We start from the raw sequence: 144,179 nt of genomic DNA, 5'->3' as shown, positions 1-144,179 counted from the left end.
AAAGATGAGGTTTTTTTTTTTTTTTTTAAGATTACTAGGGTCAAAGTCCTTCCAATGTTTCAGTAGACAGGCTAGTGGAGACTGCTTGGGTACTGAGGCCAGAAGACTGGAGGGGTTAGGTCCCATCTAGAAAAACTTTTTACACTCCCCTTTCACTGGTTTCCTGACTGGGGATTGACCTGATGAGAGCGAGCATCCCTGTCTTGTGATTTCCTTCTGCAGTCTGGGCCACCCTCCCAACTCAGTGAAAACCTTTAGGATCCTGCCTTTTAGCCTTGTATCACCAAAAGCAGGCAGCCAAATGAAGGGTACCTCTTTAGCAAAGGGATGAATCACCTGGAGAAGTGCCTGTAGAGTTAGAGAAGGGTACTCATGGAGTCCTAGGACAATCAGTGCTACAAAGGGATGACTAGTGTCAATATTTGGAGGAAACTTTTTATGTTGAGCCAAAAGTGTAGGAAGTTTTAAATGAGAGGTTCAGAGACCATGGCTATGTTCATTTCTTTGGCTGTTCCTGGAAGGCTGCATTAGTGCTTCTTGGGGACTGTGACTTTGGGATAAATATTGGTTCTAAGGGCTGGTTTGGTTGGGCACAGGGGCAAAGTGGGACAAACAACCCCTTCCACCCAGAACTGTCCCTGTGGCCCAGTGCTCCTCTTCACACACTTGTACATTTATTTGTTTCTTTTAACTCTCATCTCTTTTTGGGGGAGTGACAGAGGATAGCAGTTCATTGCCCTGTGTGGCCAGTAGCAACTCTGTACGTGAGCTGGGTTCTTACCATGGATTGCCTTATCTATGGTGGGCTGGAACCCCATCTGTGCAAGTGCTTCCCCTCCTCTCCTCTCAGGGGTGGGGTTAAGGCTCGTGTGTGGTGTGGAGGCCCGTTTCAGTCCTCACACTCGCCAGGTCTGCCCATGCAGCCTGCTGCTCCTCCTCCCATTTCCCCTCTCATCTCTTTTTTGGGGGGAGTGGTGGCAGGTCACAGTTGCCACCATGCAGCTGGTGGTGGCAGCTGTGACTCTAGATACCAGCTGGGCTCTTCCATGGACTGACTTAGCTGTGGTGGGGACTACACTCGGGGGGGTGGGGGTTGGAGTTTGGGCATGCATGTGGCACATGAGGCCTGCATTAGTCCTCAACCCTGCTGGGTCTGCCCCCCGTGTGGCAGTTCCGTGTGGTGCTCTTGCCTTGGCTGGAGCCCAACAGCTGAATCAGAACTGGTGTGGACCAAGGGACATGACTAACTAAGTGTGGGAGTAACTCAAGAAAGTCATAAAAAACTATGGTGTGAGTTTTCCATGGGAGGCCAGGATCTCATAAACACAGGGAGGAGAAGGCTGACAGAGACAAACAAGGTGGTGGGATTGGGGAGGGAGTGTGTAAGTAAAAGTATGTCCTCCGTTTCTGGCAGGGACAGAAAGGGTCATCTGACATCTTAGGTGAGGAAGGGTGAACAGAGCCAAGAGACATGACAAATGCTTGAGGGATTAATGATTAGGTGTGCTTTCATTCATTCCCAAAGAATTAATGACCCAATGAAGAAATGGACAAATGAACTGAATAGAGCTTTTTCAAAGGAAGAAGTCCAAATGGCCAAACAACACATGAAGAAATGCTCAACATCCCTGGTCATAAAGAAAATTAAAATCATAAAGATTCTACCTTACTTAACAAATTCTGGCAAGAACGTTGGGGGAGAAGAAAAGAAACCCTCATACACCATTGATGGGAATGTGAATTAGTACAACCATTATGGAAAACAGTATGGAGGATCCTCAAAAAACTAAAAATAAAACTTCCATATGATTCAGCAGTACCACTTGTAGGAATGTACCTTAAGGAATATAAGCCAGACTACAATAAAAGTACTTATACCTCCACATTTGTTACAGCATTATTCACAATAGCTAAGCTATGGAAACAGCCCAGATGCCCCAGAACTGATGAATGGCTTAAGAAAGTGTGGTATTTATATGTAATAAAAATTTATTCAGCCATAAAGAAGAATGAATTTTGTTGTTCGCAGGTAAATGGATGGGATGGGATGGGAGGACAGCATCTTAAGTGAAGTTAACCAGGTTCAGAAAGACAAAGTTTGCATGTTTTCTCTCACATGTGGAAGATAGATCCAATGGGAGGGAAACATTGGAGGGGATGAAACAAATCAGGATATAATACATGTATATAAGGAAATGTCACAACAAAACATCCTGTGTAACTATCATATACAAATAAAAATGCTTTTTTAAAAAAAAACCTATCACATTAGTATACATTTAATTGTTTTGAGAGCTTTTTAAAATTAGAAACCATATTGTAGTGAAGTATTATCTTCACTATTTAATAGTATGTATTCCTTAAAGTGGGACTGCTGGATAATAAGAAATGAATATCTGTATTTCAGTAAATTGTGTCAAATTTACTAACTAACTGCTAACCAAATGCACCACACTAAGCCTTGATAACATCTAGGATCTTATGGTTCCCACATCACCACAGCTCCAGCTCCAGTCATCTAGTTATTAATAATTTATGAACGTTCATGATTTTTTTAAATTTTTATGTAGTTATTGTTAAGTATCTTTATGTGTAATGGTTGGCTATTTGAGATTATTTTACACTGGGTTGTCAATTTGTGAATATCCTTGATTTTCTTTCATTAATTTTCAATTAAAACTAAAATCATTGAGAGGCATCTTTTTTGTACTGACTTTTAGATGTTATTAGTATTTCAATTCTATGTCTGTGTTACCATAGAAGATTCCCATTTGGTTTTCATCAGGAAGTAGCTTAAAATTTATTCTGTAGTCAGACATGTCTCTTCTACCCTCTTGAGTTTTGCTTTTTGTCTTAGAAGTTTCCACTCATTCCAAAACTAAACAGGAGTAACAATATTTACCTCTGACAAAGTAGACTTCAAACCTACATTGATCAAGCAAGATAAAGAAGGACATTCCATACTAATAAAACGGGAAACAGACCAAAGGAAATAATAATCATCAACCTGTTTGCACCCAATGTCAATGCACCCAATTTCATCAAACATACCCTGAAAGACCTAAAAGCATATATTAACTCCAACATAGTGGTTGTGGGAGACTTTAACACCCCATTATCATCAATAGATAGGTCTTCCAAACAAAAAATCTATAAAGAAATCCAAGATCTAAAATATACAATAGATCAAATGGACCTACTTGATGTTTACAGAACATTTCTTCCAACATCTACACAATATACATTCTTTTCAGCAGCCCATGGAACCTTCTCCAAAATAGATCATATCCTAGGGCACAAAGCAAGCCTCAGTAAATATAAGAAAATAGAAATTATATTGTACATACTATCTGATCACAATGCAGTAAAAGTAGAACTCAACAACAAAAATAGCCATGAGTGCATATATTAAAAAGACTGAAAGATCCCAAATCAATGACCTAATGATACATCTCAAACTCCTAGAAAAACAAGAACAAGCAAATCCCAAAACAAACAGAAGGAGAGAAATAATAAAAATAAGAGCTGAAATCAATGAAATAGAAACCAAAAAACCATACAAAGAATTAATGAAACAAAAAGTTGGTTCTTTGAAAAAATAAACAAGATCGATAGACCCCTGGCAAACCTGACTAAAATGAGGAGAGAAAAAACAAATTAGTAGAATCAGGAATGCAAAGGGGGAGATAACAACAAATACCATGGAGTCCAGGAAATCATCAAAGACTACTTCAAGAACCTATATTCAAATAAATTTGAAAATCTTAAAGAAATGGACAGATTTCTAGATACATATGATCATCCAAAACTGAACCAAGAGGAAATTAATCAGTTGAATAGATCTGTAACACAAAATGAAATTGAAGCAGCAATCAAGAGTCTCCCCAAAAAGAAAAGTCCAGGACCTGATGGATTCTCTGCTGATTCTACCAGACCTTTAAAGAAAAATTGATACCAACCCTCCTTAAACTGTTCCACGAAATAGAAAGGGAAGGAAAACTGCCAAACACATTTTATGAATCCAGTATTACACTTATCCCAAAACCAGGCAAAGACACCTCAAAAAAGGAGAACTATAGGCCAATCTAAAAAAAAAACCCTTCACAAAAAAGTGCTGGTGGAATGGCTCAAGGTGTAGCCCCAGTGCTACAAAAAAAAAAAAAAAAAAAAAAGAGCCAGGTGCCATGCCTGTAAAAAAATAAATAAAAAATAAAAATAAACTAAAATTAAAATGAGAAAGAGAGAGAAAAACAGAGAGGAGGAGGCGCTGGTAAAAAATGATGATGAAAAAGTAGGTGACTTTCATTTTTCTTCTGTTAGTTTTATTTTTGAGATTTATGTATGTATTTAGTTGGGATTTTTTCTTTTATGTATTGGATAAGCAATTACCTAAGCAATTTATTACTTAATCCCTTCCTTCTTTTCCCACTGTTTTTCAATGCTATTTTTTCATATATTATAATTCTTTTGAATTTTTAGCAATTCTGTGAGGTGAAATAATGCCGTTTTAATTTTTATTAGTCTTACATTAATTGAGGATAATAATTAAATTGGTTGGTGTAGAGTTTTGTACAATGCTTGCTGCTCGAATACATCTTACGTGCAATGGGGATTTTTTTGACTTTAAAAATATTGTTGGAATGTATTTACCCAAACTAATTTAGGAATTTTAAATCAAAATTTAAAAGTAAAATTATGTGTAGATTTCTTTTTTCTTTATATGTCTTTGGCAAGTTTTAATATCAAGATTCTATTTGTAAAGATGCATTTGGAAGCTTTCCATCTCTCCCCCCTTACTTTGGAATAGCTTAAATATTGCCCAGGGATAGTTTCTAGGACTTAAAAATTACTGAGCTTGCTCTTCATGGAAAATAAAACTTTCAGTTCAGACCTTGGCAAAATACAGTAATTCATTCATTTATTCAACAAAAGCTACATGTCTGGCACTATGTTTGGTGATGAGGTTTCAGTAGTAGATAAAGTTGACCCTAGACAGGCGAACATCCCATCTTTCATATCAGCTTCATTTCTCTGCGTCTGTATTCCAGCTCAGGTACTTCTCGGCAAAGTGAACTACACATGCCCTTTAATTTCTCGAGTCTTTCTTTTTCACCTGCAAAATGTACCTTCATTGAAGGACTAATCTGGGAATCTAATCACTCAGACTGGTATCTAAGAAGTACTATCTGGGTGTTAGCAATTAGTAGTATCATAGAAGAGTATTTGCCTCTAAAAAATGTGAATCACCTGTTAGTGTGGCAATCTGTCTGGTTTCTAACAAATTAAGAAATTATTTGATTGGGGGACAAACATGGGGGAGCTTTTGAGGAATAAATGAAGTGTCAATAGATTAAATATACTCAAAAGCATACACTCTGTACATGCATTAGTATGGATTATGGTATTTTTACCAGATGGGTGGCCTAAAGAGACCCTGGTCCTGAAGATTTCAGGCACTTGTGTCCTGTGAGAGAAGAATTCAGGCAGGACACAAAAAGGTAGTGAAAGTGACAGTAAAGTTTATTGAAGGTGAGGGGAAGGCACTGCATAAGAGTGGTGGGCCCCAGCTAGGTGGGTTAGAAGTGCTGATCTCTGTTTTAAAGGGCCTTTATAAATTGAAAGTGCAAATGGCGGGAAAAATCTGGACAGTCTTTGCAGGATGGGGTAGGTGGTCGACAGGAAGGTCTTGTCCTACAACGTGGGGTGCTCTGCACATGCACTTAAGCTAGCTCTCAGGTATTTTAGTTACATGCATGAGGTGTGATCAGTAATCATGCTTTAAGCAGAGGGCTTTTATCTGAAAGGCAATCCAGGGCAGAATTCCCCGGAGTGGGCTTCCTGTCTTTGGTGAAACTTACAACTGTGAGGGATTTACAATTGAAGAGGACTCTACAACTGCTGAGATTTTACAACTGAAAAGAAGTTTACACCTGCAAAGGATGCATTGGGCTGACATAAAGGGTTTAGCATGAAGTGCACTGAGAAAAGTCTCATGTTACCTAAGTCCTATAGCTACTTTTCTTTGTCTTATTACTAGCCTGTCTTAGTACAGGGTATCAACATTTAAAGAAAATTTACAGTAGGAAAAAAATAAGATTAAAAAATAATTATTTGTTTCTTCTGCAAATTTGAGGACAAGAAGTCAACCTACTTATTTTTTTTAGTGGTGATCCCCAGAAAATACTTAGCTCCCTTGAGAGGACTCCATAGCTTCTAATCTAAAGTCTATCTTGCAGAAGTGTCCAACCACTGCAGACAACCCAGCCTTCTTTCCTTTTGTGTCTGCAGTGGGAACTGAAGAGAGGGATTATATCATGGTCAAGAACTCTTGGTGTACCTGTTAGATCAGGTCCTGAAAGTCTGCTAGCAATCAGTGTGTTGCCTGTCAATTCCTATTTCAATTGTGTGAGGGGGCTAGTATTCAAAGAAAATAAAAAAATGTTTTTATTGAAACATAGATAAATCAATGTCCCCTTTTAGTTTTCAAAGAGAACAACTTTTTACCACTCCTTTCTTATGGACTTGTCCTTTATGGGTTGCCTAAATGTGTCCTTCAGCAATGATCCAAGCAGAATTGGCCCAGGAAGAGGAAAGACAGGCTTTTAGCAGATGCTTTGCCCAAGGCCATGCACATGCTGGTATGGGACCTGCTGGTTCTGGGTGTTTGTGCCTTACTTATCCGGGATCCTGAATCACTGTCTGGTGTTCCCCTACCCAATTCCCTATAAAGTTAAGCCCTTTTCTTAAGGGGCAGGTGTTAAAAATGAGGGATTGTTCAGCTCCTAGGAAACAAATACTGTGTGAAGATACAGACACCTGTCCTTATTTCCAGATGTCAGAGTCCTCCCTAATTTGGGGGACTCTCTTTCCTTAAGGAGTTGCTCTCTGCATGTCCTTCCATCCCAGGGCACATGGCTACGTTTCTGTCTCCAGGGCCTCAATCTCTTTTGTTTGCACACTTGGCTCCCTTTCCCAAGAATCAGCAACCAGCCAGTCTGCTTTCTGAGGGAACAGCTGCTCCTCCTGCCCCCCGGGCTTTGCACACAGACTAAAAGTTGTTATGAAACAAAGACTGTGGCTCTTTGATTTGGAATAAATATGAGTTTTAGCAGGTATTCTAGGATTCTGCAGCCTTTGGACTTGCCTAGCACAACTTTGGAATTAGAAACAATAGATTTCCATTTATTTCTGGAAATGTAGACCCTATTTTCCATGATGAAGTCTTTCCTGAGTTTAAGCTTGTGTTCCTATGAAATGATCACAAATCTCCATTTGTTCACTTACTTCTGTATGAACAGATCTCTTTCACACAGGGTCACAAGAAGTTTGAAGACAAAGATCAGACCTGTCTTTTAAATCTGTTTCTCTTAATCCCAGACCAGACCTGTCTTTTAAATCTGTTTCTCTTAATCCCAAACCTCAGCATGGTGGTTTGAACAGGACAGACATTCCTTCCTTATTGATAAGTAAATCTGTGAAGGAAAGAAGGAAGGTTTGCTTTGCGTAATTAATATATGCATAGCTCTGAAAAACAAAAGAAAGTCAAAATAAGGCAAGTATATATTTGCTGAGAATATACTGTCTTTCTGTTTTGTATTCTAGGTGACCTGCATGTGACTGACCCATTTACTCATATGATACCCTTGTGTAAAGGTGTTTCTATTGTCCCTGTATTATCTACCAATGAGAAGCCCAGATCCTGAGCTGGAATGTGAAGTGCTGGCTGGAAACACACACCATTTCATTCCAGAGCTCATTGTCTTCCATGTTAAATTGTTTATAATTTTATTCTAAACTGCTTTGGCTGTTTTTCAAAAATGCTTATTTTTGAGACAGTTTTTTAAGAAGATTAATAAGGGATAATTTGGGAGATATACTGACTCTCTGATCCAGAGAGTATAAGTGAATTATTGGAACAGAAAGACTAGAGTAGAAACCTTTCTTGTATCTTCTAAGGAAGCATAGATTTTATAGGAGTGGGCAAAGAAGAAGGCAAAGAAAAAAGTGGCAAAGATAAAGGAAAAATACTTTAAAAGATTCCCTTCACTGATAATGTCTAAGCAGGAATGGTGTTGGAAATGTAGGCCCCAAAAATGACCACATGGAGAGGAGTGATCTGGCTAAGAGATTCTTTATTGCCAGGTGGGAGAGGGAGAGAGCAGAGAGCCAAGAGAGAGAGAGAGAGAGAGAGAAGGGCAGGTGCTGCTTAAATACTCCTCAGTGAAACTCAGCATGATCTGATTGGTTAGGATCTTATGGTTCATGCTGATTGGAGGTTGGGGAAGAAGGAGGATTCAAGCTAGACTTGAGGCAGGACCGTGACCCTGGGAGGCAGGACCGTGACCCAGGAAAACAAAAGCTTCATGATGATGAAACCTATCAGTGCCATTATTGCCAACATTCCTCCCTTTTTTGTTTGTTAAGGAAGGGGGGCGTTGTGTTTGCTCCGTGACAAGGGGCGGCGTAGGGGAAGGGAGGGTTAGTTGGCAAACAATGTTGGGGTGGCGAGCCTCATGATGGTGTACACCCAGGCTCTGAAAATGAAGAATTCCTCTTCCCTGAAGTTGATGAAGGTCCCTTGTAGCCATAGGTCATAAAGAGTCTCGAGCCAATCCTCTGACCTCCGCATGGTGGGTATCAGCCAACTATCCTCATGTTTTGGAGAGATTGGTATCCCTGGAGGTACAACTGGTTAAATTTTTGATTAGCAATAGCAGACATGTAGTGTGATACAAGGGAGGAAGCTTAAAAATAGGAGAGCAAGAACACAGGCATTAGGATGGGCATTGGCCAGGAGAACCACTGTGAAATGTTGTTCCCTAGACAATTTCAAGAGTCCTCCAACTACAGATAGTGAAATGGGTGGCCATACATTATCTAAGACCCAAATAGGAATATTAGGAGGAGCATAAAAAGGTGTCTGTTCAGGGACTATATACCTAGGAATCTAAATTCTGCAAAATCCTATAACTGCCAGGAAAGCTGTAAGCTGCCTTCTGGTATGTGGGTTGGGAAACGGAAGATTGGGTTGATGCATTTATGACTCAGGGAGTGAGTCTGTCCCTTTAAGGCCACACCTAGGTAGGTGACCTGTGGGAGGCAGGGGCTGTCAGGATTTAAATGTAACACTCCTGGATAAAAGAGAGCTTTAGCTCATTATTTTATATAAATTGACACTTTTAACCTTTTAAATGTTTGTACCATATTTAGATAAAGTATAACATAACACTGTTACAAGGTGGTCATTTAAGACATATAAGCAAATATGTAAATGAACTCTGATTTAGTAGTACTTAAAGCTTGACAAGATCAGCAGAAAACACGAATAATTTCTTTGATAAAATCTTTCTCTGTAACGGTTTTTTGTAGATGTTACTCAGAGCAGAACCATGTTAAGATAACCTTGTTATTTTATAGACATAGAGGATTTGATTTTAGTTTGACATGACCCTAAAAATCTTTTAGGCAACTCTTAGATTATATTCAACTTTAACTTTATCACACACCGAAGCTTTTATTATACACTTTTCAAACTTACTCAGACCTTCATACAACATACTAAACCCTTGATGGTTTGTTCTTATCCTTCCTACTTGAAACAATCTTTAGGACAAATCCTTCTTTACAAAATCCCTTCTCATCCAAAAACCCATTCCTTTTTTCTTTAACTTCTCAAAAAATATATTTATTACCTATCTATATTCTTTCCAGTTGTTTACTTTGTAACTTGTATTTTAAAATTAACTTTTATAAGAATTTTAAATTTATTGTAGGGGCTGGAACAACTAACTAGCAGCCTTTATTGTTTTTAGGAATAGGCATAAGGCCTGATTGTCCCTCAGGTTTGAGGGGATATTGTTTTAGGTGTGGAAACTGTGAGGGATTTTTGAGTTTTATTTGAATAGGAAGGGCCATCCTGGTTCACCCTACACTCATCTCATCAGTCCACACTGTGGAATCTTCTTTGTTTTTGAAGGAGAGGGCAGCAGATATAACTGCCTGGGGGGAGGAGAATTTGAGCTTTAATTGAGATAAGTAAATCCTGTCCCAGCAGGGACACTGGAGTTTCAGGTACTATGGGGAAAGAGTGACAGAAGAGGAGGTCTCCCCAAGAGCAGGCCAGAGGTCAGGTAAACTAGCACCCTAGGGGCTAGCCAGATTTCCCCTGAACAATAACTTTTGTCATTGGACTGGGGACCAGGAGAAAAAGGTAAAACAGAGAAACAGGCTCCACTGTCTAGGAGGAAAATGGCCTTTTGTTTTTCTGCCATTATGGCTCCTCAACATTGATGCCAAGAAGTGGAGTGTGGCCTTTTGTTTTTCTGCCATTATGGCTCCTCAACATTGATGCCAAGAAGTGGAGTGTGGCCAGGAGGCTTGGACCCATCAATCCATAGGAGGAGGCACCTCACCTTCCATTTGGTGACGGGGGCACTTAGACTTCCAGTGGTTACCCTTGCAGAGGGCTGTCTCCCAGGCTGTCCCCCCTTAAGCATTCTCTGCAGAAGTGCCCCTCCTGTCCAGCACAGTAGCAAGTTCAGGATACAGGCCCCACTCAGGTGGGGCCCTCTCTGAGGGCAGCAATGAGGCCATGGTGTCTCTTATCTTTTTCTCTCCTGTTAGTAAGGTCTCGGACATACAGACATAGCCATAAATACAGACATGGCTGCTGTGTTACTTTGTTCAATGACTTTTCCCTTCAGCCACAGGCTGAGTTTTTTACGAATATCTGGGACTGACTGTTACAAGTTTATCTTTGAGGAGAACCTCTCTCACCTGTGACTCTGAGTCCACTGTGGTATGCTTTCTGATAGGTTGTTGCTCTAAAGTAAAGTTGTTATTTTACATCGACACCTGACACTCTGGAGAGCAAATCTCTGAACTGTTCTGGGCCTCAGTTTCCTCGCTTGAAGAATGAGGGGTCTGGTCTAGGTTAAACTACGTTTTTCTACTATGAGATGGCTGAAGTGACGTTAATGCCACTTATCTTCTTTACCATTATTTATTTATTTATTTATTTTTTAGTAATGCTGGGGAATTGAATCCAGGGCTTTGCACATGCTGGGCAGACATTCTCCCATTGAGCTACTTCCTCAGCCCCAAATATTACTATTATTTTTTACTTTGGCTGTACTGGGCTTGAACTTAGGACTTTATGCTTGTAAAGCGGCACTCTACTGCTTAAGCCATATAATCATTTCCAACCTGAGTGGCCTGGGCCAGAACCCATTGCTTTTCTAATGAGAGAAACTTGTATAGGGGACCTCAGTTTACTTTTTTTTTACTTTTATAGAAAAGGTCTAATTGGAGTATGGTATTGTAATTTAAGCAACCCTGTGAAGGCCACTTCTCTTGGTCACCCAAGGCATACTGAGGTCAGGCCTCAGTACAAAGCTTCCAACATGTACCAGCCAGAAGACTGGAAGATGCAGGTCCCATCTAGAAAGAACAATATGTTAGGGTCCTGTCTTTTAGCTAAAAGCAGGCAGCCTCTTTAATAAAGGCTATCTTCTTAACGAAGAAATCATTTGTAAAGTTTAGAGAAGGGCATTCAGAGTGCATTTTAGGCCAATAACAGTACCATATGGGACAACTAGTGTTAATATTTGGAGGGAAAAATTTATGCTGAGGCCAAAGGTATAGAAAATTCTAAATGAGAAATTTAGAGACCACAGTAATGTCTATTTAGTTATTTCTAGAACTATAACCTTGAGCTAACAATTGACTTACAAGGGTCTGATGCCCTGAGGTGTGAAGTGGGGCTAGGAGCAAGACTTGTGCAAGGCGCCACTCCCTCCACACACACCTGGGACAAATGACCCTGACTGCCTAGGCCTGATCCTGTGGCCTGTCGCCTCTCCCCCCTTCCTGTGTACTCTGTGCGAGTTTATTCTAGGGGAAGTGGCAGCGGGCCACAGCCATCACCACATGTGGCTGGCGGCCCAGGATTTGCTGAGTCCTCTCTATGGATTTTCTTAGCTATGGCAGGCATTTTTGCTGTGTCCAGGAGCTGGCATCCTGTGCACAGGTGCGCCTGTTTGCTTTCCCTCCTCCCCTTGTGGGGGCGGAGTTACAGCATGAGTGTGGCAGCTGTAGGTTTTTGTAAGCGCTTTTGTAAAGCAGCTGATTTAAAGTTACTTTAGACTGAGAGGCCTGGCAAACTAGTTGGAATAACTTAAGTCATAAGGTACCATGCTACAGGTTTTTCATGGGAGGCAGGGTCCCAGTAAGCCCAGGGAGGGGAAGGCAGACAGAGACAAAGGACATGTGGTGAGACCACGGAGGAGGCAGAAAAGGTGAGCTGACATCTTAGGTAAGGGAGAGGAAGGCAGAGCCTGGAGGCATTGACATATGCTTAAGGGATTAGCCATCACCTGTGCCTCCAGGTTGCTCCCATTGATTGGTACTGGCAGGCTTTCAGCAAAATGAAACCTCCACTCTCTGATCACTGAATAAAGCATGAGCTCTCCCAGAGCTGGAACCGCCTTGAGGTCAGAATTGGCAAGGAGTGGCTTGCTTAACACCATGATGGGGAAAGTTTTTCAGGAAGATAGGAGGAGATAGGTATGGTAAGCAGTGCAAGAAGTCTGTTTACATGGGGAAGGAGGAGGTTTGGAGAGAAATTGACTGATTTAGAAACTGGTTTACAGGCTGATAGAATCCGCGCAGGGGAACAGAAAGTACAGAGGGAGGGCTTGAAGTAAGAGAGCCAGATTTAGACAGAGGTATGAAAAGGCCTGGACATAATGGAATCTGTCCCCATTGTCCTGATCACTCACAGTAGTTATATGTCCCGTAAAAGGTTGGGATTTAAAGACCCGAAAAGGGGCCAGTGATTTTGGTTGTCTAAAGGATAAATGGGCCATATTTGAGTGCAAAAGCAGATTAAATTTTTTGGTTTTATGTCTGGGGTCAAACCCAAGGTGTCTAAATTATTGAGGAGGCATCTCAGTGGGGAGTCAGATGGCAGAGAAGACCTAGAGGCACCCATTATGAGGGACCTGGTCCCGGAATGGGAGAGGAGGATATTATGTACTGTGGAGCATCTTTGCGCAACACAAATATCCAAGAAAACACAAAGCACACGAGAATCAGCCGTCACTGAATTCAGGTGGTTTGCAGGCCGCTGATGGGTTGAGGGCTATGGGTCACCTGGGCCCAGGCTTTTTGATGATGGGTCTCTGAGACCCACGACAAAATGGATCCAAGCCCGACAAGGAAGGGAATCCCTCTACTGCCTGAGCCGCCCAGAGATAGCCAAACAGGGGGAGTGTTTGAAAACCCCGGAGACACCGAAGGGAGAGACCACAAAGGGAGCCCAAGAAGGGTATGTGGACTCACCAAAGAATGTCCGGTGTTGGATGCAAGCAGGGTGATTGGGAGGATGAGTCCTGGCCAGTCACATCCTCAGGGTGGTCGTGGGGTGAGTTGGAATGGGGGTCCCACCAGGATTAGTGGGGAGCCCCCATCTGAGTCATGGCACCAAAATGTTGGAAATGTAGGCCCCAAAAATGACCACGTGGAGAGGAGTGATCTGGCCAAAAGATTCTTTATTGCCAGGTGGGAGAGGGAGAGAGCAGAGAGCCAAGAGAGAGAGAGAGAGAAGGGCAGGTGCTTAAATACCCCTCAGTGAGACTCAGCATGATCTGATTGGTTAGGATCTTATGGTTCATGCTGATTGGAGGTTGGGGCAGAAGGAGGATTCAAGCTAGACTTGAGGCAGGACCGTGACCCTGGGAGGCAGGACTGTGACCCAGGAAAACAGAAGCTTAAGGGTGCAGTAAGAACCAAAACCTATTGGAGCCATTATTGCCAACAATTGGGGAAGTAGGCACAAAAGGAAGTAGAAAGCTAATAAGGCAAGTCAGGAGCCAAAGAACCAAACTTTAAAAGATCATGTAGCTCAAGAGTGAATGGCTGAATAAAAGGACCACATCTGCTGACTGTGAAGTTCAACTGAGACCTTTCCTTTTTGGGGCCTGGCCTCTGGGTGCCCAGTGACATTCTGAACAAGACTATGGTAAAAGTTTGCTTCAAAGAGGCTGTGAATTTCAATTAAAGTGTTGTGACTGGGCCTTGTGAAGTAGAGGGAGTGAGTCACTGGACCTTCAGTGTAGTTGAAACCCAGACACTAGTACTAGGCACTTACAAAGCCAACAAATGAGGTTTAACACCTCAAGGTTGAGGATGCTAACCCTGACCCAACCAGGGATCCACGGCATGTAGGTTGCAACTTAGCTATGAGATAAGCTGGGAGCTGCAAGATACCCAGAACAAAGGCTTGAGATAAAACAGTATTTTGAATCCTTGTTTGGGTAAGCAGGTACCCAGACCTCTGCTTTGGTCTCTGCTAAGGTTTAGAGAGCATACATAATCAGAAATAAAATGTTTCTTAAGAGTAGCACAAAGACCAGTAGGGGAGAAATGGAAGGAACCTGTCTTCAGGTTCAGGTGAAATGGTATAATATTATTTGTAGGTAGACAGTGATAGGTAAAGAAGAATAGTGTAAAGCCAAAGCAATACCTTTAAAAAGAGTTATAACAAATAAGCCTATGAAAGAGATGAAATCAAATTATGAATACAGTAAATACAAAATTAAGCTTAGAAAGAAGAGATGGGGCAAACAGGAAATAAAATAGTAGGTTTAAATTCAATCATCTCAATAAAACATGAAATATAAATGATCTAAAGACCACAAATACAGGCAGAAACTATTGTATGGATAAAATAGGAATCTAGTTCTATATGCTATTGATAAGAAACTCACCTTAAATATAAAGACACAAGTAGATTACAATGAAAAGATTAGAAAAATACAATGCTGATATTATCCAAAAGGTAGCTGGAGTGCCTGTTAATATGAGAGAAAGTATATTTTAGTAAGAAATATATTGCCATGGAGAAAGGCTCTTATTTCATAATGACGAAGTGTCATTTAATAAAGCTAATAGAATACCTTAAGCTTTTATGTATTTAATAATTTTCTAACATAGTAGGAAAAATTTGAAAGAACTGAAAATAAAAATTTACAAATTCACAATCATTTTCAAATATTTTAAAAATCTTTTTCTTAAAAATTAATAGGACAAGTAAAGAGAACATTAGAAAGAATATGAATGATTCCCACTGGAATCTAATCCACATTGATAAAATACTTTACCAAAAACATAAGAACAACAAAAAAAGAAAGATACCCTCAAGAAGAAAATAAATGTCACAATGTCCAAAAAAGCAAACAACAACAACAAAACCCCATAAGAACATAAAGTCTTTAAGAGCAAATAACTGAATTTTGGGCCATGAAAAATATTCTGAATAAATTTTCAAAGATTTCAAACATATAAATACTACAATAGGATTAATTAGAAATCAGCAATGAAAGATATCTGGGAAATTTCCAAATATTTAAAAACTAACATACTTCTAAATTAACTATCAGGTAAAGACAAAAAAATAACAAATTAGAATTATAAAAACATTTCGTATTGCATAAAAATAAAAATATTTCAAATGTATCGTATGGAACTAAGGCAGTACTCAGAGGGAAATTTATAGCACTAAATGTTTATATTAGAAAAGAGATCTTAACTCAGTGATCTCAATTTCCACCTCAGGAAATCAGAAAAAGAAGAGCAAATAAATCCCAAAGCAAGTAGAAGGAAGGAAATAATGAAGATAAGAGAGGAAAACAAATAAAAGCAGGAAAACAAAAGGAAAATCAATAAAAGCCTACTTGCCTGAGGTTGTTAAAATTAATAGCATGTAACTAGATGATCTTTAAGTACAAAATTATCTGTGTATAAAATTCTACTAAGATAAAAGATACTAGAATAAATAAATAAATATAGTCAGGTTGCAGGACCAATAAGATCATTATACAAAAATTAACTGTTTCTTTATCCTAGCAACAAATAAACCAAAAGTGAAATTTTAAAATGTCACTTATCATAGCATCAGAAACTGAAAATTTTAGGAAACATTCTCCAGCTATTACCTGATCTCTCTGAGCAAGACCTGTCCTCAGCACGGCAGGTGGTCACATGTTCCCCATTCAGCAGGCTCACATTCCTGCCAGGACAACTCCACCAATACTGTGTTGGTCCAGGTCACCATTGTGCTCCATTGTGACAGATGCACTGCCCCATTATAAAGAATGCCCTTCTTTATTAATCTCTTTATTGCATTTCTGTCCTGATTCTTCTAATATCAGAAAAAAATTCAATGCATTACCTAGATAACATTTTCAAACTTTCCCATGACCACACTGTTTACTTACTTTTTTGGGGGGCGGGGGACAGTACTGGGATTTGTATTCAGGGCTTTAGGCTTACAAGACCACCCTTGTAAGATAAACCTCAAGCCCTTTTTGCTCTGATTATTTTGGAGATAGAGTCTTGCTTTTTGCCCATGCTAGCCTGGTCCCCAGTCCTCCTATTTTAAGCTTCTTTCTGTAGCGGTGATGAAAGGCATGAGCCTTGATGCCCAGTTTTTTTCTGTTGAGATGGGGTCTTATGAACTACTTTTTGCCTTGGATGGCCTGGAATCATGATCCTCCCTATCTCAGTCTCCCATGTAGCCTGGGATGACAGGTGGGCACCGTGGCACCAAGCTACTGGTTAAGATGGGGTCTTGTAAACTTTTTGCCAGGGACTGCTCTGTAATGGAGATCTTCCTGATCTCAGCCTTCTAAACAAATACTTAAGGTTACAGGCATGAGCCACTGCCCCAAAGGTGTTTTCTGTATTTGTTCAACAAATATGAAAGAATTTAGCCTTTGAATTTTATGCATTGCCTACAAAAATGAGCTTAAATTTTTAGAACAATGCACCAAAAAGAATTCATTTTCTAAGGGATATCTATAGGTTCTTGCAAACATTGTAGGGTAACATGGGGCAGAGATGGCATTCCATCAGATACCTCAGAACCAATCGGATATCAAAAACATGATGAATTATGGGAATATGAAAGTGGGTAAGATATTTGATCCGTTTCAAATTGCCACATATTTCCAAATATTAGGGTAGTTTTCTCTTTACAGCTGCTGTAACATGTTGATTGAATATGTACAAATGTAGGCACTTATACATGTTCACATGCACACAAAGGACCTTTGCAGATCTTTACACAAACAAGTATGCTCAGTTGAGAGAGATGATTGGCATTGCCACTGCATATTTTATGGCAGCATGGACACAGGAGCCACCAACTTAGCAAAATGACACAGTGAATCACAAGAAACCAGTAAAGGAAATGGGATATTCCATGCCTTTTGACAAGTTACAATTGCAGCTCACACTCAAATGCAGAAGGGAAATGACTGATGCATACAAACTGGAGGAGATGGATGTTTCTGCTTCTCTCTTGGTCTCAGAGCTGCTTTATTTGCAACTGTCCCTGTCCATTGTGTGGCAAATTGGAAGCAAAAGTATGTTGCAAATGAGTGTTTGAAGAAAGTAGGTAAAGCTGAGGACAGATATCTCTATCTTTTAGAAACTTTCATATAAAAAAATCAGGTGCTTTCTGGATTTCTGGTTCACAGGATGTTTTGTGGATGTATTCATACCCTCATCTGCTGAGATCCAATGAGGTGAAAAGCACTGCGGTGGAGGCTGAAAGCAGACTAAGAATGGCTTGGTTGTTGACAGAAGAAAATGTTCACTAGGAAAGAGTTGATGAGTAAGTGCTTTAGGGAGAATCTACCACATAACCACACCATATATGTGTAACCCCTGAGATTCAAGGAGCAGGTGTATACTTGTGGATTGGTGGATGGCAGACACTAGAAACTTTTCTCAGGATATATGCCCTCCAAATTGTTTTCTTTTGAAAGCCAAGACAAAAGAATTTTAAACAATTTCTCTATCAATTGCATAGGTGAGATTTCACTTTATGTCTTCTGGTGATTTTGTACAGTATGAGCCAATCCTCAAGAACCTAAGCTCTGCCTTAGGACTTTTAGGCAGTAAATGAAGTGACAAGCTCTGTGCCTCCAAGTGGAACAGTGGGGCCATTTGTCATGTGCTTCCCACAACCACTCACAAAGGAACAGAGATTATCTTTCCTTCAGCTCACAGCCCCGCTTAAGAGCAGTTTGAAAGTCAGAGAGATGAATTATTTCTTGTAAGCGGAATAGCACAGGACTTCCAAAGACAACATAGTCTTCAAGTTTCCTTGACATTTGAATTCTTATCAGAAATAGACATATGGAATCTAGACCTATTAAAAACTGAATGACAGGCATATAAAATGGGGAAATTGTTTGAGGGTGGAAATCAGTTGGAGGGGAAGGGTGAAAGGAGAAGGTAAAGGGAGGGGATTGAATATGATTGAAATACTTCATATTTGTTATGAAAATAGAACAGTGAAAAACATTAAAATTGTTTAGAAAGGAGAGAGAGGGATAAGAAAACAATAGAGAGGGTGAATTTGATCAAAGTGTATTATATTCATATATAGAAATATCACAGTGAAACCCTTTTATATAATTAATGTACACTAATAAAAAGAGAGTGAAAAGAAATAGGCAAGTGAATCAAAGCAATAGAGTTTATTCTCCATTGTATGAAATATCTATTGTATGAAATTATCTATCATCTATCTATCTATCCATCTATCTATCTATCTATCATCTATCTGTCTATCAATCATCTGTAAGGACATGCTGGTCTTGAACTCACAATCCTCCTGTCTCAACCTCCTAAGTGCTGGGATTATAGGCATGTCATACCATGCCCAGCTGAAAATTCAGTCTTGATTTTATTCAGTGCCTCTTAAAAGTCTTCATGTGAACATTGCTAAAATGAATTCCATGAAAGATAGTCTATTATGCTCTTTATTTGCTCACTCATTCATACTGAGCTGGCCAGGATTAGGAAAGAATGACAAAAATAGTCTTTATTCCTTAGTATACCCTAAAGTAGTGAATTGGATAGAAAAATGAAGAGCACTTTTCAGGTACTATGCTGGGATGAGGCTATGGGAGTTTATAAAAGGACCAGATGAGTTGAAACTTAAATGTCAGGGAAGAGAAGACTTCCATGAAAAATGGTCTGAGATGATTTGGAGGGAGGAATAGAGTCAAAGAGGTGCATTGATTTTGAATCAAGTTACTTTTGTTAAATTCATTTGTTAATTCTTATAGATTATGGATTCCTTTGGATTTTCTAGGTTTTGTTTGTTGCCTTCTGTTGTTTACTATCTCTAAATATAACTTGGTTGCTTATTTTACTCTACATAAAATATTAGCCAGAAAATTTATCCTATATGTGTAGTACAAAAGTAGTTAAGATCTGAAATGATTATAAAGATTGTGAAGGATAAAAATATCATTTTGAAGGTTGGAATCTTAAAATAATGTAACTTACTTGAATCACCTGACCTTCCAGTAAGTATGCTTTTCACTGATGCTGTGTCCTCTTCCGTAAAACACAAATGAAATAGTTCCAAGAGAGCAGAGATGGCTTTCAAAAGTTTATTGTGCTTTGGTTTTGTGCATGATCTCCTTTGATTTTTTCCCTGTGTACAATTTTTTGGCACATAAACATAGTCATTTGATATGGCAATTTGAAAAAAAATCCCTTTTGCTTCAAATCTTTGTTGGTCTGTTATACAGGAAGAGGGGTTTTATCATTCCATGAGCAGATGGAGAACAATTGGATTTGGTTGAAACCAACATTGAACTCTTGCTGTATCAAGTGTTACATGGCCTTTTTCAGGATAGTAGAAAATACACTGTACTTTGCTTTCTTGAGTTATTGGGTTTTTAAATGTCTGTTATGAACAATTACTACGGGGATTTTGAATCTAAGTTCACAGCAACACATTCTGTCCCTTTAAAAGAGTAACATATGCCATAAATCACCCCTGTTTAGGCTGAGGTTGATTCCCCTCTAATTGTCAAAAAAAAAAAAAAGGCTCAAGCAGGGAAGGGAACTAGCGTAATACTAATTGTAGGCTCTAGGTGATCTATGCACTGAGTTAAACATGCTGCATACATATACCCCATTTCAGCTCCACAGCCTTCAGAATAAGATGATTGGTCCTTATTTTAAAGGTGAGATAATCAAGTCTCAGAAATATTGAGTTGCATAGTCAAAGTTATGTAGCTAATTTGTAGAAGTTCTGGAATTCAAATTCAGGGCTACTTGATCTCAGAGCCTTTTCAAAGTGGAAGCTATTGAGTGACTGTGTTAGTACATATCTGACTAGAGAACTTCTTCTTTTGACTGTTCTCTCCATTGCTCTCATGGAGAGAGGAGTTCTTTACCCTTGGTAAGTACTTGCCCAGTGCCTGGTACATGTGAGAGACTTGATGGGTATTTATTAAGGTGAAAAACAAAGTATGTTGGTATAGTTGATTTCTATTTATCTGGTATACTTAGCTACTTAAACTGGGAAAAATATTATTTTATTTCCTTGTGTTTTCTTTCTTTTTTATTTTCCTATCTCCTTTTTTTATCATATTATTATATTATTGCATTATTGTTGTAGTGAGGGTACATTGTGACATTTATAAAAGTTCTTAAAATATATCTTGGTTAAATTCACTCCCTCAGTCATTACTCTGCCTATTTTGCTTTCTGTATAATAAAAATCTGAAAGTTTAAATAGCAACTAGACAGTATAGAGAAAATACCCAACATGCCAAAAATCATCTAAATGTGGAGAAAAAAGTCTGCTCTGTGAAATAACAAGAATTTATCAAAAATTCTCCTTTTATAGATTTCTCTAAGTTTTAGAACAGTTGAAAAATGTAAAACATTCTCATATTTGAATGTGCCTTTTGTTTAGAAAGTTGAGGTGAAATGACATGAAGATACATTCATTAAAGCTTTAATAAAATGTTTCATATTTTGGAATAACTTCAGGGGTGACATTGACTTTGAATGGAATATTGCCTTTATACTTTATTGATATAATAGTAATTTCACTCATTGGGAAAGTATAAGAGCCACATATTTTAATATCCTCTAAATTCTGAATTATTCTGTCAAATAGTAACCACTCGATATATATAAGATGATTGAGTGCTAACTGAAAAAAAAATTCTAAAGAATGAAACATTCCACATAAGGAATGAAGGATCAACAATAATAAATAGTTAATATTTGTTGCAAGTAAAGGATTTTATAGACGTTGTCTTATTTATTTATTTCCACATTTCTATGAAGTTGAACTACCGTTATCCTTATTTACAGATGTGGAAAGTATAGTTTAAACAAGATAATCATCCATTTGCTAATAAATAGATGAGTCAGGATTCAGTCCCAAGATTTAAGGCCCAAGGTCTTTACCACTTGTCTTTGAGAGCTTTTCCCACACCAGAAAGTGATAAACAATAAAAGAGGTGAGAAGCATGTGGTTCAATGATGGCCATGCATGACTTAGCCAAAAGACTCATGTGCCTATAAATAATGGCCAGAAGTTAGGCAAGGGTATGCAAGGTAGCCAAAGGAGAAACATTAAAACAAAGCCCTCAAATGTGTCATACTGAGGACATGGGGTTTTAATATAAATCTCTCTGTGATCCATCTTTAGTCAGACTCTGTCTATGAACTTTCCCAAATCATTCCCAGATATTCAGCCTCATGTTTGTTCTATCCATCCCAGAGACTGAGTTGTTTGCTTCATGGAAAGCTGCTTAGTAAACATGTGCTTAGCATATGCTTCCTTCCTAGGTTAAATAACCAAATCATAATCTTTGTTACGCTTAGGTTTTCATTACAAATGGTATCCATTGGAGAGTCTATATGGATATAACAATGTATACCCAATGACACAAACATAGTTGTGAAATTTAAAGCTGAGGAAAGTAGACAAATAAGCAAACAAATACATAATTATAAATGTAATAACTCTTAAGAAAGAAAGGATCAGATTTCAGTGGCTTAAGGAGTAACTTTAATATAAGAATTTTGTGAAGATGGAAAAGTATTGATATATGCTTCCGCCTACAGACTAATGACCAGATTGCACACAATCTTAAACATAGAATAATAGTTTGATTTTGTATTAGATTAGGATAAAAACTCTTAACAAGGTGTTACTAGGATGTGTTTACCTTGTCTCTGGTCCAGGTTCACTCTCTGTTCTTTTGTTTCATCAGCTTGGCTCTGTTCTGTTGGCTCTGCTGCCCAAACTGGCCATATCCAATATAGGCTAATGCTTGGTCCATTGTTTTTGAATATTGTCTTCAAAATTCTGTGTATACAGTTGCCTAAAGACAGATTCTTTAAACCACAGCATGTACCCTTAGCCATATATAACTAGCTCATATTTACTGAAGGCTCTGTGGGTTCTTCTATAGTCTCATTCAATACTATTGTCAGGTAAACTCACAGCACATTATTGTAATAATCTAAATAACAGCAAGAAGTTTGTTCTAAGTCTCAAAGCTCTGAAGTGGCCAAATGACATCAAAAATAGGTCAGTTTAACTCTCAAGTTGATGTCTCTATGACAGGCAGGATGCTTTCAGTGTATATGTCACTCATCACTGTTTATAGCCCATGAAGCAGTTGCAACAGAACCACAGGAAGAAATTTCTGGAATAAATACAAATCTTTCTTTGTATCAATAGTAAGTATAAGCTTCAAATATTATAACTATCATTGTCACCTGAGATAGCTATTATTGTCTAATATTAGACATTACTACCTTGTCTGCCCTATAATCTGGCAGAATATTTCATAAAGACAAATGTGATGTGATAGTCCAAATACATCTTTGGGAAAACACCAGACCTGCAGTGCACGTCAGTGACTAGCAAACAAACTGACTTTGCAAACAACTTTGGAATCACACGGTGGTGTGGGTCCTGGCACAAGATCTACTCTGTCTTTTATAAATTATTTATTTTGAAAATTATTTCCATAGGATTAAGGAAAAGATAGAAAATATCTTTTCAACTGTTCTTGTGACTCAATGTTCCATCATTTCTGTAGGAGGCTATGCTGAGATTGAAGGTTCCAGAAACCTGAAGGACTCAAAGATGATTTGCCCAGGTTATGGAACACCCAGGTAAGAGTCAGGTGAAGAATGAGGCAGAGAAAGAAAGAAAGAGAAAGAGAGGAGAGAGAGAGAGAGAGAGAGAGAGAGAGAAGAAAGGTCCTCAGGATGTAAGGTTCAGGACTGATGCAATGAGGAAGAAATCATGTTAGAGCTGCCCTGGGAATAGTGCATGTGGCAAAGCCCAGAGCAGACTGTTGGGTTAGATTCACACAGGTCCAGACAGCCTCTCCTGTCTGTGCAATATTTCATGCATCCTCTTGAAATGCCCAGTAGTTGTGGAATAAACAGAGGGAAGGTCTTCATATCAACTGCAGTCTGCCTTCAGTAGAGTACTGTCATTTTTTCAAAGGCTTAACTAGAAGAGACAGTTCCCAGGAGAAAATTAGTCTTCATTATTACCACTGTTCCTCTCATGTGGGTGCCTGTCCTACTTACAGATCTTTCAGGGAACAGCATGGTGACTAACGCTTAGTACATTGGGTTGCTTTAAAACGTGCACCTCCATGTTTGGTCAGTTGTAACTCTGACTGTGGATTGACTACCTACATTTCTTGGAACCTCCAGTGTAGTCTCTTCATGGACCGTAATCACCTGTCGCCACCTCCCTCCATTAGTAACTATGTAAGTGGATCTTATTCTTGGGCCTTGTGGTGAACTAGATGCTCAATCATGTGTGCTAAATGAATGAAAAAATAAATGGATGACTTCTAACATTTGGCGGTAGATACTTGCTCAGGACTCTTGCAAAAGAAGTGCAAACAGAAGGGTGAAGGTGGAGGTGGAGAGATCTACTTGCTTTCCTGTACTATTGGGATAAATTTTGTTTCCTTCAAAAGAGGGTTGTTCTTAAAAGAATTTCAGCTAAAAGGGGCAGAAATTAATAAATCTATGAAGACTCTTTCATCTTGTGGAAAAGTCATTCTGAGGGTGTTTTTGTTTCATAAGCATGTTGATTTTATTGTGTGTTTCATTAAATCCTACATCAAGTGTATTTTTCTAAACAGATTTATACTGATTTTCCTGAATCCTCTGATTCCCATAAAAGTGGACCAGTTTTTTTAATAATCTTTCCTGTTATAGAACTCTTATTATTTATTATCTTTATGATAAGTGAACATTTGCTGTCTAAAATTTGATGTAATTTTTTTTTTTTTTGTGGTACTGGGGCTTGAATTTAGGTCCTTCACCATGACCCACGCCATCAGCCCAATTTTTTGTGAAAGGGTTTTTTCAAGATAGGGTCTCTGAATCATTTGCCTGGGCTGGCTTCAAACTATGAACCTCCTGATCTTTGCCTCCTGAGTAGCTAGGAATACAGGCGTAATTACACCGGCGCCCGGCTTGATGTAATTTTTCTAGTGATAAAGTAGGTGTTTTTCTTTTCTGGGGATAAGATTTTTGTAAAAATAAAAACAAAACTCAACAAGGTCTAGAATGTTGCTTTGTTTCTGGCTTAATCTCAAGTAGGCAAACATCCCAATGGGGACCCACAATTGCTTTTTCCTGTTTGTGGAGAAATTTGTGGATGTGACTGTACCTAAGGGTATAGACAATACTTCATCTCCATTTCCAATGGCTATATCACTTTAGGGCTAATTTTTAGCGTGTGTTTTTATTTTGTGCTAACCTTCCTGATCTTTTCCTCTAAAGTTTGCCTACACTTTTTGTAACCACTTTATAGAGCTGCCGCATCCTTTTAGGGGAGGTTTCCCAGATGCTGTTGCTTCTTAGGACTTTGGGGATCCTGATTCTCTCTGGTGGAGATACTTTGCTATACTAATTTGTTTCCCTTTCTTTGGGAAATTTTTTTGGGCTCTGGTTACTGTTTCAAACTTCTTCATAGCTGATATCCTTTTTTAAGATTAGCACATTTTTTCCCTTAATTCCAGTCCATATTTTAAAAATTTAACCATTCTTTTAAGAATAGGTCTTCCCTCTAACATAATCAATTTATTTTTTTCCAGTTTTTCTTATCATACTTTAGACATAGGCTGAAACATGACTTTCAAAGCATTTGTTACTACTTAATACCATGATCAATCTTAATATTTCAAGCATAGGTTTTTTTTAAATTAGAATTGTTTTATCTGCAGGAATTATCTTTGGATATTTCTTTCTTGTATACCAAGAAGATGGCATATTATTTTTAATTAACCCTTTTTTTCCTTTCATTTTTAAAAAGTAAAGCCTACCATTTTTCTTTGGGTAATGCCTTGGTTTGGACCACTGATATTGTAAGATATCATTAGAATTTAGATAAATAGGGCTGTGGAGTGGGGTAAGTGGTAATATCGCCTGCCTAACAAGCATGAGGCCCTGAGTTCAAACCCCCGAGAATTACCAAAAAGAAAAAAAAGATAATGAATAAATAGCAAATCCAGTCACCTTGAATACACGTAGGTGGTTTCTTTGAACCCATGGATAAGCCATAGAGAATCCAGTCATAACTTTCTATGTGGTCTTAAATCCAGAATGTCTAGCAATTTGAAGGCAGAAAATATTGTTAACTCACCAATGCCTAAAATAATGTAATCCTCCCTCTAATTACCCTGTCTTACTAGATGAACCTGTGCCTGTCTGGGTCAGCATCATGCCTCAAGAGCAGATGCGTTCTAAGGCCCTATTCTGGCCTGCCTGACATTTGCTAGTGCCAAGTGGCTTTTCTTTAATACCTGTGTCGGTTATGTTCTGTTTGGTCCTACAGGGGCCTTGCCTTAGCTACTCTCTATGGCACAAAGCAACCATAAACTGTAGTGACTGTCCAATATTGGTACCTACTAAAAGTAATTTATGGATGCCTGTCTAGAATAGCTGAGAGAAAAACTGTCCATGTGCAATGTGAACCACCAGGGTCAAGCGCCCACAAGGCCAACCCCACAAAATGCTTAATATTTACTATTTCTTTGCTTCCCAATTTGACACTTAGGTTTTTTTCTCCCTTTGGTGGTACTAGGATTTGAACTTAGGACTTTGAGCTTGTGAGGCAGGCACTCTACCACTTGAGCCATACCTCCTTCCCTGTTTTGCTCTGGTTATTTGGGAAATAAGGTCTTGTGTTATGCCCAGGTTGGCCTGAACCACAATCCTCCTATTTTAGACTTTCTGGCAAGTGTGTACCACCGCACTCAGTTTTTTTTCATTGAGATGGGGGTCTCACAAGCTGGCCTGGAACCATGATCCTCCCCATCTCAGCCACCCAAGTAGTTGGCTTACTTAGTAGTTTTTTTTTTTTTTTTTTTTTAAGGTCATGGTGCAATGCTTACATTTTGGATATTTTTTAGGGGAAACCACATAAATGACACCCATTAATACACAGAAAACATCAAGTAGGTGATCAAAAGAGCAGCATATTTAAAAAAATTTTTGTTATTATTAACACATATTAATTATACAAATACATGGGGTTCCCTGTGATGTTTCCATACATGCAGATGTGGAATATCATCTTTCTTTTCCACCCGATAGGGCCTTTTCACAATGTGGCTTATATTTGCAAACACAAATTTCCTAACACAAAATTGGAGATTTTTGCCCACTGAGTTGTATTCATTATTGGGCAACCCAAGAATTACTTGTTCAGAAGTCTGTTCATGGAACTCTCTATTAGTTCTTTGAACTCAGAGAGTTATAACCTTTCCCTTCCTTTAAATCCTGACTCCTAACATAGAAGTAGGCTAAAGTCCAAGGAGAATATACTCAATTAAAATGGTATTATAAGCACTGCTTTAATCTGATAACCAATGAGGTGGAATACTGCTATCCACAGAGATAAGAAAAGAGCAGAACTCTTTGACATTGGCAAATACCCCTGTTTTTTTACTTTTTCTTTTTATCCTACCAGAGACCAAAAACTTGATTCACAAAACACAATGTACTCCACAGTCCTTGATCAAATAGACAATGTTAATTGATGGCAAGTTTTGAATGGTGACATCAGCCTAATGTGTTTTATCCCTGACCTTTTTGGAATTGTAGGGTTAATGAGTAGTGGTAATATTTTACATTTATAAAGAGCTGCATGATTTACAAATAACTATTGCAGTTACAAATAACTACCTCATTCCTTACAATAAGCCTGAAGGTAGGGCATGTAACTTCCTGTTTTATAGGAAGGGGACTAATTTCAGAATATTAAGACCTGTGGCCATTGACAGTTAGTTTAGTAAAAGTATAAAGAGTGTAGTCAAGGTTTCTGTATGATAGTCTCTCTGCTCACATTTCAGATGCTTTTTCCTAGGGATTAAAAGTCTTTAAAGAGCATATGTTTATTAATAGTATCGAATTATGACAAGGATAAGGGAGTGCAGAGAAGGTTCTAGAAATTTCCCCCCAAGAAAGAGTACCGTAAGTTACTTTTCTCATTGCTATGACAGAGTACCTCACATAAACAACTTAAAGGAGGAAAGTTTTACTTTAACTCAGGATTTCAGAGATTTCAATCCATAGTCCTCAGCTCTGTTGATTCTGGGACAGTGGTGAACATCATGGCAGTGGGAACATGTGGAGGAGGAGGCTGTTCACCTCATAGCAAAGAGAAAGAGAAAGACAGGAAGGGTCCAGGAACAAGAGATCCCCTAGGATGACCCCCTCTCCCCGCAGAGACCTACTTCCTCAGCTGGGTTCCACCACCTAAAGTTCCCAGAACCTTGCAAACCCCCCCCCCCAACACGTGAGTCTTTTTTTGGGAGTGGACAACATGATATTGAAACCTCAACAAGCACTTATCGTTTACATATGTAGGACGTAATCATCCTCATCCTCGGTTGCCAAATGCTCAAGTTACATGTGATCCGTGGGGATGGAGACCCATGAGTCTTTTTAAATTCAGATGATAGTTAACACAGTCCTCCAAGAGCAACAGAGTAATCCTATCCTGTTGTTTTCTGGGCAACAGAGCTACTGCAGTAAACAAGCGACCTTTAATGAAGTCAAGCATTCTTGATCACTTCTCCTTGATACTATATAATATTGCCTCAGCCCTTCTAAGAGTAATTTAATGATACTTTGCCGAACATGAAGAATTCTTCTGAGTTTAGTCAAAATAATGATTCGTTAGGACAGGAAACATCAAATTTTAAAGGCAGAAATTGATCTATTTACAGAGCTACTGTCGGGTGACTCAGAATGCCTGAAAGAGCCACATTAAGTCTGCTCATAAATCAATAATCATCCTAATGAAAAGCAGAGAACAAAGATAATTCAAAGTTTGTAAATTGCTGAGGATGGGGCAGTGATCAGAACAGGCTTAAAAAAGAAGCTCTACTGTTTCTTGTTTCTTATTTGCTCTTTCTCTAATAAAATTGAAGAAACTGCACTAAAATGTGCACACATATTTTAAAAAAGAAAAGAAAAAAGTAAGTAAAGAGTGAATTCCAAACTCTTCCCTGCAGCATGATCCAAAGTCACCTGTCACCTTTCATCGTCTAGAGCTTTAGGTACACAGAGCTATTCGATTGTGCTCTGAGCTTAGGACTTAGTGGCTCTCCTGGAGAATTCGCACTTCTTACCTTCTTCAGAATATTTTGTTTTCCAGGAATGCTTTCCTTTTACTTGCATTTATAAAAACCTTTCTCTTCCTTCATGATCCAGATAGAATATCACTTCTGCTTTGAATCCTGCTTTGATTTCCCTCTATCAGAGAGGACCTGTGTTCCCCTTCTTCCCGGGCATTCTAAGGAAACCTGAGGATCATTGGTTGCACTGGTGTGTTGCTTCCTCCTGGAGAGTTTCTGAGAGGTTCAGGAATCCGGAAGAACTCTCATCCATAGCTGTAGTAAGGGGCAGGGAAGCTGGAATTCTTAAATGTTGATGGACTGAAATAGACTACTTATGTGGTAATAAGTATCTGTTATCTCTGATATCTCTTTGAAATATGTTAGACCATTACATACTTTCTTATGAGAAATAATCCTGCGTAATTGTCCCTCATTTAGAAAACAAATCTTGAAGAATCTGCCTTCTCCTGAAAATTCTAATTTTAACTTTAACACAAAATATTAATTCAGAATCTATAGCAATTTTGAGTTAAAATTGAAACTTGTAAGCCATTTTTGGTTTTGTTGTTGTTGTTTGGAGACAAGGTCTTATGGTGTAGTCCAGGCTGGCTTTGAATTTGTGATCCTTCTGCCTCAGCCTCCTGAGTGCTGGGATTACAGGTGTATACCACCATGCCTCACTCACAGTCATTTCTTTACATTTACACACTTTCACCTGTGATATGAAATAAGCTAGATTTTTAAAAATCATAATTTGGGGTCATGTTAGTATTAGGAGCAAAATATGTTAAAATACTAACATTCTCTCAGAAGAGCCAATCGAGAAAATTTATATGGTATATTATGTACTATTAAAGATTTAATAGACTATGCTAAAAATTGTATTTATTAGAGTAAGCTTTTATATACCAAGGAATTAAGTCTTAATCTTTTTGGTATTAGTTAGAAATTTCAAAAGTATTTTGTTCCAGCTTTCTCTTACTTAAGAAAGTACTTAAAATTATTTTGAACTCTTACATGTTTTCAAAGACAAGTTCAAAATCATTAAGTGGAAAATAAACAAGGTTTGTGAATGTGTTTCGAGTGAATTCTGGGAATTTGCATTTTCCATCTTGTAAGCATAGAAGTTCTTTCTCCTTTACTTGAGCTTTGGTCTTCTAAGTACTTTGAACATTACTGACTGAAGTGAGTCTGAATGTTATTCAGGAAAAGAAAAAAAATTCCCTTCCTCAGTCAACCTTTAAGTATGATCATTTTTTCACAGAGGTCAACTGTGCATGTCAAGTTAGATGTCAAGGAATTTTACATCATTTTCACCATTTATACTATAGTAAAAAAAACTAAGTGGTTCATAGATGTTTTTTCCTACCATCTGATGGCCTCTAGCTTGGAATATCCTTAAAACATTTCAACTCATCCACCCTTCTTCCAGGTCTTATAGTCTTATTCACTGCTTGGCTCAGTGTTTGTGTTTAAAAGACAGGTCTTTTAAGACATGTTTCCCAATGAGTCTCCTGATGTATATCCCACCCTTGTGCGCTCTATTTCATTGCCTTGTTTATTACTCACTTTAAATTACCTTTCTATTTCCATCATAATATTTTAAATAAAGGGTAACATGGTGTTTCTTCATTTGTTTATTTATTGTTATAACCAACAGGTTGTAAACATCCTAAGAAAGGAGCGGCACCATGTCTCCCTTTGGTCACTACAGTATCCTTGACCTTGGCATGCGTCGGATGTATTTTATCTAGATCTGAGATGTTTGATAGAAATTGAATATGAGCCAGATATGTGATTCAAAATTTTCTAAGAGCCACATGAAAAAGAAACAGGCAAGCCTATTTTAAATGATGAACTTTGTCTAATCTGTAATATGTACCTACTATCACTTGAAGATAGTTTATAGTCTTATTATTCTACTGAGTATTCAGAACCCTTGTTTATTTTATACAGATAGCACAGCCCTTTCTGCAGTAGCCCCTTCTCACATGATAACCACCACAGGTGTCTTGTGGTTCCCATGTTGGAGAGCACAGTTCTAGGCTCTCAGCAAACATCTGTTGAATGCATGAATACTAAGCCTACTGGGCATGGTGTGTGGCTGGTGCCTCACCTAGGTCCCTGTGGATTCCTTTGATCCTATGTGCAAGTACTCTGTTTCTGTGTGCATTGTTGTGGAGAGCTAATACCTGCAACTTTCAGAGGATTGCCCTTGAATGCTAGAGCCACCTGTCTGCACAGACAAGCAAAATATCTAAAAATTTTACATCTCCTCCTCAGACAGTAGATGCTTTGAACAGCCTAGGAATGACTGATATGGCCAAAACAAGAGCCAAGATGTTTTGTTTCCATACAAGGCGAACTCTGAGGTGTAACTTGTATTCCAAAGGTCTTTATAGGAGCAGACCAAGCCCAGAACTTAGCCTGAAATCACCTTTTAGTTTCTTCTTCCCCTTCCTTATTCTACCCCTTTCTCCCCATGCCCTCCAATTCCTGGGATATGTCTCTTGGAGGCAATTTCTTTTTTATTTTTTTATTAGCATATATTAGTTATACAGGGGGATTTCATTGTGACGTTTACATGTGGCTTACAGTGTATCCTAATTAGATTCACCCCCCTCTGTCTTTCTCCCTTCCCCATTTATAGAATAATTTCAACAGGTTTCATTGTTCAATTTTCATATAGGTATACAAAGTATATTGAGGCACCTTCCTAAAATGCATGTGATCTTTAATTAGCTCTGCTTCTGCAAAAAACTGAAGTGCTCAAATCATGAAATATGCCTCATGAGCAATTGTTTTAATTTCTATGGTTTAAGCAAGAGTACAGTTGGATTCTGTGTGCATCAGGAGTAATTCTAATGCCAACTGTGTTTTTCCTTGTCTCAAATATTGCATATTCTTGATAAACACTCAAACATATAAAAACATAGACTGAGAAATGTAACTGTTCTTCTGCCTCCCTCTCTTCTATTGTAATGGCTGTAATTTTCTTGCACGTTTGTGGAGAAAGTTTTTAAGCAAATTTAGCATATTTGTATACATATGTGTTATATATTTATATCTATATCTCTCTATATATAAAATCCTTATTTTTCCTACTTCTTTGTTTCCCCCTCTCCCTGTCTTTCTCCCTCCTTCCTTTCTTATGATGAGGTCTTGGTATGTAGCCCAGGTAGGCCTTAGACTCACAATCCTGCCTTAACCTCTCGAGTGCTGGGGTTACAGAAGTATAGCACCAAACCCAGTGTGATTCCTTTTGATCTTGGTGGTACTGGGTATTGAACTCAGGGCATTGCACTTGCTCTGTTACTCTGGGCTTCACGTGAGGTCCTGACTTTGAAGAATGCATCTTATCACACACACGTGCACACACACACACACACACACACTTCTGGAAAGAAGGACCAGAGTTTTCATTAGAATCTCAAAGACATCTGTGATAGTCAAGCATTAAGATTAAATGTACAAATATAAACTGGATGATGTATTTTGCATAAATCTCTTGCAGTTTTATCTTATCCATCGCTCCGCATCAGATTAGCATTTAATTAAATATCAGCTCCTCACTTAGCATACAGATCCTTCAGCAGCATGGACCTAGCTTCACCCAAAGACACATTCCCTGTTCTCTAGTTCACTAGTGCAGGGAATGCAGTCATTAATAGTTTTCTTGAAAGATGACAGTGTTTTCTCTTGTATTCTCAGTGGAGCAAATTTAATTTTCTTCTGCTTCTGTCTTTGACCCTCTTTTGTTTCATCTTGGGGGAATTTAAGGACAAAAAATATTTTTTCATAGAAAGGGTACATAAATCATTTTGGACCAATTTTCAAACCTGAAGGCTTTGGGCTGGAGCCAGCCTGGATGCCAGCACCTCCTCTCCATGCCCTCATTAGGGCTTTAGTGCTTGTAGTTCTCTACTGTATATCAAGAACTTTAGGCAAATGTCTGGGGTTTCCTGTCTTTGATCATGGATATTCCCTTGTTCAGAGTTTTGAATTAAGTTGAGTACTTCTTTAACTGCTGAAGTTCCTCATTTCTACAACCAGTGTGCTGTGAAGAGACACAGGAGTCATTTCCTTCTTCGTTGATGGAGGAGTGGTTGTGGTAGCTGAAATGCTCATGGCTGAGCCACTGATGTGCCACGATACAATCTCAGTGGACCGCATGTTTGTAGGGGTTGATCACCAAAGTACTACTTTTAAGTGGACAATTAGGCAGAGGGAGACTCAATATTTAAGAAGCAGACACCTGAGGACAGGACCAACTAAACATTTTAACATATCCCAGTCTATTTGCCTGATTTGTGCAATCTGTTTATATCAATATGGATGTTTTGGAAAATTAAGGACCATAGACACAGGTTAGAATTAAGCTTGGAGTTATTTGAGTGAATATTTTGTGATTTAGTCTCTTATACAGGAAGTTTGTAAATGTAAGGGAAATAGTAGCCAAAAGACCTTAAATTAATACTTTCTTTCCTTTGAAGCTTATAGTTTCTTAATCTTTAAAACAGACGCTGGCTTAACTCATAGCTTCTTAAAAGTCAAGACATGTATCAAAGGATATTTCATTGTATGTAAGGTATACTTTGCATGCAGCAAGCACCTTATAAATATTCAAGGGTTGAAATTAAAAGTGTTGATGATAATAAACTGATAATGATAACAAAGCTCATGAAAAAGTCTTCACACTACATTCCACCTCATTTTATATAAAATCCTATTTCACAGATGAAGAAACTGAGATGTATACAATTAGAAAGTGGACTCTTTCATTGTTGGGGTCTATGAAGTGAACTTTCTACATAAAAGTCATAAAAGCAGACGAATCCAGTCTTTAGTGTGTGCTGATTCTTTCCATTAGAAATAGGTGATTCATCAAAAAAGGAAATTTGGTTTTTATTTTTTATCTTCACTGGATATACAGCTTAGACAAAATACTACAAGATTGCTGCATCCTGAGTGATTTATCATATCTAGCCACACAAAGCTGAACCTTGACCTCCATCCAGAATTGTGAGCATGAGGGAGGACCATTGGTGCCTCTCTAATAGACCACTTCTGGGTTAAGAGGCAGAGTCTGGGCACCTGGTGCGTGCAGCCCCATTAGAATTCCATGAGGAAAATAGCCTCACGTGTCCCTGTAGTCAGGCCCACAGGAGCTCTTGCAGACTGGGGCTTGTCATCATTCTAGGTAGAGCAATTGTCCAGGCATCTCTCTACTGCAGCCCCTGTTCCTGCCACTGTCTTAGAGCATCTTCACTGGTATTGCACCTGCATACAGTTGGAAGGAAAGCAAGGGATATGCAAAACTATATTAAATGCCAAAAGCTTGAACACATGTATGTGAAATTGTAATTAGAGTGTTGGAGTGTGAAGTTTGGCAGCTTATGGTAGAATCATTGTCCTACAATTATTTTGAAATTGATAACAACATTGTAAATACATTCCTAAGATTATACTGGGTGTTGTATATACATACTAAGATTACATTAGTGGCTAAAACAGTTTCTTACAAGCAGAGAAAAATCACACTTAATGAATCCCATGACTCCAAAAATGTGAAAGAAAAGTAAAATAGGAGATGTGACTGCAGTGGACGGAGGTGCATTCCCCTTGCCTCCAATTCATAAGTTAAAGCCCCCTTCCCACACACTAGGTGATATTTGGAGACAGCATAAATTGAGGTCATGTGGCTGGGGTTCTAATCAGAGAATACTGATGTCCTTATAGAAGAGACACTAAAGATCTCTCTAAACACTCAGAAGTAAGTCCGTGAAGACAGTGAAGCTGACTGTCTGTAAGCCAAAGAAAGAGACCTTTCCTCTTTCCCAGCCAATCCTGTTGGCACCCTGATCTTGTACTTTAACCTTGAGAACTGTGAGAAAATAAATATCCGCTGTTTAAGTCACCCATTTGGTGTACTTTGTTATGGCAGCCCACGCCAACTAACACAGAGGCACACTAGTGAGATAGCAGTCTGCAGGAGTGTTTCAAGATGAAGGTAGGAGGTCTTCCGTGGTAGAGGTCCTGCAGGCTCTGGAGGGCTGTGAGCTTGTGTGTAGGTTCCGAAGCAACACCTAAGTAGACAAGCTCTCCATAAGGAAGCTGAGAGGTGTCAGGAGTAAGGGACACACAGAGAAGAATTTTAATCCAAACATAAAACTGAACAAATATTAAATAGCAGGTTTCAGGCTAAGAAAGACCCAGAAATCCATGGTTATTTCTCCTTTGTTCATATATATGGGCAGATGGGGAGGCACATTTTATATCTGATATGATACAGTAGTCCACAGAAAACCCATTAGTAAGAAGAAGAGATTACCAGAAATTTCCAGGAGACTGCCATGATTCTTTCAGAGCATTAGTTTCTATCCCAGTGTTGTCTCCATTTATGACATATACACATGTAAGAAGAGACAAAAGGAGAAAGAAGGTGCTGGTATTTTTCTGCAGAAGGCAACTTCATGAACTTCAACTTTGAACTCCTGGAAAGCCTACCATTAATGGTGAATGGTTCTCCAAAATATTCTGAAATTTAAGAAATGAGAATGAGTTTGTCCCCCATTGCATATCTGAGAAAAAGGAAAGGAACTGGATTTATCCAATAGCTAACAGCAGTTCCCCAGTTTTGTTGTTGTTTGCTTGTTATTAGTTTTGTTTTGTTGTATAGCACTGGGTCTTGAACTTAGGGGCTTGAGCTTATTAAGCAAGCTTTCTGCCACTTGACGCATGCCCCCAGACCTTCTCCTTTTGGTTTTTTTTTTTCAGATAAGATCTCATGCTTTTGTCCAGGCTGTCCTCAAACTGTGTGCTATCTTTGCCTCCTGAGTAGCTGGAATTACAAGGATATACCACCATGCCCAGCCAGATTCCTCCAGTTTTTTAATGAAAAACAATATACATATAAAAAGTGCCCTTTTATGCATCCAGACCCAAATCAAGAAGCAGAATATTGCTAATTCAGAGTCCTCAACTCTTCTACAGAAGGGCAACTGTTATCTTAACTTTGAATAGAATGAGTTGGCTAGGTCAGTTTTGTACTTTATGTAATAAGAGCTATGCAGAATATTCATTTATGTGTGCTTCTTTCCCTTAGTTTTCAGTCTTTTGAGTTCACCCAGTTGGATGGAGACATTGTTGATGCTTCAATCTGCCTATGTCACCTACCTTCCTTTCCCTCTGTTCCTGGGATCACTCTTTGCACCTTACTCATCTCAGGGAATGCCTTCTTGCTCTTCCTGGTTCTTTTCTTCTATGTACAATTATCTCATTTCTGCCCAGAGACATCCAAAGATAGTTAACCATTTGTATCCTTCATATGCTCTATCCATGAAAGCAATTTTTTGTGGAAAAGTGTGTTCTCCTTTTTCATACAAACATACATTGAACAAGTCACTGATCTAGTGACAGTGGTAATAGCATGGGGGTGTTCCTGGGGTCCCTTAGTCTTCTCAGCACCACATTCTTTTTCTAATGTGGATATGTTTAATGCTGTGAAGAGAAAGGAGATAAAATCTAAGGAAGAACATCTTGGTTTTTATCAGTTTCTAGACTTAATTATTTAATCTTTTCCATTCTTTCCATTCTTTCTTTAGTCTATAATGTTTTGAGGGAATGGGTAACACCTTATTAAGACAAATAAGGCAGTACCATTCTTCCAATGGATTTGGGTAGTGCTGGAAACTGTATTTTGTGATCAACTGCTCCCAAGAACTCCAGGAGTGGGTTGTGGGGCCCGTAAGAAGTAGCGTCAATCCCATTTCTGTTCAGGGAAGACTAAGAGAGAGGTGACTTGTATACAAATGGCTGACATTAAATCCAGAGGGACAATCTGCTTAGCTGAGACCCTAAGCATTGAGACACTTTTCCTCTCTGCCTTCTCATGGCTTCCATGAATGGTCTCAGTTAAATCTTGTGTTCACCTCTTTGTCCAGCTTCTAATGAAAGATAACTGGTACATTTCCATCCCTCTGCTCTCATGATCTCAGTGTTACAGAGCACAAATGTTTGTGAGAAATAAAGTGTTACAACAGACTTTTTGAGAACCAGTTCCCTGGCAGAATAATGGGCTATGTCCTTTCTCTCCTGTTCTGAATATGTCTTGGGTATTTAATTGGGAGGAGTAAATAAAATTCAGATATTTTATTATAAATATATAGCAGCAAAATGACAGGTAATAAATCAATGTTCCAAGAAGAAATTTCAAAAAGCAGAGTCACAGTACTAACTTCCATTACTAATGGTGTTTGGTGAAAAGCACAGAATTCCAAATATGGAAGAGCTAGCTGCCTGCATGGAGATTAGCATGACACCCTGAGTCTTTGACCTCCTTGTTGAAAGAGAATAGCCTGTGCTATGGGTTTGAAGTTGCTCTTGGGTTTTCTGACTTACCAAGCCCCTGCAGGAGGATGGCTAGAAATAACATTATAATGGCCAAGGGATTTTGGACTTGTCTAACTCCATACCAAGTAGGTACCAGGTGATCGTCCAGGCAAAGAGATATGGGGTGCCTTGGATTGGGTCTCTCAAAGTAGAGCCCAAGGAAGTATACACATGCAGGTGAGACACTAAGGAAATGATTCTTATGCAACTCAGTAAAGGAATGGGGAAGGAGGGCTCAGGAAAGGAAGGGTGCTGAGCATAGTCCTATTCAGGACAGCTCTTAACCTCATCCCAAGGGGAGCTCTGGAGGCAAGTATGTCACAAGGAAGTTTTGTCACTAGGAAATTCCAAGGAATGAGAGGCTGCATTTATAGGTTTCTGTACCTGGTAGGCTGACCAGGACCTGGATGAAGGGAATGTAGACCTCTAGATGTTGTTTTTTCTTCTGTGGGGGACGGAATTACAGAAGCCTGAGGGAAGTTCCAAAATGGATGTCAACTGATCAAAATGACACTGAATGGTGTGCATGTATGCACAGTGATATAATGGAACCCAGACAGATGCAGATAGACCAATGTTACTATTTATTAAAAGAGTGGTACTTAGAGTTGATGATGTTATGCTTTGACTAATAACCAGAGCAAGGAGACAGGAGTGGAGGTGGGAACATGATGTCGTCCAGGGAGCCAGGTGCATCCCATTGGGTTCCAGTATAGGATTCAGTCCTTACTGGGACTATTGAGAAGGAGTCAAAGTGTCTCTCTTAAAAGACTGACCAGGAGTACCAACCATGATGTCAAAGCTGGGGTACACAGTCCAGATCTGGGCCAGTAGCCCCATGGAGTGAGACTGACTCACCACAAGAGGGAACTAGCTTTTTGACATCTCCTCTCAAGTCAGAATTTTCTCTAAGTCTGGTCAAGACTAAGCATATAGTCCTGGCAGCTGGAAAAAGAGAAGATGCTGGGATATTTTCACTCACACTGGAAACATTTCTAGGTTAAGAAATAGTAAGATGCTCAAATAAGTTGTGTCTAGAACTGAACTAATGTTTCTCCATAACCTCTATGCAGCAAATGTCTTCATGGTTCAGATTTTGTATTCTTTGTTCCAAATTTATCTTCACTATAATCCTTTCCTTTAATTTCAACTTCTATTTCTATTTATTTCTTATTCACTTATACTGTTCTTTCATGCTGCTGAATATCCTTATGAGTGATTCTACTACAGTATGTAAATAAGGTTGTCTATCTAGGTTTTAGAAAATTGATTTAACATTTATTGAATGCTTCTCTATATAAGGTATTTCATGCCAAGTGCTAGTTGGGGATTCAGAAATTATTCAGATGTGATCATTTCCCTTATTCAGGAGTAGTTTTGCTGCTTTATCTAAGATATGTAAGAGGGCATCTTCTGTGAATATAGTACATAAGGAAAATTAATAAAAACCCTCCGTAAAAAGGCTTACTAGATAAAATGTAGTATATAGGTATGGCTTGAGACAGTTCTACTAAAACCATATGTTATTAAATTCTGTATTTTCATTTGCTAAGTCTGGCAGTCTTAACAATAAAGCCTGCCCACTCCATGCCAGGGAGTAGTATTTCATCTCCAGGAAACAGGGCTCCTGAGGGCTCCCCAGTCAGTGGAAAGAGGTGTCACTGGGTGCTGGAGCAAGCCTAGCCAAGGGAGCTATGCTGCTATCAAGACTCATATTCTTGCTCCACCAGCTACACTGTAGGGTCCCCAGGCCAGGAATTAAGCTCTCTGAGTTATTTCTCATCTGTACAGTGGAGACTAAGGAATCTACTTCCTGGAGTGATTGTTAAATAGCAGATGTTCAGGGAAAAGTAATCCTGTTGTTTTTAAATAAGACAATAAGGATGCATTATTCACCAAAAATGTCATTTCCTTAATGAGAAGAGAAGGGGGGGAAAATCAGCTCTATTTTTTAAAATTTAAAAAATTTAAATTTTTAAAATAAATATATATAAATATTATATATATAATAATAAATAATATTTATTAATAATAATAATAATAAATAATATTAAATTATAAATAATTTAATAATTATAATAATTATTATATAATTATAAATTATTATATATAATAAAATTATATATAATTTTATATATTATATATATAATTATATATTATTATAATTATAAATATAAATAATAAATAATATTTATAATAATAAATAAATATATATATATAATATTTATATTATAAATATTTATAAATAATATAAAACTTATTATTGCACAGGATCAGGGAGAGGCATACACAAAATACAAGACTCAAAGGAGGCCAGATAGTTCTGGAGCTCCTACAGAGAAAAGGCCTTAGGTTATAGGAGGCTGCTGGATGGTGACCCAAAATTGTGCAATTGTATAGATGAAATCTCAAGTAGCAGCCCACAGAAAATTACCAGGCACAGGTGATAATCTCTATCTGAACCAGGTGTGAGAATTAATGTCTTTCTTACTGTGGTTCCCTAGGCAGATAAGATGGAGGGGCAGGTTTCCCACAGGGAGAAAGCCTCTACTGGCATCTGCTGTGCTTATTCCACTAATGTAGATCAATGTAAATTTCTTTTACAAAAGGGCAGCCTTTCAACCCTAAACCCTGTGTCTGTAGTTTCTCTAAATTAGCCATCTCAAATTAAGACAAAGAAATATATTTTGAGGCATGATATTTTAGGGTCCCACAACAGTTTCTAGACTCTTCCCCTATTTTCTTAATAGTAAAAACTAACATACTTCATTGTGACATGTTCACATATGCATATCATATACATACATTCCCTCCTTGTCCCCCTTCCCCCACTGCTCCCCTTCCTCTTGCCTAATAGTGCCCCTTGTACTTGCATGTCTTTTTCCTAAATTCAACCTATGAGAGAACATATTTGTTTTTCTGAGTCTGTCTTATTTCGCTTAATATGATGATCTCCAGTTTCATCCATTTTCCTGAAGGCAGCATGATTTTGTGCTATGTGAATTGACATATATGTCAATTTCTTTGTCCATTAATCCATTGGTAGGTACCTAGACTGATTCTATTGCTTGGCTATTGTGAGTACTGCCTTGATAAACATGGGTATACTGGTATCCCTTTTGTATGTTGATTTAGATTCCTTCAGGTGTTGCTGGAAAATACAAAAGTTCTAATTTTAGTTTTTGAGGAAACTTCATACTGATTTCCATAGCAGTTGCACTAGTTTACATTCCCACCTCCCCTGATGCTCTATAGCATTTGTTGACTTTTTTCTTGATGACTGTCATTCTGACATGGGAGAGATGAAATCTTATTGTAGTTTTGATTTACATTTCCTTAAAGGCTAAGGACATTGAACATTTTGTCGTATTGTTGGCCATTTATACTTCTTTTGAGATCTGTCTGTTCAGTTCATTTGTCCAATTGCTGATTGAATTATTTGATCTTTTGACACTTAACTTTTTTAGTTCTTTATATATTCTGGATATTAATTTCCTATCAGATGAAGAGCTGGCAAAGAATTCCTCCCATTCTGTAGGCTGTTTCTTCTCTGTGATAATATTTACTTTGTAGTACAGAAGATTTGAAGTTTTATGTAATTCTATCAGTCAATTCTTGCTATTATATCCTGAATTATTAGAGTCTTATTCAGAAATCCATTGCCTGTGCCTAGATTTTGAAGTGTTTCCCATATGTTTTCCTTCAGTGGTTTCAAAGGGTCAGGTATTTATTACATTAAGGTTTTTGATCTGATTTGAACTGATTTTTGTACAAGGTGAGAAATAAGGATCTAATTTCAGTTCTACTTGTGGACATCCAGTTTTCCCAATTCCATTGTTGAAGAGGCCCTCTTTTCTCCATCTTATGTCTTTAGCACTTTATTGAGAATCAGGTGATTATAGCTGCCACCTGGTTTATTTCTGGGTCCTGTAGTCTATTCCATTACTATACATGTCTGTTTTTGAGCCAGTAAATGCTGTTTTTACTTACTATGACTCTTAGTGTAGTTTGACATTAGGTATTATACTTCCACATTGTTCTTTTTACTCAAGGTAGCTTTGGCTATTCAGGGTCTTTTGTACTTCCATATGAATTTTAAGATTGATTTTTTCTAGTTATGTGAAGAATGCCTTTAGACTGTAAAACAGGTACAGCGTGTGTGTGTGTGCGTGTGTGTGTGTGTGTGTGTGTGTGTGTGTGTGTAAGAACATGTGGGAAGGGAGATGAGTAGAGGAGACGATGATGAAGCAATATAATTGATGAGCTTCATATATGTAATAGAACTAGAACAATGAAATCTCTTGTAATTGCTTTAGGCAGGGCAGGGATAAGGTGTTGGGGCAGGGGGTGGGGAAGATGAAGGGGGCAATCCAAGCAACATACAATGTAAGGCTATTCAGAATTGTCACAACAAATCCCCCCATACAATGAATATATGCTAATGAAAACAACAAAAAAATGTCATTAGAAGTTTTATGGGTATTACACTAAACCTGAACTGCTTTTGGTAATATAGCCATTTTCATAGTATAAATACTTCTGATCCATGAACATGAGAGGTGTTTCCATTTTCTATTCTCTTTTTCAGTTTATTTCTTCAGTGTTTTATAGTTCTTTTCTTTTTTTTTTTAGTGTTTTTTTTTATTCTTTTGTTCACATGTACATACATTGTTTGGGTCATTTCTTCCCCCTGCCTCCCACCCTCACCCTCTCTCCCCCACCCCCCTTGATTCCAGGAAGAACCTGTTCTGCCCTTATCTCTGATTTTGTTGAAGAGAGGACATAGCAATAATAAGAAAGAAAGCGTTTTTGTTAGCTGAGTTAAGGATAACTATACAAAGAGATTCCTAGTATTGCTTCCATGTACAAATGTGTTACAACCCAAATTGATTCATCTCTAACTCATCTTTATACTGGTTCCTGATTCCCTTATTGTGTTGACCTCTGTCACTTTAAGGTTTCTGTATTAGTTCCTCTGCAGTGGGGACATCAAAGGCTTTCATGTTTTGGATTTACTACCTAACCCCATACCTCCCATATGTGCTCTCTCCTTGTCATATGACCCCATTCCAACAACACTGCTGTATTTGACCTAGGTCTAAAGTCAGTATTTGAGGGAGAACATACAATTTTTGGTCTTCTGAACCTGGCTAACCTCACTCAGAATGATGTTCTCCAGTTCCATCCATTTACTTGCGAATGATAACATTTCGTTCTTCTTCATGGCTGAGTAAAATTCCATTGTGTATAGATACCACATTTTCTTGATCCATTCATCAGTAGTGGGGCATCTTGGTTGTTTCCATAACTTGGGTATTGTGAATGGCGCTGCAATAAACATGGGTGTGCAGGAACCTGTGGAGTAACCTGTGTTGCATTCCTTTGGGTATATCCCCAGGAGTGGGATTACTGGATGATATGGCAGATCTATGTTTAGATTTTTAAGAAGCCTCCGAATTTTTTCCCAGAGTGGTTGCACTAGCTTGCATTCCCACCAGCAGTGTACAAGCGTTCCTTTTTCTCCACATCCTTGCCAACATCTGTTGTTGGTGGGGTTTTTGATGATGGCTATTCTAACAGGTGAGGTGGAATCTTAGTGTGGTTTTGGTTTGCATTTCCGTTATTACTAGAGATGGTGAGCATTTTTTCATGTGTTTTTTGACCATTTGAATTTCTTCTTTTGAGAAAGTTCTGTTTTGTTCAGTTGTCCATTTCTTTAATGGTTAATTGATTTTGGGAGAGTTTAGTTTTTTGACCTCCCTGTATATTCTGGTTATCAGTCCTTTGTCTGTCTGATGTATAGCTGGCAAATATTTTCTCCTACTCTCTGGGTGGTCTCTTCAGTTTATAGACCATTTCTTTTGTTGTGTAGAAGCTTTTTAATTTTATGAAGTCCCATTTATCCATTCTTTCTCTCCATTGCTGGGCTGCTGGGGTACTATAGAGGAAGTCCTTACCTATACCTATTAGTTCCAGAGTGTGTACTGATCCTTCCTGTGCTAATTTCAGAGTTCTGGGACTGATATTAAGTTCCTTGATCCATTTTGAGTTGACACTAGTACAGAGTGATAAACATGGATCTAGATTCAGTTTCTTGCAGACGGGTAACCACTTTTCCCAGCAACATTTCTTGAAGAGGCTGTCTGTTCTCCGTCGTATATTTTTGGCATCTTTGTCAAAAATAAGGTGGGTATAGTTGTGTGGGTTCACATCCGGGTCCTCTATTCTGTTCCACTGGTCTTCATATCTGTTTTTGTGCCAGTACCATGCTATTTTTATTGTTATTGCTTTGTAATATAGTTTGAAGTCGGGTGTTGTGATACCTCCAGCATTGCTCTTTTTGCTGAGTATTTCCTTGGCTATTCACAGTCTCTTGTGTTTTCAAATGAGCTTTAGGGTAGACTTTTCAATCTCTGTGATGAAAGTCATTGGGATTTTGATGGGAATTGCATTAAACATGTAGATTGCTTTTGGTAGTACAGCCATTTTTATTATGTTGATTTTACCAATCCTTGAGCATGGGAGATCTTTCCATCTTCTGTAGTCTTCCTCCATCTCTTTCTTCAGAGGTTTTCAGTTCTCCTTATAGAGGTCATTCACATCCTTTGCTAAGTTTACTCCTAGGTGTTTGATTTTTTTTTGAGACTATTGTAAATAGAATTGTTTCCATATATTCCTTCTCAGTTTGTTCATTGTTAGCGTATAGAAAAGCTAATGATTTTTGTAAGTTGATTTTGTATCCTGCCACCTTGCTGTAGCTGTTTATGGTGTCTAGGAGTTTTTGGGTAGAGTTTTTTGGGTCTTTAAGGTATAGGATCATGTTGTCTGGAAATAGGAATATTGTAACAGTTTCTTTACCTATTTGTATTTCTTTTATTTCTTCTTCTTGCCTAATTGCTCTGGCTAGGAATTCCAGGACTATGTTGAATAGGACTGGGGATAGTGGGCACCCTTGTCTCATTCCTGATTTTAGGGGAAATGGTTTCAGTTTTTCACCATTAGGTATGATGTTGGCTGTAGGTTTGTCATATATAGCCTTTACAATGTTGAGGTACATTCCTTCTATTCCTAGTTTTTTTAGAGCTTTTATCATGAAGTGCTGTTGGATCTTGTCAAAGGCTTTTTCTGCATCTATTGAGATGACCAAGTGGTTTTTGTCTTTGCTCCTTTTAATGTGTTGTATTACATTTATAGATTTGCATATGTTGAACTACCCCTGCATCCCTGGGATGAAACTGACTTGGTCATGGTGGATGATCTTTCTTATGTGTTTTTGGATTCAGTTTGCCATTATTTTATTGAGGCTTTTTGCATCGATATTCATTAAGGAGATTGGCCTGCAGTTCCCCTTTTTGGAGGTGTCTTTGTCTGTTTTTGGAATGAGAGTAATATTGGCTTCATAAAATGAGTTAAGTAGTATTCCTTCACTTTCTATTTCATGGAACAGTTTAAGGAGAATTGGTGTTAGTTCTTTAAACGTCTGATAGAATTCAGCAGAAAATCCATCAGGTCCTGGACTTTTCTTTTTTGGGAGACTCTTTATTGCTGCTTGAATTTCATTTTGTGTTATAGATCTATTCAGGTGATTAATATCCTCTTGGTTCTGTTTTGAATGGTCATAAGTATCTAGAAATCTGTCCATTTCATCAAGATTTTCAAATTTGCTAGAATATAGGTTCTCAAGTAGTCTCTGATGATTTCCTGGACTTCTGTGGTGTTTGTTGTTATCTCCCCTTTTGCATTTCTGATTTACTGATTTAGGTTTTTTCTCTCTTCATTTTAGTCAGGTTAGCCAGGGGTCTGTCACTTATTTATTTTTTCAAACAACCAGCTTTATGTTTCTTTGATTCTTTGTCTGGCTTTTTTTGTTTCTATTTCATTGATTTCAGCCCTTAATTTTATTATTTCTCTCCTTCTGCTTGTTTTGGGATTTGCTTGTTCTTGTTTTTCTAGGAGTTTGAGATGTATCAGTAGGTCATTGATTTGAGATCTTTCTGACCTTTTAATATATACACTCATGGCTATAAACTTTCCTCTTAGGACTGCCTTTGCTGTGTCCCACAGGTTCCAGTAGGTAATATTTTCTTTTTCATTAACTTCCAGGAACCTTTTAATTTCCTCTTGTATTTCATCAATGACCCATTGATTATTGAGCAGTGTGTTGTTCAGTTTCCAATTATTTTCATGTTTTTTACTGTTGTTTTTGTTGTTGATTCTTAGTTTAATGCATTATGATCAGATAGAATGCATGGGAGTATTTCTTTTTTCTTATATTTGCTGAGGCTTGCTTTGTGTCCTAAGATATGATCAATTTTGGAGAAGGTTCCATGAGCTGCTGAGAAGAATGTATATTGTGCAAGTTCTGAGATTCTGTCTTCTGCTTGTTCTAGTCTGCTGGAGTGGCCTCCCATTTTGTTTTGTGTTTTTGTTTCAGGAACAGTAGAACCTCTTTTTTCTGAGGTTTTCCATATCATGGGTGACTTCCTCTTTAATATTGTCAATTTTCATCCTTAATTCATTAATCTCTCTATTTATGGTGTTTTCTGTTTCACTTTGGTGTTTATTTAGGGTTCCTATGATTTCATTTTTTGGTGTGTATTTTCTCCTATTCTTTGCTTTTGTTGTCTTGGAATTTCTTGAGTGCTTCCAGTACATTTTGTTTGACCATATCTAGTAACATGTCCATGAAATTCTCAGTGATTACTTACAGAATTTCTTCTTTCAGAAAGTTCTTGTGGGCTTCATTGGGTTCCTTGAAATGGTTTATCTTTGTTTTGTTGGAGTCTGGATCTGGGTATCTATTTTCTTCATTTCCCTCTGAATCCTGTACTAATTTATTTTTGGGGGGAGAATGGTTTCCATCCCTTTTTTGTGTTCCCATTATTTCACTTTGTACTGTTTCTGTCCTTGGTCTATGTGTAATTTATTATTAGCTAACTAACAATAGTAAACAAAACCAAGAAAGAAGGAGGAAAAAAAAAAAAGAAAAATAAGGAGAAAAAAATATGGAGAACCAAAGAAATGAACAGGGAGAGATGGATGGTGGACAATCAAACAGTTAATAAGACAAACAAACACTTAAAGAAACGATGGGTCTGCATTTGTAACTAACTTGGTGCACCTTTCACTTTTCAGTATCCTTTCTTTGTTCTGTACTCTTGGCATTTTAATGATAATGTGATTTGGAGGAGTTCTTTTCTAGTCACATCTATTAGAGGTTCTAAATACTTCCTGTACCTGTGTCCATATCTTTCCCATGATCTGGGAAATTTTCTGCTATTATTTCACTGAATAGTTTCCTTTGCTTTTAGTCTGTATCTTCACATTTTCTTTGATATCAAAAGTTCATAAATTTGGGCTCCTCTTTCAGATATCTTGAAAACTGAGGTCATAATTTCCTATATTTTCTTTATTACTATCTGAATGCAATCAACCTTGTCTTTAAGCCCTCATATCCTATCTTTTCCTTGATATATCTATTGGTCATGCTTTCTACTGACTTTCTTTTTATTTATTTTATTGAATTTTTCATTTCAAAGATTTCTGTTTGTTAAATATAATATTTATCTCTGTTGAATTGTTCATCCAAATCTTGCCACTTTATTCAGCAATTTATTTTTAGCCTCTTTGAAGTTACTGATCATTTAAAAAATCAATCTTTGGCTTGTCTCTTTTCTTCAACAACAGTGTACAGTATTACACTGTCTAAATTTATTAGCAGAGGCATGGACTTGTACAGAATAAACAGAGTAATTATATACATATGAAGGAGAGTCATGACAAAAATGGATTGAAAAGGAGATGGAGTAGGTATGGTGACATAGTCCTATAATCCCAGGTACTCAAGAGGCAGAAATTAGGAAATTTGAGATTTGAGGTCAGCCCATACAAAAAATTAGTAAGATCCCCCCCATCTCAGCCAACAAGCTGAGGCATGGTGGCACATATCCTATAATCCCAGCTATGAGAGGGAAACAGGTAGGAGGATCATGGTATAAGATCAGTCTCAAGCAAAAATGTAAGACCATACCTTATCCAAAGAATAACTAAAACAAAAAAGGTCTGAGGGCATGGCTAAAGTGCTAGAGCACCTGTGAGTATGAGACTCTGAGTTTAAAACCAGGTACTGCAAAATAAATAAATCAATAACTGGAAGCTGAGAGCCCCTTCCACACTGTAATTCATTGAATTCCAAGGTAAAGAGTTTGACCTTCATTCACAGGTAGTTGGCAGTCACTGAGGTTTTGAACCTGAAAGTGAATCTGTAAACTATGCATCATGCCTTGAGAAGATAAGTCTGGTAGCATTGGTGGCAGGATGACCTGTAGAGTGAGAAGAGGTCAGAGCAGGCCACAGAGGACTGGTCTTCATTCACATTCAGGACTGGTTAGGTGAGGGACCCCTCAGAGTGACTGGAGAAATAGACCCTAGGGCTTGTCAGGAGTGTCCAGACTGAGGATGCTGGCACTGAATCCCAACACAGCTGTGCTGTGGCAGATATGGAAACAGGGTCACTGGGCACAGTGTCCCTGCTGCCATCAGCCAGGCTAGGAACTGACAAAGATTCAGTCACTTAAAAATGTGTCAAAATGGTGGTATCACTATGTAAAATCACTGATTGCCAAGTAGAAAGTGTGATAGACAAGCTCGAGCCTAACTGGATGGGATGTTCGTGTCCATACTGCATCCCCACTAGTTGTGGTGAGGATTAAATAGGCAATTCATGAGAATTGTTCTGTCCTACAAAGGGCTGTTCAGTGAGGGTTCCCATTATGGGACATTTTCCCCAGTTCCAACTTTGTATTTGGGGACATGTTACTAAAGTAATTGAAGTCTCTAAAAGAGAGAGACAGTGAGTGGGACACATTAAATGAAGAGGCTCCTCAAAGGGACAGCTCATGCCTTCTACTGAGCTTTCTGATCACAGGCCTGTGGGGTCCTCAGGGCATGGCAACTCTTGCTCATCTTCCTATCATCAAAGCCTATTTCAGGATGATGCATAAATATAATAAATACTGATGGGTGAGTGAGACAATCAGTGAAATGGGTACTGACTTGTCAGTGTGGATCCTCGATTAGGTAGCAGCTTCTCTTCCTCTGGGTGGACTCATACTGGGTTTGAGTGTTCTGGATGGCAGTCAAGTACAGGATAGATTTTAGTCCCACTTATCCCTTCCGTGTGCAAGGTGCAGCTTCCACAATCATGCTTGGAAATTTTTGATAATTAGCTGAGAGAGCACCTCTTCCCATTGTTCTCCTTAGCATAGACTTATAGGGCACTTGCTGCATACCGTTACTTTGCACCATTGGCTGACTTTCCATGAGTATCTTCTGCCCACACTTTTGATATAGGGTTTTGCATTTAGTGCAGGCTCAATACCTGTTCATTGTCAGAAATCAATAGGAGTTCAATCCATGTTCCTTTGAAGTCTGCATCTCTATGTCATATAGTCAAATGTGATATTGTCAGGATTCTTTTAAGTGTCTCTCTCTTTATCTTGCTTTTGTTTTCCATCAACAATTTATGCCAATGCCCAATTTCAATTTTGACTGCAGTCCATGAGATGAATCTGGCTTAATGTAGGGAGGCTGTTAGGAAGAACCTTGGCTCCCAGTGCAGCCAAGTTTTTGGTTGCATCTGGAAATCTAGTTAAAGAACACACCTTTCCCTGGTTTTAGTCCCTGATTATTGAGCAGAAGCACAGAGCAGGTGCAGCAGAACAAGAGGCACTGAATAGAAAACAGGCACAAAAGCAAACACTGGCTCAGCCTGGGAGCATCTATTTTTGGGCCAAGGAAAGCCTGCTGAGTGGGGATTTGTTTCTCCTCTTGTACAATGTGACACCTGCTGAGTTGGATTGCTATAGAATGCTGTTGTGCTTTTTAGCCACTTAAAAAATAGTCTCAAGTCTCAAAGCAGTGGTCTAGAACCCAGAAAAACACTTTCATTCATATTATCTATATGAAGCAATTACTCTGAAGGATTGGGCATATTTAATAAATTGAATATTTTCAACCAAATAATAGCATTTTTAGAGGCCAAGTCTGAAGAATTCTTGTACATGTGTACAAGAAGAAATGTGTTCCTGAAGACTTGTATGAGAACATTAATTGTAGCTAGGGTTATACAGTACAAAAGTAAGAAGTAGCCTTAGTAATCCCTTAGTGCTAAGGCTAATTAAAATTGAGACAGAAATAAACTAGATCTTTTTGTATTAGCTCATGTAAATCTCTAGACTTAAAAGTTGAGGTGGAAAAGAGAAAGCTATAAAAAAAGATGCGTGTGTGTTGGAATGTCACTTATGTAAATTGTTAATCCTATGGATAGATACATATTCAGTAGAGATACAAAAACATATGAGCATGACTTGTATTAACATTTTATGGTGGTTAGGTCTGGAGAAGAAAAACTGGGGAAAGATAGGAGAAGTGTAGCTTTAACTGTTTCTTTAATTGTTGACTTAGATATTTGTTCAAGATTTTTTCTAAATATAGAGATGGAAAAATCTAAAAGCAGTATGGCAAAATCTTAATGTCTTAAGTTTAATGTATCAAAACAGGTGGTTTTAAATTTTAGAATGTTGAGGTCCCAGAGGAATTCTGTGTCCTAAATTACTACCTTCTAGTAGCTATCATTATGCTGCAGAGAGTGTTTTAACCTTTTCAATTTTAAGATCCATTGATTATTAATTTGATCATAAGAATCATTTTCAGAGCCTTATCACCCAAAGAAGGATCCAATCTAGAGCAGAAATAAGGACCAAATGTAAGCTCTGTGTACCCTGTGGAAGGGCACGTGTCCCATAAGGCTCTGCTTCAAACAGCATGTAACCTTTTCTCTGCACCTCCCTAACATACAGCAGGAAGAGCGGGTATGTGAACTTCTGTTTGTAAGACCTCTCGGTAATAAAGATATGCCAGCGTTGTTAATTTAACCTCATGGGAGGGTTTGTTTGACCCACATGGAACGATGATGGTATGCTTCCTGTCTGCAGACCCTGTCTTCTGGCCACTTGAATTCCCCCATCTCCTTATCCCACATACTTGACCTTGTGGGCTTCCCTGGAGCTCGCCAGCATCTTATTGTTGGGGCTGATCATCCTTCCATTGAAAACACAGCCAATATTTTAAAAACACATCCACAGTATAAAAGTGAAAAAATGGTTACTTATTCAAATACAGATATTTAACAGTAATGGAGGGGGCAAAAAATGTGTGGTACAAAAGAGAAAACAGAGAGTTGGCAAATTGTCAAACCTGCTTTATTTGTTTTCCTTTTTTTTTAAAAAAACCAACTGTTCAAATAGCCATCATAAAATCTCTGCTCCAAGTTTTGCTTTTTGTGATTTTATGTAAATCATTAAGTGTTCTGAGATTCAACTTCTTCATCTACAAAAGAACATTTTAAAGGCCTTACAGTCTGTAAAGTTTTAAATCTTTAAAATTTTGGTCTTGTTTATTTTCTTACAATTTTTAATCTCAAAATGTTCTTGCTAACTCTGTTACTAATCTATTATTAATTATCTATTGGAGTTCAAAGGTTCGCCTTGAAGAACTGATTCACTGAGCTCTTCACTGGTTTTTAAGGAACATTCAAATAAGTAAAGGTACTTAGGGACTTTAGCAACACTAATGGCACTGCACTGTCACCAGGTTCTGTGGATAAGGTACTTAGAATCTAATTTTAAAAGTGATAAGGGAAAGGACAGTTGCCTCAGCTCTCCTTCCCAACACGGCAGTACTTCGATGTTAAAAGATGTGCTTATCACTTGCTCTCTTGACCTGTTAACCAAAATATTGAAATGACTGATATCCTGGCAACATGGCCCTTTAGACTTCCTCCCATCTTTTTCTCTGTGTGAATGTGTAAACTTGTGGTTATTTTCCAAATTACACGAATTCATTCCTCCCCAGCCTGGAACATTAAACATGGTACTTCATAAAGGTTTCCACTCTTTTTTAGGAAATCAGCTTCTTCACAAACATGCATAAGCAGACTGCCAGTGAGTCAGTTAGTTTAAGACATGAGAATCTAGTGACAACAACAGAGGACAAAAAATATTCTCAACCAGTTTATACTGCTTATTTGAATTTATCTTCAAAATAACTTATATTACCGTGCCCATTTTACTGATGAGAAAATTGAGGCCTGTGATGAAGGTCTAGTTTTCTTGCCCATGGTTATATAATTGGAATACCCAAGATTCAAATTCCAAATTCACATTTTTTCACTTAACTAATAACTCTCCTAGCACTAGACAGGAAATAGATGCCTTAAATAAATTACAAATTGGGAAGAGATATGAGTTGTGTTTTAATTTCTTAAAGCAAATTTTTATTTGGAACTTCTGGAGTGATGTTGGAAAAAAATATCACACTAACTAAGATGTGTTTACTTGAACTCAGCAGCTTTGATTAATTTATTAAAAACTATGAACAGTACTATTTTGCAACATGTTTGGTACTTTCAGTGAGTAATTCAGGTATTTTAGGAACTTGTTTGGCATATTGTTTAGCCATTTCTGTGGAAATTGTTTACTCCCATTTAAGGAAGTCAGTTGTAGTTTGAGTGAGAAGCAGTCAAATACAGGTTTATAGGAGAGAAGGAGGGAGGGGAACAATTTAGACAAACAGGGCTCAGTGGGCCTCATTTTGGATAAACTTGATTAGCTGTCTGCCCACAGAGAGGGCAGTCTGGCTATGCTGTCCTTGAACGGGCTGATTAGTGGAATGGAAGAAAGTAAATTCAGTTGTTTGTGGACTCCCTGTGGGGGTTCAGCAAAGGAGCATATGTGCCCAGTCTGTCCTGTTTAACACCAGGGGTTTGGCTACTGGCGCTGCCATGTGGTCAGGGCTGCTCTGCACCATCCCCTAGGGACAGTCTCTGTGCTGCTCTGGGTTCTGTCTATGTAGCTAGGGGAGTGTGTGAGAGGGAGGTTCCTGCAAGGTTTCCTACTCAGGGAAATCTGAGATTAGTCTTTAAATTTGTTTTCCTGTTGAACAGGAAAGAAGAATGAGAAGAATGGGGGTGGTGGCATGGCTCACCATTTAGATATGCAAGGAACAAGACAGGTCAACAGAACACTCCATGCCGAGGAAGAGGGAACACAATGGAATGGGTAAGTGGTTTGGTGCCCTTCAAATGACACAAGCTTTGTAGTTAGCACACATGTGCTAAGACAGTGTCTTAGGTCAGTGTGTGGCCACCGCAGATCTTCCAGCAGTCTAGTCTGAGCAGATTGCTACTCAGGAAGGCTAGAGGTAGATGTCAACCAAGAGCGGCCATGACTGGGGTACATCAGGTCAGCCTCAGTACTCCGTGCTCAGATCTCAGAGTTGGTCCTGATTTGAACACATAAAAATTTTATTTTTTTAAACTAGCATACATTAATAATAGAAGGGAACATCATTGGGTTAAGTCAGTGGATGTATGCAGTGTATTTTGAACCAGTTTACCTCCTCTATAGTCCTCCTTTCTCCCTCCACCTTTTTTTTAAACAAAATTTGGTGGGTTTCATTATGCTACCTTCATATATATGTACATATATATGTATAAATATATATGTGTGCATATATACAATGTATATAGATATGTGTGTGTGTGTGTGTCTATCTATCTATCTATCTAGACAGAATAGCCAGACTACCTTCTCTGTGGGCAGTCAGCTAATCAAGTTTATCCAAAATGAGACCCACTGAGCCCTGTTTGTCTAAATTGGCTTTGTTCCCCTCCCTCCTTCTCTCCTATAAACCTGTATTTGACTGCTTCTCACTCAAACTATAACTGACCTCCTTCATATATATATATATATATATATATATATATACACACACACACACACACACATACATGCATATATCTTTATATATAGACACATATATGCGTATATTTATGTGTATGTATATATACGTGTGTATACATATATATGTGTAATATATGTATATGTGTATATATATACATATATACACACACATAAAACATAAATTATAACCTGAAACTTTAGATATTAAAGTCTTGTGAAATTGAGGATGACTTATTCTTACTTTTATTTTTTGGTGGTACTGGAGTTTGAACTTAGGACTTCACGCTTGCAAGGGATTTGCTCTACACTTGAAACACACCTCCAGCTCTTTTTGCTCTGGTTAGTTTGGAGATAGTCTCACTTTTTGCTCACGCTGGCCTGGACCATGACCCTCCTATTTTAAGCCTCTCATAGTAGCTGGGATGACAAGTGAATGACACCATGCTCAGCTTTTTTCCTCTTGAAATGGGGTCTTGCAAACTTTTTTGCCCAGGTTGGCTTGGAACTGCAATCCTCCCATTCTCAGCCTTCAGTGTAGCTTTGGGATGTCAGGATGGTTGAGATGGGATCTTGAGAACTTTTTGCCTGGGTTGCCATCCTCTGGATCTCAGCCTCCTAAGTGGCTAGGATTTCAGGCATGAGCCACCGGTTTCTGGCAAGGATGAATTATTCTTAACTGCCTAATATAAAAATATACCTAAATATTTCAATGTTGTTAGAATTTTAATTCAGTGTTTGAAAATACAATTTAGTGTTTCAAAGACAATTGCTTTTTTGACCTTTTCATTTAAAGAACTCAAAGCCATATCCCAAATATGTGTTTGGAAGTCTTCTGCTTGATAACAAAAGCTGTATTTCCCAAAATACAAGAAAAGCCAGGGTCTGCTTTGTCACTTTTTACATCCCAAAGCTGTATTTTGTTTCAAAGTAGCGTTAGAAGGTATCATAATGTCCCTAGCACATGTTCTCTCTCCTATGTGTTGCTGTGATACCTTCCAACAGGTTTTCTGAAGTCCTGCCCTGCCCACCCCAACATAGTCTCCAGAGCTCAGCCAGTGTAACTTTCTGCTTGAAATATTTCAAAATCTTCCCATGGTCTTTGGGACTTCTTAACATTGCCTACATAGTTTCAAATTATTTGTATATAGTGAACTTCTCTTTCCACATCCCTTGCCAGGAGAACTGCTCACATTTTATTCTCTGTGTTTACCTTATCTCCTCACACATTATCAAAATCTCATGAGATTTTGCCTCTAGGCCTTTCTGAATGCTCCTTCCTGAACCCTGAACTAACTTACCCTAAAAAGTTAGGGTAAGTTAGGGTAAGTTAGGGCACCAGTGGCTCATGCCCGTAATGCTAGCTACTCAGGAGACACAGATCAGGAGGACTGTGGTTCAAAGCCAGTCTGGGCAAATAATTTGTGAGACCCTATCTTGAAAATACCCATCACATAGAAAAAGGGCTGGCACAGTGGCTCAAGATGAAGGCCCATGTTCAAGCCCCAGTACTGCAAAAAAAAAAAAAAAAATATATATATATATATACATATATATGTATATATATGTATATATAATACACATATATATATGTATATATATTATCAGTCACTTTTCTTACTACTATTTAGCAAGAACTCAAAAATGCAGGTTGTGGCCTTGACTGGAGACACAATGGTGAGTGGAGATGTGGTCTGACTGGGGAAAGGTCCCCCTGGTGGAGAGGATAATCTGACTTTTAGAAATATGCCCTGGGAGTAGCCAAGAAAAAAAATTGCTCTTCAAAACCCATTTAAATCTCTGTTGCCCAAGTACTATGTGACACTGATGAGTTAATGAGATTGGAAATCAGCTAGACTGGTAGGTGTGACAGGGGATGTGCTCTTGCCTCTCATCACAAAGTCCTATAGTCCATTTCAGAGGATTCGAGATGAAGTTGTGGCTGCTGTTGATGCTGAGAGCAGCATAAATGGAATAAGAAATGAGACCTTGAGATGTAAATGTGTACTAAATGCAGTCTCATTCCTAAGAGCCTGCACCCCTTCTTTATGATTCCAGAATCACCCATTAGCCTCAATTTATTTATTAATAAGTGAGATTAATACCATTTCCAAGATTGAGATACCATGAGGATTACTTTAAGTTGTGTTGTTACAGCATTTGTATAATTCCTGGCCTATAAATTATCATGGAAGTTTATCTCTCAGCTACTATGTTTTTTTGATTTATATTTTTTATAAAAAATATAAATATATTTATACTATATATTTTTGAGGGTCTTGCTATTTAGCCCAGGCTGTTCTGGAACTTGCTATATAGTCCAGTGTGGCCTTGAACTCTTAATCTTTCTGGTTCAGCCTCTTGAGAATTGGAATTACAGGTATATGCCCCATGCCCAGCTTCTCTGCTATTATATCTTTACAGGACTTTGTGTTGTCTGAACATCTAATTAAGGGATGAATGCAATAAATAATTATGGAAATCATAATGATCCCCTTTCCCTCAAGTGCTCTTACTTTCAAGTGCTTTGTTTCACGATTTAAGTGGTACCCCATCTGTGAACTTTTTCTGATCTGCCACTTTTCCCTTCCATGTTCTTGCTCCATACCTAGTCATGTCAGTTTCTCTCCATGAGGCACCCAAAGGCAGGACCAAGGTCTTATTTTCATTCTTTATTATATATCGCAGTTCTTAACATACAGAGTTTAGTGGATATATTTGAATAAATGAATGATGAATGAGTGAGTTAATAGATTAATGATTAACAATGTGCCTAGTGAAAGGACATGTGTATTTTCAGATAGAAGATTATTTCATGTGCTTCCACGAGTGTGGTCACTGTCCTCAGAAGGGTCTAGCGTTGTCTCTCTGGTGACCTCTCAGATTCTGCTCACAGCCCTGAAAATCCAAAGTTAGGGCTACAGACTATAACTTGTCATGCCCATGCTTTGCTCAGAGTCTTGGATCAATAGAACTTCAGATGGCCTTTGCTTTCCCTGAATAGTTTTGAAGTTTAGTTTTTCCTGAGTTGTTTGGGTTCTACAAGTTAGGTCTAACTTTTGTGACTAAGTTCCTCAACAGCATGGAAGTGCTCATGAACCTTCCAGATCTCCCTGCAGGGTGAAAGGACTTACTTCCTGCAGTCCTGTCTAAAGTGACACGTCTTTTATGGGCAACTTACATCCAATGACCAGCCAACACAGGGATATAGAGGCTTGGACACCTCAGCCCACCTGGGCACCTCTGAAGGATCACTTCACCATCAGCTTGCCCTCAGCATTGGCTGTCACTGTCACCCAGCTTTGCTTCACCCAGCCTTGCCTTCTTCATTCTTCCCTTCCTATCCACAGTGCTATGTACCATATTTCCTGGTCAAGGGTCTGATCTTCAGCTCTGAGTCTGCTTTCCCGGGAACATACCATGATAGATGGTTCCAGGAATGGTCTGAGAAGGAATACAACAAGAAAAGTTTTGGACTTGGATCTCTCAACACTTTGTTGTCAATAGGGAAATCCATCTAGACACACAGGTACTGTAGAGGGTGGTGAACCAGGACTTTCTCATTTCCTAAAGCCAGAGGGAAGATAAAGCTATGGACCAAGGCTGCATCTTAACATATGAGTAGGAAAATCCTAAAAATCATTAACATTCAATGGAGGCAGGTCTGCTGTGACAAAATCTTTGCCCTTGTAGAACGTTGATGTGAGCGATGGACATCTATGTTGATGTATTTCCAGATCTGAAATAATTAGATTTGTATGGTCTGTCTGTGCCTAAAGAGGTGGCCGACCCTTCCCTATTCAGGGATAGGACTCCCTTGCTTTTGTGAGCTTTAACCCACAAACCCTTCTCAGGAGCAGTTCCCATCTCTCCAGGCCACACGGCCAATGACCAGGACTAAATTGTAACAGACCCCAGTTATAGTCATACTGGGCTTAAGAAGGGAACAAGATGACCCTATGTTACAGGAGCTGCAGAACATAAGTCAATGTTTCTGCTCAGAGTCAGGAACATTCACAGGGGAGTGCACTCTGAGTTCTGGATCAAGGAGGCAAGAATAGTAAAACTTTAATGGATGCCATGACCTCAGTGAGTAGGAAGCACTGGTTTCTGAACCAGGATGTGGAAGCAGTAGGGCTCTGCTCACTGTCATCCCTAGTGATACTTTCTGTGGGAATTTGTGTTTCCTATATCTCAAGTTCTAGATTCTCAGGCATACTAATTGCCAAAGGGAAAATATTTCCAGCTAGGTAGTCTCAGAGATTCCCATTGATAATGGCCTATGGCTATAGCAGGGAACATTAAGTTCCTCTTCCCAAAGGATGATCAGGCAACAAGAGGAGTCATTGTCTTGGAAGGGCTAATGATAATGATCACCAGAAGAAAAGAATATTGTAGTGGGGGCAGGGAAGAATATATTTACTACCCATTAATGCCCTTGGAAACCTTCTGTTATCCTTCTGCCCAAGGCAGGAAGCAAGTTGACAATGCAGCAACTTTATTCTTGCTTTTACTAGAGACTCATATTTTCTAGATGTATGGGTGTGGATCACACCACAAAGTAAACTATGGAGATAAGGGGAGGGGTTAGACAAAGGTGAAGCAATCCAGAATGAACAGTAAGGGAGGGAGGTGATGAGTATCAGTCATTTCATATGACCAACTGCTGCCACCAGAGCTTCATGTTTTCTATTAGTCTTCTTTTTCTAAGGTTCTCTTAGGAAGAGAGATCTACAGGGTCCCCCAGTAGCTGCTCCTAGCACTTATTTGAAGAATTGGATTTGAATATTGCAAAGGTGTGGACTATAGTGGACACCCACATTATCAGGACTGGTGGGCTATTGTCCCAGAGGTTGAGAGTTCTTAGAGCAGACAGGTTTTCACTTTCTTTGGTAAGTGCCTAAACTCAAGAGAGATGCTTTCTCCCAAAGTTATTACTCTTTCTTGAGACAGCCTAATGATGAACTATCAATGCCCTGACCTGGAACCCTGAAGAAGAGCTCAGCTGTCTATCACAGTCCAACTTCTCCCTTTGCCTAACTCTGCATCCCACCCTTCCCAAGAGTATCCCTGCTAAAATTCCTATGTGCTAATCTTCATCTCAAAGTCTGCTTCCTTGTGATCTCAACACTTACCACCCACTTAGTGCAATGACTGAACCCTTCGGTTCTTTCTCTGAGCTTTTGTCTTTCGCTGGTTCTGTGGCTTGGCCTTTGATCTTGAAAAGCTGGGAGCCACATTTCTCTGGCTAGCTCCAGTGATGAAGATCTTGTCTCTTGTTTGACCACATGCTCCTGAATGTGGAATTTCCTATAAATTCAAAGCACATATCCTTCTATCATGCTCCATCGTCCTCAGAGATTGTCCCTTATTTTCTTTATTCATCATCACTGATCTCAAAGTGGTCCTAGATTCTAGGTCAAATCATGGTTGCTTACTTCTGGGGTCTTCTTTTATGGTTCAGCCTGCTTTACTTCTCTTCTGTTACCACTTTAATCATAACATCTGAGCTTGGGTGTAAGTAGAGTGATGACTGACTTCCTCTTTCTCACAGGCCATTTGAATCCTGGTTTCTAGGAGAGGACAGGGAAATGTTACTTCTTGAAAATCAGGGCAAGTTTCCCTAAGAAATCAGCTCTCTGTGGGCCCCCTGCAAAAACAGCCTTTATTTCATGGTTATTTGCAGACTGACAGTGCTGAAGAGAGAGGAAGCATTTTTCCAAGCTATAATCATCACAGAACAAGCTATAATTTTGGAAAGTGATACATGGAAAGGTGATACATACTAACTGGTGGTCAGAATGGAATGAAAGGAAAGTAGAGTTGGTTGGAAAACAAGGTCATTAGATGGGACTTAAACTCTGCAGAAAATTGCATGGCTGAGACATCCAGCCAGAAAGATGCTCATTATCAGTGATTCACTTATTTTTCCTAATACTAGCATCTGTCCCCTGGTTCCCTTTACCTGGCTCAGGGCGCTAGTCTCACCTTCCAGAGCAACAGGTATGAGATATTACTAATACATTTTTAACTATCTGATGTTAGAGTTGAATATAGAATATAAATTTTACATACCAAAGTGACATTCAATATTTTTCTCTTTGGACTCCATGCTACACCCCCATTATTTAAAAAGTGATTGGTTCATAGGAGGAGCTTAACAGTTACACTGGTAATAGAATCCCTTTCAAAAATCTATGTGATTTAGCCAGGTACCAGGGTTCATGCCTATAATCCTAGCTACTCAGGAGGCAGAGATCAGGAGGATGGTGGTTCAAAGCAGCCCAAGAAAATACTTGGTGAGACTCTATCTTGAAAAATCACATCCTACAAAAGGGATGGTGGAGTAGCTCAAGGTGTAGGGCCCTGAGTTCAAACCCCAGTATCACACACACACACACACACACACACACAAAATCTAGGTGATTTATAAGAAATCCACTTCAAGTAAAATAGTATAGATATGTTAAAAGCAAAAGAATAGAAAAAAATATTGCATGGACACATTAATAATAAAGAAGCTGGAATGTGTATAGTCATATCGACAATTTAGGCTTCAAAGCATGGAAAATTAACAGAGTTATGCTGCATGATGCCAAAAGGGTCAACTCACTAAAAGGTATTCTTATAAAATAAAATGTGTATTCCTTATTAGCTGGTTCAAAATACATGGAGAAAAACCGATGAGAGAGAAACAAAAAAATGGACAGGTCAGATTCACAAATATAATTGAGACTTTAATTCTGTTTTCTGAACTACCACTAGGACTAATAGAAAGGGAGTAAAATGCATAACCCCATCAGCAAACTTGGACCTAATTGAGATTTAAAGAGCACCCCACCCAACAAGAGCAGATACTCATTCCTTTTTAAATTCAAATGGAAACCTTATAAAGTGTTACTGTATTTAGCATCATAAAATAATTTTTAAATTTTTTAAAGAATTGAGAGCCAAGTATGCCTGTAATCCCAGCACTTGGGAGCCTGAGACAGAAGGATGGTGAGTTCAAAGTCAGCTTGGGCTACATAGTGAGATCCTGTCTTAAATTGTAACAGCAATAACAAGAGAATTGAAATCCTTCAATTTTTTTTTTTTACTTTAATCGAACTGTTATGTGCTGGTGTCGACGTGTTGCAGACCGGTGCCGAGGGTCCTTGCCTTCACAGGCCAGGGAACTGACTTGTGACGCAGCTGAATGATGAGCCAAAGCCGGTACACAAAGTAGGAGTCATTAGCGAGACAAGAAAGGCTACAACTAGAGAAGTGCAGCGGAGCTCGGAAATTGGTAACTTGCTGCTCAGGTGAAGGCTGGGGTTTTTATAGATGTTTTACCTCTGGGTTAGGTGGGTTTTTCTCATTGGCCATGGATTCGCGGACTTTTTCAGGTGAACTGGTTTGGTTTGCACCTTATTGGGGGAGGGGAGGCAATTTTGAGAGCATTTTGCTCATCAGCCCTGTGGCAGATCTATCAGGCTCTGTATCTTTCTTTAGGATGCAGAAATGCAGTTTACAACTCCCTCTCAGGGTGCAGGAATGCAGACCTCTAACCCCTCAGGATGCAGGAATGATATGACTCTCCAGGGCTGCCTTAGGTCTCCAGACCCAACAGAACTAAAGGAAAAGTAACAGAAAATAAGTACCATATTTCTGTGCTGTTGGTCCTGTGAATCCAAGGGCCAAAAAAAGGAAATCTCAAGGAAAATCAGGACAGATTTTGATGCAACACAAAATGAAAAAATAACAAAATTTATGAGCTGCAGCTAAAGTGATACTTCAGAGGGAAAATTATAGCATTAAAAACTTGTTTGGGGTGGATGTTTGGCTCAGTGACAGTACATGCTTACCAGGCCATCCCCAGCACTGACAGAAAACAACAAAACCAAACCCAGCAAACAAAAAAGGCTAAGATTTATTTTGTTAGGACTGTGGCAACAAAGTATCACGAACTGGGTGGCTGGAACAACATAAATTTATTGTTTTACAAATGTGACTTCTAGAGGTACAGAATCAAGGTGCTGACAGGATTGGATCTCTGTGAGAGAGGAGGCAAATCTGTCCTGTGCCTCTCCACCTGGCCTGACGATTGCTGGCTTTGTGTTCACAGTGTGTCCTGCTTACATACATGTCTGTGTCCACATTCCCCCTTCTTACTAGACATAGTGGATTAGAGGTCCACTCTACTTCAGTATGAATTATTAATTCAGAAAAAATCTTATTTCTAAACAAGGTCTCATTTTTAGATGCTCAAGATTAAAATTTCAACATATGAATTTGAGAAGAACACAATTCAATCCATGGCAGCTTAAGCCAATCAACAAGGAGGACTTCACATCAGCTAACTGAGTTTCTACCTTAAGAAATTAGAGAAAGAGAAACAGAAGGGGAAGGAGAAATAAACATTTAATTGATTTAGCAGAAATCAATTAAATAAAGACAATAAAAATTGTTATTTTATGACAATAAAAACAAAGTAATAAAAAAAGTCAATGAACCTGAGATCCTATTGTTTCGGAAAGAAAAATAAAAGAAATTGATATACTTCAAATTGGCAAAGCAAAAAAGAGAATATGCAGATTTCCATTATGAAGAACATTGAGACCTCACAGACTTTAAAGGGATAATAAGAAAACAATACAAACAAATTTAAGCATAAAAATTTCACAATTTAGATGAAATGGAATAATTCCCTGAGAACTACAAATGACCCAAACTTACCAAGAACAAACTGTATCTAATGAAGAAATTGAATTCATGGTAAAATGAATAAAAATCAAATGAAATTCAAAGAAGGGAAAACTCCAGGATCAAATGGTTTTGCTGATGGTAAAGAAAAAGCAAAGTATATTAGCTTGGTAAGGAGGATCACTGGGGTAGAGATTCCTCTTTAGAAATTGGTTTGTCCCTGAGGTTTCCCCAGTCAGGCTCAGGAATTACAAGAGAAGACTTGAAATGGTAGTCCCTGGCGGAGAAAAGGGCAAACTGTTCCCTCAGAGATTTAGCTGACTTTCTGCACCATGGTCTGAACTCTGGGGCTTTGGAATTCCTTTCTCAAGTAATCCTGAGCTTGCTTTCAGATCTCTCTAGGCCTCCTTCTGAGTGCAACCTTATTGCTCACAGGTTATTTTTAGAAAGGACAGAGATATCTTGGAAGTGCTTAGAGGAGTCCAGTCCACATGTGGGAGGAGACAAGAAGAGCAGAAGGGAGGGGCAGGTAAAAGGAGAGGAGGGGTTATCAGGTGGGAAGCAGGTGCTAGAGGTTGGTTCTTTTGCATTACCTTGTTCTAGTGGGTAATTTCTAGGAGTTTAGGAATTCTAAACTTAAAAGTATGCCATGAAGGTATACTTCTTTTAGGGTAGGAAGAGAAAAATTATTTTTTTCAGTCATTTGTCAACTTCATATATAACTTTTACATATCTAGGCATACAGCAAGTGGTATTCATTTATATTTTTGTCCTAAGCCACAGTGTAAAGTCTAGGAAGGCTCCGTAAGTGGTGGCTTTTTTATTGCCATATTTTGAGCTCTTATTTAAGGGGCTGGAACAGAATGGGCAGTCAATAATAATTAGAAATGAATGAATGAGTTTAGTCTTCATCTTACCCCTGAAAGGATCCCCAAAAGAAAATGATAAGGAAAAGTCATTGACATTTGACACAATAAAGGATAGAGGATTATTTGCAGAGAAAAATCCCTCAGGGAGATAGAAACCAGCAGCTTGTCTTGTCTGTTCTGGAGGTCTTTGTAGAACTTGTCTACAAACCCATCTCAGAAGCTCCCCCAGATCCTAAGGGGCTGGCTGCTTCATGTGTTTCAAGTATGGTCTGCATCATGTCATTGCAATTCACTAAACCTCCTCTGGGCCCAGCCTGGGATGATGCAGCCTTGATTCAGACGGCTCTCTGCCCTCCAGGACTTTATTCATTGACTGCTGTGTTTGCCAATGAGAGGCTGATGCTTGGAAAAAACTGGCTCAAAAATGATATCTGGTCTTTTAAGAATCTCATCTTTGAAATAACTGATGATTCTTAGAAAAAATAAATTTGAGGACTTGGTGTGAGAAATTTTAGTGATAGGACATACTTGTCTCATGCTGATAAAAAATTCTCTATTTATGATTTGAATTTAATTAAAAGAGCATTAAAAAAATTTGTCCTTGAAACACACAGTCATGGCTATCACTCAGCTTCTGATGAATTATTCTCAGCCATTCTCTATATCAAGAGGAAAATACAGCAAAAAAGCAATTGAAGTATTTAAAAGAACATTGGAGCAATTAAATTTTTTCTACAAATACCACATGAGTAAAATGGAAGAACAGAAAATAATGTATTAATTATTTTGCCACTCTAATGGCTCATTGAGTCTTCAGCAGTCATATGCTACAGATAGAATGTTTGTATCTCGTGCAAATTTAGTGACCAGAGATGAACAAACATCCACAGGGCTTATCAGCCCAGTCTTTATTGATAAAGCCACATCAGAGTGAACTCTCTATCACCATCTTATTTACTGTTTCTGCAATGTATTCCTTAGTTCTGTTGATTCTCTTATTACCTATGTGGCAACACTATAATATCTTTTAAAATGCAACAAACTGTAAAACAGAGAACATTGAAGCTAAAAAATTATAACTACATTTGGTGGTTTATGTTGCTTTTGAGTGAAAATTTATCTCTCAAATAAGACAAACAGACATAGATACTGAATTCTCACATAAAAAATAGTTAACTTACAAATTTTTTATGATGTATACAACAAAGATCACACAGAATAAAGGTCTATGTTAGTTATTTGTTAAATAAGGCATTTGCCTTGATTAGACAATTTTTCAAAAGAAAGTTAGAGAAACTGTCTGGATTTCATATTTATTACCGTAGTCATTTTACAATAGGCAGGGAACTATGGGGAGAACACAATTTACACCCTTAAGAGCACCTGTACTCTGGATACTAGTATACTTATGGGAAAGATCATGAAGGAAATGGGGGAAAAATTAAAATTAGAAAAATAATGAAAAATTCTTCTATGAATAAAATTTTAATGTTTAAATGTGAACATTAGCAAAATTAGTGAGAGTTAATAGTTTTCTATTGTAATTCTTATCCAGAATTTGCTCCTTGGTTCATTACGCATTCTCTTTTTGTGTGTTCACTGCTATGCATGGTATGCGTACACTGTATACTACTGTATACATTGTTTCCTTAACAGACATAGAGATACTAGAAAAACCTTTCATTTTTCTTTTCCATGTTCATCTTTTTTGTCATGATTCTGCTTCCTTAACTTACCCTTAAATATGCCTGGTGCATTTCTTATTTGTGCTATTATCTTTATTAATCTCTAATATTCCTCTTTTTGACCATAGTCTTCCTTTTATTGCAGACACTTGCAAGGCAATGGAAACAATATTTTTCACCTGGAGATATTAAGTTCTTCTTATGTTTTCTTCTACTCATAACATTGTATCTTTCATCTGTGTTCCTTTCTCTGCTTTTTGAATTTTCTTTCTGACTTCCAAGCTAAATGCTTTCTTATATGGCCAGCCATCCCTGGTTCTTAGGAATGTACACTACATTGATACGTGGAAGTGCTTTCTGGGGTGCTTTTAGGGGTGATATGGAGTGGTGATGATGATGGGATAGTAGCTCTTGTTTACCAATGTACTTCACCAGACAGTCCTGGCCACTTATTTGTGGGACCACCAAAAGTCAACAGCAGGAACTCTTGGAGACTTTGTTATCTTGAGCTGGTTTGTCTGACGAGTTTTCCCAGAGGAGCCTTTCAATGTCCTGTGTGAGTGTGTGGAATGCAGCTGCAGTCCAGGGTCTAGGAGTTAAAAGGGGCAAAGAGTAGGAAGCTCCCTACTCTGTAGGCTGATTTTCACTTCATCTCTTGTTTTCCCTCCTGGCTTACCTTGTGCTGCACAGTCTGAAGGCCCAAGCTGTTTCCAACGAAGGTTTTGAGAGGGTTAATATCCAGGCTTGTTCGGATTTCTCATGGCTCCTGAATCAAGCTTTCAAATAAGCTTCCTGACCTTCAGTTCCATCTAGTCTCTCTGACTTCAGAAATACCTGATGTAGTACATTGGTGTGTATTTAGTACTGGGGTGGGACTGTGGCAGGAGTCAGCTTGCTTCTTTACCACTTTTCATACCACCATCAGCCCATATTATATTTAGCCTTCTCTGTTCTGTTGATTAAGCACTTTCTATTCTTATCAAGCCTCTATTTCTCTCTGCCTCCCCTTGCTCTCATTTTGTGTATTTCTGGAATTTTAATGGGACATATAAATAATCAAAACCAATAATAATAGTGGAAGTACGCCACTTTCTAAAATATTCTATTGAAGGGAATGAGTAAAATGTGAAAAACACAATTACAAGAAGGATAGTGGTTTGTATGGTTTGATGGCATGAATATTTAAAGAGATTTTGCTTGTGGGAATTTAAGACAAAAGAAGAGGAATAATTCACCAATAGGGATGGTAGCTCACCCTCCCTCAGGCTCTGTACTGTAGAACCTGGTTTGTAGAAGAGCAGAGTAGCCTCCACTTAGACAGGTTCCTAAAGAAACTATCTCTGCAGGTCAGTCAGGGGTCAGCGAGTTGTAGGAGAGAAGGAAATCTAAAAAACAGAGAAAGTCGGAAATTTTTTTAATGCCAGATGGAGAATTCCAGAGAGCATAATTGGAAAATCTGGAAGTTTGGTAAGAAGTGAGAACTCGGATTAGGTTTGGATGTACAGAGTCCTTGTGCTCATGGACAACTTGGGTGGCTTGGGCATCCAGTGGTGGGTGAGATGATTGTGGGTATAAGAGTAAAATGGTTTGTTCCAGTGGTCTGTGGGAAATTTGAGTGATCATTCAAACAATAGACTTTTTCTCAGGTCTTTTTCTCTTATACCATTGGGATTTATAAGACAGGTGATATTGTGGCTGTTGGTACCACATCAAAAGCAGTTAGGGTCTGCTGAGTTCCTTGTATTCAGGAGTGTATGAGCTCTATGAGCCCCTTTGTTCACAGAAGTAAGTGGTGTGGTTTCCCCAAGATCAATGCAACTCTAAGGCCTCCATCAACCTGACTGTCTCCTGGATCTATGGCAAGTAACCCCAGACAGCATACCTAGGCTTATTTCCCTCACCTATAATAGGAAGGTGTTGGCCTACTTCTGCGCTGCTTGAAGCCTTTTATCACACAGCTCATGGAGAAGCTTGTGCTAGGTATAGGATTAAATAATGAAAAGGGAAACCAGTGTGGACCTTGGGAGTGCTGCCAGCCGGGTTGAGAGTCCTTGCCTTCGCTAGCCAAAGAATTGGCTCATGAGGCAGCGAATTGACTTGTGGGACAGCAAGGTCAGCACACAAGTAGGATTTATTAGAGAGAAAAGAAGAGCAGCCCTTAGAGATGGACAGGGAGACCAGAAAATTGGTAGCTCACTGTTGTTTACATAGAGGGTTTTTTTTATTTGATCTTTTTTGTTGAGGAGGGGAGTTAGGAGTCAGGGGTGCAGTGGTTTTTTGACATATCTTTGCTCTGTTGGAGAGGGGAGCTGTAAGAGTCAGGAGTGGGGTGGTCTCTTAACATATCTCCGCAGCAACATACACACAGTCCTGTGAAAGCCTCTTGCTTATCAGTCTTCTGGCATTTTTGAGGCATCCCCAGGGGGCCATGACTTGTGAATCCACATGTCCCTTTTCAGGATGTAGGGCTCACAGTTCTCTCATTGGGGATGGGGGCACTGGCTCATTTTCGTCTTCTGATCCCCCAGACCCAACAGGAGAAGTGGGTATCACTGGTCCCCCTCCCCATTTTGGGAGGAGCATAGAGTTTGGGGCATGTGTATGGTATAAGGCCCTATTCCAGGTTGCATCCAGGAGAATGTATGGCACATGCCAACTGAGTTTACCTTGATCTGGGGGCTCCAGCATCAGTGAGATTCTATTGCAGCAAATTTGCTGGTTTCAAGAGATCCTAGGTCTTAGAAGATCAGGGAAGACTGATGATAAGACAGTCTTTGTCCCATTTGAGGGACTTCACAGAACACTCTGAGATCCTTGTATGACATTAGAGGGAACTTCCCAGTCATCACTCATATTCATTTTCTGCCAGTTCTGCAGGCAGTGCTGAGAGTCAGGGTCTTGGTAAATCCATGTAGCCTCTCTTCCCTGCTTGGAGAGAAGAGAGGTTAGACCTGCTTGATTTTCATGGTCCCATCCAGCTTCAAAATAAAATTGAACTCCTTTTTAATATGATAAGAGATGCTAAACATGAGGACTCCTTCCTATCTCCCTACCTCCTCTCATTGCCAGTCCTTAGTCTCAGGCTCAATTCCCCAGATCAACCGTAGTACTTTTATTGTACCATTGCACTCTAAACAGGGGAGAAGCGTGTTCTTTGCCCTTTTTATATTCCTGTGTGCTGGAGTGAGACTAAGATTAGAAACATTGAACAATTTCTTTGTTTTTTCTTTTAAACAACCAACTTCGAAAAACAGAACAAGAATAATAAACTTTCAAAAAGACTAAATTTTCTTCATTGAAATGCAAACATGTAAACTTATGGAGGTTAGTAATGTTTTTAAAAATCAGAAGAAAAAATCAGACTTTATAAAGATGCAAGAAGTTTAATATTCACTTTAAAAATAAATTATGTTTAAATAATTATTTTGATATAAGCAATTGAATGTATAATAAGAATATAAGTATTTAAAATCATAATTTATTTTAAATTGAATAATTTTTTTTGCAAACAAAATACCCTGAAAGAGAAACTCTTTGCTCTTTTGTGCACTTCAAAATAAATATCCTGACCCTTAATGCCAAGATCATTTATACTTGTAAAGAATAAAAGAAGGCATCAGGTTAATATTTCTTTCCTGACCTGACTGGCTTGTTCTCCATTCTTTTTCCTCATATAAGCCAGAGTTGCAGCAACCATTAATCCTCATCTGTCAAAATAACTGTCCCACATTTTTCAGCATGTGTAGACTCCTGCAAATATGGATTTCCTCTACTTACAGCAATATGGGGTAAAGTTAGGGCTTGAGTCCCTATATAACACTAACATTATAATTATTACATGATGTTATGGTTGGGAAGCAATGGAATTTGCTCTAGATTACCATGGATTAATGGTTAAGATTTTGGATCTAGAGGCCAAGTCCAGTTTCATCTAACTAGATACTAAAAGCAGAAGTTTTTTACTATAATGAAAGCCTCTGTGGAAGCATCGACCCTGCTTTTCCCCAAATCACATAGCTGAGTCCAGTCCATCTTGGCCAGGTCCCACACTTTGCTTCAGTTTGTGATGGGCTGGGGATCTTGTTACCTGCAGATCCTGATGGAGTAGGTCTGTGGAGGAGACGGAGGTCTCTCTAACTAGGTCCCAGGGGATGTAGATGATGCTTGCCCATGCATAGTTCCTAAGCCAGCAAGACTTTGCATTACAATATAAGCAGAATGTAAAACTCATCCACAGAACTGTTCAAACACATGTGAAAAATAAAATGCTTTCCTCAAACAGTTTCAAGAGAAGTATACAATTATCTCTTATAATTTGCAAAATAAGCAAGTGCATGCTAAGAGATGCCTAAATCTTCTGCAGGTTTTAAGGCAGGAAAGATAATATCCTGTCTAAAAGATGAGTGTAGAGGAGCATGTCAGAGAGACGGACTTTGCATATGCATACAATGATGAGAAGAATTGGATAGATAAAACTGGGGAAGCTGCTGCAACAACTGATAATAATAACAACTTATAATACTAATAATACACCTGTGGCACTTATTGTTGTATTGTTGGCTATTATTCTAAACCTTCCACACAATATTAACCCATTTTACCCTTAAAAGGTTTTTTTTTGTTTGGTTGGTTGGTTTTTTTGGTACTGAAAGTTGAACCCAGCTAGGTCTTTCATATACTAGGCAAGCACTCTACCATTAAGCTACACTACCTTTTTAATTTTATTTTGAGACATCCATTTCACTATGTTTTCTGGGTTAGCCCTGAACTTGTGGTCTTCCTGCCTTAGCCTGTCAAGTAGCTGGGGTTACAGGTGTGCGCCATGGTGCCTGGCAGTGACATACTCTTATTGCATAGTTCTATGTATGTCATTGACAAAACTGAGGCACAGAGAAGTTGAGGAATTGTCCTCTCCCAAGACCATCCAGCTAATAATAAAGCTGGTTGCTCTGCTACATCAGAGGATGCAAACCTTGGGATGCTCACAGGGAATGGATTACTCCACCTGGGATAGAATGAAGGATGCATAATATACAAAGAGCAGGTGGGAAATGATGTTGGGAGGGGACCAGAGCAGTCAGGATGCTGGTGAAAAAAAGCTACAAAATTTGGACTTAAGTCAGTAGTAATAAAACCTTCAATGCTAAGCTATGACATTCGTTCATTTATGCAAGCTCTGTTGGAATCCCCACCAGACACACAAAGTGGTAACAATCCTTCAAACATATTGGAAGTCTACAGACTTTTGTATTTCAACAGAGCTGTATTAAATCCTTCATCCTACCTTTTAGTAGTTGTCAGCCATTAAATAAATGGACAGTTGAGGTTACTGTTGAACAACATGAATATGTTTACCTTTTTATGATCTAATGATTTTTGAAACACACTTACATGAACATACACACACATTCACACACCCATACAAACAATGGATGAAGTGTCGGAAAAAAGAAAATGCCATAGCTATGTTTCTTGATGACACTAAGTGGCTTTCTCGCTGACACAGAGGAAGCGTTGAGAGAGACCTGAAGGTGATGCCTGGGACAGAAGAAACAGTGCTTATGCTGAATGGTGGCCATTTGAGCCAAGAAGGGTACTAATAAGGGGCTGCTGCCAGTGGACATGCCACTATTCCTGCAGCTAGGAGAAAAGTAGGCTGGCTCCTTTCATTCTTTCCCTTGTCTCTGTGTCACTGAGCTTAAGCCAAATTAAAGAGCTGAGAGTTTTATCTCAGGCATTCTACCCCTGTCATCCCAGATGCCATCTGGACTTTTCTGCCTTTTTTACCAGGAAGCGAGAGTAGGAAGGTCAGTCGAGCGGAATGTATCACAGGCCCTCAGTTGGTCTGTAGGAGAGAGGCAGCTTTCCTTTGTATTTCTCCTTTGATGCAGGAGAAGTATTCATTCTCTGTGAGTACAAGGAGTGCATAGCCCAAGGGAATGTCCTTCTTCCCAGTCACAGCAACTGCAGAGTCTCATGTTGGACCTCACCCTCATTCCATTTTTCTAGCTTAAAAACTGTTTTCTAATTTTCTTTCCATTTTATCCTGTCATCAGAATGACATCGAATACCATCAAGATGCAACATGACGATGTTTGAGCCTGCATATTTCTCCTCCTCCTGCAATTTTAGACTCTCCTAGAAAAGCACCCTTGTCCTAGGGAACCCCCAGGTCTGGGCTTGAAGACCCCACCATTGACAGTGCTCTTGGGTTAGAATTCTACACTACCAACTGCCTTCCATCATAGGGAGCTGGCTTATTCAGTGAGAAACGCAATCATAATGCTACTTGATCAAACCCTTATAACCTCAGACACAATGCTAACAGCTTTCTATAAATTGTTTTAGTCTCAGAATAAAATAAGTATTATTATCTCTACATATGAGAAAATTTAAGAACAGTGCTAAATGAGTAAGGGATCAATACATGTTGTTTATTACTATTGTGATTATAAAAAGTATGTCAAGATGAATTATCTCATCTGAAATGCCAAGTTGCTTATAACTTTGTGATGCCTCTTGGTCTAACAAACATAAGAAATTCAAATATTCCAATATGGAAGACATGCATCTCACCATGAAATAAAAATGCACATAAAAGGGCTGTGGTGAAAATGTTTACAGGTATTATGGCCTGAATGTTTGTCTCTGTCCTAAATTCATCTATCGAAATCCTAATTGCTAAAGTCATAGTGTTAAGAGGAGGGGCTTTGAGGAGGTTATTAGAGGACAAAGGCAGAGGCCTAATGAATGAATTTGTTTGCACTTCTACCAGGTGAGGGCTTAGTGAGAAGTGCCATTTATCATCCAGGAGACAGGCCTTCACTAGACGCTGAATTTGTCTTGATCTTGGACGTCTCTGCCTTCAGAGCTGTGAGGAACAAATTTCTTTGTTTATATGCCACCCAGGCTATGGTATTTTATTACAGCAGCCTGAATAGACTAAGACAATATATTGTGTGATTATATCATGGAAGAGAGTCTCATGCCCCAGTAGGTTGAACAGTACATATGATGTGGGGGAAGAGAGTGATGGTTGCCATCCCCAGGAAAAGTGTGGGCACAGTTTGGCTGACATGTACTTCAGCATTTAGTTTGTGGAAGCAGAGATGCTTTGTTTCTGCAGTAGCTGGGCAGTATGTCACAATAAGTTATCTTGTTCAAAACACCAAGGTACTTAAATATCTTTACTGATTTCTTTTTGTTTGTTTTTTCAAGACAGGTTTTCTAGATAGCCAAGGCTAGTCTCGAACTCACAATATTCCCTCTTCTCCAGTGCTGGGATTACAGGCATAAGTGATTGTTTTGTGATTTGTCTTTTCTGAGTGATGGAGGGAAGCCTGTTTTAACTTCCTAGTATGGCTGTGGATTTGCCTTTTCTCTTTGGGCTTTAGGTAATTTTACTTTTCTCTTTATATTGAGACATGCTAGTAGATGAACACAAATTTATAATTATTGCATCTTTCTGGTTAATTGAATGGCTATTTTATGGCATATTCCTTTTGGCCACTACTAGTGCTTTCCTTAAAGGCTATTTTGCTTATTGTCATGGGCACTTAGTGATAGATATGATGAGTTCTGAGAAACGTGTTGTTAGGTGATTTCATCATACAAACATGACAGGATGTACTTAGACCAATAAAGGTGGCCACAGTGTCACTAGGTAGTATCTTATGGGATCACTGTCTTATAAGTTGCTCACCGTGGATGAAAACATTGTTAAGTGGTACATGACAGCATTCACAGGACCACAAAAGCTCTTTGTTCTTGGTTAGTGCTTGGAGGGCATGAATTTTTCAGTGGGATATGTATTTAAGTTTTTGTTAATGAACTTTTTAAATATATTTTTTTTTGAGATGGGATCTGGCTATGTTGCCCATGTTAGTCAATTGATACTGGGTTCAATTGATTCTCCTGTGTTTAGAGTAGCTGGGACCACAGGCACTTGCCATTGTGCCCAGCAAACTTTTAATTTTAGAATAGTTTTAGATTTACAGAAAAAGTTCAAAGAAAGTACAGAGTTCCTGGACACCCCACAGCCAATTTCCCCTTTGATTTCATTAGTACAGGACAGGTGTTACAATAAATGAAGCAATATTGATATAGTATTATTAACTAAGGTCCATAGTTCATTCATTTCTCTTTACTTTTTACCTAAAGTCTCTCTCCCTCCATTCCTTTGAGTAGCGCTCTCTCTCTATCTTTCTCTCTCTTCTCCTTGGCAGTTTTGAGTGAACTCAACAGCTATTTTGTAGCATGTCCCTAAATAGAGACTTGTGTGATGCCTTTTTTTCATGATTACACTGGGTTATTTTCTTTGGAAAAGAAGACAACAGATATAAAGTTTCATTTTCATTACATCATATCAAGGGTGCACACTGTCAACATGAATTACTACTCTGAATGTTGGCCTTGATTGAATGGCTGAGGGGCTGTTCTGTCAGGTTTCTATTCTCCACTGAAAAATTACTTGTCTCTCCCCTGTCCTCTGCATTTTCCATACTGCTCTATTTGAAGGAATGTGACTATTTGCAGACCACCTTTCAGGAGTGGTAGGTTATACTGAATTCCTCAAGATCAGAATGTTTACTAAATTATTTGTTTGCCTTTTCTCCTTCACTTATTTATTTGTTCAGTCATTTATTCATATTAGTATAAACTTGTGAATATTTTATACTTTGGGTTATGATCAGACCTATTTTTAGTTTTTTAAAAATAATTTAATTAAAATATTCATTTTTTTCTCAATTTTTAAATTGACAGATAAAATTGCATGTGTTTATTATATATGACATGATGTTTTGAAATATATACTTCAAGTATATATATATATATATATATTTCAATAAATATGTATTGTGGAGTGGTTAATTCTAGCTAGTTAACAAATACATTATCTCACACTTTCTTTGTGTTTTCAAGAATACAATACATTGTGTTTAATTACAGTGGTCATACTGTGCAACAGATCTCTTGTTTTATTCCTCCCTATATGCATGTAATTTCATTCAAACTGTGTAAGCTTTTTTTGCAGGTTCCTTGTCCTTCTCATGCAATACATCATTGTGTTTGCCTTTTTGAAAGAACATCAGTACTCTAGCACTATAACATACTCCAGTTTCATTTGTATATTTTCTGCTCCATTTTGAGAACCACTGGTTCCTTTTCTAGGCATTAGAAACCAAGATCTGGGTACTAGGTGTGCTTGTTGTTACCTGGGCAGTGTTGCTTCTAGCTTCCCTCTGCATGGAAGTGCAGGGGTGTGCACACGAATGTGGGTATGACTCATGGCTGTGAATATGTGAGTGTGCTGTATTTAGCCAAGCATGAGTTGAGGCTATTAATAGATATCATTCTAGCCTATTCCCCTTGCTTATTGTGAATTTCGCAACAATAAGAAACCTGGTTCCCATTGTCTACCATTTATTTGCTTAATTACAGTATAATTACATAGTAGCATCAGAATTATTAGGTTCCACTCCCACTGGGGGAAATCTCTACGACTAGAGTGAAATGCTATGTAAAGTTTATTCTGCCTTCAGTTTTACAGACTCCTCAGTTCCAAAGTGACTTGATAAAGTTTCTCCACCCTTTTCAGTGAGGTTTTTGCACTGTTAGAACAGTTAGACTCTTTTTTTCATATTCTACATTCCATCCTGAGATTCCCTAATCTATTTAATTATTTTAAAATTTTAATACATTAAGACTTACTCTTTGTACTGTTAAGTTCTGTGGGTTTTGATCAATACACACTGCCAGGCATTCATCATTGTATTATCATACAGGAAACACCTTGGCACTCCAAAATCATCCCCTGTCCTTCAATTGTTCAATACCCTTGCCCTCCTCCTGGGTTTTTAGAAACCACTGATCTTTTTACTATTATTGCAATTTTACCTTGTCCAGGATGTTATATAATTATAATCAGAGAATATATAAAATTTTCAACTGGGTTCTTTCATTTAGCAATATGCATTTAGAATTTATTAATTTGTTTCTGTGGCCTGATAGCTAATATCAATTACTTTATATTAAAAAATGTCTTCTCTAGAGTTTCCAGTATATTGTTTTTTCTTTTAGGTGGTACTAGGTTTTGAACTCAGGGTCTTGTGCTTGCTAGGCAGGCACTGTACTGCTTGAGCCACGCCTATAACCCTTTTTGCTTTGGTTACTTTACAAGTAGGGCCCCTGCTCTTACATGGGGCTGGCTTCTGACTGTGGTCCTTCTACCATTACCTTACAAGTAGCTGGGATTATAGGTGTGAGCCATCATGTTCAGCCCAGCAATGTACATTTTTGACTAATCTAATCCCACCTTCAAATAACACTGTATTAACTCACCTGTGATGCAAGTATATTAGAACAGAGAATTCTGCTTTTCCTTTTTATCTCTTGTGGCACGATTGTCATTCATTTCAATTGCCCAATGTGTTATAATTACTTAGTACATTGCTCATTATTATCATTATCCTACATAATGATCTATTAGCAAATTAAACATAGGAAGATTACTTTACCTGTAGTATTCATTTTTCCTTTTATTTTTTCCTTTTATAATAGTCTTCCTTCCTTCATGTAAGATAATTTCTAGTCTATATCATTTTCCTTCTCCCTGAAGAATTTCTTATAGCATCCCTTCAGAGCAAATCTGTAGGTGGTTAATTCCCAGTTTATTTCTCTTTCACTTTGAAGACTAGTACCCTTGGACATAGAATTCCAGGTTAAGGAGGTTTCTTTTTCCTCACTAGTGTAAGTATTTCAGTGCACTCTCTAGGTTCTGATGAAAAGTCTCCAGTAATTCTTATTCTCATTTCTCCATAAGCAAAACTCTTTTCTTTGGGCTTCTTTCAAGATCTCTTTTTGTCTTTGATTCTTTGAAGTTTGAAAATAAGTTTTTTGGCATATACACTGGTTGGTGTTCTCTGAGCTTCCTGGATATGTGGTTTATTACTGTCATTTATTTCTGAAAGTTTTTAGTAATCATTACTTGGAGCATCTTTTCTGCTCTATTTGTTCTCCTTCTGGCATACTAATTACAGTCATGTACAATATTAGCACATATCAGACCATGACCAACTGCCTATAAAGAAAATGGTGGTCCCATAAGATTATAATGGAGCTGAAAAATTTCTATCACCTAGTCAGTTGCATCCATTGTGTTGTCATGGCACAACATATTCCTCGTGTGTTTCATGCTGGTGTATGCAAACCCAATGCTCTGCCAAGCATGTGAAAGTACAACATGTACAGTTGTGCACGGTATATAGTATTTGATAATGAAGGATTGTGTTACTGGCTTATGCAATTACAATACTATATTCTTAATCATTATTTTAGAGTATAATTATTACACTTATAAAAATGTGCTCTGTAAAACAGTACTCTGTGCTATGCCAGCAGCAGCCTCATACATTTCATGTCTCTTGATTGTACCCAGAGGCCATGTTGGGGGAGACCTATGCCATCTAGGTATGTGGAAGTATACTCTATATGTTCACATAATAAAATCATCTCATTATGAATTTCTCAGAAAATATCCTCATCCTTAAGGGATGCATTACTATATTCATATGTTGTGGTTTCTTAAATAGCATGTCACAGTCTTTGGATGTTCTATCATTTTTTCCTGTTCTTTTTCTACCATTAATTCCAGTTTAGGAGATTTCTGTTCCAATCTACTGGTGTGGTCACCAAAAGGCATTCATTTCTATTACAGTGATTTTAGTTTTTAGTACTTCCTTTTGCTTCAGCTTCAATCTCTGCTTTCATTGCCCACCTACTCTTTCTTGTTGTCTTCTTTCTTATTAGAGGTATAAAATATTAATAATACTTATTTTAACTTTCTGTTTGAGAAGTCCAACTTCTGTGCCACGTCTGAATCTGGTTCTGGTATTTGCTCTGTCTCTCCCTATGGTTTGCTTTCCCTGTTAGCAGTCTTTGTTTGTTATTGTTTTTGAGAGCTGGACATGATGTGTCAAGGAGTGTTGCAAGAACTAGGCAAATAGGATTTCAGAGTGATAATTTATGTTAATATGCAAGGCAATGGCTGCTTTAATATTCACTCTTCTAGGTGCTTCACCTATATTCAGCGCCTGTGTCTCCTGCTCCCATCAGCTGTCTGAATTTCCCTGCGAATGCGTTCCTAGAAGAGCCCACAGCCCACAGCTGCTTCTGTAGCAGTCCAGTGTTATCCTATAGAAATACTATGGGCAGAGAGAAGGAGAAATATTCTAATTTTATGATTGAATTTCAATCTTCTAGCAGCACCTTTCAGTGAGCTGCCCTATTCACAAGTGTTTTTTGTCATTCCCCAACCTGAGGTGGGACAGAAAGCTAGAAGGGCACATGGGAGAAGTTCTCTTTACAGTGTGCCCTCAACATGGAGAACATTTTTGGTGTTTTCTGCCAGTGCTCAAGGGATATTTCTCAGCTTTTCATCTCAAGAGAATTTGATGTGGTTTCCGCAGGTAGAGTCCATGAAAGTGTCTTATGTTGTGTATAAAATGTAAACTGCAGGTCCAGAAGGTTTGGTTCTCAACCCTACCCACATTCAGTCCCCATAAGTTTGTAAAAGCACCACTTAAATGCTCCTATCTGTTGATGGCTCCAGGTCCTGGCTGGGACACTGGACCCACCAGGTCACAGGATGTTTATCCAGTGGATGCAAGATTAGTCACTGAGCTTAGCTCAGCTTTTCCTTGTTGCAAAGATAGTCAGGATATACTTCTTGTTCCTTTGGTGTTAGTCTTCCTCTATCTTTTGCCAGTGGGAAGGGGGGAGGATATAAGGAAAGGGTGGAGGAGGTGAATATGGTGGATATATTATGCACTCATGTATGGAAATGGAAAAATGAGACTTGTTGATACTCTTCCAGGAATGTAGGGGAAGGGAGATAAAGGAGAATGATGGAGGGAATAAATTCAACTATGATATATTATAAGGACTTTTGTAAATGTCACAATGTATCCCCAGTACAACAATAATAAAAAAAACTCAAAAAAATAAAACTGAACATCTAAAAAAAAGAATTCATTTCCTAAATATAACATTAAAATAATCTGGGTTACAGTTAAATTGACCATTTTATTATGTACTTTTATCTCTCTAACCCTTTCTAAATTCTTTTCATGCTCCTCTCTTCCTTCTAATTATTATGCATCTAATATAATGCTGAGTAAATTTGTAAATGCTTTCTAAGACATTTTGTGTCTATGTTCATGGTAGTATTGGCTGTCTTTTCATTTCTTTTCCTTCATTTTGTAATGTCATTGTCAGATTTAATGTCAAGGCTATGCAGTCCCAATAAAATGAGTTGAGAAATGCTCCCTTCACCTTTACTTCTTGAAAAAGTTTGTGCAAGATCAGTTTTATTTCTTCCTTAGCTAATTGAACCTGTGAAGCATGTGGGCCTATGACTTCATATTTGGAAAATTTGATATTATTATAAATTCAATGATTTCAATAGATTTAAGGTTACTTAGATTTTTCTATCATTTCTTTCAGTAGTTTTTGTACGAGTACTGTTCAAAAACTTGTCAAATGTATTCACATAAAATTTGCAATAATATCTTTTTATTATACCTTTAAATCTCTATAGGTTGTACAGTGATAAAAACAAATCTTTAAAAAGAGTGGTGAAAATAAATGAGTGTCTAGAATTACAAACAACTTTAGTGATGTGAAGAATACTGGTTAGTAGAGAGGAGAGAAAAGAAGAGGTATAGATAAGTCAATTTTACTTATAGTAATACTCAAACAAGTATTTATTGGATTAATAGAGAGAACTATGATTATAATAAATGAAAATGAAATGTGCATACCTTTCTAAAGACCAAAATAAAACTGAAAATGACAGTATAATACATAATAAAAGTAATCTTATAAGTAAATAAAATATCAAGAAGTACAAAATGGAGCTATTTATGGACATGATATATTGCCTGTTAACATATATCAATGAACTTAACTCACTAATTAGCAAGAAAATGCTTTCAAACTTAGTTACAAAATGAATCTCAATTATTTTGTATACACTAGAAGAACATTTAGGAAACACATTTTTTTAAAGCTTGGGGACATGGTAACATTGGACTAGTGAATTCCACCACATTCTATGAAAAAATTTTCTTTTAAATTCTCATTTGTAAAGTTCTAAGAGAACATGGAGAATTGTTTATCCTGATGTCTGGGAGAATATGAAAATTTAGAGCAATTGTGCTGAATTCAGTGCTGCTTCTGAACAAGGGAGTTTGCTGATACAGGAGGAGTGACTGAAAGACTGTGATATGAATTTGGAGACTTCATGGTGGTTGGGAAGTAAAGCCAGGGTCCAGGACTGCTGTCATGATCTGAACTTGTCCTGAATTCTTGTGTTGGAAACTTAATCCCCATGTAGCAGCACTAAGGAGTGAGGCCTAATGTGAGGTGTTTAGGTCTTTAATGGATTTCTTACACCATTCTAAGAAGGGCTTACAGGAGTAGGTTTTTTCTTCTCTGCTCTTTGCTTGTCAGGATGGCATCATTCTCTCATGCTGTATGCCTTCTGCCACGTAAGAAGGCCCTCAGCAGATGCTGGCACTGCAATCTTGGAATTCCGAACTTCCAGAACTATGACAGATAAAATTCTGGGATTGTTATAAATTAATCCATTGTCAGGTACTTTGCTAGAGCAGCACAAGTAGACTAAGACAAGGGTGAGATGTGGAAAGGCAGCTCCCACTTTGGGATGTTATCCCCTCATGTGTGCCACTGTTTGGTGAACTACAGCTTGATGTAGTGCCACCTAAGATGATCAGAAGAGCTCAGAAAACTTATTTTCATAAACTTTGCATCAACCAAATCATAATCTGACGATAGGTGCCAGCTGAGTCACTTCTTATGAACATGAGAGCAGTTGATATCATATGGCCTGTGTAGACAGCTGTGCCCAGTCAGACAAGGATAACTCTATCACATGTCCTTGGAAGCAAAGACCACAGAACAGAATGATGTTGGAAGGTGAAAGCATACTGAAAAGCTGAATGTTTTAGCAGCTGTGCAGTAGTAATGTCGGGGGAAGAGACTCTCAGAAACAGCTGGCAGATATTCAGAAGGGCCTAGATTATAAAAATCACCATGATGCCTATGGAAAATATTACCCTTGTTTATTGTTGAAAGCTGATAAAACATTTGGTTTATAGTATAGATTTTACATACACAGACACACACACAGATAAATCTACATGTATGCATGTATTTTACACCACTCTATATACATGGATATATATACATACACAGATACATATTGCCTATATGTATATGACTTTTGAAGATATTAGTAGGCTTTAAATAAGTAGGTAGGTTCTGAGGGACTGGTAACCATGGCTAGTAAACTAATTTAATGTAAGTTAACATCAAATATAAATGAGTTATTAAAATATCATTGTGTTTGAATTTTTCCATTCTTATAAAATGGTCCATTAATGATAAAAGAATGACAAACTTGTTTTGTAAAGGATATATTTCCTAACTTTAAATTAAAAATTTAAAAATGCTAATATAAGCAGAAGCCCTTCAGGAAGCCACAGAAGTTAATCCCATTGCTGCTTTGTGTTTTCTTTCTTGCAAGTCTGATTTTTATTGGGCAGAGACCAGACCCATGCACTAGAAAATAACTAGACCATTTTCTCCTACAAGCGTAGTGCAAAGGTCTGTTTTCTCTGATTTTAAGAAAATGTTGACAAAAGAGGAAGGTTTAAGGGAGCTGGCACAGCAGTACACCAGGCCAAAAGTTCATTCATTCCTCCTGCACGCTACTTTTGACAAAAACTAAGTTCTTTCAATTCTACTTCTTTTGACGATAACTGAAAGTTCACATACTGTGTTGACCAGGATTCATTGTTTAATAAATGTTATCAAACACTTCGAACTCTTTCACCCTTACCTTACTCCAGGTCCATGTACTTTGGGTTCATCCAAGTGCACCCAGGCAGCACCTCACCTCTGGTGACCTGTACGCTCACTTCCAGCACTGATGCTCCTTGGACTCTGTGGTGTAGGCTGCCTACGTCTACACTCTTGCCTATATGACTGGTAGTTGAGGGTCATTAATGCCCAAAGGGCTGTACCTTGCCTAGTGGAAGATGGAACCAGTGAACAAACAGTTCCTCTGTTCTGCTAAAAAAGGCTAGCTAAGGGAAACACTTAGTGAGGTTCTTGAAAAGGCTTCAGTTAGGTTGAGCAATGTTTATTTCCTGTAGCGAAGACCAACCTCATCACGCACTCTCTATCATCCTCTCTCTCATTCTCTCCTCCACCTCCTGTCCTGTATTCCTGTCCTGTAATTGCTTTCTAAACAATCTGGGAACCTTTGTCTCAGGCTCTGCTTTTAGGAAAGCACAGGCAAAGAAACAAGCAAAACAGTACTATTGTTGACTCACACAGCTGATGCTAAAAGGTTACAGTTGATCTTATGGGCAACCCCATCCATGACTGGAATGCTAATGTAATTCTCACTCCTTTCTTTCACTTTTCTTCTTTCTTCTGTGAGGTTCTCGTTTGTTTCTACAGTAGAAATGTCCCTCAAGAGCAGCAGGGAAGTAAGCTTCCGATAATCTTGGCCTCAAATGACAAGATCCAAATGACTAACGCTGTTCCATCCTAACCGCAGAGGCTGAAGAAACTGGGCACTATGGTGGCCAGGTCTGGGTAGTGAGAACTGTTTCCAGAAGAAGAGGTTGACTATGTCACAAAGAAAACAAATAGTGTATGATATGATGTTTTTTATAGAAGCAGATGCTGTGAAATATCAAGATTTCAATGTCCTTAAATATAGAGCAATATTTGCTATGTGTTTCTGCCCTCATAAATTGGCAGACCTATACCATAGATTGACAAGGCAAAATAAATAAACAGATATGAAAACAGTCTTTATGTGGCCCTCTGTTAGTCTTTCTTTGTGTCGTCAGCCTGTCTGGACAGTCCATTTTAGATGCAATTTGTGAACTTGCTGTTTACACATTTCTCAATTTCTGCCTTTCTGGTTATTCATCTGCCCAAGATTCAAGGTTATGTTTGACAGGGCTTTAAAGATCCTGCTCAAAAGTGACCTACTCAAAAGGAGTGCCCTACTTGAGGGGCCTGGGTGGCTGTTCCAACACTGGGTTGCTGTTTGCAGCTCAGGAGCAGTGCAGTTTTCTTCTCTCAGTGCAGCTTGGAGGGAATAAATAATAGCAAGAGATGAAGTTTTCTGGGTACTTCAAAGAAATACACTTAAAGTCATGTTTTTGTATATAAAGAGTTCTTTCAAATTAGTAAGAGAGCAATAAATAATCCAATAGAAAAATAAGCAAAAAATAGCAAAAGATAGACTATGGGTAAAGGAAATGCAAATCAAAACCACACTAATATTCCACCTCACCCCTGTTAGAATAACCATCATCAAAAACACCACCAACAACAGGTGTAGGAAAAAGGAACCCTCGTACACTGCTGGTGGGAATGCAAGCTAGTGCAACCACTCTGGAAAAATATTTGGAGGCTTCTTAAAGATATAAACATAGATCTGTCATATGATCCAGTAATCTCACTCCTGGGGATATACCCAAAGGAATGCAACAGAGGTTACTCCAAAGGCACCTGCACACCCATGTTTATTGCAGCACTATGCACAATAGCCAAATGATGGAAACAACCAAGATACCCCACTACTGACGAATGGATCAAAAAAATGTGGTATTTATACACAATGGAATTTTACTCAGCCATGAAGAAGAATGAAATCTTATCATTTGCAAGTAAATGGATGGAACTGGAGAGCATCATTCTGAGCGAGGTTAGCCAGGCTCAGAAGACCAAAAATCATATGTTCTCCCTCATATGCGGACTTCAGATCGAGGGCAAATACAGCAAGGTTGTTGGATTTGGGTCACATGACAAGGGGAGAGCACATACAAGAGGTATGGAGATAGGTAGAAAACCCAAAACGTGAAAGTATTTGATGTCCCCACTGCAGAGGAACTATACAGAAACCTTAAAGCGACAGAGGTCAACACGAGAAGGGGATCAGGAACCAGTGTAAAGATCAGTTAGAGATGAACCAACTTGGGTTGTAACACATTTGTACATGGAAGCAATGCTAGGAATCTCTCTGTATAAGTATCCTTATCTCAACTAGCAAAAATGCTATGTCTTTGTTATTATGCTTATGTCTTCTCTTCAACAAAATTAGAGACAAGGGCAGAACAGGTTCTGCCTGGAATCAAGGGGGTTGTGGGGGAGAAATGACCCAAACAATGTATGCACATGTGAACAAATGAATAAAAGAAAATAAAATTAGACATGTGAAAAAAAAAGATAGACTATGGGTAAAGATAAAAACATATTTAAGCACACTGAAGATAAAAAAGATCTTTGATTTGTTAATCAAAATTAACAAATTTATTAAATGAATTAATAATTTGGTTCAATAAAAATTAAGTAATTAAATGAATTGAAATGGATGTGAGAAGATAGGCACAATGAATATTTTTAAGAGCAATTTGAAGTAACCTTCAATACTTGATGTGGTAATTTTAAAGGTAGAATTATTTTATCTTATAGATATAGATATGTTGGAATAAATACAGAGCAACTTAACAGTAAGCATTTATTGAGTACTTACAGTGTTCTGGACTCTGCTCTGAGTACCGAATGTGCCATATAATCCAGCCAAAACTCAGGGGGCTTGGCCAAATTGTACTCACAATTTTACATGAGCAGAGTAAGACAGCAGAGATGAAGGACTGGACCTTCCCCCAGGTCACTTATGTAGTCACCAGTGAAGAGAGAATCAGAATGACGACATCTGGAGGGTGCAGAGTATGCACACTTGACTTCAATCCTAAACTGCATGGGCCCCAGCAACATTGTCATTGACAGAACTAAACTAGAAACAATGAAAGTGGTCATCGATAGGAAACTAACTTAAACATATGGGCATATAAGCAGTAGACTACTCTGTAATAGTTAAAAGGAATGGGGAAGATTAATATCTTCTGATATGGAAAGGTTTCCACAATGGTCAGAATGTTTGTGCCCAGCCCCCAACAAAAAATTCAAATGTTGAAATCCTCATTTGCAAGGTAGAGGCAATGGTGGACATTTGGGATATGATTAAGCCATGGTCGCAGAGCCCACATGAATGGGACCAGTGCCCTTGTAAAAGATGCCCAGGAGATCTTCCTTACTCCTTTGCACCACATGAGGTTAGACTTATACTCAGATGATCATCTGGGAACCAGGTCTTTGCCAGACACCAAGTCTGCAGGAACCTTGATTTTGGACCTTCCATCCTCTAGCCTTACCAGACATAAATTTCTGTTGTTAATGAGCCATAAAATCTATAGCATTCTGTTATAGCAGCCTGATCAGCATACAAGACATGTTAAGGGAAAAAATCAAAGTGAGTATGTTTACTGTAATAACTTTTTCACTATAAATACAATGTACTTACATACATAAATATATAAATATAAATATTTATATCTATAAATGCACATAAAGATATTATTACACACGTATTAATACTGCTTAAAATAGACTAAGAAACTGTACTCCTATGTCAATGAGAAAACGCTAGATTAGCAATTGCTGTTTTCACTTTTCATGGGGTCCATAGAAAAATCATAATATTGAAGTGACACTGAAATGGCCCTGCTATAGACCTGCTGACTGTGGGTCTGGCTTGCCAGAGCTCCCTGAAACTGGAGGAGAGCCACTCCTCTACACACCTGTGACCCATTTTCAGCAAGAAGCAACTCACAGCTGGAGCATGGTGGGGAAGGAAAGGAGAGTCTGCTTTCAGACCTTGGGCACTTTGGGTGTAATAGCCATGCACAGAGCTGTGAGAGGAAAGTAAACATTACATGACCTTCCTGTGTATCCTTTTAGAAAATGAGAATGGGTTTTAGTAAGGGATCATTTTTCATGGCATTTCATAAGCACAGATTCAGTGATCATCACAAACAAGGCACTGGTTTTAGTCAGAGTATTCTGCACTGCAAGTGGTGACATTTTAGCTATTTCAATGCTTGCCATACTGTCATTTGTGGTGTATAAATTACCTTCAATAGAGTTTTTTGGCTTGTAATAAAGAGAGAGATGGCTCTAGCTATTCCAGGCAGATTGCTACATGACTGACGCAGGATAAATGTTGGCTATACACACATGAGCAGACAGGCTGTACCTGCTGCTGGCTTAGTGAATGTATTTTCATTTAAGGGAAGTTATACCATAGAAGAAAGAAGTGTGTAACACCCTGGAGAGTGCCTGTTCTGCCAGGCCCTGGCAAGTGTTTCCTCACATAATGCTCACAAATTATTTATTTTGAAATAAAATATCAGAAACATCTTTAAAACCAATCAATGAATAAACAAAATCAAGTGTGTTTAGGACTATTGTATGTGCTTGTGCAGTTTGCACAGTTCCAAGAGGCTTCCAGCCAAGGGAGCAACTAGAATCTGAAATGAAGCCTGTGCTCTATTTTTCAACTGTGCCCAATGGTGCAGGAAAACATGAGTCCTAGAAGTGGCCAGAGACTCAAAGCACTAGCCTTGGGAGAATTACTTGGCATCAAACTTCTTTTTTCTAGTAGGTATGCAAATTGCGATAAACTACAAATGACCACAAATGCTGTGCATCTCTTCTCCTCTAGAGTTTGAGTTTACTTCCCACTTGTGGAAAGTATATTTGTGATTTGGTCAAAACAAAATCAATGAAAAACAAACCAATGAAACAGAGAGAAAGTGATATTGGGAGGCTTTCAAAGATAATCTTCAAGAGCCTTGGAACATCTGATCTCTCCCTCTAGAACCCCAGTGCTATGTAAAGCTCTGGCTAGTCTCCTTGAGGGTGAAAAAGCTTGTACAAAAAAAAGAGGCCCAGCTGCAAGCCAGCACCAACCCTGCAGACAAGTGAGTTGCAACCATATTGGCTCACCCTGACCCAGTAGGACCTCCAGATAACTGTCATCACCAGAGTAATTGTCATCAAGACTAGCAGGAGAATAGTCATGTCAACTCAAATAGCTAACTTACATAACTGCGAGGAAATAAGTAGTCATTGTTTTAAGATCCAAGATTTTTGGAGGTAGTTTGTCTGCTAGCAATAAAAAAATGAACAAACAAAACTCAAACAAATATATAATATAAAATTAGTCAATTATCATTCTCCTATTTCCTAACGCTGAGAACTTCAAGTTATTAATGCAACACTAATTTCCTTCTCTGTAGAATGTTGATAATAATACCATCTACTATGAAAGGTTATTTGTGAAAATCAAATGAGAACATATATGTAAAGTTTATGAGGCCTGATATATAGGAAGCATTAAAGATTGCCAGTGACTTTAGACAAAAAATCTGATTTTGAGTTCATCTGGGACATTAAACTATATCTAATATGTCACCTTTACATCAAATACCATTTTCAAAGAAGACTAGAAGAGCAACAATCAGTTTTGTCTGATACTAAATAGTGGTCATGTAGGTTGAAAAATGTTACTTTCTCATTTCAATTATTAATATTTTATAAATATTGATATAAATATCAAACAATGAAATACATAGTTAAGCAAAACATGGCTTATTATAATGCGACTTATAATCATATAGCAAATGTTGAAAATAACTTACATAGTTCAAAAAAACCACTCATATCACAATGTCATCTGTCACAATGCTAGTTTTAATTCTTCCAATACCTGTCTACAATGACTGTTCAGATTATCTGACCATTAGGTTACCAAACAATAAATCTCTTAACTTCTGCATTTGAAGTCTTCAAACTTAAAAGCTTCAACCTCCTGCTTCAATAATTCTCATTCCTGTTGAGAAGGAATCTTCATACCCCTGTTGAAGGAATCTTCATAATTAGAGGGTCTTATATCTTGACTCTCCTTACTTTCCTATCCAGATTTGTGTTAGACTTTCCCTGGTCTGGGCTTAGTGATCATTCTTTTCCCCTTTTCATATTCATTATCCCTAATTGGCACAGAGAAAGGTCAGGAACTAGTCCAGGTGGAAAGAAGGAAAAATGCTTGCTTTTAGTCACTGGAGTCTGAATAATAAGGAGATTCCAACCTAAGGCACTGTACTGGCTGCTAAGATACTAAAAAGAAATACATTGTGGTTAAATTAAAGTTTACCTTAGTAAGCCTTTTCTGCAATGATTGGAAGGAACAGGAAACACATTTTTACATTTTACTTCTCTCTTCCTAATATGCTCTGAACTATGCACTGTAGTTTGTGTTTAGTTAGTATCAGAGCAATATTTGCTACAATAATGGCCAACAGTGTGATTTAGAGCTATGTGTAATCTTTCTCCATTTCAATTTCCTTGTCAGTGAAACAGAGATATGGTAAACGTTCTCCAAAGATGGTCACTGTCAATTTCTTCCTTTACTGAACATTCATGCTGCTCTTATCTGTTAATATGCTAAACCTGTCTCCTCTTTTCTTTTTCCTAGAATCTTGGCTGACTTTCCAGTTTGCTTTGATCAGGACCAGCTACATAATCAGTGGAACCCAGTGCAAAAGGTCATTACACCAAACACAGAGCTTTCCTAAGCACTGGACCCTGTGCAACTGCCCAGGTCATGTGTCTATATATCTGGCCTCATCCTTGACAAAAGGAAGTAAAAGTTATTTTAGTTCTAGGCAGTTGGCTCTAGAGGTATAATAAGGGTCCACAGAGTTATATAAGTAATAAGTACATACAAAAATATTTGGTGAAATGCCTTGTGTATTTAAATTATTTCAACTATCATTTTACTTAAATTGACACACCTGACAATCAAAAAAAAAAGCAGGGAAAACTAGAAAGCATGTTAGCACAGATATTCCCTACTGCAATATAGCACTCAGGAAATAAGCCACAAGGAAAAGAGTACATGGAAGCCAGCCTTTCTACTGGAATTGTTGATGATGAGATAAGGAGGACTAACAGAATTCAATTCAAGGTCGTGTTCTAGATCTGAAGAATGTACTAATTATGCTACTCTGCTAATCATGGAATACCACAAATTATCTGATATGAAAGATTAATGTTAGTAGAAATAAATGGAATTTAACAATTTTATTATGATGATTAATTATAGATGAGTCAGAATTATGTAAAAGGATTTATGAACCAATTCAGGGTAGAGTTTAAGTAGGCTGGTTCAGAATTACAAATTATTACAATGGAAAACTTGAGTCAGTAATAGGAGCAGAGACTTTATTTTAGAAGATTTATATGAAGCTAGCCAAATAGGTCAAGAGACAAGTAGAATTTGCTCAGGTGAATTCTCTATCTTGAAAATCTACCACGTACAAAGTGCTAGGTTTAGAAATGAGAGCAAACTGTGCATAAGAAGGAATGGAGGTAGAGGTTCTTAACTTGATGTTTCTATCAGTGATCAGTAAATCTAGACCAGGAAATGCATACTTTTGGAGTGTCCTGTTGGTGGCAAAACAATAGACTGTGCAATGGGATATTTAAGTAAATGTTTATGAGAATTTCAGAAAGAGGAAATCAGAGGCTTTCCTGGAAAATTCTACTTATTTCTCATAAATGGGTTAAGGTGACATTAGGTATACTTGGATGCTTGGAAATAGGTAACACCATCCCAGCAAATAGGTAGATGACAATGTCCAGCAAGAAATATGGATATTTCTGGCATTATGGTTAATACAAATGATATAGAAGTGCTTGATAAAAGCTGCTATATTTTTGAAAGGAAAATCAAAGTTAGAAATTAACTCTGGAAGAATTGAAATGTTAAGTAATTCAGATAGAAATACCTTTACTTTTTCTGTCTTTTACACAAGAGACATCTACCATGATCCAAAGACAGTGGAAGGAACTGGAGGAATAAAGACAAAGCCACCCAGCTCTTTCTTTTGAAGATCTCAAAGCCTAGTGAGTAGAAAGACAGAGGTTTAGACCTTAAATATAGCAGGAAAAGTGACATAGAAGAAGTCTGAATTGAGTATTTGGTGAGAGTGAATAATTCTCATTTATTTATAGAAAATGTGTCTTAGTTCATTTGTGCTGCTATAACAAAATACCTTAAACCAGGGAGTTTATGAACAGCAGAAATTTATAAATTTCTGTTTTCATTGTAAGTAAAAGTTCAAGGTCACAGTCATCTGATTGTGTCCTTATGTGGCAGAAAATATAACCAAGCTTCCTCAGGCCTTTAATTTGGCTTTTATTTTTGAGACAAGGTCTCTCTATGTAGCCCATGCTGGCTTCAAACTCTATCTTCTTTCGTCTGCCTCCCAAGTGCTAGAATTATCTTAGGCTATTCTTGAGGGCTCCACTCTCATGATGCAATCACCCAACAAAGGCCTCACAACCTCATACACTGGAGATTATGTCTCAACATGGATTTGAAGGGAACATAAATATCCAAGCGACAGAAATGTGTCAACTGAGTTCATTTTGGAAATATTGAGCAGTTTGTCTGATGGGGAAAGAAATTTACCCATAAAAATAAGGGAGTTATAACAAAGGCTAATAAAAAAGTCAACTTTCTGTACTTAACACAAATTTGTCACTTTTTTCTGAAAGTTGAAATCTCAACAACAAAAGTTAATGTCCCACTTACTTTTGTCAGTCTTTAATTCCTTTCCTTTTCAAAGTGTGTCTGAATCTCTTTCCAGCCATACATTACTTTATTTCTTATTACTCTCTACTTTAAAAATAAAATATACATGTGAACATTTTTCCACTATCTATTATTAGCCATGTGACGTTTTGTGCTACAAAATATTCCTAGGTAGGTTCAGAAATGGAACGGGGTAGTTCTTGGGTTATTGTCCTTAAGTAAGGGATGTGTTAAGGCATGCAAAGAGTTCAGGAGGTGTAGTTAGCATGGTGCTGGCTGCTGTTGCTGTCCTCATCTTTTTAATGTTCAGAGTAAATGCAAACAATCAAAATATCCAAGTCAGATTAGACCTGCATTTACATAACAGTTTGATCCTTTCTTTGCAGGATCTGGAACAATAAGGACTCTGACCATAGCAACACTAGGAGGAGGGCCAGAAGGAGGTACTCAGGAATAAGCTTTACCTGAGATATTTGAGAAAGGCTTTCCCCATTAATTCAGGGCTAATGGACTGAGCCTGTCTGTCCATTTTAAATTCTGTGTTACTTCTACTCACATCTTACCTTAGTTTCAGTATAATCTCATGAAAAAAAATCATCCCTGGACTGATGTAAACTAGATTAAGAACCCTCCTCCCCGCCTCCCCACATCATTTCCTTTCTGCTAACCCATCATGAAATTCTTTCTCTATAAAGACCAGATGACATGATACTTTCATTTTACAGATGAGGAAATTTTATCATTTTAACATTTACTCACATGTGTGTACATTGTTTAGACCACCTCCCCTTACCCCCTTCCTTCCCCCACCCACTTCCGGGCAGAACCTGTTCCACCCTCTTGTTCTCTGATTTTGTTCAAGAGAAAACATAAGAGATAATAAGAGAGATAGCATTTTTGCTAGTTTTAGATAAACACAGCTGTACAGAGAGATTTGCAGCGTTGCTTCCATGCACAATTGTATTATAACCCACATTGGTTCATCTCTACCAGACCTCTTCAATACTCCCTGGTCTCCTTCCCATAGTGGCCTGGGTATTACTATATTCACTCCTCTACAGTGAGCACATCAGCCACATTCAGGTTTTAGGTTTCCTTCCCTTTCCCTATTCTTCCCATGCGCATTCTTCCCTTAGTGTGTGACCCACATACGGTAATATTACTGTATTTGTTTTAGGTCTATAATCCACATGTGAGGGAGAACATGTGATTTTAGGCATTCTGAGCCTATCTTTGCTTAAGATGATGTTCTCCCGTTCCATCCATTTACTTGCGAATGACAAAATTTCATTCTTTTTTTGTAGCTGAATAAAATTCCATTATGTATAGATACCACATTTTCTTAATCCTTTCATTGGTAGTGGGACATCTTGGCTGTTTCCATAACTTGGCTATTGTGCTGCAATAAACATGGGTGTGCAGATGCCTTTGTAGTAAAACCTGAGTTGCATTCCTTTGGGTATATCCCTGGGAGTAGTATTGATGGATCAAATGGCAGGTCTATGTTTAGTTTTTTAAGTATCCTCCATATTGATTTCCAAGGTGGTTGTACTAGCTTACATTCCCACTAGCAGTATATGAGGGTTCCTTTTCCCCCGCATCCTCACCAACATTTGTTGTTGGTGGTGTTCTTGACAATAGCTTTCCTAATTTGAGTGAAGTGGAATCTTAGTGTGGTTTTGATTTGCATTTCCTTTATGGACAGGGATAGTGAACATTTCTTCATGTGTTTTTTTGGCCATTTGGACTTCTTCCTTTGAAAAAGTTTTGTTTAGCTCAGTTGCCCACTTCTTTATTGGTTCATTGATTTTGTAGTTTAGTTTTTGAGCTCCCTGTATATTCTGGTTATCAGTCCTTTGTCTGATATATAGCTAGCAAATATTTTCTCCTGCTCTGTGGGAGGTCTCTTCAATTTAGACACCATTTGTTTTGTTGTGGAGAAGCTTTTCAATTTCATGTAGTCCTATTTGTCCATCCTTTCTTTTAGTTGCTGGGCCACTTGAGTTCTTGCCTATACTTATTGCTTCCAGAGCATTCCCTGCTTTTCTGTACTAACTGCAAGGTTTCAGGTGTGATATTAAGGTCCTTAATCCACTTTGAGTTGGTACTAGTGCAGGTTGAGAACATGGATCTAGTTTTAGTTTTCTGCAGGCAGAAAACCACTTTTCTCAGCAACATTTGTTGAAGAGGCTGTCTTTTCCCTATCATTTGTTTTTGGAGTCTTTGTCAAAAATAAGGTGGACATAGCTGTGTGGATTTGTATTGGGGTCCTCTATTCTGTTCCATTGGTCTTCATATCTGTTTTTGTGCCAGTAGCATGTTGTTTTTATTGCTATGGCTCTGCAGTATAGTTTGGGTAGTGTGATACCTCCAGTGTTGCTCTTTTTGCTCAGTATTGCCTTGGCTATTTGTGGTCTTTTGGGTTTCCAAATAAATGAACTTTAGGGTAGATTTTTCAATCTCTGTGATGAATGACATTGGGATTTTGATGGAAATTGCACTGAACATGTAGATTGCTTTTGGTTGTATAGCCATTTTTACTATGTGGATTCTGCCTATCCATGAGGATGGGAGATAGATCTTTCTACCTTCTGTAGTCATCTTTGATCTCTTTCTTCAGTAGTTTACAGTTCCCCTTGTTTGTAGAGGTCATTTACATCCTGTGTTAAGTTTGTTCTTAGGTATTTAATTTTTTTGAGGCTATTATAAATGGAATTGTTTTCATATATTCTCTCTCTAGTTGTTCATTATAGGTATATAGTAAGGCTACTGATTTTTGTAAGTTGGTTTTGTATCCTGCTACGTTGCTGAAGCTGTTTATGGTGTCTAGGAGTTCTTGGATAGAGTTTTTTGGGTCTTTGAGGTATAGGATCATGTCATCTGCAAATAGGGATACTTTGACAGTTTCTTTACCTATTTGAATTCCTTTTATGTCTTCTTCTTGCCTTATTGCTCTGGTTAGGAATTCCAGGACTATATTGAATAGAAGTAGGGAGAGTGGGCATCTTTATTCCTGACTTCAGGGGAAATTATTTCAGTTTTCCCCATCAAGTATGATGTTGGCTATAGGTTTGACATATACAGCATTTACAATGTTGAGGTACATTCCTTCTATTCCTAGTTTTCTCAGAGCTTTTATCATGAAGTGGTATTGAATCTTATCAAAGGCTTTTTCTGCATCTATTGAGTGATCAAGTGGTTTTTGACTTTGCTTCTATTAATGTGCTGTATTACCCTTATTTATTTGTGAATGTTGAACCACCACCACTGCATCCCTGGGATGAAGCTGATTTGTTCATGGTGAATGATCTTTCTGATGTATTGTTGGATTTGTTTTGCCATTATTTTATTGGGGATTCTTGCATCAATGTTCCTTAAGGAGACTAGCCTATAGTTCTCCTTTTTGGATGTGTCTTTGTCTGGTTTTGGGAGGAGTATAACACTGGCTTCATAGAATGAGTTAGGCAGTGTTCCTTCCCTTTCTATTTCATGGAAAAGTTTAAGAAGTGTTGGTATTGGTTCTTATTTAAAGATCTGGTAGAATTCTTTGGAGAATCTGGACTTTTCTTTTTTAGGAGACTATTGCTTCCATTTCATTACATGTTATAGATCTGTTTTTGTGTTTAATATCCTCTTGGTTCAGTTTTAGACAATCATAAGTATCTAGAAATCTGTTTTTTTTTTTATCTCTGTTTCATTAATTTTGGCCCTTATTTGTATTATTTCTCTCCTTCTGCTTGTTTTTGGGTTTTGTTTGTTCTTGTTTTTCTAGGAGTTTCAGATTTGGCATTAGGTCATTTATTTAAGATCTTTCTAACCTTTCAGTATATGCACTCATATCTGTAAACTTTCCTCTTAGGACTGCCTTTGCTGTGTCCCATGGGTTCTGGTAAGTTGTGTTTTCATTTTCATTAAATTCCAGGAAACTTTTGATTTCCTCTCTTATTTCTTCTATGACTCACTGATTGTTGAGCAATGTGTTATTCATCCTCCAATTATTTGTGTATTTTCTGCTGTTGTTTTTGTTGTTGAGTTCTAGTTTTATTGTATTGTGATCAGATAGAATGCTGGGGGTTATTTCTATTTTCTTATATTTGCTGAGGATTGCTTTGTGGCCTAAGATATGATCGATTTTGGAGAAAATTCCATGGACTGCTGAGAAGAATGTATATTGTGCTGTTTTTGGATGAAATATTCTATAGACATCAGTTGGGTCCATTTGATCTATGGTGTCATTTACTTCTAGGGTTTCTTTCTTGATTTTTTTTTTTGTTTGTTTGGATGACATATCTATTGGTGATAGAGGGGTATTAAAGTTTCCCATTATCACTGTGTTGGAGTCTATATGTACTTTTAAATTCTTAGTGTATATTTGATGAAGTTGAGTACACTGACATTGGGTGCATATAAGTTGATAATTGTTATTTCCTTTTGATGTATTACCTCTTTTATTAATATGAAGTGTCCTCTTTGTCTCATTTGACCAATGTAAGTTTGAAGTCTACTTTGTCTGATGTAAGTATTGCTACTCTTGCCTGTTTTGGGGGCCATTGGCTTGGTAAATCTTCTTGTAGCCTTTTGCCCTAAGCCAGTGTTTATTTCTGTCAATAAGGTGGGTCTCTTGTAAACAACAGGTTGTCATATCTTCCTTGTTAATCCAGTTTGCAAACCATGTCTTTTGATGGGGCTGTTGAGTCCGTTGACATTCAGTGTTAATATCAATAGGTATGTGCTGATTCCTGCCATTTAGTTGTTTTTGTTGTTTAAGGATTTTATTGTGTGCGGCTGAATCAATGCTATTCTTTGATTACTTATCTTTTCTCCTGTGGTTTAATACTTTCCATCCTCTCATGGTTTTGTTTGTTTTCATCTTCTGTGTGCAGAATTCCTTATAGAATCTTCTGTAGTGGTGGCTTGGCAGTCATATATTGTTTTAGCTTCTGTTTATCATGGAAGATTTTATTGCTCCATCAATTTTGAATGATTGTTTTGCTGGGTAAAGTATCCTAGGGCTGAAATTATTTTCATTCAGTGCCCAAAATATCTCACTCCATGCCCTTCTTCCTTTTAAAGTTTTCACTGAGAAATTTGCTGTTATTTTGATGGGTTTACCTTTATACATTATTTTTTTTCTCTCTTACAGCCTTCAATATTCTTTCTCAGTTCTCTGTGCTTGTTGTTTTAATGATAATATGCCATGGGGAAGTTATATTTTGGTCAAGTCTGTTTGGTGTCCTGGAGGCTTCCTTTACCTGAGTGGGCAAAACTTTCTTAAGATTTGGAAAATTTTCTGATATTATTTTATTGAATATATTATGTTTCCCTTTGGCTTGCACCTCTTTTCCTTCTTCAATGCCCATGAGTCTTAGGCTTGGTCTTTTGATAGAGCTGCTGACTTCTTGCATATTCCTTTCATGGCTCTTGAGTTCTTTGACTAAGATTTCTTCTCTTTTTTTTTTTCTTTAATTTCTTTTTATCTTCAGACTTTGAGATGCTGTCTTCCACTTGTTCTAGTCTGCTGGAGTGGCCTTCTACTATGTTTTTTTTGATGGACTAAAGGGTGTTTTTATTTCCAGGATTTCTGTTTGATTCTTTTTTTTTGAGATTTTCCATATCTTTGTTCAACTCCTCTTTTATATTTTGTGTTGTCATCTTTAGTTCATTTATCTCTCTTTTTATAGTGTCCTTTTGTTTTACTTTGGTGTTTGTTGAAGTCCTCTCTGAGTTCATTTATTTGTTTCTGTGTCTTCTTATGTTCTTTATTTTTGATGTTTTGAAATTTGAGTGCATTTTGTACATTCTGGTTAACCATGTCTTGGATCTTCTCCATGAGAGTCTTAGTGATTTATTCCAAGATTTCCTCTTGGAGTTTTTTTTTTTTTTTTTTTTTGTGGACATCATTGGGTTCCTTAGTAACATTTATCATAGTTTTTTGGGGTCAGGAACTGGTATCAATTTTCTTCATTTCCCACTGAGTCCTCTATTGAATTGTTTTTTTGAGGAGTGTGGTTTCCAATCCTTCTTTTTCTCCCCATTATTCCACTTGGTGCCATGCAACTATGTTCTTGATGGACTGGTTGGTGGTTTTAATTGCCTGTTCTCTTTCCCTTGATTTAATTTTTGCTTTGTGATTGTCTTGGTTTTTAGCTAGGTCAATGTGCTCTTTTTATCCCTGGCCTGGAGATATAATTTAGCAATAACAAATTCACATATTCAATGCCAAATCAGTTGTTTAAATATTATGTAGAAAACCCCTTGGTGATAATACCTATAAACATTGGGAGTTGTAGAGGTAATGGTATTAGTCTAGATATAGAAATTTGTGTAATTGGTAAAGGTGGCACTAAAAAGGGGGTAGGTGGGAAAAGGAAGTTGGGTAGGGGAAGAGGGGATGCTGGGTTTTGTCACCCTTGTGTGTGTTTTAGTGTATTTCTGTTGTTGTAGTGGAGGGTGCTTGTGTCAGGAATTGCAGGGGGCTTGGGTTGTATACAGTTGGTACAGTAGACTAGTCAGCAGGTGGCGAGTGTGTAGGAGGGAGGGGTAGTGTGGTGACAGGTTTGGGAAGGATAGGAGGGGAGGTGAAGACAGGGGAGAGAGTGGATGTGAAGGAGCAGAAAGAGTAGTTGGGAGGGAGAAGAATGGATTATAGCACAGGAAAAGGAGAGAAAGCGAAGGGGGTAAGAATAAGGATAGAAAAATAGTGATGGTGAAGTTAATAATACAGAAAGAAAACCTACTAGGTACAGGAACAACAACTTTTGGTAAAAGTTCTGGAGTTATTCTTTAGGTGTCCAATCCTGGTATTGGCATACTAGCAGGAGCTCTCATGTGGTCTCACCAGGTGACAGTATTTTTATCCAAATGTGCTCCAAATACTGTGAGCAGTATTTGGTTTCCTTTGTCCACAGGGCGAGTTGCAATTGGGTGCTGAGGTAACTCACTGCCAGTTTGTGCATGGTGATCAGAACTGTTGTTTCACTAGATGGTAGCTGTGTTGCCCTACAGCTGCAACTCTAATTGGCTGGCTCCTCCCCCAGCAAGGTGGGGCAATTCAGTTTTGAGTACTGCCTTATGTCCCATGAGACCAACTCTGGGATCCACCACCTGGCCTGCTTTGGGAGGTTGGCTTGTTGCCCCACCCTTGATCTCAGTGTTTGTTGCTTTTTCCTGCATTTCTTCCCAGAGAGTTTGGCTCCTTGCCTGCCCCCATTATCTTGGGCAGGTTCAGCATTCTACTACCACCTCCACTGCCAGTGTTAGATTACAGTTTGCTGTTAATGTTTTTCAGTTTTGTTGTGGAGGGTTTCAGTCTGCCTAGGGATCCAGACTGGATTGTGTTCCTAGGGGGTGGGTAGGGGAGTTGCACATGGTGCCTGATGCTCACCTGCTCACTCTGCAGATTCACACAAGCAGCTTTGGAACTGACTGGCAGGGAATGGCACAGCATAGGGAGGCTGTCCATGGGTTAGAGGTCCAGGATGTCACAGAGTCTGATTCTGATTGATGCTCTGTCTTCTGCTTGTTGGGAAGAAAAAAAAAAAGAATAAAAGAAAAAGAAACGACCAGGGGACTTTTTTCCCAGGGCGAGACATGCTTGCTGGCTGTGCCATATGGAATTTTTGCAGCTGTTAGGTGCAATTAAAGGCTGATTTACCTAATATGATGGTGGTTATTATTTTGGTAAAAAGCAATCAGAATTACCCAGGTATAGTTCTGACATCTCAATGTGGTTTCTGGGGTGATGGGGCTTAGGATTTATGATTCCCTACCCTAACCACCATCTTGCTTCACTCATTTTCTTTATCCTTTTATCAGGCACCTAGGTTGATTCCCTAGCTTGGTTATTATGAATACTGTTGCAATAAACCTGGTTTGCAGATGTCTGTATTGTATGCTGATTTTGAGTCCTTTTTGCATATACCCAGGAGTGGCATACTTGGGTCATAAGATGGATTTTGAGGAACTTTTCATTTCTACCAACAGTGAGTAGGGGTTCTTTTTCCCCTGCATCCTAACCAACATTTGTTGTTTGTTTTCTTGAATATTGCCATTCTGACTGGCGCAAGATGCAATCTGAAGGTAATTTTGATTTAAACTTCCTAATGGCTAGAGATGTTCAACATTTTTTAATGTGTTTATTCAATTTTAATAGAAGTTTAAATTTCTGGCAATAAGGTGATGTTCTGGTAGTACAGGGTGAGAGATAGGTATATAGTTTCAGTCTTTTATGGGTGGATATCCAGTTACCACTACACCATTTGTTGAAGGGAATCTCTTCTCCAACTTATATTTTTGGCAACTCTATTGAGATAAGATGGCTATATCTGTGTAGGCTTATTTCTGGGTCCTCTATTTTGTCCAAACTGGTCTACATGTCTGTTTTTCTGTGAGTACCATGCTGTTTTTGTTGCTATGGCTGTGTAGTATAAATTTTGAAATCAGGTATCGTGAGACCTCCGCCATTACTCTTTTTGCTTGGTTACTGTGGCTATTCAGGGTCTTTTATGTTTCCAAATGAATTTTAGGATTTTTTCTAGTTATTTAGCTCCTCTGCAGTGGGGACACCAAACACTTTCATGTTTTGCGTTTCCTACCTATCCCCATTCCTCCCGTATGTGTTCTCCCCTTGTCATGTGACCCAAGTCCAACAACATTGCTATATTTGCCCTAGATCTAAAGTCCACATATGAGGGAGAACATATGATTTTTGGTCTTCTGAGCCTGACTAACCCTGCTCAGAATGATGTTCTTCAGTTCCATACATTTATTTCAGAATGATAAGATTTCATTCTTCTTCATGGCTGAGTAAAACTCCATTGTGTATAAGTACCACATTTTCTTGATCCATTCGTCAGTAGTGGAGCATCGTGGTATATAGAGAAGCTAATGACTTTTGTAAGTTGATTTTGTATCCTGCCACCTTGCTGTAGCTGTTTATGGTGTCTAGGAGTTTTTGGGTAGAGTTTTTTGGGTCTTTAAGGTTTGTGATCAGATCATCTGCAAATAGGGATATTTTGACAAGTTTCTTTACCTATTTGTATTCCTTTTATTTCTTCTTCTTGATTAATTGCTCTCCCCAGGGATTCCAGTACTATGTTGAATAGGAGTGGGGATAGTGGGCACCCTTGTCTTATTCCTGATTTTAGGGGAAATGATTTCAGTTTTTCTCCATTAAGTATGATGTTGGCTATAGGTTTGTCATATATAGTGTTTACAATGTTGAGGTACTTTCTTTCTATTCCTAGTTTTCTTAGAGCTTTTATCATGAAGTGGTGTTGGATCTTATTGACAGCTTTTTCTGCACCTATTACAGTGACCAAGTGGTTTCTGTCTTTGGTTCTATTAATGTGCTGTATTACATTTGTAGATTTGAGTATGTTGAACCAAACCTGCAACCCTGGGATAAAGCTGACTTGGCTGTAGTGAATGATCTTTCTGATGTGTTGTTGGATTCGGTTTGCCATTATTTTATTGAGGATTTTTTTGCATCGATGTTCATTAAGGAGATTGGCCTATAGTTCTCCTTTTGGAGGTGTCTTTGTCTGGTTTTGGGATGAGTGTAATACTGGCTTCATAGAATGAGTTAGGCAGTGTTCCTTCCCTTTCTATTTTGTGGAACAGTTTAAGGAGAGTTAGTATTAGCTTTTCTTTAAAGGTCTGATAGAATTCAGCAGAGAATCCATCAGGTCCTGGACTTTTCTTTTTTGGGAGACTCTTTATTGCAGCTTCAATTTCATTTTGTGTTATAGAACTATTCAGGTGATTAATATCTTCTTGGTTCAATTTTAGATGGTCATACATATCTAGAAATTTTCCATTTCTTCAAGATTTTCAAATTTATTAGAATATAGGTTCTCAAAGTAGTCTCTGATGATTTTCTTGGTGTTTGTTGGTATCTCTCCTATTGCATTTTTGATTTTACTGATTAGTTTTTTTTCTCTCCTCATTTTAGTCAGGTTTGCCAGGGGTCTGTCAATCTTATTTATTTTTTCAAGAACTAACTTTTTGTTTCATTGATTCTTTGTATTTTTTTTGTTTCTGTTTCATTAATTTCAACCCTTATTTTTATTATTTCTCTCCTTCTGCTTGTTTTGAGATTTGTTTGTTCTTGTTTTTCTAGGAGTTTGAGATATAGCATTAGGTCATTGATTTGAGATCTTTCTGACCTTTTAATATATACACTCATGGCTATAAAATTCCCTCTTAGGACTACCTTTGCTGTGTCCCAAAGATTCTGGTAGGTCATTTTTCCATTTTCATTAACTTCCAGGACTTTTAATTTCCTCTTTTATTTCATCAATGACCCATTGATCACTGAGTAATGTATTGTTCAGTTTCTAATTGTTTGTATGTTTTCTTCTGTTTTTGTTTTTGATTTCTAGCTTTAATGCATTGTGATCAGATAGAATGCATGGGATTATTTCTATTTGCTTATATTTGCTGAGGTTTGCTTTGTGCCCTAAGATATGATCAATTTTAGAGAAGGTTCCATGAGCTGCTGAGAAGAATGTATATTTTGTAGAAGTTGGATGAAATATTCTGTAGACATCAGCTAGGTCTATTTGATCTATGGTGTGATTTAGTTCTAGAATTTCCTTATTGATTTTTTGTTTGAATGACCTATCTATTGGTGATAGGGGGGTATTAAAGTCTTCCACTACTACCGTGTTGGAGCCTATACATGCTTTTAGGTCCTTCAGAATATGTCTGATTAAATTGGGTGTATTGACATTGAGTGCATATAGTAGATAATTGTTATTTCCTTTAATTTCCATTTCATCTGAGATTCTGTCTTCCACTTGTTCTAGTCTGCTGGAGTGGCCTTCCATTGTGTTTTGCATTTCTGTTTCATTCTTTTTTCTGAGGTTTTCCATATAATGGGTCACTTCCTCTTTAATATTGTCAATTTTCATCTTTAATTAATTTATCTCTCTATTTATAGAGTTCTCTGTTTCACTTTGGTTATTATTTAGGGCTCCTATGAGTTCATTTATTTGTTTTTGTGTCTTCTCATATTATTTGTTTTTGTTGTCTTGGAATTTCTTGAGTTGCTGTTTTACATTTTGGTTAACCATGTCTAGTAATATCTGCATGAAATTCTCAATGCTTACTGCAGGATTTATTCTTTCAGGATGTTCTTGTCGGTTTCATTGGGTTCCTTGGCATGGTTTATCTTTGTTTTGTTGGAGTCTGGAACTGGGTATCCATTTTCTTCCTTTCCCTTTTTCATCTTCCCATTGCTCCACTTGGTACTGTGTAACTATGTTTTTTATAGGTTATTGGTGGTTTCGGTCACCTGTTTTCTTTTCCTTGGTTTAATTTTGTTTTGTGGGTGTGTTGTGTTTTAGGTTAGTGTATGTATGCTATTACTGTCCCTGGTCTGTGTGTAATTTAGTATTAGCTAACTCACAATAATAAAACTAACAAAACAAAGAAAGAAAAAAAGACAAAAAAGAAAACCAAAGAAATCAACAGGGAGATGTGGTCAAACACACATAGACAAACAAACAGTGAACAAAACAAACAAACACATTAAAAAATTCCAGGCTCTGGAACAGTAGAATTTCAGTCTTAGTAGTTCTGGTGTTACTCCTTCATCATCCAGTCTTGGTGTTGGTATTTAAGCAGAAGCTCTGTCTTAGTCTCGTTGGTTGGGGAGACTCACCAGTTTTGTTTCCTGTCTTTCAGTGGCAGCTGTTTAGTCAGCTCCTCCCTCAGTGAGGTATGGCAGTTTGAGTTTGTATATTGTCCTCAGGTTCCAGAAAACAGCTCTGTGGCCCACCGGCTGTCCTGCTTTGGAGTTGGGTTTACTCTGTGCTGGTTTACTGGGAACTTGTTTCTTTGCCTCACCCTCTTTCTCTGGAGTAAGTTCAGAGATCCATCTGCCAGCTCCCTGCTGCCAGCGTGTAATGCTGGTTTGCTGATTGTTTTTCAATTTTGCAGTGTCATTTGACTTTGGATGTTTCTCATTGGCTCAGGAGATGATCTTTGTGGACTGCTATCTGCTCTATTTCAAACAGCAGCATTATCACCCAACTGCTGTCAGTACATCTGCCTTTCCAGTCTTTGTTTACTCAAAGTTCCTGCAGAGATTAGCTCCTTGCTCCTCCCCCCTTCTCCAGTGTGCTTACAACCCCTCACCCCCCTGCTGTGTGTTCCTTTTCAGTTTCTTGTTTATTATTCAGGTTTTTTTTTTTGCAGGGTGGGGGGTCTGTCTGTCCAGGAGGTTATGCTGTTTACCCCAGGGGTGGCTGTGGTAATACTGCATGATGCTTCTTTGCTCACCTTGTTGGTCTGCCAGATATCTCTCAAGCAGGTTTGAAGCTAGCATCTGGTGGCACAGGAGCCCTCCTGCTTTCTCAGTGTAATGTGGCATGGAGAAGCTTTGTAAGGGCTGGGAGTTCGGGGTGTCAAAGTTTTGATTCTTCTGGTGCTTTTTTTCCTGCCAATTGTGGCTTCAGTGTCTCAGCAGGATTTTTGATTTACCGCACTCATGCTGTCTGCTTCTGCACTCTAGTCACCATCTTGGATCTTTCCTTTAGATCACATTTTTAACTGAACAAAACATTCCATTGTTTAAAAAATTATAAGAAGTGTTTAATAATTCAGGAAGAAGACTTGCTTTATATATGCTTATTGAATGTCTGTACCTCCAGGGGTAACCCCCTGGATTCCTGCCAATGTAGTCAATCAACAAGTTTGTATTGAGCATTTCCACTGTTCTAAGAATGGTTAGGGGCTAGGAATATAGGTTGGAAGGTAGGAGGCAAGATCCTTATTCTCATCAAACATACGTAATAACTAGAAGAGTAAAATGTAAATAAGCTAGATAGTTTTAGGAAGAGGTAAATACAACAAAAGAAATGTAAATATCATCTGAAGCCAGCACAAATATACAACCAATGTTTAGGTTACTGGCCTCATGATCAATCCATAATCCTTCTGAATCATAAATGACAACTTATTAGTTCTATGGCCTGCACAATGGCATAATTGCAAACCTGATGAAACTATATTTGCCCTCACTAACTCTTAGATAAAGAAATTGTGACCCAATGTGGCTCTGAGGTAACCTAGAAAATAGTAGTTGAGCTGATAGAATTAGACTTGTTTCTTTGTTTTGTAACACAGAAAAATCTGTCAACAAAGGGAAAAGTAGAATAAGGGCCTAACAATAATAGTAACATCAGAAACAAAACAAATTAATATTGGCCTTTATCTTATTGGAATTCCTTCCCTGGTAATATATAAACACTTAGATATCTGTTTTATAGAAAAAAATATGAATGCACAATGGATCATTCACTATGTTGAATATATGAGAATCTCCCAGTGACCTCAATTTAAAATTATTTGTGCTGGTTACTTAACACTGCCAAGAATGGCCCTCCAATTTGTCTTTCTGCTTCACTTCCCTCCTACCCCAATCGTCCTCTACATAACACTAAGGTAAAACTTTTCTTAGGAAAAATCAGATATCATTCCTCTGTTCAAAAATCTAATTGCTTTTTAGCAAACATACTCAGAAGTCAATTCAAGACTTATTATTTTTTGATGGTCCTGGGAATTGGACCCAGAGCCTCATGGGTTCCAAAACTTTTTGCCAGGGTTTCAAATGTCCTCATGATCTGGTCCCATTATCTGGTGCATTGCTGCTTCTGGAATGCACTCAGCACAGCCCATCCCAGACATTTACCTGGCCAGGTCTTTTGTATCATTGACACTTAGCACAAATATAGCTTTCCCAAAGAGGTTTCCAAGCATCACAAAGTTCCCCTCTTATCCAAATACTCACTTGTATTTGCATATGAAGACTCTCCACTGTCTATAATTAACATAATTTTTTGTTAATATGTGTGGTCTTTCTTCCACTAGAATGAAAGATGCATGAAGGCAAGGGTCCTGCTTGTTCTCTTCTGCTATATCGTCAGCCCCTGCATAAGTAGCTGACACACAGGAGTGACTTAACCACCTAGCTAAATCAATGGAGGCAGAAACATTGGGCACATTAGGGATAGAGTTTTCTGGGTCCCAAGTAGCTAATGTGGTGTGAGTAGAGAAAATTTCACTACACCACTTGATGTGTGGAACCTTGCACTGAGTGTTTCTTTTTATTTTTGCTTATCTTTAATTTGTATTTTCCCAAAGAAGATACTTGGCTGAAGCATCTGAGCTCCACTGGATTTGCTATGACAAGATTTTGCACCAGTGACACAGAAAATAATTGTATCCCTTTTGCACACAGTTCATATGTACTGCCTTTATACCTTTCGACACACCGGCAAAACAGTTAATTTAAAAGTAAAATGAAATGAATAAATAGATAAATATTGAATATTGTCAAAAGAAAGTGATTCAATGGTCACTAGGGGGCTTCTTGCCTCTGAGGAGTGCTGTGTTATTTGTCAGGTGTTTAGGATTCCAGAAGGTTTGTGCAAGTATAACTTGTGGAGCACAAAAGCACATTCAAGGAAAAAATTCTATGAAGTAATAGTGAGGGTCTGAGCATGTTCCAAGTATATTCCTTAAAGATAATAGGTGGATTTCATCTATATCTAAGTGTGACTTTGGAGAATCCCTAGCATGTTTCCTCAGTTGCTGTGTCACTGTCCTGGGCATATGTCTGCTGTGTGCCTGATGAGGGTTACTTCAATCTCATATGGCAGCAGTGTAGTGTAATGAATACACATGTTGGGGAGTGGTTAGTGTGTGTGTGTGTGTGTGTGTGTGTGTGTGTGTTGAGGGAGGTAGAAGGACAGAGAAGACAAAAACATGAATATAGTTATTTCATTAACAATGAAATGTACATGTCCACTGATGATTTTCCTGAAGTTCCTGTGCTAAAGGATAGCCTTTGCTGTTTATTCACCATTGTGTGTGCACAAGCCAGTCACTGTAGACTGCCTTAAGTGAGCCAAGTGCTAGGGCCAGGGCCAGAGAGGTGAGGGTCAGAATTCTGTGCACTTTACTCCTTCTTTTCTGTGGGTCTGCCCTAATCTCAGGGCTGATCTCTTTCCCTTTGTGGTTCTCATACACATATACTTCTCATGTCTGGTCACATTGGCTCAGAAACTAACCTTGCTCTCCAGTACTTCACTGGTGTTTTATGTTACTTTCCACCTTGAGATTCTTTCCCATCATTGTCCTATATATGAAACCCATTTTCTTCTCTTATGGCTCAGCCCTGACCCACCTGTCTGCACAGACACTGAAAACTTGTTGCTCTCCCTAGTGGTACTCACTGTTATTAACTAAGTATTGCTTAGCTTAGGTGTTCAGGGTCATGTGATTCAGGAGTCAGTATGCCTGGGTCCCAAATCTGGCTTAAATGTGTGTTGTATGCTAGCTATTGTTCTCTGGAAGACTTAGTTTGCAAACCTGTAAAATGGAGATTATGATTACATATTTATTGAGTTATTAAATGAAGTCCTAGAACAGAATGTCTAAGAAATGCTTCACGTAAACTCACTAACTAAATAGAAGGTTGTAATTATATTAAAATTTGAATCTGTAACCTTCACTGGAGTAGCCTATAAATGTATACACTATTGCAGGCTGGCACAGATCATTATGAAGAATATTATGTGCTGCTCGGTATGCTGAGTGGAGAAGGAACTCCCAGTGACCCCAATTTATTGCTGTTCTTGCTGATCGCTTGACATTTCCAAGAATAGCGTTAATTAACCTTACCCTAGTTGGTAACAGTGTCTGCAAATTCTCCGCACACTTCTGCTAGGTGGCACAATGGTCTTAGCAGATGCTGAGCTGGTTTGTCATCATTTCCCAGCAGAGTCACTGGGAGACAAAGAGGCTCACCTGTGAACATGTATGTGTGTTGTGAAGCATCATTTAAGTGGGTCTCAGTACAGTTTGGAACCCTGGGCAGGATCAACAGGATTCTCCTTTCTGAAACTAAATTGGTGTTTCATAATAATGAGTGGCAAAATGCATTACCAGGAAACTTGTTCGTCCAAATCTACAGGCTACAGATGTGTTATCTCTACCAGGTCAGTGTGGTGTGCTTGAAATTGGGAATACTCTATGTTTCTAAATTTCTTGGAAATTAACATATACAAATATATACATGTGTGTACATATACATATACCATCTGCTAAACTTTTTGCATGCATGTCTAGTATAAGTTTTTCACATGTGCTCATATAGCATCATAAAAAGGAATAGAGGAAATACATTCAGAAGTTATTAGTGAAATTCATATTTTTCTCATTTTTCAACTATGAGAGCTATCTAATATACTAAATTTTTGTAGAAACATTATTATTCATCATTCCTAAATTCTTATTATATATGTTGAGAATTACGGTTAGGGACATTGTGAGTATTAAAATGGTAAATATATACAAGTATGGTTATAATGTAGATATTAAGTATCATCACCTTTATTATAAACATGTATAAAGAGTTATATATAAGCAACATAAAGTGTGAAATAAGTTTAGGTTTATTTCCTAAAGCAAAAATAAGGCTATATAATAAAACTTGCAGTAATAACAGAAAGAGAAAGGAGACACAAAGCATATTTTTGATTCAACTAGGCACTTTGCAAGGTCTTTTCATGTTACTTCACACTGATGAGAGTGTGGAGGATGTGGGTTAGCTACATTTAATACTTTCTTTTTACTAATTCTCTGAGAAAGTTATCAAATCTCTTTTTGTCTATTTGTTTATCTGTTCTGTGGGCTCATAATAGCATTTTTTTAGACTTTCTTTAAAAAAATTTATTATCATATAATAGTCATATGGGGGATACATTGTGATATTTACATATGTATTTACAATATATTTTAGTTAGATACATAGCCCTTCCACTGTAATCCCTCTTTCCCCATCCCCCCTTCTTACAACAATTGCAACAGGTTTGGTTCTTCTATTTTCATATATGGATACAAAATATATCCACCATATTCATCCTCATTCCCCCTTTGCTTGCACCCACCTATCTCCTACTGGTACCCAACCCTAGAAAAGATCTATTTTCCCCCTCTGCCCTTCATTTTTTAAAGCATATATTGGTAATCCAATGGAGTTTCGCCTTGGTACTTCAGGTCTGTATATGTCATGATTTTAATCAAATTAACCCCCCTCCTCTTACTTAGTCATTCTCTGTCCCAATGCTCCCCTAACATTAAACAACTTACTGTGCAGTGTATTATATTATATTCATATGTAGATGGGTTGTTTCAATATTTTTCATTCTCTAGTATTTTCTTTACCTCTTCTGCCTCTCATAATTATCTCAGACAGACTAGTACAATTTTGTTCTCTCTCTCTCCCTCAAACTATATATATATAATATATATATATATATAATATATATATATATATTATATATATATATTTACATTTAACTTATAGGTCTAGCTTCCACATATGAAGGAAAACGTGAACTACAACTTTTGGAGCCTGGCTTACTTTGCTTATCATGAAATTCTCCAGTTCCATCCATTTATCTGCAAACAACATAATTTCATTCTTCTTTATAGCTGAATAAAAATCCATTTGTGAATATATACCACATTTCTCAATCCATTCATCAGTTGTGGAGCATGTGTGCTATTTCTAAAGCTTGACTATTGTAAACAGTGCTGCAATAAACATGGGTATGCAAATAGCTCTATGTGTCATGGAGTAGATTCTTTTGGAATATACTACTTCCAAAAGAAATTTTGGTGGTATTTCTTTTAGAAAATACCATGTAGGAGTGATATTGCTAGATTGCATGGTAGTTATAGTTTTAGTGTTTTGGGGGACTTCCATAATGCTTTCCATAGTGTTTGCACTAATTTACATTCTCACCAACAGTGTAGAAGTTTTTCTTTTTCCCCACATCCTCACCAGCCTTTGTTGTCTGTGTTATTGATGGTAGCCATTTTGACTAGGGTGAGGTGGAATCTCAATGTAGTCTGGTTGGCACTTTCTATATGGCCAAGGACGTTAATTATTTCTTCATATGTTTATTGTCCATTTGTACTTCTTCTTTTGAGAATTTTCTGTTCAGTTCATTTGTCCATTTATTCAGCAGGTTGTTGTTTCTTTGAGAGGTTAGTTTTTAGGGCTCCCAATATATCTGGTTATTAATCCCTTGTCAGATGTATAGCTGGGAAAGATTTTCTTCCATTTTGTAGGCTGTTTCTTTAGTCTGGTGACTGTTTCCTTTGCTATGCACAAGCTTTTTAGTTTCATGCAGTCCCATTTGTCAATATTTTCTCTTAAATGCTGAGTTATTGGAATTCCATTAATAATTTAGGCCAATGTGTTTTCATTTTTTCCTGGATTAATTTCACTGTTTCAGATTTTACATTAAGATATTCACTCCATTTTGAATTGATGCTAGTACAAGGTGAGAAACTGGGATCTATTTTCAATCTTCTGCAGTTGGAAATAGTTTTCTTAGCACCATCTGTTGAAGAGGATATCTTTTCTCCAACATATATTTTGGGCAACTTTGTTGAAAATCAGAGGGCTGTAGTTGCATGGGTTTGTGTCAGGGGTCTTTTATGCTATTCCATTGGTCTTCATGTCTATTTTTCTGCTAGTACCATACTGTTTTTATTACCATGGCTCTATAGTATAGTTTGAAGTCAGGTGTGGTGAGACCTCCAGCATTGCTCTTTTGGCTTAGGATTGTTTTGGCTATTCTAGGACTTTGGTGAAGAATGTTGTTGGAATTTTGATAGGGATTGCATTGATATATAGATTATTTTAGGTAGAATGGTCATTTTCATGATATTGATTCTGCCTATCCATCAGCATGGGATGTCTTTCCATCTTCTAATGTCTTCATTGATTTCTTTCTTTAGCAACTTGTAATGTTCATTGTATAGGCTGGTAACCACCTTCATTAAATTTATTCCTAGGTATTTTAATTTTTTGAAACTATTGTGAATGATATTGTTTTCCTGATTTCTTTCTCAGACTGTTCATTATTTGAGTATAGAAATGCTACTAATTTTTGTGTATCGATTTTGTATCCTGCTACCTTGCTAAAAGTGTTTATCTCATAGAATTTCTTAAATGATCCCTGCTACAACCTCTGGAAGCTGTGACATAATGAGACATGACTTCCATATTTGGGCTTTTATACAACATAGGTGAGTACAACATAGGTGAGTGTAACATAGGGATGTCAGCTCCATGGGCCTCATCTACTCACATGAGCCCTAAAAATCTGAGTGTTTTCCCTAACTAGTGGTAGAAGAAACCAGATAGATTGCAGGAGAAGACTTAGTGCCCATGGGTAATTTGAAGATGGAAGGACTTCCTGAGAAGGCCTGTGGGGTCTTATGTTGTTGCTGCCTGATAACCAGCAGGCATGTGTGGCAGCTCTCAGTCCTACAACCCCACAGAATTGAATAATTGAATCTGCCGACCACAAAGCTTAGCAGAGATCCCCTATCCTCAAGTGAGGGGTAAGGTCCCAGCCAGTGCTCTGATTGTAATTCTGATTACAGCCTGAGCAGAGATTCCAGGCACACCATCCAGACTTTTAGCCCACCGAACTGGGGCATGATATACTGTGGTATTTTGAGATGCTAAGTTAGTGGGAATTTGTAGCACAATTATATAAAGCAAATAGAGTGTGTTTTTCTAAAAAATCCTTTCATTTCACTTGATGTTAATTAAAATAACACTGCTAGAACTTACATTTTCATACTTCCCTGATATTGATTGCTGATTTGGTACTGTGATGTTAAGTCCAACTTGTCAATGCAAGGCATTCTAATTTCTGATAAAGTTCACACTGAGCAGAAATAGCTCTGCTGTCCCTGCCTTCTCTTCCCAGACCATGGGAAACATTGACAACCAGCACACATTGAACCCAGAACCAGCCTGTGAAACTTTCTCACATGTTGGTCAGGACTGGTATGTGAATTGAAACTCACATCTGTTGTGGTAAAGGTCATTGGTCTTTATAGAACCACAAAACACAATCATTATCAGGATTGCAATAAACCTCTAGTAACAATTTGAGAGCCCAGGAAGATCTCTTGGGAATATTGTACATGGTGTCAGGAATAGTCTGGGCTGGGCTTGCAGAAGAACTCTGCAGTTCTGTGCATAAGCTGCAGTATTGGTCCAAAGTCAACTTCACCTGTCAGTTATGTCAGTAGCCTACTAAGAGGGCTATGTGTTTGTACTTGCTTCTCAAAGTCTGCTCTCCAGATAGTTGTCAAAGTGATCATTTAATAATACTATATAACATCACCCTTTCCACAGTTTCCTTCAATAGTTTCCTTACCTCACAGAGAGAATAAAAAGTGGGATAGAAAAGTCATCTGCCCTTCTGGGGTCTCTCTCTCTGATCATGTCAATTTCTTCTTGTGTTCATTTCCCCCTCGCTGCTCCTTAGATGTGGGCTTATTTTACTTATTCTTTCCTCTGACCAGAATACTGTCCCCCCCCCCCCACATCCCAAGCTCACTTTTCATTGTTTTTAGACATCTAATCAAATACATTTTATCAAAGAGGCTTCCTCAGATTACCTAGGTGATCTTTCCTTTTCTCTTGCTTTGCTTTTTTCTTCAGGACATACTGTCACCTAACATATAATATCTTTATTTGAGTATTTCTGTGTCTTCCCTAACCCACTTCAAGAAGGCAAGTTGTCACCAGCATCAACAATTAGTTTTGTTTTATGTTTTTGATAAAGGGTCTTGCTATGTAGCCCAGGCTGGCCTGACAACAATAATTTTAAATAAGTAGTGAAAGAATATTTCCATGTACAACATACTTTGCTGTCTCCTCCTGCCATGACCCACAAACTTGTTCTATAGAACATAATAGACTATAGCATGTCAGCAGGGTTGGGCCATTTACTGAAATTTGTTGGTCAATGACTGGTCCTGGGATGAGCAGTCCTGGGACAATGTGATTCTTCCCCAGGGTTCTTTTATTTATGAATTTTAAATTTGGAGCTCCAGAGAACAGTTGCTTTCCTTCTGGGTACAGCTCCATTGCTGACTACAGCCACACTTTCTGTCACATGGAGGAAACTGCTTCTAGCCAATGAAAAAGAAGTGAACACACAGAGACTGGTGAAGAAGAAAAAGATGCAATAAAGGGAGGAAAACAGGGCTGAAGAAGAAAGAGGTAGGGAAGGTATTTGGAATGTGTCAGGCTGCACCATGGTTATATACAGAGATAGTGCTCATTGTGATTCCATCCTGCTCCCATTGCTATGTCCTTTCCATGTGGACAAGCAGAGGAACCACCCCACTCAGACATGGAAGAGCTGAGGCTTGCCTTGGTGGTTTCTCAGTTTATGGTGAACATGTGGCTTTGTTGAGTTATGAGCTCTTGTTTAGATATTATAGTATTTGTTTATACATGATAATCAAGAGAATTTATGAGGTGATTCTATGATTTTTTGGTGTCATCACAACTAATATTTATTATCTTTGTGTTTTATTCTTTTGCAGAACTTTCCACCCTGAAAATCAGAGGGAATATATGATGTGGAATCATGCGCAAACATTTTAATTTTTCTGACTCACCCAAGAGATGAGTATTGCCTGAGGTGATGATGGGTTCCCAATGAGTATGCTAACTTGGTGGGAGAATATTTCTAATTTTAAAGTAATCAATTTATTTTATAATAGTTTTAGGTTCACAGAAACATTTGTAACTAAGTAAGAAAGTCTCACACACCCCACACTGAGCTTTCTCTGTTATTGACACCTACCAATAGTATGATGTAATCCATGAAAATACAGAACACCTGTCAATTTATTTAGGTCTTCCATGGTTTCCTCATCAGGGTCTTACAGTTTTCTGCATGTAGACAATGCACGTATTTTGCTAGAATTATTCCCAAGTTTTTTGTTTTGGGTTCTATTATAAATAGCTTTAATAAAGCCAAATTCCAATGTTTCATTGCTGCTATATAAGCAATTGATTTTATATATTAGTTTTGTTTCCATGATTTTGTGTATACACTTATTGGTTCTAAGAGATTTTTGTTGGTTTTGGGGGAATTTTCCACACAAATAATTATGTTATCTTTGAATTGACAAGTTTTCTCTTAAAAAATTCTTTTCCAATCTGTATACCTCCTCCTCCTTTTTCTTGTCTTACTGTGCTAGCTAAGCCTACTGGTATGACTGGGTGAAAGAAAACATCTTTGACTTCTACCAATAGAAGGATGTTTCTCTCTATTATCTATGATGTTTAGTTTTGGAAAGAAGGATAATAGTTTCATGATGAAATTTCAGTCTTTTTGTGACCTTAACAACTCTATGACCTCAACAACTGTTTCCGCATTTATATAGCTTCCCCATCCCCCTCTCCTGTGGACAGAAAGGACGCAGAGGGCAGTCCTAGGATGAAGTCTTTCTCTGGGAAGGGTAAGGTTCTGTGACAGCCACCTTTCTTGGAGAGCAAACTTTTCGGATGGAGGACTCTCCCAGTATGTTTCCTGAGCTTACTCTTCCACTCCCTCTGCAAGAGCCATGAGGGTGTCTTTCTCAGAGGTAAAAACCATGAAAATATGGGATCCCCGAAGGCTGCCGTCTCCAGAAGTTTCTAAATCACAGTGGTCTACACTCAGTCTCCAGAAATTCAACAAGATAACCATTTAATGTTTTCTGAGAGTTTGTAACTGTAGCAAATTGTAGTGAGGTTGAGGGTGTTCTAGACCCACCTGCCTTTCCTGATTTCAGGGTGACTGTTGGCCCTGTAGTCTCAATTCTCCAACTAGTTGAGAAAAGTGATTGGTTTTCAATTTGTTCAGTTTTTCTTATTACAAGGACAGCAACATTAACTTCCAAGCTGTTATACATCAGAGCAGGATACAGAAGTCCTCTGGTGTTTATTTTAACTTCACCCTAAGGGAGTATGTTCTTCCCTTCACACAGTGTAGCTCACACTCTGAAATCCTGAACTAAGCAACCCAGAGAAGAAACCAGGTTCACACACTCTCCTCAATGGCTCCCCAGTTTTGTGCCCACTTAAGTGACAAGGTCTTTCCTTGCAAATAAGGACGTCCACCCTCCTGTGTTTCTGTTCCGTGCCTGGCACCAAGAGGTACATAATGCCTGATTAGTTATTTAAAGAACGAGTAATTACAGTTGAACTTCTCCTCCACTCAGGAAAACCTCGGAGTTAAAACTGAATTACTAGCCAGAAATGGTGGTGTGCACTTGTAATACCAGCACTTGGGAAGCTGAGGCAGGGTGATCATGAGTTCTAGGCCAGACTTGGTGGCTACATAATAAGACCATCTCAAAAAAAAAAAAAAGCAGCATTCTTCACTTGTCCTAATGTGGAGCAGAGATTGCCTATCCTCACGTGAGCACTTGGATGACTTCTAGGTCACCTCTCCTGATTGAGCACCTCCATTTACCCCAGCTGTTTTCTCATGACCTGCTTTCTATTCTGCATTATGTCCTTCGGGTGGCCTCGCTTTTTCCCTCAATGTCCCACTTACAATGTCATATCCAGAATTAAATACAGCCAAGGATAGTAAGGGCTGTGGGTTAGTCCTATACATAATTGAGGATGCTGTTCTTCTGAAACTTCCTTTCTGCTATTAGTGGTTGTGGAACTTGTTTTATGGTGACTTGATGTTTAATTTCCACGTAACAAAAATAAGAAGGCATCATTTTGCTGTGTGAATTACCTTACATACTTGATTTTTTTTTCAGGTAATATGTAACAATTTAATGACTTTCATGATTATAATCTTCTCTTACTGATTTTGGAGTGTGTGGGAGAGAAATCTTTATAGAGAGCTGACTTGGCCTGGAAATTTGTCTTTTGATTACAGTTATTTTTTTTCCTTGCTGAGAGGCATATTTGTTACTGTCTTTTCAAATTCAATTTCATAACCAATTCAATAAACAGCTATTTTTCTAGGACAACAGGGCTAAAAATATTCCCCAGTCCATCGCCTCACAAAATCTTTTTGATTTTAATAAACTCAGGAAGAATCAAGGAAACAAAAGCATTACACATTTCATCATCTGAGTTTTGCTCATGGTTAACAGCCATTCTTGGACTGAATATCTGCCACCTGGTGGTTCTTATGAGAACTCTTAGGGGTATGATTTCCCCATAAGAAAGTATTGTGTATAATGCTCAATTGAGCAGTTAAAACATACAGAAATGTGTTTGCTAAAACTACAGGGTAAAGGAATCTCTATATGAAATAGAGTTCAGAAGACCTGTATTTATTTTCATTAACTTCTAACTGAAATTAACCTTTTCTTGTACTTATGCAAGTAAACAACAAATTATAGCAGCATTTTCAGTATCTGTAACCTTGTCACTAATAGGATAGATATTTCCATATTTTGTTATAGTTTTGCTAATGATATTTCAAAATATTGTTTATGCTCAACTCTATTTATGATCTATTAGGACTGACATTATGTCTGATTATTTAATGAATAAATAAAAGACTACTTCATACATTTGTTTCTTTCCTATTTTCTAACTCCATTTTGGTGTAACTACTTTTCTTATTAACCTTACATATTTTATTCTAAGGAAGAAATCCATAGGCTTCAGTAGATGGAAGACTTGCCCTATGGTACTAAAAACATTAAGCACATCTACCTATACTATTTTCATGAGAATTCAAAGAGCAAGCAAACAATAATGTCCATAACACCAAAATTCACTTTCTTTTCTATATTTTTAAGAATTATTCATTCACTCTTTGAGATGCCCTGAGCTAACATTTATTTATCATCCCCCAAAGAATAAAAACAAGTCTGCTCTCAGTGGCAGATTGATTGGTTGTATATTGATTATTTTGCGTATATGTTCTAAGGAATTACACTTCCTTGGAGAGCCCTTTCCTTTTTATAATAGAGTAACATATGCTGGCACCATTTAAAGTGATTTATTAAAAATAGCTTAATGTTTTTAGTAAGACTGAACATAAAAACATATTATAAAATATTAGTATCAAATTTCCAGTAATATTTAATCTGGGATTTTTAATTTTCCTTCCAAAAGTTTGCTATCACAGCTTAAGGATGGCACTGTGTGTTGATGATTAGGAGTATATGCCATCAACAAAGACTAATTCTTCTATGGCATCCATATTGTCTAAATCTATGGAACTGAAAATAGGGACAGAAATAGAACAATAACATTTTGGAAAAGAATGCTCTAAAGGTCAAATGTTAACAAATTTAGATATGAAAACTGAGAGTTGATTATTTTATCAGCTCTGATATGAGAAATTGGCATTGAAACATGAGATAGAGCACCCATGTATTGCACTGTGGTGCACAATCACCAGTAGACCTGGGAAGGACAGGAAGGTGGAAAGAGAGGATGTTTAACAAACACTAGGAGACATCACAAGGGGAATTACCTGCTGGGACTGAAATTAGTTTGGAGCATCACTGAAGCTCATTGATACCTAGTGTGTGGGGAGATAAATGCCATTGGAACGAAATGCACTTTTAGATCTGAATGATGGAAGATATTCATGTAGAAAAACAGTTTTAAGATTTTAGTGATGATCCTTGGAATTCACCAAAACATACTTTATAATTCTTTACTTATGTTTATTTATTTTTAGTTTTTAGAGATGCCTTACTCCTTGTTTGCTCACTCTGGGCTCTAGACTCTTGACTTAGGAACCTTATTGTCAAGGAGGCCAAATACAATAACTTTAACAGAATAATTTGCAAAAGATGAAAAGCAGCAATAGAACATATCAAGAATGATCAAGCCTCAATGATAAATAGTGTCTGCTCTGAACACACAGAAAAATACATTATAAGGGTTTTTATTGGGTTAATTTCCCGTTAGCATTCACTTGAGCATGTTATTGTTATTCAGTATTGTAAAGGGCATAATGCTTGCACCCCCATAATGGGATAATTCCCCCTGGAATTTCTGGGTTCTTTCCTTCCTAGGACATCTGTTTTTGTTTCCCAATATTTATGTGAAAACAGATTTGACTTATTGGCTTGTTCAATGTACAGGTTTTCCATATGGCTCTGTCCTTCCTTCTTATCTCCCTGTCTCCCTCCCTCCCTTTCCCCTGAGTTGCTGGGGGTTGGTAAGACTACGATAGAAGATGGCTAGGCTTCCAGAAATAGTACTGTTGGTGGCCTGGAGAGAGGAGCTATGCTTCTAGTGTTAACCACAAGCTAGCCATCAAGGAAAAGGATCCTCAAGAGTCTAAGTGGCCACTTGTATGAAGAATGACCTATGAGTTCTTCTCCCCAACTTCAAATGTCCTTGAAGACCAGAATGGTGAGTTATTAACACTGTGACTTCCCTCAAACACTCTTACAGTTCAAATTCTGCTGTAGAGTTAAATGAAGGCACGGGCAAGATTCCAAGCTTCGAGAGGTAGAAGAGTTCATAGGCTGTTTGTATTAGGGATTTATACTCCAAGAGGTACAAGAAGAAGATAAACCTGGAGTGTGTGTGGTGGAAGTGTTTGCTGGTAATCTTGTGACAAAGAAGAATGACCTGAGGAACCTGAAAAATATAGACCCAAGATGGAAGAGAAGAAGACTCTTAGAGTAGGAAGGAGCTAGATACAGCTGCATCCTTCACCCAGAAAAGATCAAACACTGTTGGGTGTGGACATTGTCTTCCACTGTCTTCCATTCTACCCTCTTAAATATCACACGACACAGCTTACTGAGGCATACAAAAAAACTACATATACTTAAAATGTAGAATCTGTAAGTTTTGAATATGAATATACCCATGAAGCCATCACCCTCCATAGTACCCTCATGTCTTTGTAATATCTTTTTCCTGCCCCTTTCTGTCACTCCAGCTCTATCTCTGGGCAAACACTGATCTGTTTTCTGTCACTGTGCATTAGATTTTTATAGAAATGGAATCATACTATATGTTAACTCTTCAGTTTTGTTTTTTTTCGCCCAGTGAAGTTATTTTGAAATTCATGCAAGTTATTACTTATATGGTTCATGATTTTTTTTGAGATAGGGTCTCTATAGGTAGCCTAGGCTGGCCTTTAGCTTGAGATCCTTTTGCCTCCTGAGTGCTGGGATTACAGGTATGACCCATCATGCTCAGCATATTAGTTCACTTTACATTGATGAGTAGTATTCCATTGCATGGCTGTGTTAAAATTTGTTTCTACATTCACTGGTTGATGAACATTTGAGTCATTTCCAGGTTTTTGTTATTAAAACAAATAAAATTCCTATGAATGTTTGTGTGCAAGTGTTTGTAAGGACCCATGCTTTCATATTTCTTTGGTAAATAGCCAGAAGAGTATGCATCATACAAACAGGTCGATTTCAATTTTTTCATAAATTCCCAAACTGCTTTCTAGAGGGTTTGTGTGAGAGCTTTAGTTTCTCTTTATCCTTACTACCATTTGAATATCTTTAATATTAGCTAATTAAAATACTAAGTTAAAATATTGGTGCATGATGGTTTCTCAGTGTGGTTTTAATTTTCTTTTTTTGAATAGCTGCTGTGCTTATTTGTAATCTATGTATCTTCTGTTCAAGAATTTTGTCTAATTTTTTGTTGTTGTTTTGAGGCTAGGTGACACTGCTTAGCCCAGGCTGACCTTGAACTCAAGACTGTCCTGCTTTTGCTGGGATTACAGGCATGTGACACTATACCCAGCCTCATTTTTTCCATCTTAAGTTGATGTTTAACTTTAGATTAAATCATATTTTTTATTCTTTAGTTTTGAGAGTTCTTTATATATTTTGGATAAAAATCATTTATGAGATTTATGACCTGCAGGGCTTTCTTCTGTGGCTCATCTTTTCATTCTTGTCCCAGTCTTTGGAGTTCTTTCTCTTTCTCTGTCGCTTTCTCCTCTTCAGTGCTTGTCCTGTGAATTACTGCTGCCTTATTGACACAGACTCTTAGTTCCAGAACTCCAGCAGGTACAGGTTTGGTTCCCTCCTCTGCATGACGGCCAAAGACTTCTCTTGAAGCAGTAAAATGGGTAACTGTAGGGATTGGCCTCAGTGGCTATTGTTCTTTGCCTGATGGCCAATGTCTTCAAAACTGTCATTTCATATAGTTTGTCAGTATTTTAGCTAATTCATGAAAGAATTCTGGTCATTTTTCCACAATGACCAGAATCAGATGTCTGGAGTGAAGGGAGCTCAATTCCCCTGGAGTGGATTCTGAAGGCTATGTTTACAACCCGTGTCTCCACCTCTCTGCCCCTTTGGTAGCTGCAGTTTCTTCCCTCTGTAAAATCTCTTAGTCTGAAAAGTCTGCCTGTACTGGCAGTAGAAACTGAAAACGGATTCCCTTTGTCCAGCAATGTTACCTGTGTAGCACCACCAACCATCTTCTGGGCAGCAGTAGCCAAGGAGTAAACTGAGCTCTGAAAGTGTGGGAGGGGAGCATGCTGGGAATTGCAGGGCAAGCAGAGGAGGCTGCTGTGCTGAAGGCTGTGAGGAGTCATGAACTGATTGATTCATAGGAGTTTGGGAAATGTCTGTCTATGAAAAATGAGAAGCTACAGGAAGCAATTGTAGCAACCATATAAGCACAATGAGGAAGTATCAGAATGAAGGACAAGTTCAATTTTACAGCCTTTAAGCACATGAGGTTATCACACGCTATGAAAGATAAACTAAAAATGAAGACATTATCTTTCAACAAGCTGTATGAATTAAAAGAACAAATTTTAAAATGAATGCAAACAAATCCTTGGGAGTCATAAAAGAGAATATATCATGCAAAAATAACAAGAGCCCATTACATTTATAAAAACGAAAATGATTATTACATTGAAATTAATCCAGGATATGACAAAAGGATAGAATATCTTGAGTATAAACATCACAGAAGATGGAATAAATTATGAATTTGTATTATTGGGCCAAAAATTATCAACTGGGACCAAGATAAATAGGTAATATGAAAAAGAAAATGTTATAAAACATAGAAGATAGATTTATAAGTTCCATTATCCATATAGTCAGAGTTCAGCCAGCAGAAAAGAAGACAGTGGGAAGATAGAATCATTCAAATAAATCATTGAAATTCCTTATGGAAAAAGTGCACAATTCTCCAGATGAACAACAGTTGAGAAAAAAATCAAAAATGAAGGAAAAAGAACCAAAAGAAACATTCCTTAGGTGAACACTGAGGGATTAAAAGCTTCTAGAAATTTTACAAAATATTTTTATTTTCTAAAAAAATATTTTGATTACTAGATTAAAGATTACATTGGACATTCCTCATTTTTCTTATATTTTCAAGCATTTTTAAAAAAGCAATATTTTCAAGCATTTTAAATGAAAGTGATTTTGAATGTGATTCTATATCCAGTCAAAATTGCTGTATAAGCATAATGTATAAGAAGGTTAAACATTCCCAGGTCTTCCCCTGATTTTTGTCCTCAGCATGCTTGTGCTAAAGTTCAGATGAGGAGGACATTTGAAAAGTCTTCTGCTAAAAACCCCTGCAAAAAGGAAATGCACCAAACTGCTGGTAGCATGGTTCCCACAAAGATGGCTTAGCCAGATGATGTCAAGGTGAAGCCAGACAAGAGCAGGTCCCACCCATGGGACCCAGCTTCCAGTCAGTGTTTACAAAGGCACCAGAGCTTTTTTGCTGTGGAACAGGACAGACATGTGGTCTACTGAGTACAGGGCCAGGTCTTCCTGCCACACTGCTAACTTCTTTTTCAGCTCCTATGCTTAAGGATCAAGGTGAAAAAGCATGCATGAGAATCCATAAAGTATGTCATACTAGATAATAAAAAAATTACTCAGAAGAACAGAATTTGCTTTAGAGGATTCAAAGGGGAAAAGAAAAAAAAAAAAGACTAGATTTCAAGTCAGGCAAAATCTGGTCCTTGTGCCAGCTGTCTGGAATGGTTTAAATATATCCAAATACCTCAAAATCTCACTCTGGAAATCCCCACTCCTCATTCCCAAGAAGATCCATATTTCCTCAGGAATTGTTTGACATCACAAATAACACAAATATCTATTTTTAAAAAGAGTTTTGAAATCCCTGGTTTCTATAATCTTATTTTTCTCTCATTTAAAACTAAAGGAAAGGCTGGGGGTATGGCTCAGTGTAGAGCACATGCCTATCATGTATGAGGCCCTGGGTTCCATCTCCAGCACCACAAAAAGTTAAATAAATAAAGTAAATAAGTAAAACTAAAGATTTTGCTAGGTTTTATGGTCACAAGTTTAGCAAAAGAGCTTCATTTAATCTCCTCAATTGCAATCTAATATTTCTCTCCTTTCTAATTTGAATTTGAAATGACATGAGATTTCAGAATGTTAATGAGGTTAATACAGTGGACTAAGGTATAAATTTTGTCTATTGGCAATAATTAAAGATAATGTGCTTGTAAAGCATTCAATGCAAAACTTCCATGACATAGTCATGAAGCTGAGGAGGAAAATCTTCTTTAGATCCAAAATGAAAATACAACTTGAGACTGGAAGTTAGAAGGTAGAAACTGATCAGGTAGGACAGAGAAAGGGGGAATTCAGAAACTTACCAAGGATACAAAGATGACATAAACAAGCTTGGGGGAAGATTAACATTGGAAGCTAGGAGGAAGACTGGTCAGGAAGACTAAGGTAAAGGCCCTCTGTGGAGGGGCTGCAAGGCCTGGAGATGAACAGAATGTAGGAGATGTTGAAACTGCTTGATAGGCCTTGAAACTGATCCAGAGCTAGGAGTTGAGATAAATGGTTGTGGGGAATGGGGAGTTTTGAAACCATTTGCCAAAGTCTTGAAACTGTTGGGGCATGTAAATGGAGTGTGAGCCATGTCCTGACAGAATGCCTTGCCAGTGTGTCTGACCTTAGAACCAATTAGGAAAGGAAAAGGGAGCATGTACAACTCTCACTCTCCTCCTTGCTTCATGATGCCCATTGACTGGCAAAGGCGTACATCCCATGAATGGACCAATAACACAGAGACACAACCAGCTTCCCTTCAAACAGGAATTAAAAATCTCTATAAAGACAAACAGACTAAACAAAGAAACTCCTGTTTTAAACAGGAAGTAAAAAACTTTATAAAGACAAAGAGACTCCTGGCTCAGCTTTCCTGAGTCTCTCAATGTGGGAGTTTCTCAATTTTTTTCCTCTCTGCTTTAATAGATCTCTGCTCTTTTGCTCACCCTGTTGTCAGTGACTTTCATTCTTTTGATTGCACAAGACAAAATTCCCAGCAGTCATCACCAAACACTCAAGACTACTGGATCAAATTGATGCAAAACCATAAAAGGTTATAGGAGAGGGAGAGGGAGACACACACAGACAGCGGGGTTGGGTGGGGGGAGGAGAGGAGAAAGAGATATGGAAGGAAGAGGGAGGGAGAGGGAGAATGAGAGGAGAAGAGGAACACTGTATTTGATCCATGATCCAGGTTGGGCACAGATATTCACACCTGGTCAGGTAGGATATGAGTGGAACTGTAACATCTCTGTGGGCTTTACATAACACACTTTGGAAAATCTGATAGTCTTGAACTACTATTGATACTAATTGCTGGTCCTTCTAGAGAGGGGGGAATGTGAAGGGAGCAATGACGGTGTTTTAGATCAAGAAGACAGGGAACCATCTTTGGAAACAAACATCCAAAGAGATGAGAAAAGCAAAACTGCAAATGTTTCACCAAGTTAGCAAAAGGTAGCTATAAAGCATAAATGCTGGGCCTTAAGGACAACAGACAACCTGACCAGACCCTCTTGGAATGTCCAGTTTGATGAGGATGGGGGTGGCCAAGTGGTCAGGTTCAGAGGGAAGTCAACTCAATGACATCCAATCACAAATGTAGTATCAAAGGTAGAACAGGTGGCATAAGTCAAGAAGAGCCCTATACATCCCCTAGACTTCAGCCATTCCTTGGCTTAGCTTTACTCACTAAGCACTCCCTGTACCGGGGGCTTTGTTGTCCTTTCAATAAACTGGGTGCTTGCTTTACTCTTAAATCCTGGTCAGGCATCTTCAATCATGGACTTTGCCAGGACACAAACTTGGGATCAGCAATCCAGTAACACTATAATTGCATTTTAAATAAGCAGGTATATTATTCTCTTGTCAGACTATGATGCTATAACAAAAGTACCATAGTCTGGGAAGCTAAACAACAGAATTTGTTTTTCAAGTTCTGGAGGCTGAGAAGTCCAAGATCAAAGTGCAGGCAGACTCCCTGCCTGGTGTGGGTTTAATTCTTCGTTTAAAATAGCTCCATTTTTTTTTAGGTGTGACCTCACATGATGGGAAGAACAAGAGTACTTTTTGAGACCTATATCATCAGGACATAAATCCCATTGAAAAGGGCTCCACATTAGAAAAGACAGCCTCTTCAACAAATATTGCTGGGAAAACTACATATGTGCATGCAGAAAACTGAAACTAGATCCATGTTTGTCATCCTGTACAAGTATCAAATTGAAGTGGATTAAGGACCTTAATTTAAAACCTGAAACTTTGAAGCTAGTAAAAGAAAGAGCAGGGAATACACTGAAACTATTAGGTACAGGCATTAACTTCCTAAACAGAACTCAAATGGCTCAGCAACGAAGAGAAAGGATTGACAAATGGGACTACATGAAACTAAAAAGCTTCTGCACAGCAAAGGAAATGGTCACCAGATTAAAGAGGCAGAATGTGAGAAAATCTTTACCATCTCACAAGGGATTGATAACCAGAACATACAGGGAGCTCAAAAAACTAAACTTCCCCAAAAATCAATGACCCAATGAAGAAATGGGCAAATGAAATGCACAGAGAATTTTCAAGGGAAGAAGCCCAAATGGCCAAAAACACATGAAGAAATGCTCAACCTCCCTGGCCATAAAGGCAATGCAAATCAAAACTACATTAAGATTCCAGCTGTCTCCTGTCAGAATGGCTACCATCAAGAACACAAAAAACAACAAATGTTGGTGAGTATATGGGGAGAAAGGAACCCTCACACACTCCTGGTGGGAAGTAAATTATTATAACTACTATGGAAAACAGTATGGGAGCTCCTTAAAAAACTAAAAATAGAACTGCCATATGATATAGCAACACCTGTCCTAGGGTATACCTGAAGGAATGTAAGTTAGGTTACAATAAAGGCACCTGCACACCCATGTTTATTACAGCACTATTCACAATAGCTAAGCTATGGAAACAGCCAAGATACCCCATACTGATGAATGGATTAAGAAAATGTGGTATTTATATATAAAGGGATTTTATTCAGCCATAAAGGAGAATGAAATTTTGTCATTTGCAGGTAAAGGGTTGGAACTGGAGAACATCATTTTAAGTGAAGTTAGCCAGGTTCGGGAAGGCAAAGGCTGCATGTTCTCTCTCATGTGAAATATAGGCCTAATGCAAATACAGCAATATATGAAAAACAGGCCATGCTAAGGGGAAGTCACTAACAGGAGAGGGAGGGTAAAACAAGGAAGTTAAGATTGTGAATATGGTTAATGTACTTTTTATACAAGAATGAACATATAATTTTTAAATCTGTTGAAATCACCACAAGAAGGGGACTCAGGTAAAAAGGAAAATAATAGAGGGGATGAACCAATTTGGGTTATAATACATATATACATGGAAATGTCATAATGAGACTCCCTGTGTAACAACCTTATACAAACAAAAAGTGTTCCTTTTAAAAATGGAGAACAGGATGGTAAAACAGGTCCCCTCTGTGGGGTGGGCTCCAGTGAGGCGGCGGGGGAGGATGTGGGGAGGGTATGGGAGGTGAATGTGGTGGAAATATTAGGTACTCATGATTGAAGATGGAAAAAAACGAGACCCGTTGAAACTGTTCCAGGAATGGGGAAGGAGAGATAAAGGAAAATGATGGAGGAAGTGAATTCAACTATAATGTATTGTAAGAACTTTGGTAAGTGTCACACTATGTACACCCAGTACAACAATAATGAAAAAAAGATTTAAAAAAAACCCAAAGGACATGAGAAGTCTACCTTCATGGCCCTGTCACCTCCCAAAGGATTCCCCGCCTGATACTCTCAGACAGACACAGATTTTAATATATGAATTTGGGGAGACACATCCAGCCTGCAACAGCTATCTTTATGACTTTGGCTGTTTAAAGGTCTTTTTCTTTTCAGTTAAATGTATGTTCCAGGAATGCACATTCAGAATACCTGCAAATGTTTCATGCACTTAAATATGAAATAAAAAATTCTAACATTCAGCATTTCTTAACCTCATTCTGCTTTCTTCTGATGGAACTCTGCCTGAATAGATGAAGTTTTGGATAATGGAGGGGGAAGAGGTGGGTGGAAGTAAATGAGGGGGATGTGGAAGTAAGTTATCATTACTTTTACTTTTCATTTTTCATGTACCTGGTTTCAGAATTTCTTGACATTACCTGAACTGCTTTTCACTGTCCCAATATAAATACGTTTAAGACAGGAAAGAATATGGGGCAACTTGACTAATGATTATAGGAGGTTTCTACTTTGTCCAGAGAAGATTTTCAACTCCAGAATAGTGTACCACAGAAAGCAGGGAATGGAGGAGGGGTATGGATTTGTTTTGTAAAGTGAAAGAAAGGTAGGTTTTTAGTAGATCAGCTGTAAGGAAAAGAAGATACGGGTGTTGAAGAGCTAGAAATCTATTCGTTTAAGTTATACACCTATAACCCTTGGGATGTTTTCATGTACCCACATCAGTATCTAAGGCAAAGATGAAGCAATGGAAGTTAGCATTGTGCCAGAAGAAGCAGAACATTCTTGCTTTTCTTGGGTCAAAATTTTTGAGATGGTGGGGCTGGGTCCCTGCATTAGAAGTTGGGCAGTTGCTCTCTGCCCCTGGCCGGCAGTGGGCTCTTCAACCAAACCCTCAGTTCCTCGAGTCTACATTTCCAGCAATGAAATAAAGGTACTCAAATTCCTTACAGCTTTGATTGCCTATGACTTTAGTTTGAATGGTTCTGTGCAATTCAAGGTTGGATTGTGGCATCTGGGTAAGTAATAGAGACCCACGAAGCTCAGAGAAAGGACTGGGCTTCTGATGGGAATAGTCATCAAAAGCTAAGAATGGTGAGAATGCACACAAACCATGATCAGAAGAAAAGGAAGGTATTTTAGGATTAGAAGTAATTTAGAACTCAGAAATAGCATTTGCCTTGCCCTACATGCCAAGCTGTTTATATTACCACTGTTGCTTCGTCATAGGTGCAGGGATTTGAAAGGCCCTGGCTTTGTATTCAATTCTTTTTAGTGACCTCTAAGTTTTAAAATCTGTAATTTCAATTAGTCCAATGGCATTATAAATAAGGTTTGGGCAAGGTGCTTTCTGTTAAGCTCTATGAAGGAAAATAAAAGGTAATTACTGAGAAGTTACACACAAAACAAAAATGAAGGGAAGATTTAGAATAAACACAAAGAAGGTTGTTTATGAAATTATCATCAGTCTTTTCCTGTCCTGTAACAGACAATAGAAGCAGTCTGTATTTCACAATCTTGTGCCCAATATCAAGCATTCACATACATATTTCTTATTTTACTGTTTCCACAACAACACATGGCATTTCACATGTTTTTCAAGGGAGGAAAGGTGAAAATTACTTGGAGTGTTAAATTGAATTTTTCTCCTTCCCCTCACCTATTTTATTCATAGACACTTAGAAAATACAGCAATTTCATGTTCTTTTCAGAATTTCATTACTACTTTTCTACATTAAATGGAGATTAAGTGATTTCAACTGAAATTCCTTTTTGTAAGTTCAGTATTTTTATAGGGATACAAAGTTTCCTTAAGATTGCTATACTTAAAAAACAATAATCATTACAATAGGGATATTCCACAATTATATTCATTTTTTAACTTTCAAATTTTTAGTCTGTTAATATCTGAGACTTTCATAACTGTCAAATATAAATGTGGCCCTCTCTTTGTTTTTCTTCTATTCCATCTACTAGTTAATAATTAAATGAGGATAAAGTTGATAAGTTCTTGGGAAGGAATGAATAACTGAATAAAGAACTATCTTTGAAGTAAGTTGTATTCAGAAAACAAAAAGATTCTTTTAGAATGAAATATTTTGGTGGTTAAAAAAATATTCTTTCTGAACAGATCCACTGATGAATTCTACCAGACCGTTAAAGAAGTAACACCAGTGCTCTTCAAAACTATTTGATAAAATAGAAAGGGAAGAAATGCTGCCAAATTAATACGCTGATAGCAAAACCTAAAAAGATACCACAAAAAAAGAAAAACATAGACTGATTTCCTTCATGAACATAGATATAAAAATCCTCAATCAAATAATTGCAAACTGAATTCAATGAAACCATAATCAATTTGGTTTTACTCCAGGGATGTAAGGATGGTTCAACATGTACAAATTAATAAGCATAATATAGCATATAACTAAAACCAGGGAAAAAATCATATGATCATGTCAATAAATGCAAAACATGCCTTTGACAAAATTCAGCATCCTTTCATAATTAGGAATATATAACTAGGAATAGAAAGAATATAACTCAACAGTATGGCGGGCCCTCTAAAAAACGGGAGAGAGAAATACAGAGATTTAGAAACAGAGGGGAATTGACACACATAGTTGTGAAAGCTTGATTAGTACAAAGGCTGAAGGGCAGGTTGGCATACTACAGATCCAAGATAGAGCTGCAGTTTGAGTCCAAAAGTGATCTGCTGGTAAAATCCCTTCTTGCATAGAAAAGGTGAGTCTTGTATTCCATTAAAGCCTGCAACTGATTGGACAAGGTCCACCCACATTATGGAAGATAGCCTGTTTTAACCAAGATTTGAATGCTAATCTTAACCAAAAAGCATATTTATAGAAACATTCAGAATAATGTTTGATTAAATATTTGGGCACTGTGGCCCAGCAGCATTGAACAAAAGTATTAACCACTATGGCAGTGTTGTGCCAGGCCTGTGCTAAGGGCTGGCCTTGTAAGGATGACACTGAAGAGACAGCATGGTATCGGTGGCCTCTTTTGGCCTCTCTTTCCAATCAAAGGTCCAGACATAATCACTATATGTCAAATACCCAGGATGTGTCAGGCATGGTTGCTATGTGAGAATTTGTCTAAGGGTTGGGGTGGGGAGGAGGATCATTATACATTATAGTTAGAGAACCAGTGGGGGAATAACAGTCCATTGTGAATATATTGATGGGCACCTATGACTTGACTATTGTAACTTTGCTGGTATAAACATGGATGTGCAGGTGTGTCTACTGTAGGCTATCTTACTTTCCTTTGAGTAGATACCAAGGAGTAGTACCGCAGCCACTAGGAACTGGGAATTATTTTATGTCTTAAAGACCCTGCATTCCTTGTTTGGCGTCAAGTGTCTCATTAACATTGGAGAAGATATTGCTTAGAGCACAACCATTTCTACCTGGGGGGAGCTCAGAAGTATCTCAAGAACTCTAGCAGAGTATTTATTATTTGGTTTGAGTATCACAACGATTCTTGATATGGCTGGGATATACCACTTCCATTTGACAAATAAGGGAGGCTGTGGTATTATTCTGCTGAGGTAGTAGCCAAGTCACCAAAGATCCTGAAGTAGGAGACATTTCCTCAGGGTCACACACTGTGAAGGAAGATGCCAAGACTTGGTTTTATTTTTATCTCACTTTAGAGCTTCTGTTCTCTCAGCTTCTAGATGTTATTGTCACTGGTGTGTGTGTGTGTGTGTGTGTTGTATAGAAAGACTTTTTCTATTTCTTGCTCTGGGTTTGTTTGCTTTACAAACCCAGAGAACTTGGAGCTAACCTCCTCCCCAGCCTGTTCTCCCTGGGCTGCCCTAATAGCTGCTTTCACAGGATTATTTCCCAGCTGGGTAGTTTCCAAATGTATATTTACTAGGAACAAAGATTTTTATCCTGTTTTTCAGATCCATAATAGCATTTCAAACCATGAAAGCAAAAGGAACGAGCAATGAGGTGATTAAGAAATTTAAAGGGAGTGGGAGGAAAACTGAGCCAGCTGATGAAAACAGAAGGAAACTTTTGTTTCTTTGGTTCTGTCCAATTAACACCTCCAGCAACACCTTCTCATCACCCTACAATTAACTCTTCCTGATAACAAGGGTGCTCTTGGGGCTGATTTAACCTGATTCTTTCTGAAGAAGTGACACACCTTCCTGCAGAGGCTGGGCAGTGTGGGTGGGAAGAGCAGGCATTCTAAGGTTAGGTAGACTGTGATTGATTTTATGTGTGACTATTAGAAACTCAGTCAACCACACAGGACCTCTAATTCTTTGTCTGAGAAACTGAATCATAACTATTCATTTTCATGGTGAAGCAATGCTTTGAGTAAGTAGCACTTAGGGCGCTTACCCTCCTTTCACTTTAAAAGAGAAAGGAACTCAGTTATTACTAAAATTTAGAGACCTTACAAGATGAACTCTGGCACCAAAGCTTTTGTTGAGGAGGGGTTTGCCATCCATCTCTGAATCACATTACACTCAACTGAGCGCATTTTCAACACAAGGAAGAGATTACTGCCCACCCCAGTTACTACATCGGTTTTGTCCAGTGTTTGTCCTGATAAAGATACTACACACTAGGAACTCTGAAACCTGAGACAAACTGCTGCTTTTAAAATTTTTCCAGTTTTCCTGTGAAGTTATAAATTTGAAGACTGATTTTCTTCTTGCCTTAATTGAATTTAAATAGCCCTTTTGGTTATAGTTATCTCAAAGGGTTATGTCATACTGGCAATAAAGAGATGTTAGTTTATACTTTGTAACAAGTACTTTAAAGGCTGTTTTTGCTGAAAAGCATTCACTACTTGCTCGGGCCACAAATTAACTGGAATCAGGATAAAAGCAGGCATCCCTGCCTATGTCATTTGCTCTGAACCATTCTTTCCAGCAGTCACCTTGCAGCCATTTTGGAATCCATGAAGAACAGGATAGGAGACAAAGATCACCTGCCAGGCAGCAATGACTCTAATGCCTTAAGACCCTACCTGACTAATCCTGACACAATAAGCTATCAAACCGCTTGTGACCACTCCTGTGACCACCTGGGACCACTGGAACACACCTGAGTCTGGTACTGCTTCATAATTATGCATACTTCTCCCCTTCATAATTATGCATACTTCTCCCCATACCCACCAATTCTTCCTCCTTGCTGGAATGTTGAGAAACACTGAAACAATGCAAATCTGTTTTTCTACAAAAATTTGACCTTAGTACAAATTACATAATTCCTCTAAATGGCCCAAATTTAAAACTTTTAATTCCAATGAGAAACAGTAAATGGCAAGAGGCTATCTCCCGGCTTTTGTCTACCTCAGCTCAAACTACTGGAACTCATAGGTTTGACTCCAGCTCTCCGCTATCACAATCTCAAAAGCAGCAGACAGCAGCAGCTCTTCCCAGTCTCACTCTCTGGCCCTGAATGGAAGCTGTAGTCTTCCTCCCACATCCCACCCAGCTGTGACTCTCCTTTTTTTTTTTAAACCATTCTCCCACCCTTTCCTTCCTTTGACAGCTCCACCAGAGACCATCTTCCATCACTGGATTTCTACCCAGCACCTTACCATCCACCTACATCACCATTAAAAACCCCTCCTCTGACTTCAACCCAGCTCTATGTCATCCTCCCCTTTTTCCTCATTTCACAAGATATAAATGATATGCAACTTTAAAATGCTTCTCTCTAAATCTGTCTCAGCCATAATAGGGGTTACTTTTACCCCTCCTACTCCATGTCCAGCTCCTATCTCATCTCCTGGACTGGCCATCCAGGTGAGGACAACAGAGACAGAAATGGACAGGGAAAAAGGAAAAGTCCTGCTCAAGTCATATTGTCAGTTCTCTCTGCATCCTGAGTGACTCACACGTGGACAATGATTGGAGGTCCTTTTCTCTCCTGACCTCCTGGTCTCCCACCTAAAAACTAAGCCTCTAAGTCTGCCTAAACACCCTACTAAGTTTTCTCCTTTAAGTCTTGCTTTTGAGGTGGGGAGTTTTCCCATTGCTGACATGTCAAGACTAGGAGGGGGATCAGGTCATATCCAGGTCACTGCAGGTGCAACCCTGGGCTGGCCCGTTCACTCGCTCTCCTGGCCAAGTCACCAAGCAGTTGGGATGATGGACCCATGACCTCAGTCTCATGTGAGCACAGGCTGGAAAAACCAACAACAGAATTTCAATTCTCTGTCTAAAATGCCTCATGTATTTAAAATTAAAATCTCAGTTTTCTAGGTTATAGCATAAACTAAAAGACAAAAGGGCAGTCTTCCTGAATTCTGCTGCAGATTCAATAAGGCATTTGCATTTTTTTCATTAGGCCCCTTACCTAAATTTTAACTTTTGAGGGGCTAATTCATTCTACCTTTTCCATACTTACTATCACCAGTTTCAATGGAGATGTAATCCTTTTTCCTTGCACTCTGCCCCCTTCCCAGGCTGTCATACAAATTCTAATTTAAGAACAAAATTTTTAGTATAAAATAAGAGAATGGATTTGTATGTCCCCTCGTGCATCCCGTATCCTTTGTCCTGACAAGGATGTGGGATGCCAATACTGTACCAAGACTAGGCTTCCTAAATATATTTTAAAGATTTGACTTTTAACAAAGTTACTATAGCCCAAGGTAAACTATTATTAAAAATTATTAAAAATACCCTCTAGACATAAATTTAAAGCCCTCAATATCTAAGAGTGCACTCAAAATTATTGTAATTGTTCTGTGTTTCATTGTATAAATTTTGTGTATGGTTATTGTATGATTAACTTATTAGAGACAAAAATCTTATTGGAGACTGAGACTGACGCAAAACACCTTCCTAAAATTGGTTCTTGCTTCAGCTGTTAAGCTGCCCAAAATGAGTCCTAAAGAACAGAATGGGACACATCTCAATCTGCTCCAAAAAATTGAAAAAAAGTAGCTAATCAATGTATTTATGGTCACCTAATTTTTACATGTTCTTGAGCTCTTGAATCTATGTGTGCTTAAATTGACATTTATGGCACACCTAACTTAAAATATTTTTGCTATGCCATGTGTTTAAACATCTTTAGGATGATTCTTATAATAGAGTTAATGTAAAAAAAAATAGAAGGCTTGTGTTTTCTTCTCTCCCCCCTCTTCTGATGCTACTTTTAAGAAAAACCAATTTTTTAAAGGTTATGTCAATCAGGTCTAACTAAATTATAGGCATTATTATATGGACAGTAACGTTAATCTGTTTCACTTTGTCACAAGTAATTTACATTCAATTCTTATATAATTAGATCTATTAAAAATAGTGTCTTTATAAGTTACTTATTGTATAAAAAACAGTTTAAATTGCCTTTCTATATGTGTCTATATAATAAAAATATAAGGCTAATTGAAAAAAACAATTTTATTTAAATTTAAAATTCTTATAAAAGTTATTTTAAGATACAAGTTACAAAGTGAGCATGTAGAAAGGATATAGATACGTATTGAGTGTATTTTTGGGGAAAAGTTAAAGGGAAAAAAGAGTACTTTTGGATAAGAAAGGATTTTGTAAAGAAGGGTTTGTCTTAAAGACTGTTCCAAATATGGAGAGGAGGGGTAAGGACAAAATTCAGAGAGTTCAGAATGTTATGTGAAGGTTCTGAGTAAGTCTGAAAAGTGTACAATAAAAACTTCGGTGTGTGATAAAGTTAAAGTTGACTATAATCTAAGAGTTGCCTAGAGGATTTTCTAGGATCATGTCAAATTAAAATCTAATTCTTGAATGACCTCTACAAGGAAAACTATAAACTTCTGAAGAAAGAGATTGAGGAAGACTGTAGAAAGTGGAGAGATCTCCCATGTTCATGGATTGGTAGAATCAACATAGTAAAAATGTCTATACTCCCAAAAGTAATCTACATGTTTAATGCAATTCCCATCAAAATTCCAATGACATTCATTAAAGAGATTGAAAAATCTACCATTAAATTTATATGGAAACACAAGAGGCCATGAATAGCCAAGGCAATACTCAGTCAAAAGAACAATGCTGGAGGTATCACAATACCTGACTTCAAACTATATTACAAAGCAATAAAAATAAAAACAGTATGGTACTGGCACAAAAACAGACATGAAGACCAGTGGAACAGAATAGAGGACCCAGATATGAAGCCACACAACTATAACGAACTTGTCTTTGACAAAGGAGCTAAAAATATATGATGGAGAAAAAGCAGCCTCTTCAACAAAAACTGCTGGGAAAACTGGTTAGCAGTCTGCAAAAAACTGAAACTAGATCCATGTATATCACCCTATACCAAGATTAACTCAAAATGGATCAAGGATCTTAATATCAGTCCACAAACTCTAAAGTTGATACAGGAAAGAGTAGGAAATACTCTGGAGTTAGTAGGTATAGGTAAGAACTTTCTCAACAGAACCCCAGCAGCACAGCAACTAAGAGATAGCATAGATAAATGGGACTTCATAAAACTAAAAGGCTTCTGTTCACCAGAAGAAATGGTCTCTAAACTGAAGAGAACACCCACAGAGTGGGAGAAAATATTTGCCAGCTACACATCAGACAAAGGACTGATAACCAGAATATATAGGGAACTTAAAATACTAAATTCTCCCAAAACTAATGAACCGATAAAGAAACAGGCAAGTGAACTAAACAGAACTTTCTCAAAAGAAGAAATTCAAATGGCCAAAAAACACATGAAAAAATGCTCACCATCTCTAGCAATAAAGGAAATGCAAAGTAAAACCACACTCAGATTCCACCTCACCCCTGTTAGAATAGCCATCATTAGCAACACCACCACCAACAGGTGTTGGCTAGGATGTGGGGAAAAATGAACCCTCTTACACTGTTGGTGGGAATGTAAACTAGTACAACCACTCTGGAAAAAAATTTGGAGGCTACTTAAAAAGCTACCATTTGATCTAGCAATACCACTCTTGGGGATATACCCAAAAGACTGTGACACAGGTTACTCCAGAGGCACCTGCACACCCATGTTTATTGCAGCACTATTCACAATAGCCAAGTTATGGAAACAGCCAAGACGCCCCACTACTGATGAATGGATCAAGAAAATATGGTTTCTATACACAATGGAATTTTATGCAGCCATGAAGAAGAACGAAATGTTATCATTCACTGGTAAATGGATAGAATTGGAGAACATGATTCTGAGTGAGGTTAGCCTGGCCCAAAAGACAAAAAATTGTATGTTCTCCCTCATATGTGGACATTAGATCAAGGGCAAACACAACAAGGGGATTGGACTTTGAGCACATGATAAAAGCGAGAGCACACAAGGGAGGTGTGAGGATAGATAAGACACCTAAAAAACTAGCTAGCATTTGTTGCCCTCAACACAGAGAAACTCAAGCAGATACCTTAAAAGCAACTGAGACCAATAGGAGAAGGGGAACAGGAACTAGAGAAAAAGTTTGATCAAGAAGAATTAACCTAGAAGATAACACACATGCACAGGAAATCAATGCAAGTGAACTTCCTGTGTAGCTATCCTTATCTCAACTAGCAAAAACCCTTGTTCCTTCCTATTATTGCTTATACTCTCTCTTCAACAAAATTAGAGATAAGGGCAAAATAGTTTCTGTGGGGTATTGAGGGGTTGGAGGGGTGAGGGAGGGGACGGAGTGGCTAGTAAGGGAGGGGGTGGGGGCAGGGGGGAGAAATAGCCCAAGCATTGGATGCACATATGAATAATAAAACAATAAAAATTAAAAAAAATCTAATTCTCTATGTCTGTAAAATAACAAGGCTTCCTTAATTTTGTTCTGCTCTGTGTAACATCTGCAAAAAACTGTTATAGGGAAAGATTTTATCAAGCTTTAAGTACTACTAAATCAGATTTAATTTGCATATTTGCTCATGCAAAGGTCTCTTAAACGACCACCTTGTAACTGTGTTCTGTGTCTAGAGTTTATCTAAATATTGTACAAACATTTGTAAAGTTAAAAGTGTCAGTTTATGTAAACTGGTGAGCTAAATCTCTTTTTTACCCAGGAGCATTATATTTAACTGACCAGCTAAAGTTCTTTATCCAAAAGCATTACATTGAAACCTTTGACATATAAAATGGTTAATAAAACTTTTAGCAGGTGTGCTGTTTGTAATCATAACATTAGGAAAAACCTTGCCATTTGGGCAATCCTGCTACTTAAAACCTGGCCTATATTAGTTTTAGTTGAATAAGTGTTACTGTATATGTATGAAATGTACTTGTACATTAGAAATTAAGGCTATTTGGGATCACAGGCATTGGCCCCCTAAGTTGTAAGAGATCTAAGATTAATGATGCTAGACTTTTGCAAGCTTGCGTGCATGTGCTCCTAGTTGTAACAAGGAGCATTTAGTGCTGCTATCTTAATACTGTCAGTCATAATTATTTTCCTAGAAATGAGGTCTGCAATGGAAATAACTAAATGTTCTGACAATTCCCAAACTGCTTTTCAGTATCTTAACCATGGCTATTCTAAATCTTTTCATTCTCAGTCTGGGTCCCTCTTTGGAGCATTTGCAATTAAACCCCAAAAATGACTCTACCCAGTACCTATTTCTCAATTGAGTCAGACCTTCTAGAATTTGCTTTTGTTGGCTTTTTCAAAACCTTTAATTGTTGTCTGTTTACATTCTGCAGTCTTTTTAAGTTGTCAGGATATCATCTATAGTCCAGACAGAACTAAAAATGGATGCCAGGTAAGCCATAAGTGCCAAATGGGTCTTAATTGGCACTAATTCACACCTGACCTGCCTGAAGCTTCCCTTCCATTGCTGAGAACATGTAGGAAAAGCTTTCTTGTACCGAGGGATTCTCATCAACCAAAATGGTTAATTGACAAAATCTTCAGAGGAGACTTTTCAGAGACAGTTTGGAAACAAGAGGGGAAAGCTGTCACAATCCAGATGGACTCACCGGTTCTAGACCTCACAGAAGTTACAAAAGCTGAGAGGTTTTAAAGAAGTGATCTTAATCAGGGATACTGGACATTCCAGTCCTTGCAGGTAACTCTGATAGAAGGCAAACTCATATTTTTGGCCAAGGCCTTTCATTTAAGTAAAAAACAAATTATTTTTGGTGGCTCCAAGCTTATCTTTTTAGTAGTCCCTGCTCGTGGAGTTATTTTCCTTTAGATGGTCTATTTGAGATTCTGACTTTTACTTCCTCTGTATTCTACTTGATAAAGATGTCTCTAGTTTTAGACTTAAACTACTTTTGCAGAACACCCTCCAGTTAACAACACTGGAACCTCTCCCAAAATAAAGACTGAGGTAATGACCAACCAGGCCACACATGTGATTATAACTGGTTACTATACATATCTTTGTCCCCTGCCCCCAGTTGTTTTGTCTACTTAAACCTATAGCCAATGTCTGTACTCCAAGTTCCCCTGGTTTTCCTTCTCATGCTGATAACCATTGGCCCATGTGTATTTAACTGCATGTCTCACTTTATCTTCCGAAGGCTACATTCCTTTATACAGGCTGCCACTCAAAACCGTGTCCAAAGAATGCTGTTTTTATTTCAGTGCTTCTTTAATGTCAGCCAGTTCAGGATTGTTGATGCTGCTGCTAAAAGACCTTGGGGAACTTGATGCCAATCTCTGACAATGAACAGACAGCTGGGAACAGTGGTCTTCCTGGGCTAAATGGATACAATGGGTCTTCCCTCTACTGGGACTCCTTCTTTTTTCCATTGTGACCTTGCCTTCAAAGCAGGAGGGGATTAGATCACATCACAGCTGAAAAAGGCAGGTTATGCCTCTTCCATTTTTTCATCAATAAGTCTGGCATAGTTACGGACAGGCTAAATAAACTCAGGGATAGGGCCCAACAGCTAACATCCTCACAGCCTACTAATATTCTTTCCTCCTTGTACCCATGTCTCATCCCACTGGCAGTCCCTCTTATCCTTGTTTTTCTGGCTGTAATGTTCATACCATGCCTCATTAATATCCTCCAAAAAATTTCACAGGAACATATTACTGCCATTTCCTGGGTACCTCAGGGGACTACAAACTCTCCAGCCTCAACAACCCCCACATTGCCCCTAGCCAGCAGGAAGCAGCCAAAAGACAGGTGGCACCCCCATGCCACTTATGTATGTGCATATGTACATATATATATATATATATATATGTATGTGAGATATATATACATCTCAAAAAGTTTGGAATGCTGAGGAACACTGAAACAATGCAAATGTCGGACTAGCGAGATAACAACAGGAATATCTGCCCGACCCCACTGACCTTCCTGATGTCCAGCACCTACCCAATCCTCCTTCCCAACCATCTTACCTGATGCCCATCCCCCTCCAATCTCCCTTTTCCCACAACAGGACATTTAAAATCCCCAGCCTGTAAGAAAGGCGTGCTCTCGCCACTCTCAGAGTGGTACTCTGATGGCCAAGGGTCCCTCTTAGGTCTCCTCTCCCTAGTAAAGACCTGCTGCTTATGAAGGTCGCAGATTTTTTCTCAGTGTGTCTCTTTTCTGCTTCTTCACTTTCCTTTCACTCCTATTTAAGCCTAGAGTAAATAAATGTCTGTTCAGGGAAGAAGGGTTGAAATGCACATCTTTCCTCTTCCTGCAGCTACCTGTGCTACATAATAAATTTCTTACCTCTGTCTTTCACTATCACTCATCTTTTTTATTTGGTATGTTCTGTTGAGAGGCCAGGTCTGACCCATGAAACCCAAGAGCTTAAGTCTGAGGCCTACAATCTTCTCTAACACTTTTTATGCTTTTGCCTTGCCAAGTTCTTCCCATTTCAAAGCCATTTGTTTTTTCTTCTTCCACAGGGAGCTATCTCTTTTTAAGTGAGAGGTTTATTTTTAGTTTTTTGATTGTGACTATTAAGTTTATTTAATTTCAAACATGTAGAAACATTGAAACACAGTATAAAGAAAACATGTGTAACCTGACACAGCTTCAGAAATTTCCCCCTCTTCTCTCTCTCCCTCTCTGTTTATTTTTCTCTCTCTCTCATTAGTTTTTAGAAACATTTGAAATCAACTTGGAGACTTGGATAAATGGTCCCTTTCAACCCCTAAACACTTTAGCATGCATTCATTCTTTCTATTATACAACCATAGTACAATATATAGTTATCAAAATCAGGTCATTTAACATCAGGATCATACTAGCACTAAATTCACATTTTGTAGTTAAATTTCATCAATTATAATGCAATTTCTTTTAAATCTTTTTAAAGATTCTTTTTTGGGGGGATAGGGATTTAATCCAATATCATACCTTGCACTTACCTCCGTGTCTTTATAATCTTTAATCTGTAGCATCCTTAACCTTTCATTTTTCATTTCCCTCAGTATGAGTTTGTCTAATCTCTTCATTATTGGATTTGGGTTATATACTTTTTGGCATGAATATGTCAGAGATGACATGATATTCTTGTTTCTCAATTGATCACATCAACAGGAACATGGTGTGGGTTTGACCCAGTGCTGGTCATACTAACTTTGATCTCTTGGTTGTCTTTGCTAACTTTCTCCACTGTAAAGTTACTTTTTCCTTTTGTCATTTATGAAGTTATTTTGACTTTGATAGCACAGAAATATTTTGTCATCAAGTCACTAGTTTTAGCACCCATTTAGAACTTTTGAATCCCAAAGATTCCTTCACATTAAAATGAAACATTGTCTTCATTTGTTTTTTTTGTTTGTTTGTTTTTTTATATCAGTATGGATTAATTTGTTGCTCAAATTATTCTGGAAGTGTGAAACCTTCCAGAATTGTTCCTGTACTTTTTTTTTTTGGTGTGTTTCCATCCATTTGTAGCATGCCCTATTTTGCCAAAATGTCCCCAAGGTTTGTCTTTTACTCCCTCTGCATTAGCCCTGGAGTCAACCTTTAATCCAAGATAGCTGGCACCAGGCATGGTAATTGTTAATAGTGCATCATTATTTCTGAGCCACTCAGCAATAAAACTCACAAATATCTCTATTATAAACCTCATGTTAATCCAACACCTACCATAGGCTTGATTCTAGTTCTCTCCCTGTTCCTTATATGTAACTCCTTTCTCTAACATAGAGAAGTCTGGCTTTCATTATCCTAAATCTGTCTGCTAATTTATTCAAGCCTGGAATGCAATGAAAGCAGCAAGAAGGATAAAGAAATGAAACCCTTGACATTTGCTGGTCATAGGTGCTAATCTAGCTAACTGTGCTGGAGTCTGAAAGAAAATACTACCTACTCTTTTTTATCCTGCTTCCTCTTCTGAAAGAGAGATGGTGGAAAGTGTGATCTGTGATGACCCTCAATTTGACAATCCATTTTACCACCATTGCTACTACTTCGTAAATTCTTGTGCTCCTCAGAGATCTAGGGCAGAGCTACATGCACTCTTTGTGCTTGCAACCTGGATGGGTATGCTGCATGAACCTGACTAGGAGCAATGGGGAAGGAGAAATAAGACACACACAGACATACAGAAATAAAACAGAAAAGTGGGATTGGGAGGGCTACATGTTCCTGGTGGGAAATGTGAGCACCTACCTGAGCCAGAGTGTTTATTTTATAGGTCAGTACAAGGAAAAGACTCAGGTAAAAATCAGGCTTCAACAATTCTTTGATCTAAGGTGAAAGGAATGAGGTTTGGTGGGCTAATTTTCCTAAGGTTATAGAAGCTTAATTAAAACACATCTGTTCTGAAATCATCAAGGCATGCAGGACACCTTATTTAAGGTATTGAGTAATCTGACATCAGGGAGTCTCCAAATAGTTCCATTTTTGTATCAGGGTGCTGGTATGTGGACACAGAAGGTTGTTTTCTTCAAGGAGATGTGGGAACAAAGGTCAAGACACCAGGTGCTGGGACAAATATGGTAGGAGAGGCTTTGCAAGTTCCTACTATGGAGAGGCTCTGCAAGCGTCATTTTTCCAAGTCCAAGGTTCGTGCCTGGTCCCCAACACTTGGAGTATGAAAGAGGAGTTTCATGCTTAGATGCTGTGGCTAAATATTTCAAGAACGGTTGGACAAGGCTTATCGATTGATTGGCTAACAGAGTCTGGAGTTGTACATTTCAATGAAATTTTTCTTAAGTTTCAGACCATATCCCAGAAGAAATGTGCCCTATCTGTGTCTAATTTCTTCATCAAATCCAGATTGTATTTAAGGGGTCAAACCATTAAGACAAATCTCTTCCCCAACAAGGAGATACATTGAAATTAATGATCCTAGAAGATGTGTTAGAATCAGTGGGGTATCACTTAGTGTAAAATTCTGAAGCCAGAAGATGAATGTGAAGTATAATAAAAGAATTATAGAAAGAAGGTTAAAAAGTTACACCAAGGTTCTCCATTCATGTGCAAGGCCAAAAAATGGAATGAAAAGAAATGAAGTCAGACATAAGAAAATCAGAGAAATACCATGGTACTCAGGAGCATGGAAAGGGCAAACTGCAAAGGACCCCAAGTGGGAAGAGTGCATGGACAGCCCACCTTGGGTAGTGCTGGCTGTGACTGTGGGCGGAAAGAAATCAGACACACCCAGACAGACTACACTCACATCATTCCCCCCAAGATGCAAGCCCAACAGATCAACCACTCTCTTTCTTGTTTTCCCAAGCTAGTTTTTGTAAAGAGCTTAGGTGAAGAGAGCTGTGGGTAGCTATGAATTACTACATGTGGAGGAATGGCCATTTTGTCCCTTTTGGGGCTTTGTTTTAGATTAATCACTTGTCAAATGAACAAAAACTGTTAAAGGAACAAAAAAGAAAAGCTATTGCTATAAAAACTCTTTGTTTCAGAGCCTGATAATTTTGTGTGAATGCTTGTTTGATCACGTGTGTGTTTACCTTACCTAAATTCCCTGTGTCTCAGTTTCTTCATCTGTAAAGTGGGAAAGAAACTTCAGAAAGTGCACACTTATCATAGTTACTGGCACATAATTAATACTTAATTATAAATATAATGCCAGTTTGGTTATACATTTTTGTAAACATTATATCTTCCATCTAACAAGGTTCTTATGAGATAGCTGAGCAGATTAGTATTGTGGCTTTCAATGAACCATCTGAGAACTAGGTAAAACAAACTTTGTCAAGCACACATCTGGTTCCAGAGTTCCTGAGCTTCACCAGCAAAATTTAGGCATCACTTTCCGCCCTGTAGCTCTTGAGGGTATATGCAGGGTCTTCTGTTGTGCCCAAATGCTTTTCTTTCTTTGATATGGGCAATGCTTTCCTCCTGGTGGTGGAGGAGTGGATGACCTTCTTAGCTGTGGAAGTTTCTGATCCAGAAGGGTTCAGTAGCACAGAAACCTTGTGCTACTCCTTTTATCCAGGCATTACTGCTGCTGCCAGCCTCCAGGGAGGGCTGGCTGAACACAATGCCTCAAGTGTACACAGTGCTTCTGCCTTTCTGTCCAAAGGTTTCTCTGAGGCATTAAAGGTACCTATACCACACATGCAGCTTGGAAATCTGAGATGGTTTATGTCGCGTGAAGTAACTTGACCAAAGGGAATGAGAGTGAGGTCTACAAGCTCCTTCTTTGGTCTCTGTGGGGACAGTTTGGACATGATTCTGTGATGGAGCTTCAACTTGCCCAATCCAGAGAAAAGATCAGCTCAAGAGTTATCCCTTTTCCCTCTTACACTATCTTTTCCTTCATTCTACTTCCTTCAGATCATCTCCCAATATAAAGAACCTTCATGTAAAACCTAAAATAATAAAATTCAATTATGAATGTTTCTAATTTGGATCTTTTTAATTATAGTTTTATTCTGGAATACACTTTACATTGTAGTAACATTTAACAGTTAGTATATTTTTCATTTAAAATATCTATGTTTAATTTTATACTATGATGTTGTGATATACATATATAGGGTGAAATTATTATTATATTTAAGCAAATTAACATTTATAACCTCACATTGTTACCTACTTTGTGTGTGTATGCAACAAGGGTACCTAAAATCTACTTTCTTAGTAAATTACAATACCATGTCACCTAGTTAACAGTATGACATCAAATACTGAGAACATGCAAACCATTGCATCAGGCTCTTTCATCAAGGAAGAGCTAGGCTCTGACACTGTGCTCACATCCATACAAGTGTGGTCCTCCCTTTTTTAGGAAATAAGCTATTTTTTGTTATCTTGGAGGACTTGAGGCATTCTATTCTAATAGAATAGAATTGCTGGTCCCATGTGCTGGTATTGTCTTTCTGTCTTGGAGAAGTCATTTGCTTAGCCACTTGGCAAATATCTGTCATACTGTACTTACTGTAACCATGACCTTGGAAGTGAGAAAAGATACAGTACATACTTCTGGCCCCCAGAGGAAGCAGTGCAGGGAGGGATGTGCAGCTATTCACTGGAATCAGAAGAATGTGTTTTCCCTTATTCCTGTGTATGTATCCTTGTATAGTCATGTAAGGGTTTCCTTTTTCTGGTTGAGATTTGGACTTCAATGCAGTGTGTCTTCAAGTCTTCAGGTAGCTACCTCTTTCTCTAAGAAAGTGGTTCTCAAAGTTAAGGAAGCATAAAGTCACCTGCTGGAGTTCCAACAGATTGCCTCACTGCATCAAAATTTCAGGTTCAGTAGATCTGGGTGGATATCTAAGAATTTATACTTGGTGTGTGTGTGTCTGGTACTAGGATAGTAATTCAGGGGCTTTACCACTTGATACTGGCACTCTACCACTTGAGCCACACTCCCAACCCTTTTTACTATAGTTATTTTTCATGTATGATCTCATGTTTTTTCCCAGGGCTGACCTCAGGCCACAATCCTCCTACTTATGTCTCCCTTAGCTAGGTTCACAGGTGTACACCAGCATACCTGGGAGTCTCAACAACTTTTTACCTTGGATGACTTCAAATTGCTATCCTCCCAATCTCCATCTTCTGAGTAGCTGGAATTATAGATTCCAGGTGTACCACCGCCCCTGGCAAGAATTTCCAGGTGGCTGTGCCTGGAGACTACACATGAGAACAAATGGTCTGAGAGGAGAGGCCATTTGTTGGTTGCCCTAAGCTCAAACCACCTTGCAGCTCTCCCTTAATCAGGATTCTGTTTAGAATCCTGAAAAGACTGAGGAAGATGTGGTGTTTATCTCCCAATATTCTCAAGGAAATATCCTTGAGACCTGCTAATTTTACCGCCACGAGGGCTTGCCCATGTTTCTTCTTTCTCATATTGACCTGGAAAATTTCCATTCATGGTCACAAGGCAGCAAATGAAACTTTCATAGTTGTTCTTCCAGTTCTAGGAACATACTCTCTACAACCACTTCCCTTCCGTGCGCTTCAACTCTGTCAGGAAAATTTGTGGAAGACTGAACTGGGCAAAACAACATTACTATGTGTCCTGTCCAGCTCGCTTATCAGGATTATTTCCATTATTGCTGAGCTATTTCACAACTCTAGAAAATGAAGGAAGCATAATAATATAAATGATTTCTGTCCATTAAAAGGCAAATTAATTGTATTTGGTGGTGTGCAATTGATTGTTGCCCAGTGAACAGAGCTAGTTTTATCTATTTGCAAATTCATTTCAGAAATCTTCTCTTTCTCTCTGTTCTTTGTATTCTCCTTTAAGTCAGCTACACTGTCTCATTGGTTTCCTCATTGATTAGTGTTTAAAACACAGTCTTTCAATCTTTTATCTGTGGGAACGTCACAATTAAACCTTCTTTTGAAAAGTATCTGTTTACAATGACATCCACCATGACCTGAGTTGTAGTGGCTCAGTAAGCACCCTCTCAACCTTGCTGTCAGCTCTGGAACTTTGAGGCTTATTTATTAATCTTTATGTTCTCAGAGTCTAACACCATGCTGACAGTGGGTGCTTGATAAGTCTTTGCTGGGTAATAAAAGCCATGTGGTTTAGGATTAAAGATAAAAATTCTGTCATGCAGAAAAGACAGCAGAGAGTTTTCAGGCAGACAGAATGAACGTCAAAAGGCCCCAAGGAATGAGGTGGAAAGTAGTTAAAAAGGGCTATGAGAGAAAATGAGAAAGGTAGATAGCATGCAGTTTTTCAGGTTTTTAATAATCCATTAGAGTGTGGGTCCTATTCAGAGTGTATCTGCTTCTGAGGAACCATCGAAGGCTTTTGGATACTCAAACTTGCAGTGGAGAATGATCCACAGGGAGTTTGGATATGTAGGAGATTTGAAAACCAGTTGACAGGTAGATGGATAAAAACCTATGGTCACAAATACTCAGATCTTGCATCCCATCTTCAGGGACCCAGTTATCACGCCTGAATTGTCTGCTTCCCCAGCATCACAACTGCTCTTGTACCTCCCATCTCCGGGGATGGAGTTGTCTGGCATTTGAAATCCTCCTTTGATGACTGACTGTGTCACTATTCTCAAATATCTCTCTGGATGGGAGCCACATGCCTAAGCCATTACACACAGCATCTTTTTTTTTTTTCATTTTTCTTTTATTATTCATATGTGCATACAAGGCTTGGTTCATTTCTCCCCCCTGCCCCCACCCCCTCCCTTACCACCCACTCTGCCCCCTCCCTCTCCCCCCCACCCCCTCAATACCCAGCAGAAACTATTTTGCCCTTATTTCTAATTTTGTTGTAGAGAGAGTATAAGCAATAATAGGAAGGAACAAGGGTTTTTGCTGGTTGAGATAAGGATAGCTATACAGGGCATTGACTCACATTAATTTCCTGTGCATGTGTGTTACCTTCTAGGTTAATTCTTTTTGATCTCACCTTTTCTCTAGTACCTGTTCCCCTTTTCCTATTGGCCTCAGTTGCTTTAAGGTATCTGCTTTAGTTTCTCTGCGTTAAGGGCAACAAATGCTAGCTAGTTTTTTAGGTGTCTTACCTATCCTTACCCCTTACTTGTGTGCTCTCACTTTTATCATGTGCTCATAGTCCAATCCCCTTGTTGTGTTTGCCCTTGATCTCATGTCCACATATGAGGGAGAACATACGATTTTTGGTCTTTTGGGCCAGGCTAACCTCACTCAGAATGATGTTCTCCAATTCCATCCATTTACCAGCGAATGATAACATTTCGTTCTTCTTCATGGCTGTATAGAATTCCATTGTGTATAGATACCACATTTTCTTAATCCATTCATCAGTGGTGGGGCATCTTGGCTGTTTCCATAACTTGGCTATTGTGAATAGTGCCGCAATAAACATGGGTGTGCAGGTGCCTCTGGAATAACCTGTGTCACAGTCTTTTGGGTATATCCCCAAGAGTACACACAGCATCTTCATGCTGCATTGGGCAAGAGCCTCTGTGTAAGAACATCTGCTGTTACAACAGGGTCTCCATGGGCTTCAACACCCCATTGTTCATCCACTCACTACCACACATCTCTGTTCTGCCTACACACCTGGCCTCACGTCTTCAGCATCAGTCCCATCTCTGTCCAGCTGAAGTTAAGACCCTAGTTCCTTCCAGTTCAGCTCTGGGTCATCTTTTGTAAGACCCAACAAAGTTCATATTTATATAACTCTTTAACTCTCATTTTCAAAATGTGATTACCAATATTGTAATTATGCTTATACTAGGGTCGCTGTGTGATTCAAGTGAAATTACTAGCTAAAACTGCACCTAAATATATAAAGTTCCAGATAAGCTTAAGGTCTTAGTCTTAAAAATAAAACCTGAAGTCAGAAGTTATGGGAAAAATTTAAGTGTTCTATTGACTAAAACTGCTGTAAAAGAGAGTGAACTAAAGCAATTATGAAAAGTCACTCATTTTCCCTCTGAACAGGAAAAATAGCATAACAAAACTAGATTGGCTGGTAAAACCTGACATGGCAGTTTTTACTTCTATTGTCATTCTTTCTTCTCACAAAGTGAAATTATATTGCTATTATGAATAAAGATGACAAAATAAGAGTAAAATGTATGCAAATACTTTTAAATCTTAGAAATTTTCACTGCATCTTATGGATATATTCCCCTCAATGCATCATGTTCTACTTACATTTAGGATATGAAAATCAAAATTTCATGACATATGCTGATGCTTCACATGGTCACTACTATAATTTCACAGTCATGAAGGATCTGAAAAATAATTATCTGCTCATGTGCACCATATCAGCACATTTGCTCCTAAGATAAATTCTGGAATTTGGTTTTCTGAAGATTGACTTGTACTCTTGAAATAGTTATATAATGTTTCAAAAATTTGTATAAAAATGAAAAAAAGATGATTTTTTAGTTTATAAAATAGTGAGTAGAATATCCACTAGAAAATAGCTTACCAAACTTTGATTTGTTTCACTAAGCTATTGAAATAAATAAAACAATAATTCTAAAAATCACATATTCTATTACGTCCAGGTAACACAACAATAGGCTTTTTTTTTAAAGCCTCTAAGTCATCCCTACTGGCAAAAACTTTTTGAGGATGGGAGGGGAGGGGAGAACAGACCTAAAATTGATGTAGATTTTGCTGATTAATATAAGAGAATAAAGATAAAAATTTTACCTGAGTTAGGATAATAATTGGCAAATTTCTATTTAATGTGAATGGGAAAATCAACATAAATTTACATGTTTCATGTAATCAGCAAAAAAATGAGAGTCTAAGCTATAAACAGGAATAGTAGAAGCAAGGAAACAAACAGCTGTGTCTAGATCAGAACTGACATTGCTCAAAATGAGTATGGTTTCATTTTCCTTCTTTTAGTGTGGGGGGAGATGACATGTGTTAGGAAACAAGAGAGCATAGATAACAAAATGTGTGTAATTTAA

The 144,179-nt window shown here is 38.1% G+C and overlaps 1 long non-coding RNA gene across 1 annotated transcript; it reads left to right on the top strand.

Moving 5' to 3' along the window:
* The first annotated feature begins 51,687 nt into the window (after positions 1–51,687).
* LOC141423108 (uncharacterized) lies at positions 51,688–111,037 on the top strand. Its single transcript, XR_012447764.1, has 3 exons — positions 51,688–52,015; positions 109,981–110,078; positions 110,830–111,037. It is a non-coding gene; the product is annotated as an uncharacterized lncRNA (long non-coding RNA).
* The last annotated feature ends 33,142 nt before the right edge of the window (positions 111,038–144,179 follow it).

Source organism: Castor canadensis, chromosome 5 (assembly GCF_047511655.1).
Source record: "Castor canadensis chromosome 5, mCasCan1.hap1v2, whole genome shotgun sequence".
In the NCBI taxonomy this organism is placed as follows: Eukaryota; Metazoa; Chordata; class Mammalia; order Rodentia; family Castoridae; genus Castor; species Castor canadensis.
The sequence above is the reverse complement of the archived record's forward strand: the minus strand, read 5'-3'. Positions and strand labels throughout refer to the sequence as shown.